Here is a 144,179-nt window from a genome sequence, read left to right as displayed (position 1 = left end):
ACAGACGTGCAGAGGTCTCATGTCTCTTGCTAGCTTCAGAGCAAGAAGAGGATGAGAGAGAGCACCTTCCTGACTTTCTGCATAGCCATTCTCAGGATGGCTCAGTGGAGGGAGTACATCTCTCTTCAGATCTGAGGACAGAGCAGCAGAAGGCCTGCAGGGCTTTGCTCCGGCAGTATGCCTCTCTATTGTCACTGACACCAGGCCTTATACCGTGGTGTAGGCATGAAATTGACAGTGGTGACAGTGTGCCTGTCAAAAGCAGGTGCTTCCGTATGTCAGACACAGTTAAGAACCACATCCAGGCTGAGGTCGCCAAGATGTTGGATCTGGGTGTTATTGAACCCTCAACCAGTACCTGGTCCAGTCCAGTGGTCCTTGTTCCCAAGGCAAGTTCCCGGACGTGTACCAAGGATTGGAGGTTCTGTGTGGATTACCGAGGAGTCAATGCCGTCACCAAAACTGACGTGCACCCATTGCCCAGGGCTGATGAGCTTGTGGACACCATAGGTGCTGCCAATTTTGTGAGCACCTTTGACCTTACCTCAGGCTATTGGCAAATAAGTCTGACACCCCATGCCAAGGAAAAGACGGCGTTCTCAACACCTGAGGGACTCTACCAGTTTAGGGTTATGCCTTTTGGGTTGAAGAATGCCCTTCCAGAGATTGGTCAATCATGCGCTCAGTGGGCTGGAAGCCTTTTGTGTGGCTTACTTAGACGACATTGCCGTCTACAGTTCCACCTGGGAAGAGCATTTGACATATCTGGATAAGGTGTTGCAGACCTTGAAAAGGGCTAACCTCACTATCAAGGCCACCAAGTGCCACGTAGCTCAGGGGAAAGTCACATATCTTGGTCATGAGGAAGGAGGGGGTCAAATCCAACCTCTCCCCAGTAAAGTACAGGATGTACATGACTGGGAGACTCCCACTACTCAAACCCAAGTGAGAGCCTTTTTGGGTCTCACTGGGTATTATCGCAATTTCATGGCAGACTATGGAACCATAGCTACACCCCTGACAGCTCTGACTTCACCCAAGCAGCTTAGGAAGGTTAATTGGACTGAAGACTGTCAGAGGGCCTTTGATGGCTTGAAAGAAAGGCTGTGTAGGGCACCTGCTGTGTCATGTGCGCCTGATTACAGCAAGCCCTTTATCGTTCAAACTGACACCTGCGACACTGGAATTGGAGCTGTCTTGTCCCAGTTAGATGACAAAGGGAGGGAACATCCTATCATATTCATCAGTAGACAACTCAAGGGAAGAGAACTTAGGTGGGCTACTGTTGAAAAGGAATGTTTTAGCATAGTTTGGAGCCTTAGGCGTTTTAGGTCCTACCTTACGGGGTCTACCTTCAATGTCCAAACAGATCATAAGCCCTTGAAGTGGCTTATGCAGATGAAGGCCCTTGAAGTGGCTTCTGCAGATGAAGAGTGAGAACCCCTGCTCAGGTGGTCCATTAGCCTGCAAGGGCTAGACTTCACCATAGAGCATAGACCAGGGAAGAGTCACGATAATGCAGATGGCCTTTCCAGAGGGTATGTTGACCGTCTGGATGAGGGTGTCTATCTCGTGGGAGATTAGGCACCCTAACCTCAGTCTGGGGGGGCGATTGTGTTGCTGGAAATGCATCAGAGGGTAAGGGCCTTCGTATCCGTGTCCTTTTGTCGTGTGTTCTATTGTGTTTTCCGTGCAGGAGTTCATGTGGGACTCCTGGCGGTGCAGCTCTCTCTTTTGGTTTTGGTGAACAGACTCATGGCTCATTGCACCCATGGGTGGGGGGTACAACCCTGTGCCCCTAGTGTATGTTTTTGGGCACCTGTGTGTGGCCCACAGAGCAGGATATGGGCTCGTGGCAGCTCCATGCTGAATTTAACAGTGGCCTCTTGCTTTCTATTGCCTGTTACCTTGTTTTCCCAAAGTCCTGGGAAGCCCTGACTCTGTCCCTTCCCCCTGACTGGCTGTTGGGTGGAAGTTCCATATATGGTGTTGTTGTGAAGTCCAGGCCAGACTGGATGGTGCCTTCCCAATGACTGTATGTTATGGTACACCCTTTGGGTGGGACCCGGTTGAATGGAGTGTGTGACGAATACGCATTCTGTGTTGTGGATGTCTAGTATCTGGTGGTTGACACAATGACTGAGACATCCCTGCCCGAAACTGGTATGAATGCAGTGTGGAGTGGTGAATGGCTGGGTACTTGTCCCAATACACATAACTTGTTGTGAGTGTCTGGAGAGAAGTGAATGGCCTGAATGCACTATGCACCTGATTGGCTGCCTGCCTGCATGAATACCCTTCTGACCGATTGGGTGCCTGAGTGTGACCCAGCAGAATGAATGGGAGATCAACTAGTATATCTGGGGGCCTCTCATTGCTAGAATTTGTGTTCAGAAGCTGAAGTCCACTACGATGAGTAACTGGAGTAAACCTGAAGATTGACCTTGAAGCCCCGCTGGAAGAGAAGAATTGCTGTTGCTCTCCTTCACAATCTGAAAGCTGCTTTGTCTCCAAGAACTGACCCAGACAGGACCTGGTAAGCGCCCTCTTCCCGAGCTACGAGGGACCATTGCACACCAGCTGGTCTTTGCCAAAGCTCCCTGGTAGACAGACTTACGACAGGCTGCCGACCGGAGACGGGGACCGCCGCGGAATCCCAAAGAGAAGCGCCCGGACTGTTGTCCATCACTGTCGACGACCGCCATCGCCGACCGGAGCCGCAGCGCTCCCGTTTGCCTAAGAACTTCATCTGATCCAAGGACGCTCTCGTCTGTACCGCCGCCCGCCTTACCCCGTCGGAGAAGGCCAGGCCATTGACACGCCTAGGAGCATCCGCCGTTGAGTTTCCCGCCACCTAAAGACCACAGAGATGCCGACGACTCAACGTTCTTGCTGGGCCACAGTTCTTCAAACTCTTTGCGGTCCAGAACTATCGACATTGAGGTGTCCCGCACGCCTCCTCCTTGCAGGACGTCTATGCTCCGTGGCTGACAAGCACCGCTAGGAATGAAGCTGCCACTTCACCGCCGTAGTTCACCCTTCCTCTCGCCGGATGTTCGACGACCCGTGGCTCCTGCCTTAAAGGGAGTGCACTTAAGAAGGGCTGTCGATTTCCCGACGAGGAATTCGACAACACCGGGTACTTTGGGGTTGCTTAACTATTGGGAAGACTCTTGTGAACAATATATGGACTGGGCTTGGGATATATCTTTATTCCACAGGTTGCCCAGGTGGGGGGATCTCCAGACAGAACTGTGTCTAGGTAACGGGGCCAGTATTCTGCCAATTGCTCACCAACTGCTTTTCCCTTATATCTATTGCTGGTTTCCTTCACAAACTGATTTGTGTGACATTTAACCGTACAGTTGATGCACTTTAAAGAGATCTAATAGAAATTGTGGTACCACGTAGAACTGTATATTTGCCATTATAGATAACCAAGCACAAAGTGAGTTATTGTGATATTGTACATAACCTTGAATATTAATTATATAAAGACTGTGTTTTAACTAATACAGTGTGCGGACATTCCTTTGTGGGTGCTTGGGGACTACACTGTACTTAAGAACCAGCCTGCATCACCTCCTGAGAAGCTAGGCCTTGATTTCTCGACCACGTACCAATAATAAAGAATCTTGGCTGGGGTCCTCTGTGCCTCTCCTCTACCATATAGTGAGCAGAAGTACAGACACCCCATTCAGTCTTTACAGGTATATTTACATGTTATACTTTTAACATTGTCTACACCATGGAAACTACCCACATGCCACATTTCAGGTTTGTAGCATGTTGGTAAGTATGCTGAACATTTCAAACAGACACACACATATCCACAAATGTCCCCCGCAAAAAAAATTAGACAAATATATGTTTATATTTTAAACTGTTTACTCTGTCTACATCATGGAACCCACCCACATGCCAAATTTCAGGTTTGTACAGCTGTCTCCAAGAAACACAAATCTGTCATAATTACCCCATTGCTGAAGAAATCAACAACACACTCCATGGATGTATTAAACTGCCACCCCATCTCCACCCTCTCATGCCAGGAGAAATCCTGGAGAGCGGGATTCCAGCTCAGGTTCAGGAATATATCGAAGCAAGTAACAGATTTCCTGCTTGGCATTCAGAATTCAGACTAAAGAGTGGCCTACATTCTGCCAAAGCCAACATCAGGGCGGATTGGCTTGCATAACTGTGTGCAGCACAACCAGAATCTCAGATTCTATTCAATGTGTCTACAACATGTAATACAATAGACCATTTAATCCCATTAGAATGCAGGGAGAAAATGATAGATAAAACAGTTATGTTATTATCATAAATGCAATAGTGCTTTTCAGACTGAAGACAACAAATCAGGATTACCAAGACTCCCTCATCTGTCAAGCATGTATCATGCGGGTACCCCACAGCTTCACACTATCAGAATGCAGGCCGTCCATCATGTCTATACACAACAACTTCTATATCTTCAAATGTTTGCTGATGGCCAACAGCTTCAATGCAGTAAACACTAGAACATCACAGTTTGTCCAAGGCGCATACACTGTTGGGTGTGAGTGAATCATGACAAAACAGTGTTTGTGTTCATCGGTTCCCATGAAAAATAACTGTGCTCAATTTACCAATTTACCAACGATTCTGCACTTTCCCAGCTGGCACATTGCAACATCACTTACCAAAGACAGTAAAAGAAGAAATCCTCGAACAACAGAGAATCCAAAATCAAGCAACCAGACTCTGCTTACACCTGGAAAATCTGATCACATCACCCTGTCTTTTAAATAGCTCACCTGGCTTCACTTGAAACAAAGAGTGAAATTCAAGATCTTATTTCGCATTCCAAAGGATATTAGGAATAAAAGGTCCTGAGTTCCTCTTGAAGACTGCCCTTCACTATACGCATAGATGGCACTTGGAATCGGCAAACCCAAACCTCATCCCACAGACAAGATCATGTGTAAGAAGCACAGCTGCAAAACCATGAAAGTGTTCGGCTCGCAAACCTGGAACCTCTTGAATGTACACTTGAGTGATATACCTAATATGTCTTCATTCACAGTTACTCCAAAGATGAACGTTTTCTCAATGCAATCTGGGAAATGCTGCGACCACCCCCTACATATGCATCACCCCCTGCGACCACGCCTTACATATGCAAATGTTGCCAGCATCCAATATCAGTTCCCATGTAAGATTCCCTCTTCTCTACTGCCAACGATTGCCACCATCTGTGCTACTAATTGCCTACCTCTAACCTTAAAATCTGTCAATGAATTGACAAAAATCAATGGCCTTCCTTGTGCTAAAAAGTGATCATAAAACGACATGTTGGCTTACAACAAAAACACAGAAATGACAAAACAAAGTAGGATGTTCAATTCCTTCCTGGATTGAGGGATTTCCATATGGAACCTGGAATGACTAAGGAGCACAAGGGGCCTTTGGGTACATGTCATGTGACAAGCAGCATTCGAGATCTCTTTGTGCCCTGCTGGCAGAATGGCACAAACAGGTTTTGTCACAACACGGCACAATATATGGGGCAAAACATAAATCATACTGTTTTTTGTGCTATGTTTGCTGCATAATATAAAAAGAAATCTGTTTGATACATTTCTTTTCAGGTTACTCATCAGGCATAGTAAATAAGACAGACCGCTTCCCTTTTGCTCTTGCGATTTTTTGTTTGTTGATAATTGGGACCTAAATCTGTTTCCTCCATTCCCAATCATCTAAGCAGAAAAAACAGTGCTAAATTAATTTGCTCCACTGTGATGATTGGGCACCTGGCCTTGTTGGTGCCCATGTAAAGAAGGCAGAGTCTGTTGATGAGGTATGATGTGACCCAACGCACATCAAAATCCATGCCATGGTGACCATGTGTATTAGGGCGGTGTGCTTGGCTGTGCAGAATGCTGTGTATAGGTCCATCAATATCAACAGAGATCCCTGCGATTAGGAGATCTAAACATTAAAGTTTATGAAAGATCTCATGAAAACGTGGCAGAAAACTAGTTCTCCTAAATGTTTCTTTCTGAAACCAGAGAACAGTATATGGAGACATGGAGCAATGCCATGTTTTTAATGAGAAATAAAAAAATATACAGTTGCTTTGCATTAGTGTGAGAGTGTATATTCTGCTCACAAAGTGCAAGTTTTGCCTTGAACTTCCAAACTGGCAAATTGGACAGAAAGAGCACTGGCGGGTCTTTCAATATTGATTTCTCAATAACACCTCTAATATTACTATAATATGAAATTATCAAATTTAATCCACAGGAATACTTTATTTCCATGAAAGCAGCCCGAAACTCTCCCACTTGTGATTTGATGCGTTCTGCATGGACTCCTCGATGTTGGCCGCAGCACCACTCTCTGTGCTTCATAACAAACTACAGGACTCCGATGCCTGCCAACTCGCCGTCCAACCTCTCACTTACTGTAGATAAATTGTTTCATTTCTTTTAGAAAATAAAACGACACGCCAGAGCGTAAGCCGGCGAGCCAAAAATGGCTGCTGTGTCAACAAAGAAAAAAAGAGTGTACTGCAGTAGGGTATAGGCTTGCATTTAAGCGCATCCAGAATTGCGCTCAACCTCATAGCGGGAAGAGTTTATTAAGCTTGAGATCACAAGCAAACCTTTTGCTAACATTTCGCTCCTCGGGCCTGCAGTTCATGTTTTCGTTAGCTGCTTGCTATCGGCCCCTGCTGGGCTAGACCCTCTGTGTGGTTACAGTCGGACCCCTAGGCCTGCTTGGGTTTCCTTTGAAAGTCCTAAAACAAGAGGGAGCCTTGTCCGAAATTGTTAACATCTTGTTGCGCACACACTTTTGGATTTTTCAGAAGGGATTCGATAGAATTTAGTTGCAATCGCGGCATGCAGCTACAACGAGGAACACTGTTCATGGTGCAGTTTTCAGCACAATAGTAAGAACTTGATAGGTGGTCCTTCAAAGAACGAAATCAGAGTTGTTTGCAATGGCAGCCATGTACTTTTTCATAAGTTAGGATTTGCCTCAATTTTCAGTAAATAGCATTCAGGGGCAAGATTACAGAAACTTTGCACCGGTGCAAGTGCAAGGTTTGCACGGTATTAGCACTAGAGCAAAGTTTGCCTTATTTTTAAAAAACGGGGACACATTAAAATACACTTGCACCTCAACAAGTGCAGTTTGGCATATTATTAAAAGCACAAGGGCTTAAATTGCTGTAGTGATAAAAAGATTCATTTTTGATTCATTTTTACATCAGGGCAAAGTTTGTCCTAGTGCTAATACCATTCTGTATTAGCGTTAGGGCAAACTTTGCCCTGGTGCAAACATGTAGTGAAAGGGCATCTTTTTTGCCCTGGGGAAATTGTTGCCCTGGTGCTTTTAATGTGCCAAACTGCACTTGTCGAGGTGGAATGGTTTTTTAATGTGTCCCAGTGTTTTTTTTAAAAATAGGGCAATCTTTGGCCTGGAGCTGGTACCGTGCAAACTTTGCACTTGCACCGGTGCAACATTTCTGTAATTTGGCGCCACTGTCAGCTTTTCCTGTTTTGAATATCATAGTGGTTAACACTGAAGCCCCCTCTTTATACAGCGCATAGAAACATGTTCTTTTCCTGACACAGCACAATTGGGGATGCACCCGTTGGGAAAGATCAAACAACTGCGGCATTACATGTAATGTGGCCAGCAGAAACTGTGACTATGCACTGGCCTGACACGGAATCACTGCACGCCTTCTGCCCAGGGACCGCTGCTCCCCCACTAGAGGGCAGCAGTGTCTGACGGTCTCCTATTTCCCAAGCTATGCGCGTGTAGGCCCTCCTGTTCCCTGTCCCTCCACACTGTGACATGTCCCATGCCACATGCACGGTGCTCTGGTAATTGCCCTACCAGGTGGTGTGCCAGTTCCACAATATGTTTGCTTGTGAAAATGCAGTGAAGCAGCGTGGGACGAGCTCATAGCATTTGTCATCACTGCCAACACAATGTGACTTCTATAGTGTGGGAATGTACTTGAAACATATTGCACAGTGAGTGGCTGTTTCGGGGGCACACACCACCCCTATATCGGCTCAAAATGTCCCTGAGATGCTGCCAACACAACTGCGCGAGGCACTGCCTATCATTTCACCACCAGGAGACGCCTTGCCATATGACCGTGGTCACCATCATACGTCTACATATTCACTTTTGAAAAGTGGATCCTTGTTTAATAAATGCATTACTCTTGCTAGATTTATTTATGGAGCAAAAACGCTATTTGGAACAATTGTATGCATTTAAAATGTAAACCTCAAGGTGGCACTATTTTGAATTCAAGGTGAAAGAAATGTACCCATGAGTTCACAGAAAAACATTACTAAGGTATTTTAAGTATCAAAAAATATCCCATCATAAGCACATAGGGACTCCCCCAAATTGATAGTCACCTATCAGTTAATCCACCCAGAAGCACACATAGATCCTGACTGCATATAGGGAGAAGCACCTCCCCCAAACCTGCCATGATAGACAAACAATAGAACCACCTCCACTCACAGCTACACCGTTTCCAAAAACCTTTACATAAAGGATCTCATGCAAATGGTTAACATTTAAGTTTTCAATGTTAGTTTTTTTAAGTACTACAAGCAGCTCAACAATTGCAAAAGTCTCTGTTGAGAACAATAAGATGCAGTCCTAAACTCACAAACAATGCAAACATTATAAAGGGACATGGCCAGTGCAAGACATGTTGCCACCCTATGCAAAGTGTCAAATTGGCGCCTCCCACTTAGGCACTTCAACACATAGCTTTAAAGCTGCACTTGGTACAAATATTGAAATGTACTTCAAGGCCCACATAAATACTGCCTTGAGGGCAGAGCTCTAAGGTTTCCCATGGCCATGTGCGAGAAAGACATCCAGTCCTGATTTTGCTTGCAATTCTGGGACTTGTAGTTTTCCTAAATTCCAAGTGGAGGAACAATATATTCCAGTATAAAACACATGTTAATGCTGGTTACACCCATCCATGTACATTAAGGCTTTATGCAGGCAGATGCCAGTATTACCATATATGAACTTGCTCCTGTTGGATTTGACAGTAAAAAATGCCAGGTCACTGTAAGAAAGCATGTCTAGGTTGGGTGCACCAAACCAGTCTAGCAACTTGCCATGCTGTGACTACCTGTAGAATTCTGTCCAGACATGTGACTACCAGCACCGCCCTGACCCAGGCTCAATGATTACCTCCAACATGCTACCCAGGCATTGTGACATTTATGCCCACTCCTCTACTGGTAGAAGGTATTAAGAAACAGCTGATCTTTGCTTGATTAAGATGCCCTGGAACAAGAAATCTCAGTGTTGACAACATGGCACAGAAAAGTGAGGGGCCGCTCAAACTTCCCCACATTGGTTCTTCAAAACCCCTATTCTGGCACAAGACGCTCTGCTGAAATTGGCAATAAGGGTGCATTGAAGACCTTTGTGTCCTGGTAGAGCTGGGCACTTTGGGCTGCTGCTGATACAGCCCACACACTTCAAACAGGCCACATGCAGAGGGTAAAGACCTTTCACCAGACCCTCATGCATCAGGTTAGGCTAGCAGCTGCAGTGATTCAGCATGGTAATGATCTCTTTCAATGGCCAGGTTGGGAAACATTATAATAACCTAAAGAATATTAGAGTATCAAAGGTACTTAATATTATTATTTCTGATTATGGTTGCATATTCCTGCTTGTTAGGCTGGCTATTAAGTTAGAAAGAACTATCAAATGCGTGTGATAGGTGAACATATCTTTAAAAAAAATAATTTCATGTTTTCTAATGAAAGAATTGACAAGCAGTCTCAAGGCTTTATGATGGCTCAGTAAGCCTAGGTATTATGGCACAATATATATAAATAACAGTGACAAAAAATGTGCTTTGCAGTCATGGAATATTAGGTGACTCAACAAGTTAAGTGTCTATGCTGAAAGAAAGCACACCAATCTAGCATCTCTCACTTGCGTTATAACATAATTAACATGGCCTTTACGAGAGAGGAGACACAAAGGGTACATCGACGTTTTGCTTTGAGCCATAGTGCGCATTGAAATGTGTGCTAATAAATAAGAAAACTTAAAGATAACGTCACTCTCAAACTTACACTTATCACAGCAATGATAAGGAAATTTACCCACTATAAATCCACATAGAAAAAGGCTTGACACCTTGTTACTGTGCCCCCAGTTGACAGAACATGCTGCAGGATCAGTGAGCATGACAGTGCACACTGCTCAGGCAGAGCCACCTGTCTCAGCTCAGAAAAAATGTTCACAGCGGGGAAATGTGTGGTACAGAGAGAACGTCTAATCATACAAATGTATTCTTAAAGGGCATAAAGATTTGCGGCTCCAGGACTCTAATGCATAAAGCTGGCATACTATAGACTGTATTGCAAAACTGCACTCAATCTACCTACGTCTCATCTCAGTTGAAAAATCACACATTCACACAATGCTGGTTAAGTGGGTGACTGTTGCCTGCCTTATCAAGTGCTTTGAAACATGCTGCCTGTGCCTGGACCCTGCTACACAGATGTTGTGAACAGACACACACAAAAGTGAGTATTTAGGCTGAGTTACAGATTGACTAACAAACAGCACGGTGTGCAAATCCAAAGACCCGGAACAGTGACAGACTCATTAGAAGGGGGAAGGTACTTTCGCTCATTTGATCATCATTCCTGCCACAATGCTTAAAAAGGGCTTCATATTATGTAATAAAATACATGTCATCAAGCATAATAAGACTGTAAGGATAGCCTGTCTATTGCATTTAGAGCCTATGATCCCAAGATCTTAAGGTAGTCTCTCTGTCACGCCGAGCAGATGTACTAAGATAGCCGGTCTATTTGCGCTTAGAAGACTTTGAGGGTAGCCTGTGGATAGTGCCTAGGGTAGCCTGCCTATAGTGCCTAGTGCAGGGCATAGTCAGTGCAAAGTCATGTTTGCAGTACGAAATTTACTTTTCACTGACTTTGCCCTGCAAAAATACATTTTGCACAGTTCCATGTATCAGCAGTGCAAAGCCACTTTTCAGCAGTGCGAAGTCAATTCGAACCGTTCAAAAGATTCTATGTATCGGGCACCAATTGTATACAAGATAACATCACATCTACATCAGAGCAAAAGGGGCACATAATATTAGCTCCCTTTGAAAGTTTTCAGAGAGCCAGAGTATTACCCGTAAGCCACATATAAAGCTTTAAATAAATTATCCATTTTCAATTCGTATGCTCAGACATCCAAGTGAGAGCGTCCTCAATCAGACCATATGAGTTAACAATGCATTGAGCCAAGTGTTCCTTTTTAGGAAGTTCATCTTAACTGATAGAATATATTGCCCTGATTAGTGTACCAAATAGCCCCATTCCCCTCCTCTTCATGGTAAGTCAGTAGAGCAAGATACTACAGCACCACACTAGGGCCTGGTCCTGTTGGATGTGGCACATTTATAGTGTTTTTTTTTTGTAAAGTACCAAGTGCAAATTTCCCTCAGGTTTCCTTTATATAAAGAGGCCCAGAAATTGCTCCATTAAAAGAGACACGGATGCACCAATATACTTGTAGAAGAATCATAGCTATAAGACTCCACCTTGTGGAAAAAATGACAGCACATCCAAAGAAATCCAGTGCAATAGTTATTTTAACTGCACCTTTATTACAAACGTGCATAAGAAGATTCCACAAAAAACAACTCGTTTCACCCTAAACCATTTGTTAAACAGGGATTTGCGGGCATAATGGCGCACAAAACCCCGTTTTTCGGCGCTCAAATTCCATGAATCAGCCCCATAGTCTGTATGTACGGCATATATATCTCGTGTTAGTGATGTGCATAGGGGTCAAGTCCTGAGGAAAGCATCTATATACAAAACCTAAGTATAAAACCAACATATATTGATATCAAAGTAGTAGTAGTAGATGTTTGTCATCTGTAAAGTGCCTTTATCCCAATGATATAGCCTCAAAGCACTTAATGAAGCCAAGTAAGCAGAACCAAAAGGCTACAAAGATCCCACTCAATTAAGTAGCGAACAGACTCATAAGCTTCACATTGGCATTCAAACAATAGTCCTAATTGGAAGTCACCACTAAGAAACATATCTGGGAGGATCGGTCACAGCAAAGAATGATAATCATTTCCAACTGTGCCTATAATTAAAGATCACTTCCCCACAAAGATATTAAGGCCTTGATTCATGGATTATTTGCATTAAAAAAAACGGGATTTGTGCGCCATTCTGTCTGCAAATCCCTGTTTAACAAATGGGGAATTGCGGGCAGAATGGCGCACAAATCCCGTAATCTATGAATCAGGGCCTAGGTTATTCATCCCTTTTATGTCCTTTTGCTGTCTTGGTGTCCTAATCTATAATATATGTTGCCTCTCTCTACCTTAGAAACCTCTCTATATTACCACCTCGAGTTTCCACAGGGATATTTTCAATGGCAAAATAAGAAAGTGATGAGAAGACACCACCATGAATATTTTCAAAATGTTCAGCCAATGGACAGGTGAAGTCCCTACTTTTGATATCACTAATGCGCTATAGAAAACATATCTTAACTGCATGAATTGTGCTGTCAATGTGCAACTTGTTTCAGTTACACATCAACATATATTATAGGGGGTGATAGCCACCTTAAAGTTAGGGTGAGTCGGACTCCAATAGGAACCCCTTAAAATTCTATTGTTAATAACTTTGGATTTGAGTGATGGATTAGACCGACATTTAGAAAGTGATTAGGGACTCGCAGGCCCCCCCCCCCAGACCGCAAAGGTTCGTGAAGAAACGTTAAAAAATAGGAAAGTTAATAAGAAGACAAAACTATTATTTTTTCCAATGTTGCAGCCTACTTGGCATACATTTTCCCATAGACAAACAAGGTCAATTTTTGCCAAAGCGCACAGTCCAAACCGTTGGACAGATTCCAAAACAACTTGGCACGAAGCATTGACTTGGGGTTATTCCATGCAGTAGTTACTTGAATATTTGATGGAGAAGGGGGTATTTGTTGTAATTTTAATGCACTTTGAGCTATGCAGTATCTTTCTTTTTCGACATCCAGGGAAGGTATTGGAGGCCTTTCTACTTTAGACATTAACCATACCCTCTGCTCTGCATTCCTATTCATTTGTCATGCATATAGGAATGTCAATATATTTTTTAAACATGTATTTATAAATGCGGCTACCGTGTAGCCCAATCGGGTGTTGAATTTTGGAGGTGCGATCAACCGTAGTAGCATCTGGAGGTCATAGTTGCGGCTTTAATGTTGAAATATACACTTTATGCAATTGAAGGAGTACTTTTTTGGAACTATCTATGTCTATGTATGTGTGATATGTAGTCCTGGGTACACTGTTTTGGGGTAGACTGAGTGTAGGATTTCAGCACATTTGGAGTATCGCACTGATGTTATAAAGAAACTTTATATTACCTTCATTGGTTAGGTGTCCTCCGTCATGTGTATAGAAATTAGTTATGTAGAACTGTATGTTGTTGGTTGAAATCCAGAATTGCTTGTGGTCTGTCATGAATGCTGAAACTACTTTATTAACATTTCTCAGATTTTTCAATTGTACCTCTTTTTGTGGTTTTGATTTTGTAAAGTATAAAAGGCACAATTTTGTGCAGTTTTGTGCTTTAGATTGTAGAAATCATTATGTACCATACGTTGTGTCCAACTCATCCTTTACCTGTGTTTGAACCTCATCCACACTTCCTAACTCCATTGTTCTGTATCCTAACTACTATCTATACTTTATTTATCATCACCCACTTTAAATAACTCCATGAGCAGTCATTTATTGTATTGACAGCTTTTAAGTACTATTGTATTACTACTGTCTCTTTTATCATTTATAAGCCATACTCAGATTTTTTGTTTTTTAAAAAACATTTTTTATAGCCCTGTCTATAAAGAAAGGCGTGTGATTGGTGTATTGAAAATCGCGCCTAGCAATAGCAATGACTGGGGTCTTTACCCATGGCTATCCATTATCCACCTAGCATGCAACGCTGCTACCCACATGCAAAATTGGTGCCCTGTGCAGCTGCGGCTATATACCAGCAAATGGCACGTCATGTGTTTGTAGGCGTGTGGTAGCCACGGCCACAAGAGATGCTGGGCACTGATAAAAAGGATTTCAGTGAGTTTGATTATTTGTAATTGGTTGTTGTTATTAGTGTAGTTATCTATTATAGGTTGTGGTGAAAATGTGACATCCATTTTAGTCGTTTTATTAGTATAGAATCCTCTTTTTGTGGTATTCATTTTTGAAAGTATAAAAGACACAATTTTCTATAATTTTCCCTTTTTGATTCCAGAACTCACAGTGTGCACATGTCAAGAGTGTGGCTGATGTGAAAGTAAGTGTTAATACATAATTACATATTTGAAGGTTTAATTGCAATGTTGTGTTTGTTGTTCATTATATTTTTTTTCATCTGCTCTGATTCTGTGCCAGGTATTTTTTTCATTTATTTTTTAACTTTCACTAACATGGACCTACACAATTAGATTTGTCAATCAGTGGCATTTATATGCAGATATTTAGTTTTTGTATTCATGTTAGTGAGGTTGAATGTGTATTTGATTGTATTTTTTGTAATTTTAATGCACTTTCACTATGCAGTACTTTTAGCTGTTTTCAGTTTTCTGTGAGTTAATACAATTGATGGGGTTTTGCAAGTTTATTTTAGTTATTTTTGAATGTTTGTATTTTATTTTAGCTGCATCGTTCTCATCATCCCGATGAACTTGCACCAGATATTGTACAGTTAACTCCTTTGAAAGGCCAACCCTCATTCAAAACATAAGAATGAATGGAGGTGGTTGTGGAAGAGGTATTGCTTTTCTACATTTATTGTCCTAGTGCAGCTGTAACAGGTGGTTGATCCATACTGATCTTCCTAAGCTTTGGGATGGAACATTGTTCACTAAAAAGGACTGTTTGCAATGATGAATATAAAGTGATTTTCTTTGGGTGTGTTAGATATCTCGTTTATGGAATCTCTGGTGTCCTGATTGGTCATGGGTATTGTTTCATCTGTATGACTATTTTGTTTCCCATTTTCTCAAGGTTTACTTAACCTACCAAATTCTCTCTTGTTTTCCAAGATTACTTAAACTACCCCATTCATTTTATTGTAATTCCGTAGCATAACAGTCTTTTTTTTTGTTCTCACTCAGATTATATATGTATGTTTATTGATTATAGTAAAAGTTTTTATACTTTTATTTCACCACTATTGTGTTAGTGAATTAGTGATGGCAATGTACATTATGTTTGGATAGTGTCATTTCTTAATGGGCTGGTGTCGGATCTCCTGGGAGAAGCCAATTGTGGCATACGCAGCACAATATTCTCATAACTGAAAAATTGAGACAATATTTGTTTAAGTACTAGTGTTTAGTCCTGTGTGGTTGTTTTCTATTATTTGTTCCCCAGGTGTACTTATTCTACCATATTTTCTCTTGTTCTAATTCAAAACAGACTTTGGTACCCACAATTGCGATGAAGTGGATCAAGACTTCTGGTTGATTCATTGGAATTAGAAAGAAAAGATCCTGGGAAGGCCTCTCACTCATCTAAGTGGTACTTCTGGAGATGGGAGCAGCACATCTCTAGCATTTCTGATGACTCTTCAAATGGAGTGCTCTACTACTGTAGGTGTTTCAAGACTTTGGCTGTTGGTGGTACCACCTTTAATGTGTGGAGGTTGATTCTGCACAACCACCACTCACAGCTCCAGTGAAGAGGGAAGACCTCATGTAAGCCAGAAAAGGCTGCACCACAGTGTAGGGCAGACCATCCAGAAGTATGTTTTTTTATTCCACGTTGGATATTTTTCCCCAATTACCCAATGATTAGTATGTGCAAAGTGAATAACAGTTCACTGTGCACCAATGTTGTATCTTATATTGTGTATTTATTGCACTATATATGAGGGTCAAAACATGTATTGAATTGTTGTTCATGTCCTGTGTTTTTGAAATAATTGTGTTTTCTTTTTTTTTTACAAATAGGAGGATACTAATGTATATGAACTTGTTTGCATGCAGCCACGTTAACCCCAGGTTCTGTATCCTAACTACTATGTATACGGTCTTTTTCTTGTCATTATCCATTTTACATAACTCCATGAGCATTCATATACTGTAGTGACACATTTTAACTACCATTCTATCACTATTGACTCTTTCGTCATTCCTATTTCATACTCAGATTTTAAAAACTAATCAAATAACCATGGTACCCAGCACCCACCTGTCGCGTGGCCTTGTTACCTATGGGTAAAAGTGGTACCCTGTGCAGCTGCAACCATGTACCAGCAAATGGTGTGCTGAGTGGTCGTGGATGTGTGATAGCCATAGCTACAAGAAGGTTTTTATATAAAAGAATCTTATAATTACGGCTATACAAAAAAGGAGCGATTGGTGTTTTGAGGATTGTGGTCCGATGCTACATGCCGCTAAAAGTGGCACCCTGTGCAGCCACAGCTACTCACCAGCGAATGGCACGTCAAGTGTTTGTGGACACGGCTATAATGAGCATATGCGTGGGAGCATCAACGCTTTTTGCCTTTTCATCAGTAGTTTTGGTCTATTGGACCACACATTTCTTTAGCAATAATCATATTTTGATGTGGCTGATACAGGTCAGAATTGTGTCTGTGTTGGTTGTTTTATGTGCTTAGGCATTCCCTTGTCTTATTGGAAGTTTTAAAGGTTGGCTTAGTTTGATTTTCCGTTTGTACCTGCGGCTACAAGACAAGAATTGTAGCTGCGTTGAATAGCCGCGACTACTGGAGATGCTGGGCAGGGTTTCTGTGTTTGTAATTGGCTGGTATTAATGTTGTAAATGTGTACTTCTTTGTGATAGGTTGCAGTGAATATGTGTTGACCATTTCATTAGTTTTCTTACATTATAGTCCTCTTTTTCTGCTTTTGATGTTGGAAAGTCCACAATTGTGTACATTTTTCTCATTTTGACTGCAGAACCCTCACTGTGCAGTTCAAGTTAACAGTGACAAAATATTATTGCCATGTATCAGTTGTCATTATTTTGTTAAAAGTGGTATGTGAAGCACGCGGGACATGGGCACGGGGTGTTGGGTCCAGCCCCTGCAACACTTGCTGTTGTGTTTTGGCCCAGGAGGGCCTCCTTATCTGTCACAGACTTTGGCCATGCCCCTCTGGCCTTTTTCAGCTACTGCTGCAGCCCACAGGATGAAGCGTGCGGGACAAGGGTGCGGGGTGTTGGGTCCCGCTCCTGCCACACTTGCTATTTTGTTTTGGCCCAGGAGGGCCTCCTTATCTGTCACGGACTTTGGTCATGCCCCTGTTGGCCTTTTTCTGCTCCTGCTGCAGCCCGCAGGGTGAAGCCCGCAGGACAAGGGCGCGGGGTGTTGGCGTCCCGCGGGGGTGTTCGCTGACTTGTGGGGGTGGCCCTGGACCTTGGAGTGTGACCCGGACATTGAGGTGAGGCTGAGCCAACTTTTGTGAGGAGGGCAAAAGCCTACAGCATTCAGTGTGGGGGCTGGGCCTCAACCACTCTCCTCCATGTGCTCAAGGTCTGGCGCAGCAACCCAACAGCCCATCAGTCACATCAGTTCCACCTTCGAGTGCTGAGACCCTTTCGCCCTACCCGGAACTGTTCTGTAAGACCCTAAACCTTCTCTGTAGCCCCTCTCTTCTCAGGCTGCATTATCGTTGTCCCTCTCGGAGATGTCGCTATTGGAGCCACGGAAAGAGGAGCCATCTCGTCCCCATTTTTCCCCCATCTACCTCTCCAAATCCTCCCTCTTAGCAAATCTTCGGGGCACTCCAGCCCCACTGGTATACCAGAAGCCTATTATGGGCAGAAGGCTGAGGGGAGGTGCATCGAATAAAGCACTGGGAGCCACGTAGGGGGAGGGAGTTTGTACTGGGAACTTTTGCAGGAATGGAGCACCTGTGCAATCTTCCTCGGCCACTGCATGTGCTAAAGTGGGTGACCCAGGGGAGTTTACGCCTAAGCTACCCTGTTCCTCCAGCCTGCAGATGGGACCCCCACCATGGCCTTATGGGAGCTCCCGTGGTCCTGTCTCACTTCCTCTCCCCACGACCGGCTCTGCAAGCACCTTTCTGGAGGAACCTGGGACCCCTGTCAACCTGCTAACCCCTGGAGGGGGTCTTGACTGCATTGCCACAGCCGGACTTCTGGCTACCTTGGCTAATGGCTGTGAGCGGATCTCAATGGGCATTTTGAAAATGACGGGAGGGCATGTGTCGTTGGCCCCTTTTTTGGCTCCACCTCTGTCTCCGTTTTTGCCGCTGGACCCTATCCATCCACCTCCAGGTCTAAACCATGACATCACAGCCCCACTATCGCCACAGGCTCTCCCTGAAGCTCAAGTCCACTCCCTTGCTCCTCCGGTGCCCATGTCTTTGGTTTCTGGGGCCATGGGGCTGGATGGCTTGCGTGGGGGAGAGAAGTCCAGCCTTTCGTCTAGAACCGGGAGTAAGCATGGGTCTGATGTTCCTTCAGGGGCTACTTCCTTCCCTCATTTTAGCCCTATTTGGCTTTCTAAACCCCCCCTAAAGGACATCACTGTCTACCAGCCCCACCTCCCCCAATTTTTCCAACTCTGCTAAGCTGCCCCTGTCATCTTTTGTTATCGTAGATGGCCGAGATTAAAAACCTCTTACTAGTCTTGATTAAGGGGATGCTGGGGGACAGGGGGGGAGACACAGGTAGGGAAGGAGAGAGTTTAGCAGGGGTTTGCATAGGGGGGGCCAAATCTTGCCTTTGACAAAGGGATTCATCCCCCGATCCCCTGCCCGTCCCCAGCTCCCATGGTCAAGACTCTCCCATCCATGAGGAGTCGACCAGAGGTAGGTCTCCCATCATTGCCACCCTTACGGAGGGAGACCACCGACCAAGTCTCAAGGTGGCTTTGCAGAACTCTGTAGGGAGAGCCGAGGAAAACGCACGCCCCGTAGGGTGGCGGGCTGATGCCCTAACAAGTGGTCAGGGGAGGCCTTGGTGGGTCATCACACTTCTGAAGGCTGTAGTAGTTCTACGGTCCTTCTCCATGCTGTCCCAAACATTTCGTCTGGTAGAAGAGAACCAAGGGATACCCTGCGGAATAAATGTCTACATTGTGTGCGGGCGGTGGGGGAGTGTGAGTTTGTGTCCAGGGGTTCCCTGTTGGAGTGCTCTAGACTGTCCAGTTTTTCAGCCAAATTGGATATTGTCAAACTGGTTTTTGCAGATGCCCATCTGGCAAGGGACGTTTTGAACAAATTCAACAGCCTCCGGCGGGCAGGGAAAAGTGGCATCACAGTCAGTGCACCTCCCCTATCTGCCCCTGTGTGCGCCGCAGGAGTCCCCTCTGGTTTTAGTCCCCTTTCAGGGACAAATTTGACTGCCCTGGGCCCAAGGCGATACGGGAGCTACCAGAGGGAAGAGGAGGATGGTTCCTGATCATTGGCCAAAAGATCTGTTCGGGGGCACTCAAGCAGGGCCCGGTTTCCTGCACGGTCTTGTTACTTTTTTCTTTTATGTGTCTTTTTGTAATCATGTATTACAACCGTTTTTTAGGATGCACTTTGATGGCTGAATAAAGTTGTTTGAATTGAATTGATAATGTATTGATAATAGGGCTTTGTGATTTGTTTTGTAGCTTACTGTATTTGTTAACAATGAAGTGGTACTGTTGTAAATGTAGAAAATGGGTGTGGATAATTGTTGGAAGTTGTTTATTAGGAAAGTCAATGTGTTTCAGTGAGATGCATGATACAGAATCAATAAGTTTACTTCCTGCACTTAAAATAAAAGAATGATCACATAGACGTAGACATTTGATTTTATTTAAAATGCTTTTATAATCTTTTATGAGAAAATATATTGCTTTCATTTGTTGTTTGTTGTTTTGTGAAACCTAGTGTTTAATTTCATGAAAAATATGTTTGGTTGGTTTTATTTTTAAAGATACACTCATATAGAATACAGGAATGCTATTAGCTGTGCAAACACTTATTATGTAAAACAGAAATAGAATTGTTTTTCCAGTGCAAATTCCCCCAATAAATACAAGCGCACTATGGGCTTCAGCAATGCAATTTCAATCTACAATTAATATTTGAAGTATGGGTTTGTTGTGGTTACTCTTTTCATGAGTTTTTTCTGTTTTTAGTTTAGTAAAATAAGCATATAAAACAAATTGCCACTAAAAACAAATGATATATACTTGTAGTGGCAGCAATTGCTTTGGTGTACTAAAATAGCTCTTCTGTAACCATGTAGGTTGCGATCTCACACCATGATGCAGTTATCATATTTCAAACACATAACTTTGCAGTTGTGCAGATTGGGTATAGGTAGGATGGGAGGAAGTTGTGTGGAATTGGCTGGAACAGAGGACATACGCAACAAAAGCAGATGGCAGAAAATATCCTCACCCAGCTTGGTCGAGGAAAACAACAGCTGACAGGAGCACTCCAGTGAAGAGGAGGCGGAAATGCTATCATCTTCCCGGGAAGATAAAGACAAAAGACTTTGAACCAGACACTCTCATTCATCCCTGGTCATCAGAACGCGAGACGCCAACTAAAATAATGGCGTACCTGATGAGGGGGTTCAGAACACCACTGGCCAAAAAGCCAGAAACAAACTACAGACTTAGTGCCCTGGACCACGGCCGCCAAAAGCAATTGCTGAAACACCTGAAATAGGCAAAATAATGCTCACCTGCTTGGCCAAGTATACTAAACACATCAAGAAATGGCTTGATGCATCTTGGAAATCATGCCAAGATAAATTACTGAATGTGATGGCACCAATTACAAATATACTTCTCCTGGCTAATAAAGTGAAAGAAAAAAGGGGGAGCATAGACCCTATGGCTCTGAGTAGATGACCTCGAAAGCCATATGCCTACTGCATAATACCAACAGTACAATCACAACAGAAACAAAAGTCTCCATCATAGTATAAATTGATCCTAAACTGAGTGAGCTAGCAACATTGAAGGCATCAGCAGCCAAGGGCAAATTATTCAGCAAATCATTCATCATGAAAAACCCTAAAAACAAATGCCCATTTATATTAATTCTCTCACACATTGTTTGTCTCCTATTTAAGAAACACAAATTTGGTGAAAAATAAACATTTATTACTTTTTCTGTTTTGTTTGATTTTTGTATAAATCACTATTCCTCTGGGACTCCACGGGAATGGGTATTTGCTGTTTCTGCTGCCTGCCATAATATCCCCGTGGCACCGGGAAGTCAGGCGGCAGACATGGTGTTACAGTGGTTGATGGAAATCCGTCGCCTACTGGCTTGTTTTACCAGCAACCCCGTAATGAGGCCTATAGTCTTGAAACAACTGCAACACTGGAGCACTCCATTTGAAGAGTAATAAGAAATGCTGGAGAGGTTCAGAGAGGAGGCTTTTGATAAAGTGTCTACAGATGTGCTGCTCCTATCTCCAGCAGTACAAATTGGAAGAGCGAGTGGCCTTCGCAGGACCTTTTCTTTCTGATGCAAAGCATCTGCCAGAAGTCTTCATCCACTTCATCCCAGGGTACTAATAGTGTCTTTATTTGGTTGCAAGACACTGCAGCATTTCACCACTGATAAAAGGAGAAAAAAAAGATGTCTGCCATGGAATGGGATATGAAATCCATTCACCCTTCCGATGGCGGCCATTTAAAACAGTAAAAAAAAAAGAAGATGGCCACCATAGAACGGGAGAAGGGTCTACACAATAGTGTCTTCTCCCTTTCAATGGTGGCCATTAAAAAGATGAAGCAAAAAAACAAAGAAATAGCTGCCATGGAAAGGGAGAAGGGAGTACATACAGTCCTTTTTCGCTTTTCATGGCAGCCACTCGCAGAACGAATACCAAGGGACGTAGTGGTGATCCGGTCTCTTGTCAGGCTTTTAAGGACACAGTGATGGCCAATCAGATTGTTTACAACAATTCAATTATCCCTTGTCTGGTACTAATTGTACCTTAATCTGTCTACTTGGATAATATTAGAAAAATTAAAATGTTCAAGATATACTGGAAAAGCAAAACTGTTACATGATCTGATTACCTGTGAAAAACAGGTGCAAAGCTGCATAACCGCATCAAACCAGTTTTCAAAGTGATTGGGACTTTCCTCGATGGGGCCACAGCCATGTGTAGGTCCATCTTCTCATTGATTTTGGTGATTGGTCAATAATTTAGGCGCAAACACGTAATTGTGCTTGAGGGTACCTGAGCATACAGAAAACACATTCTGGTTTGCAATATCATATAACCGCAGATATACCCCTCTCCCAAGCACCTCTTTCCTGTTTTCTGTCATTGCTTTTTGTCTCTTGGTCGGTGATCTTCTTTGTCAGCCTTCAGGAACTTTTCAAAGCAGTACCTAATTTATCCATTCCTTTTTTACCTTTCTTCTTCCTATACATTTGTCCCTTGACTTGCGATTTGTAGTTTGTCATTTTTTGTTATTTTTTTTTGTTTTTTTTAATATTAAGTGGCAGAGTCCTTTTTGTGTTGTGTATTTGTACAGTATTTATTTTCCTTCCACGATCCTGCATTTCAAAATGACTATGATCAGCAGTGATGATGAGGTGGTGTCGGTGGCTTCAGCTTTACCACTACGGAAGAAGAAATGTGAAGAAAAAAACATTTCTGACAGTTGGCAATATTTTCATCTTGTCCGCATTCATTGGAAGGAAGAGGATGAATCATATAGAAAGGCTCATGTGAAAGATAAGGTCAAACCACATGGAGCAAGATCAGCACAGAAGTCTTTATCATTTGCGCCACAGACTTCCAATACAATTACTAGCTATTTTCCACCAACTAACACCCAACCTCAGCCTATACTGCCTGCACTTGATCTTTCTAACTTTATTGCGATGTGCAAAACCTGTCACAGCTTGATCGAGGTGGGAGGTGGCACCCTAGATGCTTTGGCCAGGGCTCTTTCAGAATATACGGCCAATTGCCAACGCTATGCATATTTTAAGTGTCCATTTTGTTTTACCCTATTCTTTAGAAGAAAAAAACACAAACAAATGTACTAAATATAAATACATTTTGCAATGTGTTTGAATCCTAGTGTTTTCCCTTCCCAGTTCCTACCTCTTTTTTCCTTAACCAGAAAATGGTCCTTTTCAGGGCCAACTTTTCAGTTATAAAAATAGACAATAAAAACACATCATGTATATATGGATCAAATAACGTTAATTGATCCTTTCAATACAGTGTGTGTTACAACAACTACATAGCCTTATGTAATTCATTATAGCCACCGTTATCCCCTGTGGAAGCTGTGGGTAACCGCCCCACCCAGTCGTTGCAAGATTTACCCGCGCATGCATCCTTGTTAGCTGCGGCTATAAAACTATTTTTAAAAAAACAAAATATAGACATATATGTGGGCAGTAGTCTTGTAAAGATTGATTTTAGGATACATTGAGTGTAGTCTTTGTACACAGTTACTGTAACACTTTAATAACTTTCTATTCATCAACAGTACATATAAATGTAAACACTTTAAAAAGTTAAGTAAATATGCAAACAAAGTTTTCTAAGAACAGATTTATTTGGGGGGAATGTGGTTGCATAATTTCTTTTCATTTTACTTTCTACACATGATAAATTGTTATCATTAGCCCAATTGTCTTTATTATTAATGTCAATTCTGTATGGAATAACAAAACACTTGCAATTCACGAAAAATTCTTCAATTGCAGGTACGTTAAGGTGAGCAATGCATTGTAATAAAACTTCAAATTCTAGGAAACACTTTAAGTTGTGTGGATGTTAAGGTGAGAACTTAATGCAATAAAACCCCTGAAATCCAGCTAAAGCCACCATAACTACGCACCACCTGATGCTCAGCCTATGACCACTATGATGAAATCACTGATCACATCACTGATCACATCATTAATTACATTACAACAATAAAAACATTAGGGATGGCATTCAGCCATGTTCATTGAGCATGGCCAAACCTATTTTAACACATTAACACATTAATGGGTACTAATCATGGCTTTCAGTCATGGACACTGGCCACAGTCTTCACCCATGTGCACTGTATATTTTAAAACACTAGCAGGCCACCTACCATAGCCTTTGTCCTTCACCAGTGGCTACAGCTTTAAGTGGTGTCTACTGTACATTATATACTCTAATCAGCCACTAGCCATGGGCTTGCGCACAATCCTGGCCACTAGCCACAGTCTTTGGCTGTGCCCACCGTATATTCTAAGTGCGATGAACGAGTGTTGTTTGACGTGGACTCTCCTACAGTTTTTCTTTGCTGGCTTTCGTGTTGGAGGCAGACCCTTTTGCATTTTTACCTAAATCCATTATAAAAACTGTTACTTGTTGCGATAGTGCGGCGCGGAGTGAGGTGAACGAGTGTGGTTTGCCGTGGACTCTCCTACAGTCTTTCTTTGCTGGTTTTCATGTTGGAGGTGGACCCTTTTGCAACTTAACCTGAATTCATTATAAAAATGGTTTCCTGTTGTGATAGCGCGGCACCAAGTGCGGTCAACAAGTGCAGTTTGCCGTGGACTCTCCTACAGTCTTTGTTTGCTGGCTTTCATGTTGGAGGCAGAGCCTTTTGCAACTTTACCTGTATCCATTATAAAAACTATTTCCTTACACGATAGCACGGCGCGGAGCGCAGTGAATGAGTGTGGTTTGCTGTCAAAGCCAAAGACCCACCCAGGGTTTTTCACCTGAGCACAGGTACTGATCACTCTAACTTTTTAAACCCTACTCATTATTTCGTTTTTGAGTACAGAAAGACTCTTGAGCCCTGATTGTGGTGATTGGGGGCTAATTGCTAAGTACAATCTGTGCAGCTGGTCGGTCCCTCTAGAGGGAGCCCAGACTCGCACTCAACCACCCGGGACTCCTAGCAGCAACTGCGGGCTGTCATAGCCTTTGAGCTGCTAGGTTAGGGCCTTCAACTCTGCACAAATAGTTACCTCCAGCGGCAGCTTATTGAGCAGTGACTGTTAGCTCAGGGAATTTGTAATGGAAAAAAAGTGAACTTCAATTTCATCTTCTCAAAGCCTCTTAAGAGATGTCTCGCTCGTACAACCTGCGTAGTGGAACGTTGGGAGATGACTTAAAGGCCCCTGAATCTGATGAAATCGCCTGGTCTGGAAAAATGTAGTGAACTTGGATAAATCTACAGGTACATTCCTCTGCAGAGCCACTTTGTTGTGGATAACCAAGTTCCCACGGGTCTGAGAACAAAGGCACTAACAGCTATTGGAGCGAGAGTCTCTTCAGTTTCTACACCTAATCATCCATCTCTGATGGTGTTTTATCAACAATGTTGTGTACACTCTAACTACTACCACTTTAAAAAACAACCTCTCTGCTTTTTTCCTTCGAGAAAGTCCCGCAGCCTGAATGATGTTAAACAGGTGGAAATGGAGGCGTCTTCCTCCTTTTGGAGGGAGGGGATTAATCTAAATGAGACTCATTGGGACAATTCACAAGGGAGGGGAGATGAGAGGGATGGTAACTCTTTCCCCTACAACTCCTTGGACTCCTCTTTCGAACTGAATGCCACCCCAGTACTTAGGGAGGCCTCAAAAGTGACAATCTAAAAACAAGTAGAGTATCGGAGAACATCCAGCCATCAAATCATAAGGAAACACATTTGAGCAACGGTCCCACTGACTCAGCCCCCGGCTGTCTGCTCTAAACTTTGTATTGACGTTTTTGGTTAAAATATTTGAGTCCTTAAAAATAGAAGTGCAACAACATACAGGAATTCTTTTAGAATTAACCAAAGACATGGACGAAAGCAAAATGACGCTGGTAGCATTTAAATCTGCAATCAACGGTACTATTGAGGATGACCTAGCTGAGATTCCTACGGGCTCAAAACAGCAATCTGAAAAGTTACATTCCATGCATAAACAGTGGGAGGGAGTCAAGGATGAACATATTGTATGAGTACAACTCTGGGGGAAGAGATCCCAGGTGGCCATTGCTTGCATCACACGAGGTGCACCCTAGGAATGGATAAACCTCCATGCGAGGCCCCAGCTATCTCTCTGGATGATACACCTCTCTCTGCATTTACATTAGAGGAATTCATGCGTTTGGATTTCTGATGAAGTCTACCAAAAAAATCAAAACACAATAATACTCCCCAATAAAGGAACAAGCTCTGTCGAAGGAGTCAAGGGAACCAGTCCACAAGTCAAATGAGAAAACTAAACGGTTTACAGTGAAATGAAAGAAAATAAAATATCGAAAAAAAAAATCGAATTTCTTTTTCAATACGTTTTTTTTAGAAATGGGGGGTCCCCTCCCAACCCCCCTTTGTTCATTTTTTTTATTTTACCCCTTTTTTTTACTTACCTGACCCCAAAAATACATATAAATAAATAAATAAAAAATTCGATTTTTTTTTTTTCGAGATTTTTTTTCGAGATTTTTGTCATTCGATATTTTTTTTCGGCCTTTTGACTGACCACCAAACTAAACATCATTGGAAAAGGCAGTTGAAGGATTCTATGGGGGGTGGGGTTGGGTGATCATGGAGACTCAGGCTAAGAAAACGAAACATCAAAGTAGCAAAAACACTAGCAACTCGGAAGTCAATCAGTTTATTTGAAAACTCAAATCAGCACACTCCGTAGACCCGGGGGAATCAATGAAGGACGCCAAAAGTGTCCCGAAAGAGGTGACAGAAAGCTCTGTGAAAAAAAGGAAAAAGGCAAAGTGCCAATTAGCCACTATTGCAGTAGTTCCTAAAGCAGGAAGAACAGCGACAAATGTGGGAATACAAGCAGACAAACAATGTGAGCCCAAGAAGATTGCCCGAATTTTTCTTAGAGGCAAATTGGGAGGCGCATCTTTAAAAGAGGTAATCGTGCACCGTGGAAGGTCGCTTGAAGATCGGAAAAATTCAAGCTCACATAATGTTGATGGCAAAAATCCTCAGCTAGTAAGTGAAAAAGGAAATCTATTGAGCTCCATACAAAAGGAAGTCATCATATCCTCTATCACCAATATGGTGACCAATCGGGTCAATTCTGCTGAGTCGAAAGCAAGTTCTCTGGGTCTGCTGAAGCAAGGGCCCTCACATTGCGCTTGTTGGTCTGCCCAGTTTGATTCTCGTCCTATCATACAGGAAAGAAAGTTGCGGGGTACGAAATAAAGGATGGTTCCTAAATTATATATGATATTATTCAAAGATGTTCCTGACTTACATTATTTTGCATTGGTTGACATTGAGTATATTCGTTTTCCCCATACTCCTTCGACAGATACAGTGGAAATTGGGGTGAAATTGAGACTGGGTGCCAACGCAATCATGGCAGCTGGGGCAGACTTGAAAATGGGCTATGAATTCTCGTCTGAGCTGCCTCCCATGTCAGTCTAGAAATACGGATACCTCTACTCTGAGACCGCAAACGCATTTTGGTGGCCGTGGGCCAACCGTCTCATGCACGATATGACAAAATATAGGTTTTTGAATTTGCCAATGAACGGCCATTTTGATGTAACAAGAATCGCCATTTTGTTTTCTAACCATTGCTCATTGCTTTCTGTTCCTATTGCTTCGCAGTATATTTTCCACTTACACTGCTCGACTGTGAAACATTGTTGTCTGTATGTGAAAAGAATAGCACCTTATAGATAGCAAGGACCGGAATGCAACTCCCCCCCGTATGTAGTTTGCTTCCAAGAACAGAAGCGCTGTGTTCTATTCAATAACCGAAAGATGCCTTCGCACTCACAAATTGCAAATTGTTAACAGAATCGATGTTTGAAGGTGTCATAGTGGTCGGCGATGTCCATCATCACACCAAGTTCAGAAAAAAACCAATAAAGGGGGGTGTTAAACATGTCATAGCTGATTGTTTGATATGCATTTTGTATATATGTAACTGATGTACGTAATTCGCTCTCTTGCGTCCCTCGAGGTCTAGAGATACACGTCGCCGAGTGTGAGACCGAGTTGGCCAACTGAGACTTTTGCTTTGCAATAAAACCCTAGCTTTGGGAATACAACCTCGTGTCTGGTGTCTCTATCGTGTGTTGTGACCCGCCTTGTTTCCATAGACGTCAGGGTCCCCTAGAGGCTTCTTTCACCCAAAGTTAATCCTTGTAGAGACTCAACAAGAAATGACAGCCAAATGAGGCAGTGTGATTCACTCAAAACTGAAGTGAACTCAAATGTGTGCATTCTAGTGCCGGAAATTGTCTCTCAAATTCTGCTAAAACTGGGTTTACCTTAGAAGCTGCTCTAACTAAGGAGAATGTCAAATTACTAGGGTGGAACACAAGGGGATCCAGGCCTTTAAGTAATGAATTAACTAGTGCATGCATTTTTGATCAATTTGACTTAATGGTCTTTCAAGAGAAATGGTTGAAGTCAGGTTTTGGGGTGGCTTTGCAGTCTTTCATCAGATGGCAATAGGTAAGGGCATGGGGAGACCATCTGGAGGTCTTTTGATAGCCTGCAGAAATGCAGTTTTTGTCTCCTCAGGGATTCTGAGTAATTCAATACCAGGCCTCCTGGATGTGAAAGCCGATCTTGGGACTGGAAGTCTAAGTGTCAAATGGATAATAATTAATATCTACCAGAATCCTTCTTGTTCCACCCTTTCTGATTTTCAGCTCTCATTGTGAGATTTACTTCTAAGCTTCTCTGTTCATTTTCCCTTATATTAGCTAGTTATTTTGGCCAACCTCAATTCGTAATGTATTCGATTGAGGGGTCCTGGAAAGTCTTCATGTAAATAACCATCAAATAACGTGAAGTTATGGTATAACTTATGGTATAACTTTATGAAGGATGGGGATCTATTGATGGCGAATGGGAGCACAAAGGGGGATTTCCCCCCCCGCACCAACCTGGAAGAGGGATGATTGTCATTCCACAATAGATTATCTATTCCTTTCAAAAACGTATTTTATCAGTACACTCACTTCTCCATCTCTAATGGCCTTCCTAGTGACCATGAGATCTTGGAAGCAGTCTTTGTTCAACACATAGAAATCAGGGAAGTTTTAACAAGGGTGGGAATAGAGTACTTAGATTCTGCAGGGGGTGAAGGATCTCATTAACTCGCTTAATTTTACTACCATCTCATTGATGAAAATGTGTTAAAAACATTAAGCGATCCAAACAAATGTGTAAAGCTCCTATGGGACCTAAATCCCCCTTGTAAGGTGGGTCAGTAAACTATTGTTAACCATAATCCCCATTTTGATGAGAAAACACATGCGGGAAAAAGGGGAATGAGGAAGATTTCGAGGGAGTCGAAAAAAAATGCATGCAGGTGAATCTGAGGGAGGCCAGGACCTGAAAAAATAACCATAGGAATTGGTCTAAATCTCACAAGTACCATCGATTGCAACAAGATTGGGAATTGACGTTGAAAACAATCACTTGGAAAAACTCATTTCATTTTTTGGTCCATAATTAATTTGATGGATGTGCCTCAGAACACGTTACAGGACAGGGTGACAGAGGAAATAGTATGGGTGGATCACTTTCTAACACTTTACAGAATATCAAAATCCATCAAAGCGTCATCCATTAAAGCGGTAACTTGGGAAATAAATGTCTCGAGAGACGAGATAAGGCACTGATCAAAAAATCTTCAGCATCTAGAGTGGCCGGCCCTAATGGTTTGAGTAACCAGATTTTTAAATCTGATCCTGATCTCTGGTCACCCTTGCTGGCTGCTCTGTTCACTAAGATAATAAGTGCTACACAAATACCTGAGTCATGGAAAAGGGCTATAATTATACCGATCTACAAAAGGGTGACTATTTGATCCCCTCTTATTATCGCCCGACCTCTCTCTTAGATGCTGATGGCAAAATATTCACTGACTTGGTTCTCAAAGACCTGGAAAAGTGGGAAGACAGGTTTTCACAGAGGTCTTTCGACCTTATTAAATTGACTAGTTTTGAGCACAGTCTTTTGTGGGTCATTTTGGAAAGGAGTACTCCTGTTATATGGGGCTTGGATTGATTTATCACAAGCATTTGATACGATGATTATAGAACAACTATGGGGTAAGTTAAGGAGTTGGGGCCTCTCTGAAAATCTGCTTGCTATACTAGTCGAACTACACAGGGACTCAGAATTGCAAATTAGATTGGATAGAACTGGGAAACTTTCAAGACCAATTAGAACAGATAGGGGAGTGAGACAGGGCCGTATCTTTGCCCCCTTCCTTTTTAACCTCTATCTATCTGATCTAGCAAAGTAGTTGGCAGAATCGGGGTTGGCTAGTAATAAAATTTGAAAAACTAAAATAAATTGGATAGCCTATACAGACAACATCCTTTTGCTTGATTATACTCAGATAGGTCTCCAACGAATGTCCCATGCATTTCAGAAATAGGCTGAGCTCAATGACCTGAAGATTAATCTGCTTAAGTCGAAAATCCTGGTCTTTATACTCCTGTTAAAAATCACCAAGCTTTTTTCCTGGTGCATTGATGATCAAATTATACTGACTGCCAAAGGAATTAACTATTTAGGCTCAGTGGTTAAATAATTTTCAGCTAAATTCCATGCGATAGCCACTTTAGGAAACAACACCTACCTCAAGTGAAGCAGCTACAACTTCAGATTCTGAAGCCTCCACCAGTAATAACGAAAATCCCCCCAAGAAAACCAATTTTTTAGATGAGATGAGGATGCTCGGTCTAGACGGCAGGAAAAAACGCACAAAAAACAAGGGCAAAGGATGGGGCAAACAGCAAGGGTCAGAAGGAAGAAGAAAACAAGGAGGGGACAAGGGCACAAGCAGCTCGGAGTCAAATCAAGGTACAACAACACGCTCTGGGAAGAAGAAGGCACAATAGAACCAGATGAACCTGACAAAAGTTTCATCAACCTCTCAAACTATGCACTCAAACAGGAACAAATCAAAGTTCTCCAATATGGATTTAACTTCTGCCCTACAGCAGGCTATGACTACATGGAAACTAGAATAGATTTCTTTAAATACATGAGGAAGATTCGATTGAAGAAATTCTTCATCTTGAATTCACCTAAAGAAAAACCCAAATCAAGTTCATCAGGTCGAAAGGCAGTAGCTATCGAGGATTTGGAAACATTAATTGATCTGTCCGAATTAGAATCCACAAATCAATCAACAGACATGGCCTCAGATATCACCCCTGAAATGTTGAACATAGAAACTGATTGGCCTATTAAAGCATATTAAAAGCCAAATCTAGATTTAATCCTATGTTTCAGCCGGGAGGCAAAGTTGGAGCCTTTCAGAACTTAATCATCCAGGATCTTAAGAAAGCCAGATCATATAGAAACACCACAAAGCCAAACTTTTCATTAAAGGAAAGAACAATCCTAAAAGAACTGCAGGAACTTAACCATGTGATCATAAAAGCTTCAGACAAGGGAAGCAACATAGTAATCCTCAACAGAGAAGACTATGTTAAAGAAACACAACGACAAATCAGTGACAACTACTGCTATGAAAAGCTTGAAGAAAACCCACTGGAACTCATAAAAAACAAAGTTGAGTGCTTCCTGCACAAATGGCAGGAATTGAACATTCTTGATGAGGATGACTCGAAATATCTCTTCAATAAAACTCCTCTCATACCCACGATTTACTTCCTACCGAAGATCCACAAAAACCCTACCTGTCCTGTCGCTCCGCGGACAGTGTCCTGATTGGCCGAGCGGCTTACATCATGTCCGTGGACATGCGGCATGTTCGCTGATTGGACGATGTGAAGCGTGAAGCGAGTCAGATTTTCGGTATCGCCCGCCATCTTGGATTCGCGGACGTCCGGGGACAGCGCGGTGAAAGTTTGTTCAAAATGTGTATTTAGTAAAGTGTGTTGGTGTGTAGGAGTGTTTGGGGAGGATGGGAGGGTATGAGATAGGTTAAATGTTGTGCTTTTTTATGTGGTTGATGTTATTTTTGTGTTCGATTTGTCTGCGGACATCACAGGTGTTCTGAAATGTTCTAAATAAACTGAATGGGGGTGTTCTGAGGACTCAATATGTGTCCGTTTTGTTCGCAAGCAAGCTGAAATTGTTCTAAGAACACTCGCGGTGTTCTGAAATGTTCGCAAATAAACAAAATGGGGGTGTTCTGAGGACGCTGTCCGTATTGTTCTGTGGCAAGCTGAATGTGTTCTAAGAACTCTCGCAGTGTCCTGAAATGTTACAAAAATAAACAAAATGGGGGTGTTCTGAGGACGCTGTCCGCATTGTTCATTGTCAAGTTGAAAGTGTTCTAAGAACTCTCGCGTTGTCCTGAAAAGTTTGTAGTGGGTGTCCTGAAGACGCTGTCCGTATTGTTCTTTGTCAAGTTGAAAATGTTCTAAGAACTCTCGCGGTGTCCTGAAATGTTCGTAGGGGGTGTCCTGAAGACGCTGCCGTATTGTTCGTTGTCAAGTTGAAAGTGTTCTAAGAACTCTCGCGTTTTCCTGAAATGATCGTAGGGGGTGTCCTGAAAACGCTGTCCTTATTGTTCGTTGTCAAGTTGAAAATGTTCTAAGAACTCTTGCGGTGTCCTAAAATGTTCGTAGGGGGTGTACTGAAGACGCTGTTCGTATTGTTCGCTGGCAACTTGAATGTGTTCTTAGAACACTCGCGGTGTCCTGAAATGTTTGCAAACAAATAAAATGGGGGTGTTCTGAGGACACTGTCCGTATTGTTCGTTGTCAAGTTGAAAGTGTTCTAAGAACACACGCTGTGTCCGTATTGTTCTTTGTCAAGTTGAATGTGTTCTAAGAACACTTGCGGTGTCCTAAAAGGTTCGTAAATAAACAAACTGGGGGTGTTCTGAGGACACTGTCTGTATTGTTCTTTGTCAAGTTGAAAATGTTCTAAGAACTCTCGCGGTGTCCTGAAATGTTTGTAGGGGGTGTCCTGAAGACACTGTTCGTATTGTCGGATGGCAAGTTGAATGTGTTCTAAGAACACTCGCGGTCTCCTGAAATGTTCGCAAATAAACCAAATGAGGGTGTTCTGAGGACGGTGTCTGTATTGTTCGTTGTCAAGTTGTAAGTGTTCTAAGAACTCTTGCGGTGTCCTGAAATGTTTGTAGGGGGTATCCTGAAGACGCTGTCCGTATTGTTCGCTGGCAAGTTGAAAGTGTTCTAAGAACACTGGTAATGTCTGCGGACATTAAAAGTTTCCATAGGCCATAGTTGAAATATTTGACTCTATGGGTGTGATATGCTGCAGTGGTTGTGGCAAATGGTCATGCACTCAACACTCTATGCCCTGGCCACAACCACTGCAGCATATCACACTTATAGTTGCTTATAACTTTGGGTCATAAACAAATTTATAAGGAACAAAGTTATAAGATATTATGGGTGGGATATGCTGCGATGGTTGTGGCCATGGCATAGCGTGTATGATATACTTACTGTTTGGTTTAGTAACTGGAGTACATGTATTTCTTGTTCATTTCTGTGATAAAAGAAAATCGCATGTTAGTATTAGTATTTTGTAATGACTTCTTACATTGTATAATCAACATTTATTTATTTTTTTGGACCCTCATATTTATTAGATTACAAACCAGAGTACTGTGCAATTTGCTCAGTTTCTGTGTTCGTTGCTAAAATCATTGGGTCTGTGGGAGAAAAAAAATCCATGTTGGATTAAAAAAAAACTTTTTCTGTTATGCTACAGTTTTTTTTTGTTTGTTTTCAATGTTCACTTGTTGCTTCTGGCTAATTCTTTATACATTGGGTTGTTGCATTTTTCTGGAGCACTAACATATTATTTATTTGTTTGGATGTTATGAAATTTTGGAGCAGTTAGATACCAGTAGGCATATTCTAACTGTCTATTTATTGATATATGTTAGTGGTATTGATTTATCTGTTTGGATATTGTTAAATCTTCAGACAGTTAGATACCAAAAGGCGTATTCTAACTGTCTATTTTTGCTCTAATTTAGTGGTATTCATTTATCTGATTAGTTGCTGTACAATCTTTGGGCAGTTAGATAGCTTTTGGAATATTCTAACAGTATATATTTTTTTACTACAAGTTTACTTAAGGTTTAGGTACAGTTTAGTTATGAAATGTTGGTTTTAAGAACATTAAAAAAGCGTTTGTAAGATTTGCAGGTAATCTCTGCTTTAGAGTAATGGTACTATCATTACATTCAAACCATCCACATTTCTTTTTTATATATGCAGTGTAGTGCCCTGAATTGGTTGTGGCTCCTGCGTGGTAGATTATACCTATTGTTGTGAAGGTTTTCTTACCAAGTGATATTTGACCATGTGTGAATTCAGTCAGCTTGCAGTTGTTTTGGTACCATCTGCATTGTAACGTAGAAGCATTAGTATTACGTATTTACTATGTGTTTGTATTACTAACGTGGAGCGATTATCTGAATTGCAGGTAGAACATAATCTACCATGTTTTGCATTTTGTACAAGTTGCTGAAATGGAATGGATTCACAATTAGGTATTGATATATATATGAAGCATTCATTGGGGATTTCTTCTTGTGTCACATTGTTGCAGAGAGTGCATGTATGTTTCCACATGTATGAAATCTGCAAGATTTCATTTATAGGTATGTTTTTGTTTTCCAGTACTTGTAGTAAGTACATCCGAAATTCTTGTGAATCTTCTTGTGAGTTTATAGTGAATTTCACCATTCCAGCACAGTAGTCCAATTATTGTCTTATTCCATAAACACTATACGTATTGTCAGGATTGTTTGCTGCATTTCTGTGAAGTACTAACATTTGCATACACAATGGGTCTGTACTGTGTAAGTAAATGTTGTCAACAATTGGTGGTAATTGAAATAGAATATTCATTGCTACATTTGCGTAGCAACTTACACCAACTATATTTGAGAGTTTAAATGGACCAGGTAGTTCTGTATCTGACTGCTTTTTTTGGAGTTTGTCTTCCTTCTTTGAAGAAGTACCTGGTTTACTTTCCATAATTGATTCTTTTTTGCTTGTGGTACTTGATGAAGTATTACTTTCTTTTACTCTCTTTGGAGGATTTGCAGTGACAACCTGTTGCATTGTGTTTGATTTAGTTTTCTTTTATAACGTTTTACTTTTTGTGGAACAGAATATGTGTTTAGATGGAGGGTGTATAGTGAGCAAAGTCTATTGTATTCTAAAATGCAAGGAATATCAGTGTTTATTTTACTTGCACCAAAGTTGATTGAAATAGACCGTCAAGTGTACGTAAGCGTGATAGTGCTACGTAGCTCATGCCTTCTTTAAAGACTGTGTTACCAATATCTATCATTGCTTTGTCTAGGGTAAGACCCTGTGATTTATGAATCATGACTGCGTATGCAAGAGTTAGAGAAAATTGTTCTCTGCGTACATACATGTCTTTGAAGAGAAGGAATCGAGCTGTTGAGCGTCCTATCCTTTTTACTTCTGAAAGTTTGTCAAAGAGTATATTGACAAACTGAATTTTGTTGTCACGTGGGTATGTTTGAAAGCCAACAACTGTACCCAGTGCTCCATTAACTAGTCCTTGGTCCACGTCAAGGTTACGTTTAAGCATTACTCTGCAATTTAAGGATAATTTTAATTTCTTTTCTAAGCCTGCTGTGTTTGAGATTGATTTTTCTAAACTATTTAGTCTTGTTGTGGCTTGGTCACACATGGGTAGTGTCATACCATGTACATCTAGTTTGTCTGTGCCGCTAATTTCCATTATTGGTTGCATTTCTTTACTTAACATTATTGCATTGAATTTGAAACAGCTTGCAAGAGTTGGCATTAAGGCCATACAATTGACATTTTTGTGGGCTAATTGTTCCATAACATCTGTAGCACATGCATTATCGCCATAAAGTGCATTAATTTGCAGGGTTTTCAATATTGCTTCTGCTTCTTTAGAAAGTATACCAACTCTGATACTTTTTAAGATGTTGGCATAAGTGAGATCTGCAGATTGCCGCATGTTTTCTGTTAATTCTCTGTATTGGAAATGTTGCTAAAGGTTGACATTTCCAATGCTGCCAACCGTTTTACGGCAGAGTTTGTGTCCTAATGTTTTAAAAATAGGCTCCCCTTTTTCTGGTGTCAATTGAAGAAGATCTCCGAAAACAATAATTTGTTTTCCTGCAAAGAGCTCTTCATAGTTTGTTTTGAGTACTTCTTGTAATCTGAGGTGAATCAAAGCCAACATTAGGTTGGATACCATGCTCATTTCATCTATTAGTAGCATTTTCATTTGTTTCAATACTCTGCGTAGTTCCATTGCAGCTTCTGCAGAAAGTTTGTAATAGTCTAATTTGTTCTGGTGTTCTACTGGCAAGTAGTAATCGGTGTAAAGTGACACCACCTATGTTGTGGGCAGCTAAACCAGTGGGGTCAGTGACAACACCTGACAGTTTGTTGTTTGTCAATTGTTGAAGGAACTTACTGATGATTTTGATTAGGAATGTTTTGACAGAACCAGCTTCATCACTGACGTACAGTAGGATAGGTTTATAATTATAGCAGGAACATTCTTTATTTTCATGTTGTACACCATGTGCAATTTGTTTTGTTACTTCTTGAAACATGCTACGTTGTTCATTGTTTAGTTTTCATTGTAGTATAGTTAAGTCTTCTTTATCTTCATACTGACACATGGTGTTTTCTACTTCTATCATAGCTAATTCTGCCTCATTTATTATTAGTGGTTCTCCCAGTGGTTCTTGGCTTCCTGTTACACAAGTTTGACTACTGTCTGGAGTGTCCTTATCTAGTTGGGCCTGGAGTTCTTCTTCGTGTTGATGTTCATTGTGCAACCTTGTTTTGTATTGTGTAAAGTTTCCATCAGTTATAGTGCTTTCATTTGCTTTGAAAGCATCTTCATATGAGTCATAGATATCTAGTATTTCTTCTTCTTTTCTCCATGGTTTAAAGAGTTGTAGCAGGGACATGTAATATACTTCTTTATGTTGAGGAGTCTTTATGGACAATTTGATATGATTAATTAAATTTGGTTTAGTGAGTTTAACTAAGCTGCCTTCACAGTTTGTCACTCTGTATTTACCTTTGTTTTCATCAGGTTTTATATTATTTTTGTATGTGTAGTTTTGGGCTATGTGGTATAGACACATGGTTTCCAAAGTATTACTTCTGTTTGGGTAGTATGTGTCCAATAAATTGTTTTTTAAAATGTCTTGGCTGTTGGGATCACGTTTGGCTATTGTTTCTATATCTTCGTATGATTTTAGAACTCTTTTTCTAGATTTATCTGGATCAAGACTTAGCCATACTATATTTTCAGATTTACCATACAATGCAGTACCAGTTGAACAATCAGCTGCTTCATATGATCCACATTCTCTATGGGAGAGCATTTTTATGCCCGAGCTGTATAATTTCTGAGACACTGTTTTATCTGATGACAGGTCATTCCAGATGTCTTGGAGCTCTGTCTTTTCTGCTTTGGTTAAGTATGTTGTGACATATCGTGCAACTGCAGTAGAATTGTCTGCAATGTACTGCACATCTATGTTTGCATTCCATAAGTGGGCAATGATTGCATTATAATCATTGATATATTTTTCTTTTTCTTTTCTTTTTATGTAAAATGTATTTTTAGGTGACTTACCTTTAACACTATGTCTAACTGAAGACATGAGGGTGTTCACTTGACCTGTATTTGTAACTGGTCTAGGGAAACCAAATCGGCATTTGGTGTAGTATTTCCCTTTGTTTTAGTATTTGCGACGACAATATTTTCCACATTTGTGTCTTTGAAATTGTAAAATTTGTACATGAAGATCACTATTTGTGGCTTCTGATGGAATTTCACAAGTGACAAATTTTTCAATAAACTGTAAAACAGTGGCATCACTGTCTTGACCAAATTTAGGAGCATCTTTAATCCATAAAAGCATGTGGATATGTGGTGTTCCTCTGGCTTGGTATTCTTTTCGCCAAAAGAAGTGTTGCACTTCTCCAAGGGGAGGAACAGTTTTATTACAAATAAAATGTAGCATAGCAATGAAGCGATGGTGAAAATATCTTGAAACATTAACAGGATCCAAAGAACAAAGTTCTCGAGGTATTAGTATATCTATGTTTGTTTTGTTTTTGTTTGATATGCCTAGGAAATCATGTAAATTTTCCCATGCATATTCTGCAAAACTTAATGTAACAAACCAAGTGGGTGGGCCAAGGTTTTTGATCATACAACATACATCTCCATGACGTCGAAACCAGTACTCTTTAGTACCACACATATTTGCTAATAGATTTGTAATATTTGATTGTAAAACCTCATCCTTTTGTTGCACTTTTTGTAATAATTTTGTAGCTGTCATATTTTGAAAGTGTGATCCTGATTTTAATATGTGTGCAACTCTGTAACATAAAGTTGCTAGTTCACTTTCAAAGAGTAGGTGGAATATGTATTCCACATTTTGTCTAAATCTGGGATCTTCAGAATACATCCTTAATGAGTGGAATTCTGATGCTGATATTTGAATAGGTCTATCATCGTACCTTCCTCCTTTGCGAGTAGGAAAGAGTAGAGGAAAAGAACGTTCTTCTATACTTTTTTCCCATATGCTGATTGGTGATCCTTTTGTTTGACACATTTGGTACGTTTCCAGTGCATCTTCTATGGTGTCATTAGAGTGCAAAGGATGAATTGTATAATGGTCTAAATTATTTGATATTGTAGCAGGATCTAGGAGCTCAAATTGACCAGTTTCCTGTGTTTCCTGAATTATTTCAGTTGTATCCTTCAAGTTTTCTTCAATATTAATTTATTTGTAATATTCATTATTCTCTTTAAGATATTGCAAGGCTTGTCTAACTTTATGTACATCTACCAGCTGTTGCCATATTTTTTTGTTTTTGTAGGTACTCCATTTACTAAGATAATTAAGATTGCTGCATTGGACATTGCACTCCTAGAATATGCACATTTTCCTTTAGATCTAATGATAAATAAACTACTTTTCCACAAATGCCTTTTACCAATTCAGAGGGAGGTAATTTTGCTGTTTTTGGTTGAAGGCGTATTATTGCTTGAAATGGGTGCACTGTTTGAAGTATGATGCTCTCATATAAATTAAGTTGTTGTAGGGGTTTTGGTAGTGGGTATAATTCCAAATTATTTGTGATAGTACGTGAAGGAGTTTGGATGTTGTCAAGTTTTGTAGTGCTGTAACTGCAAAGTATTAAGGGGTCAGTTATTTCGTATTTGTTTTCTGCTACAAGGTAGAGAGCTAATTCAAACCATTTAGAATCTTCATTGTCTTCTATTTTGTATGATAGGTCTACAGTTTTTGTGTTACCTTTATAAAAAGTTCTGCGGCAACATACACACATATGGTTTGGTACTTCAGCTGATGTACTTTTAAATTTTATTATTTCTTTTTTGTATGTGTTTAGTAAAAGGTTGCCATGTGTAGAATGGTTGCTAATTTGGTTTAAAGCTATTTCATTCTGTAAGTGGCTTTCACTTCCAAAATATTTTTTCTGTATATAGTCAATTTCTTCAAGTAGGTCTTTTGCTGTACCATGTAGAAGAATGTTATTTAAATGTGCTAGTGCTAAAGCAGGACTTTTAGCATAGTACAGTTTATAGACTAGATTTCTTATAGTTGAATGATGTGTTGATATCCCTTTGATATCATGGAAGGTGGTTTTACAAGTAGGTCCTGTAATGCAGGCCAATGAATGTCCTTGTAGTCCTGTGTACTTGCGCACTGGACAGATATCCATATTTTGCAGTAGTTTAATTTTGATTGTGTCTTTGCTTTTTATATATTGATTGAGCAATTGGCGTAAAGACTTGAAAAATTGTTTGGGAATGTTACACATTGACGTGCATGGCCATTTGTACACTAGATGTTCTGATTCAGTTGAATGGAGGGGTAAATCAAAGTTTTCAGGGCATATTTATGTAAGGAGTACTTCTTGTTCCATTATGGTATTATTCACTTGTTCATAACCTCAACCACTGCTATGTATGGCAATTGTATTTGTTTGCTTTTGTTTGTACGCTTCTTCATTAAAGTATGGTATTGTGCTCGTAGTGTGATTCCATTCACCTCCGCATATACTTAAGAAGTTCTTTCTGTTGACATTTCGTTTATTGAGTAGTCTTTTTTGTAATTTAGTTATTAGTTTTGTAAGTGGTTTCATTTTGTTTAACACTAAAATAAATAACTTTCTTTTGAGAAGAATTGCACTGTCTATCAACGCTTCTAAGATTAATTTCCTACGATAGGTTTTAAGGGTTGAACCTGGTTTCTCTCCTGTTTTTATAAGATTTTGAAGGACTCTGAGATGGAACATTTTGGCTAAAATACTTTCCTGGTATGCTTACTTTGAACTTTATCAAGATTTATAGAAGCAGTTTTATCTGTAGTGATAGCTGATTTTTTGTTAATTGTTTTCTGGTTTGTTTTACATTTTGATAGAGGAGGCAAGGTTTTTCCACTTGAAACTTCTTTTGTTTCATTAAATGACTGTATTAGCTGTTTTGTTTCAACTTCTTTTACAAATTCCACTAGATATGGATGCTTATGTTGGACACTTTTATTTTCATTTGCTCTACTTCTGCGTTGCTTTCTATGGACTAGACTTTTGGTAGGCATTCTTTAGGGTCTGTTCAAAAAAATAAAGAAGGTATGGGTTGGGGTGTTCTGCAATGAATGTGTGCTGTGTGCATGAGTGTTTGAGTAAGATGATAAAGATGTATGTAATGGTGTGATTGTGCATTGGGAACTACAACTAGTAGGGATGGGTATTCTTGAATTTATACTCTACTAACCTGGGGTTCAGATGACAGAAAAAAGTAAGCTAGTGGTTTGGAGAAGAACAAATAGTAAATCTAATGTATACAATTAAAACAGTTGTTTGTTGTATAATATCCAAATTGTAGCGGTTGAGTTCGGTAATTTGTGTGTCCAAAAATAGGAATTTGTGGGCCATTCTGTCTGTAAATCGCAGTTTAAGACATGGGGATTTCTGGACAGAATGGTGCACAATCTCTATTTTTAGGCACAGAAATAGCATGAATTAACTTTACAGTGTGTTTCAGTAATAATACAAATATTATTGTGATATTCTACTTACTTTTTCTTTTTAAATGAACAGGTTAATTCTTAGTTCTTCTTTGTTCTTCAAATTCGGTTGCTTCTTTTCAAGAGAATGGTCTTCACTGCAAATGTAAAGGAAACAAATTAGTAATTTTGTTTGTATATAGCACTGTTTTTAATTTAGACATTGATTTTTTTAATTGAAATCCTCAGCGCCTTCCTCAAAACCATTAAAACTATCTTATTTACATAAGATATGTTGCACAAGTTCAATACACATGATATGTTCTTAATGAACAAATTGTATTGTAATGACTAAATTTAGCAAACAAAATATCATTACTATGTTTGTGAAATTCATAATGTACCACTGAATACCACTATTTCTGTACCTAAGGTCTTCCAGGTAATAGTGTCTCAATGTCATGCTTAAATTAAAGTAATTGAATAAATAAAGAAATAAAACAAAAATATTAAGTCAGTTTGAAAATCTGTTCATGTATTGTACAGAAAATATGCATACCTGTCGTTTGTGTTCATGCATTTGGATATGCATGGAGCAGCAAGTAGAAATCTTGGAGACATGTACACTATTTCTTGTAGATGGTGCTTGCCAGTGATATGACACTTGTACTCAGAGAGATTCACAGTACATTTGCAGTGCTGATCTATGATGATGCAGTTAGATGTAGAGGTCTTGAATGTGATTGGTGGATGGTCATGTGACTTCTTAGCTACATCCAATGAGGGAATGGCACAGAAAGTGAAGTGGAAATGGTAGAAGGGTTGTTCATGTTACGATATGTCCGCGGACATGGCGGTAGTTCGCGGACATCGGGTGTTACATCCGGGGATGTATGGGTTCAGAAGTCTGCCTTAACTCCGACAAAACTGAGCTCCTACTCGTAGGCTCCCCTGACACCATCAAGAAACTTGATGCTCAGTTCAGCCATTTCACCATTGACTCAATCACGATCCCAGTACTTGACACGGTAAAAACACTAGGCGTCTACTTAGACTCCAATCTATCCATGACCAGACAAGTAAACGCCATTGCCTCCTCTGCCGCTTACCATGCAAAACTCCTTAACGCAATCAGACCTTATCTGTCAAAAGACACCTGCACTAACATAGCCAGGGCCATAACCGGCTCGCGACTTGATTACTGCAATATTCTTTTCCTTGGGACCTCCAACAAAAATCTTGAGAAGCTCCAAGTAATACAGAACAGTGCCCTACGCGCTGCACAAGGCATTGCCAAGAGAGAGCACATCACCGCTGCCAGAAAAGCTTCCCACTGGCTCCCCATAAAGGAGAGGATCCTATTCAAGGCTCTAAGCATCACCCACAAATGTGTCCATCTTGCCGCCCCAATGTACCTTTCGCAGAGGATCCACCTGGTCTCCTCCACAAGACCCACTAGATCACCCTATGCCAGCATGCTCTCAGTACCCAGGGTAAAAAGGACCAGAGCAGGGGGCTCCAGTTTCCCGTACCTCGCTGCCGTACACTGGAACACCCTCCCTAGCTCCCTGCGCTCTGAACCCTCACTGACCGCCTTTCGGAAAACCCTGAAAACGACCCTGTTCATCTAACAATTACATGGCCTAGCCCTCATAATTGTATTGTATGATGTATTATGTGATATATCTGATCACAGGTCACTGCCTTACTGTAACCCAAGGCACAACCTGCTCACATTGTAACTAAGTCTTCCTGCAAGTAACAGTGCCACAATGCCCCTGGGCTGCCTGCGAGCTATATAAATTTAATAAATAAATAAATAAATAAATAAATGCACATTCGAATGAGCACTGAAAGGGATTGGTCAGGAATGTTTAGTGGGTGTGTTGTGCCAGGAGAGAGTTTCTCAGATACTCTTTTTGCTGTGCTGAGAGAACAACAGATAGCTATGGCTGTGTGTTTCAGAAAACAGATTGTTTGGATTTTGGGAGATTCATGGATACATTGGTTGAAAGTGCAGGCAGAAAGCTGTGGAGTAGCTGTAGATCTTGGATTTCCACATGTGGAAATACACTGGCATGGAGTACGTGGAATGAAGTGGTTGGACTTGCTACCTCTTTGTGCTAGTTTGGAGACAGAGCAACAGCCAGACATAATTGTAATTCATTGTGGAGGGAACAGTTTAAGACATGTGTCTGGAATTTCTTTGCAATTTTCTATGAAAGAAGGACTTGAGAAGGTCATGGACATGTTCCCTAATTCTCAAGTAATATTTTCACGGATTGCACAGAGACAAATGTGGCTTTGTTCTTCTTCATTTGGTCCACAAATGGAAAAAGCAAGGCGCAATGTTAATAAGGCTCTTTGTGCCTTTCTAAGAGATTTTGGCATGTCCTCTTTTCACAATGAAAATATTATGTTTCGTAGTACATACATTTTTCGCAGAGATGGAGTCCATCTTACTTATGCTGGCAATCAGATTTTTTTGAGAAATATACAAAATGCATTACAACCTTTTTTAGAATTACAGCATCCATTTTGAAGTAGGTGTTAAGTATTTATATGTTTTGACATACACACACCTCCCAAAGGCTCTTTTCAGAGCCACCACTTCCTACCAGAGAAAATTGCAATGGTTATGATAGGGTAGCAACCCAATTTTTTAGATGTCCGCGGACTTCTAAAAAATACAAAGGGCCCTGCTTCATTTATTTTCACTTCTATTTTTTAACTGTGAAAGGCGGCTCTGAAAAGAGCCTTATTTGTTTTGATTTTTGTAATTTTGTATTTGTTTTGGTTTTTTATACACGACACACTTGGAGAGGAGGGGAAAGGAGGGTTAAGGGGGGGACACCAACCACAGGGATAAGAAAGGGCGAGCTGAGAGAGGAAGATGTCGAGTGGCTTTTATTGGGGTAATGAGCAGGTCTTCTCATGCTCTGAGACGATAGTCTCAAAAGCACTGCAAAGTCACTCCCCCCTGCAGAGTACTGTGTCACAGTACATACATACAACTGTGACCCTCGAAAGGTAAGGGTCATCAGAATTCTGTATGGCCTTTGAGGCAGCTTGAGGAAGACGCTGTCCCACAGAGGTGGTCTTTATGGTGACAGGTTCAGAAACAGAGGATGAAGTAGAGGAAATCAACCTACTACATTCTTCGCAAGGTACAACCTTGCAAATAGCTCCAGAGTGAAATGACCTCAGGTGTTGCTTCATGGTAGTAGTCCCAACGCTATACGAACCGTGCCTCCCGCGACTGAGTATCATTTTGCACTCATTGCAGGTGACACGGCTCGCACAAGCCGTAGGCCCATTCCAATGAATGGTAAACAACTGCCACACCCAAGACTCACACCTAGTGCGGGTGGTAGGGATTTCCTCTACCTCATTCTCTTCATCCTCTTCTTCCTCCTCTGCATCCTCACTCCTGTTTCCCTCTTCAGGCCCTTGGGGAGGTAGTGGTGGTGGAGGGGTTGGGGGTGGTGCTGAGGCAGACACAGCACCAGGTGGCAGCAGTGGAGCCACAGAAGCCATCAGGTTGAAGATGGAAATCTGCAGGTGCAGCAAAAATCTCTGTGCTATGTAGAATAGCCAGAAACACAAAGAGAATAAGCTCCAGGGCGTGGTCTTTTATAGAGGTGCTTGTGCGCGGTGTGCGGACATGCGCGCTGTCCGCGGACAGATCAAACACAAAAAAAGGTCAAAAGGTTTCAAAAAGTATGTATAAACTTATAATTAGTATGTGGGACTTGTGTTATGGTGAGTTTTTATTGGAAAATATTGTGGATTACTTGAAAATGTACTTTTAAATTGTTTGGGGACACGAACAGTGTCCGCATTCAGAACCGCGATCAGCGTGGGCGTGGGCACATGGTCGCAAAGGAAGCGGCTGTCCGCAGGACACCCAATGCATGGGCATTGGTTTACGCATGCGCGTTGATGTTCTATGGACACTGTTCGGGTCCTGAAGTAATTAAAAGGGCGTCTGATGTCAAATGAACAGTTACGGACAGGCGTTTGTTCTTAGAACAGTGTCAACTTGCTTGCAAACAATACGGACAGAAATAGCGTCCTCAGAACACCTCCATTTTCGTTTCTTTATGAACATTTCAGGACACCGCGTGTGTTCTTAGAACAGTTTCAACTTGCTAACGAACAGTACGGACAGGTATAGTGTTCTTCAGGACACCTCCATTTTCGTTTATTTACGAACATTTCAGAACACCAATTGTGTTCTTAGAACAATTTCAACTTGCTAATGAACAGTACGGACATGTATAGTGTTCTTCAGGACACTTACATTTTCGTTTATTTACGAACATTTCAGAACACCAATTGTGTTCTTAGAACAGTTTCAAAATGCTAACGAACAGTATGGACATGTAGAGTGTTCTTCAGGACACCTCCATTTTCATTTATTTACAAACATTTCAGAACACCCACGCTGTCCGTGGACACCTACATTGTTTTTTTTTAAACGGAAACTAATTACAACTCAATATAAAAATGTAACTTCATTTAACATATATTAATAATTCATGTCAGAGAAGGTGAGGCAAAAAACGGAAACAAAAACAGGATAATTAGGGGTTTCATCATGATTGGTATCAGGTGAAGAAGGGATAGAAGTCTCATCACAACGTTTTGGGTTATGGAGAGGGTTTGGGGATAATTGACTGGGATATGGTGAGTGGGGACAAGTACATGTGGGGCAATGGTATGACGTTTTTGTTTTAAAATGATCTTCAACAAAAGTTTTCAAATTATTAAAATTGGTCAACAATAAATCCATTTTTTCTTTTATGCTGTCAAGCGTGTTTTCCATAACAGCTTCTTTAGAGGTATTTTCTATTTTGGTATGCTCTGTACAAAAAAAATATATATATGTTAAATGTATATAAAATAATATTAGTTAAATGGTTTATATTGTAAAGTGCTTACCATTAGTTTAACTATCTTGTGACATTTCCTCATGTGGGAAATGCTGCTCTAGCCATTCCAGAGTACTAGACATTTTTGTTAGAAAAAAAAAAGATATTATATTTTTTTTTATCTAATACAGACCGTTTATAAATATATGAGTAAAATGAAGTACACTTACTATTTCAGGTAAAATATGTTCTAAGTACTGTGTAGGTCTGGTGTTGTTCTTAGTTCTGTAATGTCTGTGAGGTAATTATGTTGGAGGCCAATTTATCTTCTTCTGGTATATTCCATTTTAGTACATACTGTATTTAAATGAATGGTTAGTGTGTTACATATATGGGTTACATTTCTTATGTATTACTACATATAATGTGTATGTGTGTTGCTTTTTGAATTTGTTAAATGTTCCTATGTTATGATATAACAATCAAACATACCCACCCAGAGTTTTTAGGTAGTGGTACTGTTCTCCAAACATGTCCGCGGACATTAAAAGAATTTGCGGACATCAGGTTCAGTAGAAGAGGTTCATTATGTTCCATATTACATGTACATGAAGTCAAAGTTATTATTGTTAAGTTGCGCTACTAAAAACCTATGAAATTCAGTGAAAAAACTTTGTTAAAGGGACGTTATGGTTAAGTTTTGCTACTAAAAACCTCTGAAATTCAGTGGAAAAATGTTGTTAAAGGGACGTTATGGTTAAGTTGCGCTACTAAAAACCTATGAAATTCAGTGAAAAACCCTTGTTAAAGGACGTTATGATTAAGTTGCGCTACTAAAAACCTATGAAATTCAGTGAAAAAAACTTTGTTAAAGGGACGTTATGGTTCCAAGTAAAACCAAAAAACCCTTGAAATTCTCCAGTTATGGTAAGCAAAGCAACCATAACTCGAGCCACCACCATGCACAGCTAAGACTAAGCAGTGCACACCCACACATTGTAATATCTATGGACATACAACTAGGCGTGCAGTCTCTGGCAAGAACAAGTGAAGTATACCACACCTATGAATACACCTGTACCACTGCACATCACTGAGGTGGTTGTGGGCAGGATGTGGAGTTTTGGTTGCATGGCTGCAGGCTGTAGCCCATACACTATACTTCTAAAACCCTAGGCCTGGGCCAGAACCACCACATCATATTACACCAATGCATACACCCGTAGTATAGGTTAGCATGTCAGATGGTTCTGGGGAGGGTGTACAGTCTTGGATGCATGGGCGAAGTGGAACCGTCATAATATTTTATTATACCCAGGGGGGGGCACGTATTTTTGTACAAGCGTTGATCTATGGCAAACATTTTCAGTGTACCTTACCTCATTTTTCCTCTTTTAGAAACATACTAAATCTGACAGCGGAGCACATCCATCTTGTGCTAATCTTGTTCATTGCTTCATCTGGCTAAGAGAAATCACCCTGACATCACTAAATCATATGGCCCGCCCCTGACCCTCACATAATCAACCCTAGTGATAATCACACCTTTCTTAATGACGTTCCTCTTCACCGTTACCAAATGCGCCCATAAGAACCTATGTGCCGTGACGCAAAACCTAAAAATGAACACACATTGACGTACAACATAGCACAACACAATTTGAAATAATAAACTGTTTTTTTTACAGAAAACAGCAAAGTGCTTTTATTTCACAATAAAGTGTCTGAGAACATCAGACTATTCCCATATGCAAGCAAATTTAAAAAATGTTTCTGCGCTAGTGAGCGAAAATGTTAATCGTGACGCACATGTGGTTCTTTTCCCATACACAAAGTATTTGTTCTCGATAAAGGAACTGCTTCGGGCGCACTGTGAATTCCAGGGCGTCGGCAAAAACCTGGGCCTAGACCACCATAAAAGCTGTTATGTTACTCCTAAGTGCCAGTGCAGCGCACAAACACAAGGGGCCTGCACGGTCGTCCCACAAAATAGTGACGGTGATGCAGCCGTTCACGAGTACGTGCACCTGCCGTAAAAAGAAGCCATCACTTGGCATGTGGAATCCATGGCAATCGCAGAAAGGGATCATGTAACTATTTCGATAACATAACAGAAAATACATATCAATACCCACCCTTTATCACAATACATCTATTAATTTCTTAAATCGGCATACAGTTTAAACTAACGATTACTACACACAGCAAACAATTTAAAAAAGGACAAAATGAACGTGGAAAGTGATACACAAATCGATGTGGTCATACATGACATTTTAAAGACATATTAGCGTTCAGCATGGGTGAATCTAGTGATAGTCTACAAACGGCGAGATTCGGCACTCCCCATAAGTACAAAAAAATGACAACTACTCAAAAAAATAGTACTTCAGTTACATTGGCAAAATTAATGTTCAGGTTATAAAAAATGTAAATCTCGTTCCGGTGTAGAGTCGTCAAAAGCAAACTTACACAATATTGACCGTCTCCGTTCTCTTCATGAAACTCAGACAGCAATGTGCTTGTACCAAAGAATCTTCATGAACTGATATTACATGTGTCTTACAAATGTTTGGTATGCATAACCTTATCAAATTTGCCTTATTGCAAACTTCCACTCCCTGCATTCTTACTGAATATTCCCTTTCGCTCAAGGTCAAAAAACAATTGACCGTTATGAGTTTAGCCCCATGCAGAGGCCTCCTGAGCACGCAACCAAAAAAGCAAAGCTAGTGACCTTCACTCAGAATCCAAATACATTCTCACTTTGCAACAACATAGCTCAACGCATTCATGAGAACTGGTACTCCCATACAGTTGCAGACCCGCTGTTTCCATCAAACACTGCAGGTGGCTGCCTCAGATTTCAAACTCTAGGGCACCAGTTTGACTGCAATATTATTTTAAAAACATTGTAACACAGACACAGTAATACTTCGCCTGTACTTTATGGACATTATATTGAGCAACAACTTCAAATGTACCGTATAATTTTCGGGACCAATAAACACCACTTATTTTCTTCCTGCTGCCACATCCCATCCCAGCCTCATCAACCCTCACCTTCCGAGACAGGGTTTGCCAAGTTTAACAAGTGCAATCTTTAGTTTTTTTTATATGTTTTAGCGGCGATGTCCGCAGACACGAAAACACGGATGGAAGATGGCGGTGCATCGGAACAATCTGATGCGCTTCACGCTCTTCACCGTCCAATTAGTGAATGCGTCACATGTCCGCGGACATGACGCTGCCGATTAGCCAATCGTTATCTTGTCCACGGAGCGAACAGGGAAGTGCGACCGCAGAGCAGACATAGATATCACTAACTTTTTGAGACATACTTTTTGATCGTTTTAAAGAAAACTACTTGATGGATTTTCACCAAATTTACAAAAAAACACTTTCGGGACCAAGATCCTGCCGCAAATTTGGTAAAAATCCATCCAGAGGTTTGGGCTGTAGGCATGCGCTAAGTTTTTCCCCCATTCAGTCTATGGGAAAAAAAGACATTTTGGGACCCCCCTATAACTTCAGAGTGGGCCATATACTTTTTTTTGCAAAGTTTGGTGAGGATTCGTCCAGGGTGAGCGGAGTTATAAGCCGCCCAAAACGTGCTCCTCCTATGGAAACAGCACATTAACCATCATCAATGACATTTGTGATGTCATCTTTGATGTCCTGGGTGTTAGTCTTTTCAGTGGACGGTGGCGGCGCGAGTTATGGTTGCTTAGCTTACCATAACTGGTGAATTTCAGGGGTTTTTCGGTTTTTCTTGGAATCATAATGTCCTGTTAACAACATTTTTTTTAGTAAATTTCATAGGTTTTAAATAGCGCAACTTAACCATAACGTCCCTTTAACAAAGTTTCTTTTACTGATATATAATTTAAATGATTGCTCTGTTTGAAAGCTGCTATTTACCCTATGTATATGTATCACATGATGTGACTGGACCCTAAGGAAAGTAATCTGAGTACAATGTATACAAATATGAGCATATACAGGGAAAGCACAGTAATAAAAAAACAACAGAACTATCAGAACGTGCTGATAACTCCTCTGATTATCTTCATGCACAGAAAGGAGTGCTGTCTTTCAAGCTTGTGTCTCCCCCTATGTATATGTTTCATATGATATGACTGGACCCTAAGGGAATTACTATAACCTGGCTCTTCAATACCAGAGACTAAAACCGAAACAACAGTAAGACAAACGACTCAACGGGAAAGGACATTGACAAGCCCCAGAACCGACTGATAAGCACTCGGGGCACCGGGAGGGGTGACGCAAGACAGAGTGGTGCACATGCGAGACCCACGGAGACAGAGGCAACAACCCCAGCTAATCCTTACCATCACCCTGCCGCCCTATAGCTACAACTAGGTACCACTGGGTTGTGGAACTTGCGAGATACCACCAATCACCACACTAACTGAGATATGGACACTGGCAGGTGCACTAGCCATGTGGGTGGTGGTAAGGAACATGCAAGGTTGTTGACAGAACGGGCGGAGGAGGCAGTGAGATGCTCAAGGGGCCACGAATACAAAACGAGCACGAACCTCCAGAGGCACATGGTGCCCAAGAACCCCATCGAGCGAGATTACGCGAGCCCAACTGGTCAACCCAGGATAGAGATGCCAACTAACCGATACCACTAACAATTTCCTCCTCTGCATACACCTCTCAAACTCCAAACCAAACACAACCACAAACCTCCAGCACAACAAACCGCACAAACTTCACCACACTGCAACAACAAAACAATAAACGCATATAGATTCGCACATCAGTACACAACGACTACCGGCCGCATACACCCCAGGCCCAGCCGACGGACCCACCGGGCTGAGGCTGCCAACAGTACATCACTTCTCTCTTGCACTTTTCCAGCCTCCACCCACCAGCTCACCTTCCCTCCCTCTTTCAGAGCTGCCAGAGCGCCAGGGGACCACTCCGGTGATGATAGTGCGCGGTACAAATATCCTTTAACATTAACATTAACATAAGAACATACTTGAAGGATAAGTCTAGAAATATAGTACGTTTACAATTTTTAGTTCCTGACTGTTACTGAAGAAAACCATGTGGCCTAGATATGTCAGTAAAGGAAAAAAGAGGGAGCCAGACATTTGATGTCATCAGTGATGTGATCAATGACATTTGTGATGTCATCTTTGATGTCGTGGGTGTTAGTCTTAGCAGTGCACCGTGGTGGCGCGAGTTATGGTTGCTTGGCTTACCATAACTGGTGAATTTCAGGTTTTTTTTGGTTTTACTTGGAACCATAATGTCCCTTTAACAACGTTGATGTCCACGAACTCTTTTAAGGTCCGCAGACATGTTCGGACAACAGTACCACTACCTAAAAACTCTGGGGGAGTATGTTTGATTGTTATATCATAACATATGACCATTTTACAAATTCACAAACCAGCACACATACACATTATATGTAGTAATACATAAAAAGTGTAACCCATATATGTAACACACTAACCATTCATTTAAATACAATATGTTCTAATATGGAATATACCAAAAGAAGATAAATAGGCTTCCAACATATTTACGTCACAGACACTCCACAACTAAGAGCAAGAGCAGACCTACAGAGTACTCAGAACATACCTTACCTGAAATAGTAAGTGTACCGCATTTTACTCAAATATTTATACATTTTCTGTATTAGATAAAAAAATGATATTATCTTTTTTTCTCACAGAAATGTCTAGTACTCTGGAATGGCGAGAGGAGCATTTCCCACATGAGGAAATGTCAGAAGATAGTGAAACTAATGGCAGACACTTTACAATATAAACCATTTCATTATTATTATTTTATATACATTAAACATATATATTTTGTTTTGTACAGGGCATACCAAAATAGAAAATACCTCTGAAGAAGCTGTTATGGATAACACTCTTGACAGCATAAAAGAAAAAATGGATTTATTGTTGACCAATTTTAATAATTTGAAAACTTTTGTTGAAGATCATTTTAAACCAAAAACCTCATACCATTGTCCCACATGTACTTGTCCCCCCTCACCATATCCCAGTCAATTATCCCCAAACCCTCTCCATGACCCAAAACATTTTGATGAGACTTCCATCCCTTCTTCACCTGATACCAATCCTGTTGAAACCCCTAATTCTCCTGTTTTTGTTTCTGTTTCTGCCTCACCTTTTCTGTCATAAATTGTTAATATATGTTAAATAAAGTAACATTTTATATTGCGTTGTAATTAATTTAATTTAAAAAAACAATTTAGGTGTCCGCGGACAGCGCGGGTGTTCTGAAATGTTCGTAAATAAACGAAAATGGAGGTGTCCTGAACCACACTATACCTGTCCGTACTGTTAGCTACCAAGTTGAAACTGTTCTAAGAACACACGCGGTGTCCTGAAATGTTCGTAAACAAACGAAAATGGAGGTGTCCTGAAGAACACTATACCTGTCCGTACTGTTCGCTAGAAAGTTCAAACTATTCTAAGAACACACGCGGTGTCCTGAAATGTTCATAAGGAAACGAAAATGGAAGTGTCCTGAAGAACACTATACCTGTCCGTACTGTTCGCTAACAAGTTGAAACTGTTCTTAGAACTCAAGTGGTGTCCTGAAGTGTTTGTATATAAACAAAAATGGAGGTGTCCTGAAGAACACTATACCTGTCCGTACTGTTAGCTACCAAGTTGAAACTGTTCTAAGAACACACGCGGTGTCCTGAAATGTGCATAAATAAACAAAAATGGAGGTGTCCTGAAGAACATTATACCTGTCCGTACTGTTCGCTACCAAGTTGAAACTGTTCTAAGAACAAACGCCTGTCTGTAACTGTTCGTTTGACGTGTGACGCACTTTCAATTACTTCAGGACCCGAACATTGTTCGTAGAACATCAACGCTCATGCGCAAACCAATGTCCATGCATTTCGTGTCCTGCGGACAGCCGCTCCCTTTGCGGACATGTTCGTGAAGTGATCATGTGACCGCGCCCACGCTGATCGCGTGTTCTAAAATGCGGACACTGTTCGTGTCCCCGAAAAATTTAAAAGTACATTTTCAAGTATTCCACCATATTTTTCAATGAAAACTCTCCATAGCACAAGTCCCACATACTAATCATGAGTTTCTACATACTTTTTGAACCTTTTTTTTTTGTTCGATCTGTCCTCGGACAGCACGCATGTCTGCGAACTGCGTACAAGCACCCCTATAAAAGACCACACCCTAAAGCTTATTCTCATTGTGTTTCTGGCTATTCTTCAGAGCACAGCGATATGTCCTGCCACTTGCAGATTGATATCTTCATCAAGATGTCATCCATGGCTGCACTACTGCCACCTGGTGCTGCACCTGCTTCAGCACCACCTCCACCCCCTCCACCACCACCACCTCCCCAAGGGCCTGAAGAGTGGAACAGGAGTGAGGATGCCGAGGAGGAAGAAGAGGATGATGAGAATGAGGTAGTGCAAATCCCTACTACCCACACTCGGCATGAGTCTTGTGTGTGGCGGTTATTTACCATCCATGGGAATGGTTCTAAGGCTCGTGCGAACCGAGTCACCTGCAATGAGTGCAAAATAGTACTCAGTCGTGGGAGGCATGGTCCGTATAGCTTTGGGACCACCACCATGAAGCGACACCTCAAGTCATTCCACACTGGGGCCGTTCGCAAGGTTGTACCTTGTGAGGAGCGTAGCAGGTTGATTTCCTCTACTTCATCCTCCGTTTCTGATCCTGTCACCACAAGGAACACTCCTGTGGGACAGCGTCTTCCTCAAGCTGCCTCACAGGCCATACGCAATGCTGATGACCCTTACCTTTCGAGGGTCACAGTTGTGTGTATGTACTGCGACGCAGTACTCTGCAGGGGGGAGCGACTTCGACGTGCTTTTGAGACTATCGTCTCAGAGCACGAGAAGATCTACTCACTACCCAAATAAAACCCACTCTACATCTTCCTCTCTCAGCTCTCCCTTTCTTATCCCTGTGGTTGGTGTTCCCCCTTTACCCTCCTTTCCCCTCCTCTCCTAGTGTGTCGTGTATAAAAAACCAAAAAAAAATATAAAACAACAAAAATAAAAAAAAATAAGGCTCTTTTCAGAGCCGCCTTTCACAGTTAACAAATAGAAGTGAAAATAAATGAAGCAAGGCCCTTTGTATTTTTTAGAAGTCCGCGGACAGTCCGCGGACATCTAAAATTTTGGGATGCTGCCCTATCATAACCATTGCAATTTTCTCTGGGAGGAAGTGGTGGCTCTGAAAAGAGCCTTTGGGTGGTGTTTGTGTTTGAAAAATTAAAAATACTCAACACCTACTTCAAAATGGATGTTGTAATTCTAAAAAAAGGTTGCAATGCATTTTGTATGTTTCTTAGAAAAATCTGATTGCCAGCATAAGTTAGATGTACTCCATCTCTGCGAAAAATGTATGTACTGCGAAACATAATATTTTCATTGTGAAAAGAGGGCATGCCAAAATCTCTTAGAAAGACACAAACAGCCTTATTGACATGGCACCTTGCTTTCTCCATTTGTGGACCAAAGGAAGAAGAACAAAGCCACATTTGTCTCTGCGCAATCCATGAAAAAATTACTTGAGAATTTGGAAACATGTCCATGACCTTCCCAAGTCCTTCTTTCATTGCAAATTGCAAAGAAATTCCAGACACATGTCCTAACCTGTTCCTTCACAATGAATTACAATTATGTCTGGGTGTTGCTCTGTCTCCAAAGTAGCACAGAGAGGTAACAAGTCCAACCACTTCATTCCACGTACTCCATGCCAGTGTACTTCCACATATGGGAATCCAAGATCTACAGCTATTCCACAGCTTTCTGCATGCACCTTCAACCAATGTATCCACGAGTCTCCCAAAATCCAAACAATCTTTTTTCTGAAACACACAGCCATAGCTATCTGTTCTTCTCTCAGCAAAAATAGTATCTGAGAAACTCTCTCCTGGCACAACACACCCACTAAACTTTCCTGACCAATCCCTTTCTATGCTCATTCTCATTTGCATGGCTTCCCAACCCAAAAATCCCCGGATGTAACACCTGATGTCCGTGAACTACCGCCATGTCCGCGGACATATCGTAACATGGACAGCCTTTCTACCATTTCCACTTCACTCTCTGTGCCATTCCATGATTGGATGTAGCTAAGAAGTCACATGACCATCCACCAATCACATCCAAGACTTCTATATCTAACTGCATCATCATACATCAGTACTGAAAATGTACTGTGAATCTCTCTGAGAACAAGTGTCATTTCATTAGAAAGCGCCTTCTACAAGAAATACTGTACAAGTCTCCAAGAATTCTACTTGCAGCTCCATGCATATCCATATGCATGAACACAAACTACAGGTATGCATATTTTCTGTAAAGTACATGAACACATTTTCTACTTTCATATAAACAGATTAACTGACTTTTAGCTTGTATAATCTGTAAAATGAATCTACTGTCTTTTTTCAATCTCCTAAAATCAACTGTCACTTGCAAACCTTTATACTATTGAATTTCTTTATACACACACACACACACTCAAATTATGTTGAACTAACATTTTTTAAATAAAATATATAGACTACATATAGTCAAACAAAATTGCATGCACACTCTATGTTCAAATCTCAAACAACAATACTTGTACAATTACATAAACATTTTTTTATTTTTTTATTTATTTAATTACTTACATTTATGTAGGACAAGCAGCCCATGAAATTGAGGCACTATTACTTGCAAAAGCTTGGTTACAGGAATAATGGTATTCAGTGGTATATTATGAACTCCACAAGGCATACTAAAGATATTTTGTTTGCTACAGTTAGTCATTGCAATACAGTTTATTCATTAACAACATATGATTTGTATTCAACTGGTGCAACGTATCTTATGTGTATAAGATAGTTTTAATGGTTTTGAGGAAGGCGCTGAGGATGTCAATTAAGAAAATCAATGTCTAAATTAAAAACAGTGGTATATACAAAGAAAATTACTAATATATTTCTATTACAATTGCAATGAAGACCATTCTCCTGAAAAGAAGCAGCCAATTTTGAAGTACAAAGAACAACTAAGAAATAACCTGCTCATTTTAGATAAAAAGTAGGTTGAATACCACCATAATATTTCTATGATTACTCAAACAAACTGTAAGATTAATTCATGATATTTCTGTGCCTAGAAATAGAGATTCTGCACCATTCTGTCCAAAAATCCCCATTTCTTAAACAGCGATTTACAGCCAGAATGGTCCACTAATTCCTATTTTTCGACACACAAATTACCCAACTCAGCCACTAGAATTTTGATCTTATAGAACAAACAACTGTTTTAATTGTATAGCATTAGATTTACTATTTGTACTTCTCCACACCACTAGCTTACTTTTTTTTGTAATCTGAACCGAAGTTTAGTAACACATTAATTCAAGAATACCCATCCCTACTAGTTGTAGTTGCCCAATGCACAATCACACACCATTACATACATCTTTATCATCTTACTCAAATACTCATGCACACAGCAAACATACATTGCAGAACACCGCAACCCATACCGTCTTTATTTTTTTCAACAGACCCTAAAGAATGCCTACCAAAAGTCAAGTCCGTAGAAAGCAACGCAGAAGTAGAGCAAATGAAAATAAAAGTGTCCAACATAAGCATCCATCTCAAGCAGAATTTGCAAAAAAAGTTGAAACAAAACAGCTAATACAGTCATTTAATGAAACAAAAGAAGTTTCGAGTACGAAAACATTGCCTCCTCTATCAAAATGTAAAACGAACCAGAAAAAAATTAACAGAAAATCAGCTATCACTACAGATAAAACTGCTTCTATAAATCTTGATATAGTGCAAAGTAAGCATACCAAGAAAAGTATTTTAGCCAAAATGTTCCATCACAAAGTCCTTCAAAATCTTATAAAAACAGGAGAGAATCCAGGTTGAACCCTTAAAGCCTATCGTCGGAAATTAATCTTAGAAGCGCTGACAGTGCAATTCTTCTCAAAAGAAAGTTATTTATTTTAGTGTTAAACAAAATGAAACCACTAACAAAACTAATAACTAAATTACAAAGAAGACTTCTCAATAAACGAAATGTCAACAGAAATAACTTCTTAACTGTCATGATGCCTACCTCCAAGGAGCCAGGTCCGACCCAGCGACCCCAGAGGCAGGCATCATTTCCCCCAGGGGAGTGCCAGTGGGCCCAAGCTGGGGCCCTTGGGACGCAGTCCTGGCACCTTAGGCGCCAGGCTCATGTTGGACCTCTGTCCTGGCGCCTTAGGCGCCAGGCTCATAAAGCTAGACATGTGTTCAAGTGTTTTAATGTGCACTTACCTGATGCAGACCATGCTACCACATCCAGGCCCTCTTGAGGCCTGAACGGAACTACTTTACCTGCGGGACTACTTTCCACCCGGGTGTGGTCAGGGAAGGATACATACCTGCTCAGAGGAAGGATACACACTTGGGACTTCTTCCAAAGCTATTTAAACCACACCCGATCAGCAACTCACGCTTCGCGTTGTTCTGCTCCTCGCAGCTGGACGCTCACCGTGTCAGCTCCTGCATCTGGACTTCAGCCACGTCTGTCAGCATCCTGGGTCACCTGCAAAGGGAGACAAGAGACCTTACCAGCTAAATCTGCACCACGGAGACATCACCGATGATCCTGAAAGGGAAGACATTATTTTTAAAAGCATTTCGTTACGATCGCTGCAGCGCTGCATTTCACTCACCTTTCCTGGGTTCCTCCATCTTCAGCAGCGATCATCCGGATACACAGCCACTTCCCAGAGCCTAGAGAAAAAGACAAGAATAAGAGGTGAGAAAAGGAAGGGAATAAGACTTACCTGTTGGGTCATTCCCCTTTCATTTCCGGTCTTGCCGCTTCCAGGCATTTTCCGGACCCCGGCCCCTATGGGGAAAAAAGACAAAGACATTGAATGAGCGTATGCAAAGACAGTTCCCGAGCGCTCATCCAGAACTAACCTGCCATTTACTGGAACTGGAACTGCACGTTTCACTTCGGGTCGGTGCCATATCTCCAGCATTCCGAACCCTGGCCCCTAAGGGGAAAAAAGACATAAGCATTAGCGCTTGCTGCAAAAAGACAATGAACATTATTATTAAGCTTGGACTTTTGAACTTGCAACAGAACTTTTACAGAGCCTTACCTGAATAGTCAAGCTTACCTGAACTCCCATCAATCCTCAATCCAGCGAAGTAACTGGGTTTCAACGCGCCCCTGCATCAGAAGCAGGATGGAGAGCTCATCCTTCCTGACCCTAAGGTGAGACTTCACGGGGAATCGTGGAAGGGGATCGTGGAAGGTTGGAAGAGAGTGGGAGGCTTGAGCATAACTCAGTCAGTAAGTAATACTCCCTTTTCACAGACAGGGGAATATTCCTGCGAGCCGGAGAAGCCAGAGTAGAGGGCCCTTCCTGTCCATCTTCAGAGTCCTGCGCTTCACCATTGAAGAAGCATCCGCACTCAAAGCCAGACCTGCGCCTCCGTGGGAATCAGGTGAGCGTTACAGAACGCGAAGCCTACCCACAATTTCCCACCTGGGCGCTATGGAGACTGACCAGCTGGCCCAGCTTTTGGGGTAATTACGGGCAGAGGTGCACTCAGCCCGCCAGGAGACTAACGCTCTCAAAAGAGAACTGATCTTATCCAAGGAAAGAACAGATGACCTAGCCAAAAGGTTATTACAGGCCCAGGCAGGGCACACTCCTTTACCTAATTTCGGAGACATTTCCACATCAATGGGTTTGAGTAACCGGTACAAATTTATCTACCTGGACACATGCCTTTGGCCCCGCCTGAACGTTTTGCGGGGGATCCCAAGAAATATGCCGTCTTTATGAACCAATGTCGTTTACACTTTCTATGCAGACCCGGAGCCTTCCCTAACGACTAGACCAAGGTAGCCTTTATACTATCTTACCTCAGTGGCAGTGCTGCCGATTGGTCTATTCCATTGGTAAATCAGGAAGATCCCATTCTCCAGAATTTTCAGGGCTTCCAGGCCAGCAGGAAAGATTGTTCGCTCGACACTCTTAAGGACAGGCCCTTGAAAACGAACTGCTATCCTTACAACAAGGTAATCAGGATCTTCTGTCCTACATAGCCACATTTAACAGACTGGTTGTGGAAACTGGATGGCCAGAAAGCAAAAGGATCACATTGTTTCATCGAGGCCTGCGCAGAGAGTTTAAGGATGTTCTAGCTCAGATAGTAAACCCACCCCAGGTCTGCGCAGACTACATTGACTTGGTGGTTCAACTTGATCACAGACTTCAAAATAGAAAAGCAGATCGGTTCAAGTATGAAAACCGAGCACCGATCAAAACCCATGCTAACTCCAAGAGTACCGACGTATCTGAACCTATGCAAATCGGTGGTGTTAAAGGACCATTAACGCAGAAAGAACGAGAGAGAAGGCGGCAAATGCAACTTTGTCTGTTTTGCGGGACTTCCGGTCACTTTCTTCGAAATTGTCCAGTTAAACCACTTAAGAAGGTGGTTGGAGCTACTGGTAACGAATTAGTGACACCTGATTCGGGAAACGACCTAGCCCGGCAAGCGTAGGGGTCCGCTTGCCGAGCTTGAAAACTAACTCTTTGACCTCGCATTTTGTCATGCCAATGGTGCTCGTGGACCCAAAACAGCCTCAGCAGTTGCATGCTATAAAAGCATACATCGACAGTGGAGCTATTGGAAATTACATAGACCGTGAATTGGCTTCCAGGATTAAGCTTCTTCTCCGCCCGAAAGTAACCCAAGATGTCATTACTACAGTAGATGGAACCGAAATAGCCTCAGGGCCTGTAACGCATTCCACTTTTGAAGTGACACTGGTGGGTCAGGATGGACATCGGGAAGCAATCGTGTTTGATGTGATCAAGGCCCCACAATTTCAAGTAATTCTTGGAATTCCTTGGTTAGAAGCACATAATCCCAGAATTGACTGGCGAGCAAAGAAGATAAGTTTTCCTGATTGTGAACCAACTTGTTATCCAAGAAATCCAGCTATGGGTCTAGCCTCAGCAACTTCCACCCCTGTACAGCTACCGTCAGAATACCAAGAATTCCAAGACGTTTTTCAGAAAGAACAGGCTAACACGTTACCTCCCCATCGGTCTTATGATTGCCAAATCGATCTGGTACCCAATACTCAACTACCTTGTAGTAGGATTTATGCTCTTACGGAACCTGAGAACCTGCATTTGCGTCAGTATTTAGATCAGTACCTAGCCAATGGTTTTATTCGCCCGTCCAAGTCTCCTGTCTCTTCAGCTCTGTTCTTCGTGCCGAAAAAAGAAGGCGACCTTAGAACGTGTACAGACTATCGCGCCCTAAATCAAATAACGATTAAGAATCGTTATCCTCTGCCCTTGATCCCTGAGCTTATCGACCAGGTGAAGGACGCTTGTGTGTACACCAAGTTAGATCTCCGAGGAGCTTATCACCTGGTGCGCATAAAAGAAGGCGACGAATGGAAGACTGCATTCCGCACCAAGTTTGGGCTCTTCGAATATCAGGTGATGCCCTTCGGTTTGTGCAATGCACCTGCCGCCTTTCAGTACTTTATGAATGATGTTCTTCGGGAACTTATCGATGTCTGTGTCATTGTTTACATTGACGACATCCTGGTGTACTCTTCTTCAGAATCTGATCACAGAAAACATGTTAGGGCAGTTCTTGAGAAACTGTGCCAGCACAGATTATTTGCAAAACTCGAAAAATGCGTTTTTCATACCACAGAAGTTGAGTTTCTTGGATTCATCCTAACACCTCAAGGAGTCCGAATGGACTCGCGAAAGGTGGACGCCATCCTCAAATGGCCATCTCCAAGCTCGGTCAAGGGAGTTCAGAGCATGCTCGGCTTTGCCAATTTCTATCGAAGATTCATCCCGGAATTTTCCCGAACAGTCCAACCCATCACCGCTCTCCTAAAGAAAAACAAACGCTTCGAATGAACTCTTGAGGCCGAACAAGCCTTCCAGGACCTGAAAACCAAATTCACCTCTGCACCTGTATTGAAGCACCCGCACCCAGATCTCCCGTACATAGTGGAAACCGATGCATCCAGTTCGGCCATGGGAGCTGTCCTGTCGCAAAGAGACCCAAAAACTAACCAACTACACCCAATGGCCTTTTGGTCCAGAAAATGTTCTCCTCCTGAAATCAACTACGCAATTACTGATAAAGAGTTACTGGCCATCAAATCTGCTTTCAAGGCCAGGTGTCACTACCTTCTCGGGGCAAGACACACCATCACCATAATTACGGACCACAGAAACTTACAGTATTTAAAAACGGCCAAAGCTCAATCTTCACGACAACTCCGATGGGCTCTATTCTTTGCAGAATTTGATTTTGTAATTACCTATCGCCCTGGCTGCAAGAATGGAAAAGCGGACGCCTTATCCCGGATTGGCATGGAAGAACCTAATTTGAGCTTAGAACCTGTGCCCATCATACTTGAGCAAAGAATCTTATGCTTAACTTCATTGCAAACTATTGAGGATATCCAAACGCAAGTAAAACAACTTCTAGACTCTTCAACCTTACTGGAATGGAGTCAAAAGGGTCCTCATTACACCGTTAAGGATGACTTACCCTACTTCCAGGAGCGGTTGTTTCTGCCAAGTAAAGAATTGCAAGAACTTGTTATTGCCCATCATCATGAATCTTTAATGGAAGGACACCCTGGTATCGCTAAAACGGAGGAAAAAATCAAACGCCACTTCTGGTGGCCTTCTTGGAGAAAAGACATAAAGTCTTTTGTACTGTCTTGTGGAATTTACGCCCAAAACAAGGCTCAAAAGAAAAGGCCAGCCGGCCTACTTCAACCCTTGGATATTCCACCGGCGCCATGGCACACCCTGTCAATGGACTTTATAACAGATCTGCCTCCTTGTGCTGGTTACAACACAATCCTTGTAATTGTGGACCTATTCTCCAAAATGGCCCACTTTATCCCTTTAAAGGGTTTGCCTTCAGCTTCCACCTTGGCCAAGGAATTCCTGGAGAATATAGTTCGCATACATGGTTTCCCTTCCATATTAGTCTCGGATCGTGGAAATCAATTTATCTCACAATTTTGGAAGAAGTGTTGCCAACTAGCCCAAATAGATGTGCGGTTATCCACCAGCCACCACCCCCAGACCGAAGGACAAACCGAGAGAACCAATCAGACTCTTGAGCAATATTTTCGGTGCATGTTACACCAATCCGAGTTAAATTGGAAAGACATCCTTTGGATCGCAGAATATGCATACAACAATTCAGTGCATTCTGGAACCGGACAAACCCCCTTTTATACTTTATATGGTCGCCATCCTCGGACCTCTGACCTAGATCCACCTCAGACCCTGGAAATGCCTGCAGTAAATCATATGCATTCCACAATAACCCGAGCCTTCAAAGAAGCTGCAACTCATTTACAGCAAGCCAAGAAAAAGTATAAAGAAAACGCTGATTTGCACCGAAGTAAAACTCCTCCTTACCAAGTAGGAGACCAGGTATGGCTAGCAACTAAACATTTACCCCTCAAGGGCCCGCAAACCTTCAATCCCAGATTCATAGGACCTTATCCCATCAAAGCTATAATCAACCCAGTGGCCTTTAAACTGGATCTACCGTCCAACATGCGTATTCATCCAGTTTTTCATGCATCACTTTTGAAGCCAGTACAACCAGGAACCCGATTGTCCAAGCCTCCAGATCCAGTTCAAATTGAAGGGGAATTAGAATTCGAAGTTAAAGACATTTTAGACTCCAAGGTGGTAAAGTCGAAACTCTTCTATCTTGTTGACTGGAAGGGATATGGACCTCAGGAGAGATCGTGGGAGCCTAGTAACCATGTCCACGCACCTTGATTAGTACAAAGGTTTCACCGGAGATTTCCGAACAAGCCCAAACCCCCGGAGGGAAGAACCTTGGAAGGGGCCTTGAGGGGGGGTACTGTCATGATGCCTACCTCCAAGGAGCCAGGTCCGACCCAGCGACCCCAGAGGCAGGCATCATTTCCCACAGGGGAGTGCCAGGGAGGAAGGATACACACTTGGGACTTCTTCCAAAGCTATTTAAACCACACCCGATCAGCAACTCACGCTTCGCGTTGTTCTGCTCCTCGCAGCTGGACGCTCACCGTGTCAGCTCCTGCATCTGGATTTCAGCCACGCCTGTCAGCATCCTGGGTCACCTGCAAAGGGAGACAAGAGACCTTACCAGCTAAATCTGCACCACGGAGACATCACCGATGATCCTGAAAGGGAAGACATTATTTTTAAAAGCATTTCGTTACGATCGCTGCAGCGCTGCATTTCACTCACCTTTCCTGGGTTCCTCCATCTTCAGCAGCGATCATCCGGATACACAGCCACTTCCCAGAGCCTAGAGAAAAAGACAAGAATAAGAGGTGAGAGAAGGAAGGGAATAAGACTTACCTGTTGGGTCATTCCCCTTTCATTTCGGGTCTTGCCGCTTCCAGGCATTTTCCGGACCCCGGCCCCTATGGGGAAAAAAGACAAAGACATTGAATGAGCGTATGCAAAGACAGTTCCCGAGCGCTCATCCAGAACTAACCTGCCATTTACTGGAACTGGACCTGCACTTTTCACTTCGGGTCGGTGCCATATCTCCGGCATTCCGAACCATTAAGCATTAGCGCTTGCTGCAAAAAGACAATGAACATTATTATTAAGCTTGGACTTTTGAACTTGCAACAGAACTTTTACAGAGCCTTACCTGAATAGTCAAGCTTACCTGAACTCCCATCAATCCTCAAACCAGTGAAGTAACTGGGTTTCAACGCGCCCCTGCATCAGAAGCAGGATGGAGAGCTCATCCTTCCTGACCCTAAGGTGAGACTTCACGGGGAATCGTGGAAGGGGATTGTGGAGGGTTGGAAGAGAGTGGGAGGCTTGAGCATAACTCAGTCAGTAGGTAATACTCCCTTTTCACGCACAGGGGAATATTCCTGCGAGCCGGAGAAGCCAGAGTAGAGGGCCCTTCCTGTCCATCTTCAGAGTCCTGCGCTTCACCATTGAAGAAGCATCAGCACTCGAAGCCAGACCTGCGCCTCCGTGGGAATCAGGTGAGCGTTACATTAAGTATCTGTGGAGGTGAATTGGACACACTATAATCACAGAACCATACTTTAATGAAGAAGCATACAAACAAAAGCAAACAAATACAATTGCCATACATAGCAGTGGTCGAGGTTATGAAAAAGTTAATAATACCATAATGGAACAAGAAGTACTCCTTACAAAAATATGCCCTGAAAACTTACAATTACCCCTACATTCAACTGAATCAGAACGTCTAGTGTACAAATGGCCATGCACGTCAATGTGTAACATTCCCCAAAAAATGTTCAAGTCTTTACACCAATTCCTCAATCAATATGTGAAAAACAAAGACAAAATCAAAATGAAACTACTGCAAAATATGGATACCTGTCCAGTACGCAAGTACACAGGACTACAAGGACATTCATTGGCCTGCATTACAGGACCTACTTGCAAAACCACCTTCCATGATATCAAAAGGATATCAACACATCATTCAACTATAAGAAATCTAGTTTATAAACTGTACTATGCTAAAAGTGCAGCTTTAGCACTTGCCAATTTAAATAACATTCTTCTACATGGTACAGCAAAAGACATACTTGAAGAAATCGACTATATCCAGAAAAAAATATTTTGGAAGTGAAAGCCACTTACAGAATGAAATAGCTGTAAACCAAATTTGTAACAATTCTACACATGGTACCCTTTTACTACACACATACAAAAAAGAAATACTAACATTTAAAAGTACATCAGCTGTAGTACCAAACTATATGTGTGTATATTGCCGTAGAACTTTTTATAAAAGTTAAACAAAAACTGTACACCTATCATACAAAATAGAAGACAATGAAGATTCTAAATGGTTTGAATTAGCTCTCTACGTTATAGCAGAAAACAAATACGAAATAACTGACCCCTTAATACTTTGCAGTTACTGCACTACAAAACTTGACAACAACCAAACTCCTTCACGTGCTATCACAAATAATTTGGAATTATATCCACTACCAAAACCCTTCAACAACTTAATTTATATGAGACCATCATAATTCAAACAGTGCACCCATTTCAAGCAATAATACGCCTTCAACCAAAAACTGCAAAATTACCTCCCTCTGAATTAGTGAAAGGTATTCATGGAAAAGAAGTGTATTTACCATTAGATCTAAAAGAAAATGTGCACACTCTAGGAGTTCAACGTCCAATTCAGCAATCTTTAATTATCTTAGTAAATGGAGCACCTACAAAAGACAAAAATGTTTGGCAACAGCTGGTAGATTTACATAAAGTTAGAGAAGCCTTGCAATATCTTAAAGAGAATAATGAATATTACAAAGAAATTAATATTGAAGAAAACTTGAAGGATACACTGAAATAATTCAAGAGACACAAGAAGCTGGTCAATTTGAGCTCCTAGATCCTGCTACAATATAAAATACTTTAGACCATTATACAATTCATCCATTGCACTCTAATGACACCATAGAAGATGCACTGGAAACGTACCAAATGCGTCAAACAAAAGGATCACCAATCAGCATATGGAAAAAAAGTATAGAAGCATGTGCTTTTCCTCTACTCTTTCCTACTGGCAGAGGAGGAAGGTACAATGATAGACCCATTCAAATATCAACATCAGAATACCGCTCATTACGGATGTATTCTGAAGATCCCAGATTTAGACAAAATGTGGAATACATATTCCACCTACTCTTTGAAAGTGAACTAGCAACTTTATGTTACAGAGTTGCACACATATTAAAATCAGGATCGCACTTTCAAAATATGACAGCTACACAATTATTACAAAAAGTTCAACAAAAAGATGAGATTTTACAATCAAATATTACCAATCTATTAGCAAATATGCGTGGTACTAAAGAGTACTGGTTTCAACGTCATGGAGATGTACATTGTATGATCAGAAACCTTGGCCTACACACTTGGTTTGTTACATTAAGTTGTGCAGAATATGCATGGGAAGATTTACATGATTTCCTATGCATATCAAACAAAAACAAAACAAACATAGATATACTAACACCTGGAGAACTTTGTTCTCTGGATCCTGTTAATGTTTCAAGATATTTTCACCATCGCTTCATTACTATGCTACATTTTATCTGTAATAAAACTGTTCCTCCCCTTGGAGAAGTGCAACACTTCTTTTGGAGAAAAGAATCCCAAGCCAGACGAACACCACATATCCACATGCTTTTATGGATTAAAGATGCTCCTAAATTTGGTCAAGACAGTGATGCCACTGTTTTACAGTTTATTGAAAAATATGTCACTTCTGAAATTCCATCAGAAGCCACAAATAGTGATCTTCATGCACACATTTTACAATTTCAAAGACACAAATGTGGCAAATATTGTCATCGCAAATACAAAAACAAAGGGAAATACTACACCAAATGCCAATTTAGTTTCCCTAGACCAGTTACAAATACAGGTCAAGTGAACAACCTCATGTCTTCAGTTAGACATAGTGTTAAAGGTAAGTCACCTAAAAATACATATTACATAAAAAGAAAAGAAGAAGAAAAATATATCAATGATTACAATGGAATCATTGCCCACTTATGGAATGGAAACATAGATGTGCAGTACATTGCAGACAATTCTATTGCAGTTGCACGATATGTCACAGCATACTTAACCAAAGCAGAAAGGACAGAGCTGCAAGACCTCTAGAATGACCTGTCATCAGATAAAACAGTGTCTCAGAAATTATACAGCTTGGGCATAAAAATGCTCTCCCATAGAGAATGTGGATCATATGAAGCAGCTGATCGTTTAACTGGTACTGCACTGTATGGTATATCTGAAAATATAGTATGGCTATGCCTTGGTCCAGCTAAATCTAGAAACAGAGTTCTAAAATCATACGAAGATATAGAAACAATAGCCAAACATGATCCAAACAGCCAAGACATTTTAAAAAACAATTTATTGGACACATACTACCCAAGCAGGAGTACCACTTTGGAAACCATGTGTCTATACCACATAGCCCAAAACTACACATACAAAAATAATATATAACCTGATGTAAAAAAAGGTAAATACAGAGCAACAAACTGTGAAGGCAGCTTAGTAAAACTCACCAAACCAAATTTAATTAATCATATCAAATTGTCATTAAAGACTCCTCAACATAAAGAAGTATATTACATGTCCCTGCTACAACTCTTTAAACCATGGAGAAAAGAAGAAGAGCTACTAGATAACTATGACTCCTATGAAGACGCTTTCAAAACAAATGAAAGCACTATAACTGATGTAAACTTTACACAGTACAAAACAATGTTGCACAATGAACAGTAACACGAAGAAGAACTCCAGGCCCAACTAGATAAGGACACTCTTGACAGTAGTCAACCTTCTGTAACAGGAAGCCAAGAACCACTGGGAGAACCACTAATAACAAATGAGGCAGAATTAGCTATGATAGAAGTAGAAAACACCATGTGTCAGTATGAAGATAAAAATGACTTAACTATACTACAATCAAAACTAAACAATGAGCAACGTAGCATTTTTCAAGAAGTAACAAAAGAAATTGCACATGGTTTACAACATGAAAACAAAGAATGCACCTGCCAAAAGTAGAAACCTATACTACTGTACGTCATTGGTGAAGCTGGTTCTGGCAAAACATTCCTAATCAAAATCATCAGTAAATTCCTTCAACAATTGACAAACAACAAACTGTCAGCTGTTGTCACTGCTCCCACAGGTTTAGCTGCCTACAACATAGGTGGTGTCACTTTACACTGATTACTACTCCTGCCAGTAGAACACCAAAACAAATTAGACTATTACAAACTTTCTACAGAAGCTGCAATGGAACTATGCAGAGTATTGAAACAAATGAAAATGCTACTAATAGATGAAGTGAGCATGGTGTCCAACCTAATGTTGGCTTTGATTCACCTCAGATTAAAAGAAGTACTCAAAACAAACTATGAAGAACTCTTCGCAGGAAAACACATCATTGTTTTCGGAGATCTTCTTCAATTGACACCATTAAAAGGTGAGCCTATTTTTAAAACATTAGGACACAAACTCTGCCGTAAAACTGTTGGCAGCATTGGAAATATCAACCTTTGGCAACATTTCCAATACAGAGAATAAACAGAAAAAATGCGGCAATCTGCAGATCTCACTTATGCCAACATCTTAAAAAGTATCAGAGTTGGTATGCTTCCTAAAGAAGCAGAAGCAATATTGAAAACCCGGCACATTCATGCACTTTTTGGTGATTATGCATGTGCTACAGATATTATGGAGCAATTAGCCCACAAAAATGTCAATTGTATGGCCTTAATGCCAACTCTTGCAAGCTGTTTCAAATTCAATTAAGCAATGTTAAGTAAAGAAATGCAACCAGTAATGGAAATTAGCGCCACAGACAAACTAGATGTACATGGTATGACACTACCCATGTGTGACCAAGCCACAACAAAACTAAATAGTTTAGAAAAATCAATCTCAAACACAGCAGGCTTGGAAAAGATATTAAAATGATCCATAAATTGCAGAGTAATGCTTAAACGTAACCTTGACGTGGGCCAAAGACTAGTTAATGGAGCACTGGGTACAGTTGTTGGCTTTCAAACATACCCACATGAAAACAACATTCAGTTTGTCATTATTCTCTTTGACAAACTTTCAGAAGTGAAAAGAATAGGACGCTCAACAGCTCGATTCCTTCTCTTCAAAGACATGTATGTACGCAGAGAACAATTTTCTCTAACTCTTGCATATGCAGTTACCATTCATAAATCACAAGGTCTTACCCTAGACAAAGCAATGATAGACATTGGTAACACAGTCTTTAAAGAAGGCATGAGCTACGTAGCACTATCACGCCTACGTAACTTGACGATCTATTTCTAATCAACTTTGATGCAAGTAAAGTAAAAACTGATATTCCTTGCATTTTAGAATACAATAGACTTCACTCACTATACACCCCCCATCTAAACACATATTCTGTACCACAAAAAGTAAAATGTTGCAAAAGAAAACTAAATCAAACAGAAAGGCAACAGGATGTCACTGCAAATCCTCCAAAGAGAGTAAAAGAAACTACAACTTCATCAAGTACCACAAACATAAAAGAACCCATTAGGGAAAGTAAACCAGGTACTTCATCAAAGAAGGAAGACAAACTAAAAAAAAATCAAACAGATACAGAACTACCTGGTCCATTTAACTCTCAAATATAGTTGAAGTAAGTTGCTACGCAAATGTAGCAATGAATATTCTATTTCAATTGCCACCAATTGTTGACAACATTTACTTACACAGTACAGACCAATTGTGTTTGCAAATGTTAGTACTTCCCAGAAATGCAACAAATAATCCTGATAACACGTATAGTGTTTATGAAATAAAACAACAATTGGACTACTGTGCTGGAATGGTGAAATTCACTATAAACTCACAGGAAGATCCACAAGAATTTCTGATGTACTTACTACAAGTACCGGAAAATAAAAACATACCTATAAATGAAATCTTTCGTATTTCATACATGTGGAAACATATCTCTATGCAACAATGTGACACAAGAACAAATCCCCAATGAACGCTTCATATATATCTTCATATATATATCAATACCTAATTGTGAATCCATTCCATTTCAGCATCTTGTACAAAATGCAAATCATGATAGATTATGTACTACCTGCAATTCGGATAATCGCTCCACGTTACTAATACAAACACATAGTAAATACGTAATACTAATGCTTTTACGTTATAATGCAGATGGTACCAAAAACAACTGCAAGCTGACTGGATTCACACATGGTCAAGTATCACTTGGTAAGAAAACCTTCACAACAATAGGTATAATCTACCACGCAGGAGCCACAACCAATTCGGGGTACTACATTGCATATATAAAAAAGAAATGTGGATGCTTTGAATGTAATGATAGTACCATTACTCTAAAGCAGAGATTACCAGCAAATCTTTCAAACACTTATTTAATGTAAAAAATCCAAAGAGGAAAAATCCCTGTTCTCGCCTCATGTGGCCGAGTCCGGATATGTTCTTATTCTGGTACCCCAGTTTTTTCTCACTGCGCGGTGGTTCCAGTTCAATGTTCCCTGTGTTCCTTCTCTCTTATCCTGCTCACACATCAGTTCAATGTTCCCTGGGTTCCTTCTCTCTTGTCCTGCACACACACCAATGTGTGTGCAGGACAAGAGAGAAGGAACCCAGGGAACATTGAACTGGGACCACCGCACTGTGAGAAAAAACTGGGGTACCAGAATAAGAACATATCCGGACTCGGCCACATGAGGCGAGAACAGGGATTTTTCCTCTTTGGATTTATTGACTAAAGACGGAAGACACCCCCATACCTGAATTTTTGATCAGTATAGGCGCAGAGTTATCTAGCACCACTGCAGGATTTAGTCCATCGTTGACACGCGTCTCCATTAATTCACGTGGAGATTGAGGTTTGATGACATCCTCCACCTTTTGACATTTCGGAGTGGTTGCAACAGAGCCCTCCGTCTCCCGAAGAAGGTTGCTTATATTTGCCGGCTTTAATTAGGGGCCTATTATGACGACCGAAACATATGTTGAGTTACAGCAAATAAGCAAAATGCTATTTGTTTTTGTATTAACACTTACTGTAATCACCAAGAGGTGTTGAAATGTATGTTAATATATTGGTTCTAGGTGGTCTTAGTACCACAAGTGTGGAATATTGGCATGTATAGTGAGATTGTGAATGAATGATGGAATGCTTGGTGGTGTTTAAATGTGGATGTTGAGAACAATAAATATTTGTGTAAACTGCTTATAAATAAATCTATATTTTTTTACCAGACTTGGTATTGTTTAAATGTGTACAGATGTTCTGATCTCATTTCGCCCAGGTTCATTTTTGTTGTTCCACTGTATAATATATACACTAACCAGCCATTAGCCATGATCTTCAACACAATACTAGCCAGTGGCTACAGCCTTTGGCCGTGCTGACTGTATATTCTAACATATTAAATGGCACTAGCTATGGCCTTTTGCTACGGTCACTGACTATAGCTTTCAATGTTGCCCACTGTATAATTTAAAACTGTGACGGCCCACAAGGCATGGCTTTATCATTGACATTGGTATTGCAACGTTAACTGACCACTAGTTATGCTGTTTGGTGATGGCCAGTGACCACAGCCTATGCCATGGCCAAGTCCATTGCCTACATTGTTATTAAGAACATGTTTGTTTTTATGAGCTAACTTATTAATCATGAAATGTCTAATGCCATTATTGATGTAATATGTTATATACAATGTAATTAAAGTTGTCACCAGTGATGCCATCAGTGATGCAATTTGTTATCAGTGTTCTCCTACAACATGTAATTAGTGATGTCACCAGTGATGTGATCTGTGATGACATCATTGTGGTCATAGGTTGCACAACAGGGGGTGCAAAGTTAAGGTAGCTTTAGTGAATTTTAGGGCTTTGTTGTGTTAAGTTTTCACCTTAACGTCCATGCAACAAGTTTTTTCCTTGATTTTCAAGTTTTCTTTTTACAATGTATTGCTCAACCTTAACATCACTGCAACTAAAGTTTTTTCCTTGAATATGTGTATATATATATATATATATATATATATATATATATATATATATATATATATATATTCAGTGAAAAAACGTTGTTAAAGGGACGTTATGGTTAAGTTGCGCTACTAAAACCTATGGAATATGGTTGCTTATCTTATCATAACTGGCGAATTTCAGGGGTTTTTCGGTTTTACTTAACCTTAACGTCCCCTTAACAATGTTTTTTCACTGAATTTCATAGGTTTTTAGTAGCGCAACTTAACCATAACATCCCTTTAACAACGTTTTTTCACTGAATATATATATATATATATATATATATATATATATATATATAACCACAACCCAAAAACATAACACAGCCACCTCAAAACCTATCCACTTCAATTAACATTCTGAAACAATAATTACAGCCAATGCACAAACTCTTCAATACATACCCTCTTACCCAATGCTCTACTAACTATCCAAAACCAACATCAGAGTATAGTAAAATACCCAGTAGTGCGCCCAGTGTTTAGTATGTCCGCGGACAACTGCAGTGACCGCGGACACCGCAATCACATCACAGCCTTCTCCCACCTAAACAAATACAGCATTTGACCCATCTCTCACACCCCAACCCTCTCCAGCCACTTCTACACACCAACACACACCCCAAAATTAGATTTATGCTCAGTTCCACGCTGCGCTGATCGTGGATGTCCAACATGACAGGCGCTTCGAGAAAATGTGACGCACCTCACTCTTCACTCCAACCAATCAGCGAACACGTTGTCGGTCTGCTGAGATGACATAGGTTGATTGGCCAGTCGGTGTCCTGTCCGTGGAGCGAACAGGGAAGTGTATCCGCGGAGCAGAGCGAGATATCATTAACTACTGGATGAATTTCCACCAAATTTACAAAAGCACGTTTTCAGGACCAAGCCGCAGCTCCTGTCGCAAATTTGTTGAAAATCGTCCAGCGGTTTGGGCTGTAGGCGTGAGCAAAGTTTTTTCTCCATTCTGTCTATGGGAAAAAAAGACATTTTGGGACCCTCCTATAACTTTTCTCCCTACTCGACCAAACCTTGCAAAATAATTCAGAGTGGGCCATACACTTTTTGTTGCAAAGTTTGGTGAGGATTCGTCCAGGGGGAGCTAAGTTATAAGACGCCCAAAAAGTGCTCTTCCTATGGGTTTAGCAAATCCTATGGGTTTAGCAACTTAACCATGACTACTAGCGCGGCCATGTAATATATATATATATATATATATGACAGATTTGTGTCCACAAGTAATGCTCTTAATGATGTTCACTAGATGGCCCATGGCATGCTTTGCATAGCTGGCATTTCACAAATCCAACATATTTATCTTTTAAACATGTAGTTCTTTCATATTGTTTCTTCTTCTCTTCAAAGAGACTGGAAGCAATCAATGTCCACAAAGAGGAGGACTTCCTAAAAGTCTACATTTACTAACTCACTCTAGTTACTGCACTCACTCTTAAAGTAACCCTTTTCACTTTGTCACCAAAACTCCAAAACTTGTATTGCTACTACCACCATGTCTAGTAGCCTTATAGAGCTCAGGAGGGTCATTATCTATTAGTATAATGGCACTTCCCAACTTGCTGATGGGTCATTATCCCATGGAAATGACCACTCCCTCAGTCTATGATGCAATAATATGGGTACAACCACAAGCATAACTGTACAACAGCTTCCCTTGAACGTAGGAGTCTAATTGTATCATGCCGTACACACAAAGATTAATATACATTAGACCTAATTATTGGATCCCTAGATCACCTGGGTAACTACTATCTTACCTGTCATTTGGTCTGATTTCATGGTTATTATTATTGAGAGACTAGTGCAAGTCATTCATGAACCCTCCTTGCAAGACGGTTATAAGAAGATAGAGAGTTGATGGAATTATCTATCCACTGAAACATTGACACTGGTGCTAACTAAATCACCCTAAATTATGGAATGCTTAGGTTAATTTTCAATATTGCTCATTCAGGGGCTGGATTCATATTGACATCCTTATCCTGCTAGCTACAAAGATGACAAACATAAATAGACTTAGTAAAAAATGCCAGTGCTGAAAGAAACTGATAGAGTGTAGTTGGTGTCCCCTTTACAATTTAGAAGACAATAGAAAATGAATTATTTGTATTAGATAATAATAAGGAAAAAAGGATGTATGATCAAAATCATACAACAAATGCCATCTTCTCTCTAATTGGAACATGTTGGATTAGTGAAGAACTATGCAATGGAGACCTTATGCAAACATGTGCTTCGCCTTCTCATGGTCTATAATGATATTTCTACCCTATTCAATCAGAAATTCACATAATTCTATGAAGAAATCCATATAAAGCAAAACATGGGCAGGATATCTCCCAAACCTTCCAGAGGCTAGAGATCATATTCATCAAGATGACAAAAGAATGATGCATAACTAATATGTAAACCATTGTATAGTTCAGGCAACCTATAACATATAGTATGTTTTAAAGCTCCCCGATTGTGGTGACAATATCCTAAAGCTCCTAAACCAATCACTTGTGACAAGGATAATGTCTAGTGCTTTTAAGGCAGTTCATGAAGCACCGCATTTGAAGAAACCTCAAGCTGACCCGGTGCAGCTGGCCAATTTCGGCCTTTATCCAATCTTACTTTTTCCAGCTAAGGTCTTTCAAAGTGCTTTCACCACACTACTCCAGCATTTCCCAGCACTGAACTATCTGTGTGCCATAATCAAATAAGTTATAGGGCACAGCATGGACAGTCTCTATTGTAACTGCCCTATTAGATGGTCTTAGACTTGCATTGAATAGTAGTGGTGCTGGTGTTATCAGACTTGTCTCAGGCCTTTGACACAGTGAATCTCACCACCCTGCAGTCTCCTTTGGCCAAACAGGTGTAGGAGGATCTATTTGAATAGGTAGGATCCCTTGTTTCCATGTTATCACAGATCATTCCAAAGCTTCCTGACACATTCTCCAAAATCACATTCTCACCGGGGATCTTGCGTGTTCAGTACTTTTCACATTAGTAAGTACTTCATACATTTCACCCTTGATGTCCATCATTTGTTCTTCTGGTGTCACTTGAAATAAATATGCATAATGCAGATGATGCTCAGCTACTCTCCGAAATCGTGCATAATAGTGTTGGGGTATAAAAAGAGGACTAGCTCAGCGCTGATCACAAAGGGGTTATCTTTTGGAATGTGCAAGCTGCACAGGATCTAAGATCATGTCCATACTCTAACTGAAATCAGGAAATCTTTTTATGTCTTATCTCCGAGTGCGCTTGCTTTATGGGACCTCTAGCAAAAACCCAAAGATTACAGTTTAGTATATACAACGCACGCCTTTAATTGGTCTTGCTATGAACTTTATTTTAAAAAATCCATTAAAGCCCTGAAATATACATGGTAAACTGTAATCTTGGGATCTTTACTAAAGATCCCATACAGCAAGCACACTTGTAGATAAGACATTGGGCCTCATTACACAGAAGGCGGTAGGGGATTACCGGCACCGGTAAGGACACCAGTGCCGGTAATCCCCACTGCCCTACTACGAGGTCCCTCAGCAGGTCCCATCCTTAACGTGTGGTCAGACCACATGTTAAGGACAGGACCTGTTGAGGGGCTTCAGTGCAAATAATTGTACCGCAAATTGCAGTACCGTTATTTGCTCCTTCCCCATTCCCATTGAGCCCTATGGGGGCCCAAATGGGAATGGGGAATGGTTCCCCGAATGGGGACTTACTGGTCCCACAAAGGTCGGAGTAGGCCAGTAAGTCCCTATTCCGGGAACCCGGCCTCCGATGGCAGTAAGGGGGTAGCCATGGCGCTAATAGCGCCATGGCTACCGCCTTCCATGTAATGAGGCCCATTGAATGTTTTCCTGTTTTAAATGGTGCCTTATTTGGAGATGCCACCTTTTACACAGTGCCTTCTAACTATAGAGTCTAAGATATATAGTATGATTTATTTTAACAGTTGAATCTACCACTTCGTGATCACCTCTTGATGCTAATTTGGTCTATGAAACTGGTCATATACATTATTTGAAGATGACGTTCATTATTTCACTACTATATGGTTCCAGGGGTGGAAGGATAGCTCAGGGGCAACACATTTGTCTTGACAACACAGCAGGCAACCCAGGTTTGAATCCCAATTTAGTGGTTAGAAATCACTCGTTGGTATTAAGTGCGTTATAAATTAACAATAAAATCAAATTAAAAAATGACATTCAATGGAAGTTGAAGCAACAACACCTTCATGTCTTGGCATGGTTGGGGGTGGTAGTGGGTGAAGTATGTGATATAGGCATCCTTGCAAACACAGAGGAGTGTCGATGCCTCTGGCTCTCTGCAGCAGCTTTGTCTGTGTTATTGAAAGCCTACCCGATGCATTCCTGATAGACTGGGAACTAAAGTTCAAGCCAGCCCTGCATCTCATCAGCTTGGCAGATGCCCCCTAAACCAACTGGTTGTCAGGGTGCAATCCACCCCACTTTAATTAACTTCAGTAAATAGTCAATTTAACACCCGTGACAATTAGTTCCCTCACTTATCCTTTGCTCTTTTGCTCCATAAATTATGACCAGACACTGTGTGCAGTGTTGCTTGCTTTTACTTTTTATGTATCTCCTCCTACATTGAACACTAACAGAAACACTTCTTAATGATGAGGCCTAGTGCCACAACATTATTCCCCCTCCCCGTTCTGCTCAAGCTCATCTTGCCTTCCATTCCCCCAGCCGTTGACATCTGGCAGCAACTGGATCTCATGTGGAAAAGTGAAGGATGCTGACAGCTGCCACATTTTGAGTGGTGATGTCGTCTGTTTTCGGTGGTAATTTCATTGCATACCAGCACCACTGCCACCAATATTTCAATCGTTTCTCCTCTCTGCCTCTCACTGCTGTTACACCAGATTGGTGCCATCACCTCTGACCTACTGCAGTTTGGCCCCTCTTTAGTAATGTGAAGACATCACAGTTGACAGCCGTCACCAATGGCTTCCAATGGCTTTCAATCCACTTACTAATAGGCATTTGGTGGCTTTTCTCATATGGCATCCATCGTCACAGATGGTGCGGGTTGATTAATAATAGACTACGCTACAGTACTTTTTCCGAGTACTTGCTATACTTTATTTCCACTTTCAATTGCTCCCCATGGATGAATTATTGCCATTTTATAGCAGAATATGTCAAGGGGGCATGTAAACATAGTATAGCTACAATCTTAAATGGGACACATGTTGGACCTTGCTGCATCGACATTTAAATGATTAGCCAAGTCGTAGGATGTAAGGACCTTCTATTGGGTTGCATTGTTTCATGGACTATATAGGAAAAAGGGCAGCCATTTAAAATGAGGCAGTCATACTCGCAGGGCTGTTAGTTATGGAATATCAGTTCATTACAGGTGTAAACAGGAGGGTTCTCCAAAACCTCCCCTCCTTACCCCATGAAAGGTGAAATCTAAAAGGGAGAAACACAGGAATGGTGTTGATGCAGTGACGGAGCTGTAAGGTGTTCATTACATGTTTGGTGAATTTAGGTAGTGCTAACTCTGGGCTTCTGTTTTATACTTCAGTTAAGCATGTATGGAAGAAGTTTGCTTTTTACAGTTATTAGCATTTAATATCAGGGACATGCCACTCTTGTGTTTGATCCCAAAGCATTGCCCCATCATGCCTACATCCTCACAGAACTTGGCATGGCCGACCTGGGTGCTGCACCTGTTAAAACATATAATTTGCATGGAGCAGTGGAGAAGTTCCCAGGGCATGCTGGGGAACCACAGCTGACATGAGGTCAGCGTTTCTCCAGTTTCAGTGCTGCTTGCAATGGTTACATGTGATTTTAACGAATCCCAAAACAACAAATTAATTTTTTAATGAAGCAAAAATGTCTAAACAAACATATTTTTTCGTTGTTTTCTTTTGTGGGGTGGGTCCCCCCAAACCGCCCCTTTTTTGTATTCATACTTTTCCCCACCCCAAAACTACTATTCCAATTCCCAAATACAAAAATATAGTTTGAAAAATGTTATTTTTGTTGTTGTTTTGGGCTCGTTAAAAATTCTATGCGTCGTTTTGCATTCGTTAAAATCACTGCATACCACTTGCAGTCCCGTGCATCTGCAGCACATGGCACAGACTTTACAAAAACAATAAAGCAACAAAATAAAACAAATATAAAATTGAAAAGCCAATAAGCAAGTCAAACATACCAAACTGTAACTGCAACTAAAATAATGTCAGTGTGTGACAGTACATTGAGCATAAACTGTTAGCCCTTCGGCCATTTAAGATGCAGGATTAGCTGCATGGTGCATTCCTTATTGCTCCAGTCTGCTTATTTACCTTCTTGAATTCTCTATCAGCCCAAAAGGTTGTCGGCAAGGTACTACGCAACCCCAGTTTTCATGACGGATCCTCTTTCGGAGGCCATGCCATATCAATTTGCCAATCAATGTCGTAAAAGTGAAGCCCGCAACAGCACAGGCACGCTTTAATGCATGCCTGGACATTACCATGCACACCGGAAGCATGCTTTCCTTCCACCACCAAACCGATAGTCAGTGGCGAGGTTCAGATACTTTGTCTTCGGCAGATCATTGATGGGGAAAAGAAATCAATCAAGCAGAGGTTATTCAATGAGACAGCGCGGCTCGGTCAGGGTGAAGGGACACATCATGCCTCAGCCAATATTACAACTGTCCATGAGAGCTACTCTTTCTGATCCAAATCCAAATGAATCGCAACACATGCAGAAGTGATGATGTTTGGAGGCCCGGCAAGTGGATGGTGGAGGAAACGCTGGCCCTAGAATGGGGTTCATGCACTGCTCCTGTTGGAGTCATTCTGGGATGATGAGTTGTTTATGATTTCTCAGGAATAAGAGGTTGTGAAAATGGGTTTTCATCATCTGTGGCAATTAATTATACTCTCCCAGATCGTATTTTACTTTTGAGTCCAAATGACGATTTCCCTTGCTCTTGGACTATCCAAAATGTGTGTACGTAGGAAATCTGTCATGTGTGATCAAGCATCTGGAGAGGGTGCAGATCGCTGCGGCTATGCCTTTCATCGTCGGAATAGCCATAAACGTATCACCCTTGCTCTGAACCAACTAAGCTGGTTGCGCGTAGTGCCTAGAGTTAACTCCAAGGCTGAGTGCTAAGGAACAAAATGTTTAAGACTTACTTAGATTAAACATTCACTTGCCATTCATGCCTGATGGGTTTTAGCGCCAGGTGACTACTTTGGGGTTGTCACCTCCACTCAATATATTGGCATGACAAAACTTAGCATACGTTTGTTTGTTTGTGTGTTGTTTATTGAATTTCTAATGCACACCAGACCCGGAGGTAGCAGGGCGCAGCAAAAGTTATGCAAGGCTTACAGGGTTACATAATGACAAACAGTATAAATTGACACGTGAAATGCAAAATAGGTAGCGCTCAGAATATACAAGTAGTAGATTTCAAAAAGTTATTTACATCATAGTGTACAGTAGCATACAATAGTTTACAATATTGAGAGGTAAAGTGTGCTAATGTGCAGTAGTTTCAGTTGGGACTAGTCTTCAGTCAGATTAAGGTGGGTGATGATGTTCTTTCTGAAATTTGGGCAGGTTTGATCAGCTCTCAGCTCGTGTGGCAAGGAGTTCCAGAGTTTAACGGCCTTCAAAGGGAAGCTATTGCCTGCAATCTTAGAAGATTTGAATCTTGGTACCACCAGGCAGTTTGTATCGACAACTCTGGTAGGCCTGCTGGAGGTTCTTCTTGACTATTTGTCAATTAGGTAGCTGGGGCAGCATTGTGTAATGCTTTGTGCGTCAGGGAGGCAATTTTTATTTGTATTTTTTTATGGGTGGATAGCCATTTATATTGGCGTCTGAAAACAGTCATGTGGACTGTTTTCTTAATGCCTCGTGCGGGTCTTAGAGCGTTGATTTGTAGAATTTGTAGTTTTTGGATACTGGCTTTGTTGGCACTACTGTAGAGTGCATTGCAGTAGTCCAATCTGGAGAGAATTAAAGCTCTGGCCAGTATAATGTAACTGTCCTTGGAGAGGAAGGGCTTACCAGCTCTGATAAGCTTGCACATGTAGGCTGTAGTGGAAGCCAGGGATTTTGGTTGTTTATTGAAAGACATAGTAGCGTCCAGGTACAAACCGAGGGTTTTTACCTCCTTTGAGACTGTGGAATTGTTGCCATCAATGATGAAAGAAGCGTAATCATGACCTAGTTTAGAGATGTTGGAGGGAGTACTAAGAATGATCAGCTCTGTCTTGTCATCATTCAGGCATAGGCCGTGTGTGGCCATCCATGCCTGAATGATGAGGTAGATCCTATTCACCAATGCCAAGTCCTTGCCATGATCCACGGAAAGAGGGAGGAGAATCTGTGTATCATCAGCGTAATTAGTGTAGGTGATACCCAGTAGGTCCAAATCATCGAACAACGGTTTGGTGAATATGTTGTACAAAGTTGGAGACACGCATGCGCCCTGAGGGACCCCGCACACAATTGGGGTAGGGTCAGCCGCCGCTGATGGGGAGAATACTCTGATGGTTCTATCGCTCAGGAATTATTCTATCCACTTGATAGCATCTGTGGAGAAGTGGGCTACTGAGTCAAGGTGCGTGCATGAAAATGTATAAGGCTCATGGGCCGTGTAAAGTAGGTATTTACTTGTCATCAGTTTCCTGAAAGGTCAATGTTGCAGTTGCAAGTAATTACGGTTCACCAGCATTGGTATCTGTTAAATATTCATGCCGTATTCGGCTAGGTTGTAATACTGCGACTGTTGTCTGACGCCGTCTTATACATTTTCATCAGAAGAGAGCATATGTTTCAAGGACGCCAGGAGGATTTACACACAAGACTTTCTGTGCAAACTAGGATTGTCCACTGAATATGTTTATTGCACCAATTATCAGTAGCTTTACGCCCTGAAGATGGCCTAGATAGGTTGAAACACGTGTCTGTGTGACCAAGTTTCTTTTCTAAATGTATATTTAGTATATGTGCAAATAACCAAGTGTGACAAAAGTCTCTCAATGTATGACTAATTGTTTGGCGTGACCAAGTTTCTTTTCTAAATGTATATTTAGTATATGTGCAAATAACCAAGTGTGACAAAAGTCTCTCCATGTATGACTAATTGTTTGTCAAAGGTTGGATCATTTCTTTTCATTTTGAGACAATAATGTATGCAAATAATACTTCTGTCCATTGCTGGATTTAAAAATACAGGAACCTTACTTTATACATTCACAAAGTGTCTCCCACATTTATTTACTCACTCTCTCAACTCTTAAACCCTATTAATTAATATAACCCCGTTGTGGCATATGTATGAAGGAGCGCAGTCTGTAGGGTTAGCACCATTCATAGATAGAGGCTCGTATAGTTTAGGAAGTCTGGCGCACAGTTTGAGATTTCTGTTAGTCATAGTACATGGGACTGTGGTGTAGTCTCCTGAAGACTTGCAGGGGGGGTTCATTAGAGAGGGCAAGGCTACTAGGGTTGGGAGCCATGATTAGCAGGTTGAATGGGTTTGATCTATTCTCTTCTAGTATGGTTCCATTAAGATGGACTGCGATGCTGATGGCAAGGAGTTGTAGGGCGACTAGTATCAGGATGGGGTAAGGGATGTTTTGGCCTAATATGATTAACAGTTTTTCAGGATGTGGTATAATTTGTTTAGCGGGCTTAAACACAATATTCCAGGTAAACAGAGTGTCATAGGGTCCAGTAACTAACAATAGGCAGATTCGATTTTAGCTGGATGGGCCTAAAACACAGTGTGCAGAGGAACCAAAGTGCCATGAAAACATAGTAAATCACAATAGGCAAAATCGACTTTTGCTAGGTAGGCCTAAAAGCACAGTGTGCAGAGGAAACAAAGTGCCATAAACACATAGTAAATCACAATGGGCAAATTTGATTTTTGCTAGGTAGGCCTAAAATGATTGTGGTCAGTAAAATGATTGTGGACAAGTGATTATATCTCCTATCTTTATGACACACACACTATATAGATTTTACAAACACATCTTCAGTTCTATAAGGAACACCTAACGTTTAACAAATGAATACATACATGTGATCACGCATCTAAACATGTGTAAATCGAAACAAAATGCTCATAAAATCCACGTTGAATCCAGGGTTTCTTGTTGACACTGCAGGCTATGGAGAGCTCCAAGAATTCCAATGTGGGAATACAACTGCAAGGGTGGCCTACCCCAAATCTAACTGTGTGTCTGTGTGAAACCTTTACACAGACCTTGCCTTGGGGGGATAGCTCAGCAGCAACGCGTTCACCTTGGAAGCAAGACGAGATGGAGCAGCACAGGTTAGATCGCCGGGTCCGCGCTTAGAAACCTTAGTACGTTATAAATAACCTATCATATCATACTATACCTCCCCTTCCTTGCAGAGCAGCCACCTTGCAGCATTCCAGACTGTCTGTATACTTTGGCAAAACACTAACTTGCATGTGAAAGTAAACAAGTACCATAGAACGTTTGAAATGCAGCACTTAGTCAAGTCGATCCCACATCCTTATGCCATGTCCAACTGAGGTCTGTTTTGCCAGTCAGCTATAACAAAAACAGAACATACAAGAATGGAATTTGGGGCACAATATAACCGAAAGTCAACACAAATGTGGAAAGTGGAAGGTGAAGAGCTTGGTGGGCAGAATCGGCATGTGTGTAATCCCACCAAAACTCCCCCTTCAAACTTTTCATTAGGAAGACAGCTTAACCACTTAACTGCGGAATTGGGGAGCAATAATGATTCCTTTTAGGAATTCAGGATAAACATACCCTAATTGAATTTATTAATTGGTATTTATAATACGGATGTACAGGAAGGTGTTCCAAGGTGCAACAAGGCAATGGGGGGCAGGGATGAAGAAAAACAAAAACGGTTCTACTAGGCCCCGTGCTATTCGGCTCGTGCAAGTGCAGTATCAAGAAGTGCGGGTGAGAGGGGGGGGGAGTGCCAGTAGAGCAGAATATGCTAATGCCAAGAGGGAAAGGAAGTGCAGGTAGGAGTGGCAACAAGGGGAGAAGAGGGCCCAAAGGTTAGGTGAGTGCTAAGGGGAGGCCAGGTGGGTGGACAGGTGCCAGGGAAATTACAGAGAGTGCAAGGCAAGAAGGTCCACGTGCAAGTGCAAGGATGGGGAAGGATGGGCTCAAGAGGTGAAGGTCCAGGCAAGTGCAGGGGGAGGGCGCCCGTAAGGGCAAGTGCAGTTGGTGGGGAGCATGGGAGACCAAGTGCTAGGGTAGACTGGTCGAGAAGGGTCTGGTGCCCTGAAAGATACAGAAGGCACTAGGCAGCCAGTCAAAATGAGGTAGAGGGGGAGATTAGCAGGGGAGAGGGAAGGAGGAAGAGAACAATAAGGTATTGTAAAGCTTCTGGAACTTAAGGAGATCCGGCTCAAGTATTAGAGGGGCAGGGAGGTCATTCCTGAAGCAGTCACCTGTGGAAGAGAGAGATCTAGCCACCACTTTCTGCTTGGAAAAGTGTCTGTTGCGCAGAGAGCTGGAGCTAGAAGACCGAATGACTCTAGCATGGAGTTACTGAGGGAGAGAGTCGGATGTAACGTGGTCACAGACCCCAGAAAGCCTTGCGGTTGATGCAGAGGGTCTTGGACTTGATCCTCGCAGCAACCGGGAGCGAGTGGAGAGATTTTAGGACTGTAGAGATACGTTCCCTGGGCTTGAGGCCAAGGACACATCTTATAGTCCTAATCTGTATTAGTTTGAGGGATGAAGGGAGGATTTAGGCATATTGAGGAAGAGGCTGTTCCAGTAATCCAACATAGAGAGGATCAGAGCTCTGGAGACATTGGGCTTCATTAGGAGTGTGGCGGCCACGGAATGAACAGTGCCAGTAAGGGAGCGGCATCATTCATTTTGGGCCGCCACATTACGAGGTCTGCAGTGGGTCCCGCTCTGGACGCCTGGCCAGACCAGACGTCCTTAGAGGGACCCACTAGCAGACCAGGATGCTAACAACGGGCCCATTGTTAGCATCCTCCCCATTCCCATTGAGCTCTATGGGGGCTCAAATGGGAATGAGGATGTACTGGGTCCGGGTCCTGAGAATGGGAATTACCGGGCCTGCCAAAGGCGGCATGGCCCGTTAATTCCCTATTTCTGGAACCTGGACCTGGTACCCGGTTTGGATAGCCATGCCACTAAAAACGGCATGGCTACCTCCAAACTCGAATGAGGCCCATTGAATCTGAGGAGGTGAGGAAAGGGAGAATGCCTCTGAGGAGATGCAACTTGAAGTGGGCCTTCTTGCAAGGCAAGGTCAGTGATGTGAGGAGAAAAGGAGAGAGAGGAGTTGAAGATGAAGGTGTTTTGCCTCACAAGCGAGTGAGGGGAGTAGGCCCATGGAGGGCAGAAAGAGAGTAGGAGGGAAGGAGGGATCTGGTGTCCCAAGGAGAAGGATTTAAATCTTGCTGCTATTAAGGCAGAGATTGTTAGAAGCCCACCATGTCCGAATAGCAGTCAGACAGTCAGGAAGGAGAGATGAAGAAGAGGAGGGAAGCTTGGGTTAAAGGGGCAAGGTAGATGTTGAAGAGCCACAACGAGAGGATAGAGCCCTGAGGCACGGCACAGGTGGAAAATGTGATGGAGGAGAGGAAAGGGCCCAGTTGAACATGGGATTGTCGGTCAGGGAGAAAGGAGGTCAACTTGTCCAGCGCCAGGTTCTTGATGCCGAGGGTATCACAAAGCCGATTTATAAGGGTGGCATGATTGGCCATGTCAAAGGCAGAGGAAAGTTCAAGAAGGATGAGAGTGGAAGGAGAGTTGGAATTGAGTTTTGAGAGCAAGGGCCTCATTACAACTCAGGCGTTAAGGGTTAACGCCGTCGTTAACCCTTAACGCCTGATTCTGATTTTAACGGCTGCTTTTAGCAGCCGTTAAAATCCATGGCGCTAAACCACCTTGGTGCTAATTACGCCACCGTAATTTACGGTGGCGTAATTAGCACCTTCCCCACTCCCATTATGCCCTATGGGGCAAAAATGGGAATGGGGAAGGGTAAAATGGGAAATGGGGATTTACCGCCCCACTCACCTTGGAATGGGGCGGTAAATCCGCCATCCACCATGGTGGTAAAGTTGGCGTACTTACCGCCTGGGTCGTAATGACCCCCCAAGTCTTCACGGGTATTCAGGAGTGCAGATTCTGTGTCTCTGGCTGCTCTGAAGCAAGAATGGTGGTTGTGAAGACAACCAACAGATTCAGTGTGGCGGATCAGCTGGGAGATGAACTACTTGTCCAAGAATTTGCCCAGGAAGGGAGTAACAGAGATAGGATGGTAATTAGCCGGGCAAGAGCAGTTGGCAGAATGCTTTTTGAGTAGAGGGTGCACAAGGGAGTGCTTGAGGGGTGACGAGAAGGAGCCAGTGGCAAAGGATTGATTGCAGAAAACAGCCAAGGCTGGGACAAGGGAGGCAATGTTGTCCTTCATAGTTCTGTAAGAAAAGGGGACCACCTGTTTGGAAGAGACTTTGATAGAGAGGACTTGTCTAGAGACCTCTTCCGGTGATTTGGGCGAGAAAGAGGAGAGTAGGAGGGAAAGGGAGAGGGGGGGTCAAGGGAGGCCTGAGAGCGGTTGAGGAAGAAGGGAGGGGTGTAGAGGAGAGTGAAGACAGGATGTCCTGAGTTTTGGATATGAAGTGAGAGGCCATTCAGCGCATAGGGCCAGGGAAGGCAGAGGAGAAGTGGTGACTGCAGTAGTGTTGGTGAGTTCCTTGCAGATTTTGAACGGTTCAGCCATGTTGTTAGTGGCCCCAGAGATGCAGGCTTGGATACAGCCCCTCTTCTTCGAGCAGATGGAGAGTCTGCATTGCCTTTGGTGCAGGCGGCAGGCCAGTTTGTCAGGCTTCATGCAGATCCACATTACAGCGGCAAGGATGTCCATAGTTTTGAAGATGTAGAGGTGAACTTTAGCAAGGGCTGAGTCAGTGTGAGACTCAGTGGCAGAAGTGGGAGGGGGGATGAAAGGGGCGGCAAAAGCAGCAACTGACACTTGCTTCATCGTTTGAATAATGGAGAAGATTACTGGCAGTGCGGGCAGAGGTTTATGAGAATAGGTGCTGCAGGCATGGCACGCTGACCCATTCTAAGATTGTTTGGACAGGCTATTTTGTTCCTTGATGCTGGACTTGCATGTGACTCCTATTCCCTGCTCATCCCCCTCCAGCTTCTACTGTGAGGCCCCTGCTCTTCCTTCCTTCAGAGGTTCCAAGACGGTCCCTCTCCCCATCGCTATCAGCAGCCTGAGGTGAGAGACCTGGTTCTGACCAGGTTGTTTTTTCAAGACCTCTTCCTGCTAGGGCATCTTGTTTTTACTTTTGTGCCAGATCATGTGGAGAGCAGCCCAAAAGCAGAAGTAAGTAGGGCATATCCCTACTCTCACTTCCAGACTAGTGACTCCTAGCCCCGTGAACACTGCGGTTTGCAGGAGAGCATCATGCAGTCACTTTTTTCTCACTTAGCACTTAAGGGGTTTTTCAGTTGTGGCGGAACTTCATTAAAGAAAATGAAGTTTTCAATGTTTTCAGCAAGGTTTTAACAAACAAATGACATCACATGAAAATGACAGGTTGTCGTGACCCTCCAATAAGGTGATTCGTGTGTGAGCCACTGTTTCCAGGGCCTCTTTCACTTTCTATGATTGCAAGCGGTTGTCTTTTCTTTTTCCCTCGCCTTCTCCCACTGCCTTTTGCATGCCTTTTTTTGGTTCTTCCCTCCACTCATTCTCAGTAAGCTCTGCCAGAAACGTTTAACCTTTAACGTGTTTATTGTTTATGCTTTTCCTAGGTAACCACTCACCCCACGAATTCCCACATGGCTTATTTGGATTGTGCTTTTACTGTTGTTTTTGAATCACAGTTTGCATTGCTTGCCTGCCCACCTTTTCTTGGCGTGCCCCTTGCTTCAGCTGGCATGGAGCCCCGCTATTGCTTTGTTTTCTTGGTTCACGTTTTTGGCTGCACTCTTTTCCCAGTTGCATGCTTGCTTCATTCTGTGTTCCCACTATTCCTAAATTCGGTGCATTTAGAAATTCTAGGCGATCACTCACATTTCTTGTCTATTCTCTTTTGAGTCCAAATGCATTGTCTTTGACTCGATTCCCTGCATTGAACAGGCTTATTGACACACATTATCGATTAATTTTTCTATGATGTATTAAATGGGTATTTCACTGTAATATTTTCACAACACAGGTAAAACATGTGATCATCTGTTTCCAATTAGACATATCATTGGCATTGTGGTCAGGCTGTGAGTGAAGGAGCTGTATTAGTCACACAGTTCTCTATTTTCCTGTTTACAGAACCACAGAGTTCTCACACTAATCATTTTTGTTTTTCTTCTCAAAGAAGGTCCCTGGAGAAACTGAGTTACTCCTCGAGAGAAACTATTCGATTCACTTTGAACTTAAAAAAATAGTACCACTGCTTTACCTCAGACTTTCTCTTCTCTTTGCCGGAATACTTCAAAGTTACTTCTTTGTGAAGCACCCGTCTGATAATGTATTACTATTTTATTTATTTATTTTTACTTTTGTATAGCGCACAAACAGCCCGAGGGGTAACGTAATGTATATTGAACTATGTTCAAATATTATACATAGTCACTTAAAAAACGACTAAAAACCTGACTCTTCAATAAATACTAACCTTCCTATTCAGAATGTATCAAAGAACTGCATACGTATATTATTTACAACTGAAAATGAATGTACCATAAATGTTTAATTGCTATGTCCTAACACTATTTCCTTGTAACCAGAAAGCACTACTGTATTCTTGTAACCTACACCGTGATACCCCAAGGTTTGGGCATATAACCAAATGTAATACATTAAAAAAAAATTAAAAATATGTACAATATATGATCTATGAATACATTACTAATATTAAATAAAATGTTGTTTTCAAAGGTTTAAGATATATATAACTTCCCAGGGGTTCATCCAGCAAAGTTAAGGTTCACTCAGGGTTTGGAAAACTGTTGGCATGTGATGGCGGGCAGGCTACTGCCACTCTCCACACGCATACCATGCCCTACTGCAACACAGGACCTAGCAGTCTGCCGCCTGGCATTGGAGCATGTTATGCAGGTAAGATGGTTCAGCGGGTTAAACACTTGTTGTTGTGATCTGTGTTTGATCTGTAAGTCGCAGGTTCAAATGCCAACTCAGTTTTTCATCCTTCTGGGGTTGATAAATGAGTACCAATTTCGATTGGATAATAATTCTTATTGTATGTAAATATGTCCTATGGAAAGTGCTTTAGATTGAAGTGCTATACACAAAACAAATTATTATTAAACCTTGTTTTTTTTCTAAATATATTACGAAATCATTTGTGCTGGAAATAGAATAAACAGTTTACCTTTCTTGGAGGTTTGAGGGATGCTGGGGAGTGATGGCGTTGGTAGAGGGAGGCCGTGCAGGCAAGAGTAGGGGTGGTGACGGATAGTTTACATCCGGAAATGTGACCTGTAGAAATTCACAGGCTACAGAAACGTTGACTCTTCTAGTGAGATTCGGGTAGGTGTGTGCATTCCCTTAGAATGTTCTTTCAGCCAAAATCTACCTGAACCTGCTTCAAGAGACATTCATCTTCAGGGATGGTTGGGAGAAGGGTGCACAGGGCCAGGCTGAATTGTCGAAAATACTTTGCACACAATATCATAAAAAGCTTCGGTAGGGGAGGGGAGGTGTTGGGTGTGGCTATGCATGGGCGATAGCAAGAGTAAATTAAGTCCTATGCTTCTGTGAATGTTATCCATAAAGGAAAGCTCAGTACACCTACTGCACCAATCTATGTGTGACATAAATCTGGGTTAGAAGAACTCAGCCTTTCATCCTTCTAAAGTTGATCAAATTAGTAAAGCTTAAGTGGGGAATTGTAAGACTGCATGGCAGAACCAGCAGCATGAGTCACATGTCAGGAATGCCAGGGTTTGCTTTTCATCATTCAGAAGCCAAAACATTGTGTATTGTTAAGGTTTACAATATAGGAAGTTCATAGCAGACACAGACCTCTGGGAAGCTAATAGGGCTGGGAAAGAGTGAGTCAAGTATTGGGGGGGGGCAGGAAGTTTAATCCTGCTTTTGATTTTTGATTTCATGTTAACAATTAATGTTATTTATTTTGTCATAGGGAGAGTCCAGGGCTGCAGATCAATCCCCTGAAAGGCCATTAGGGCTGATGCAGAGTCAATCACATGTCAAGCATTGCACAGGAAGACTCTGCCGTTCCTTAAATGAAAGTCCTTTCCTTACATAGGATTGTAATGTTATGAGTTCTGTGCCTCGGGAAAAACACTTCGCAAATCTACATCAAGACACCTTTGGGTGCGGGGGGTAGGGCGGCGGCATAAATGCAAAGTAATGCAAAAAATGCATCTTCTCTACGTTTGTTTGTGAATTTGGCACTGTGTTTTTTAAAGAGAGCAGTTTTTGGATGCAAATTGTGTGGGCATTGTGTATGTGGAATTGTGCAGAAGCGTGCTTGAGGGCTAGGCCTGTTCACAGGAGATGCAGTTGTGTAGCTGAAAGGGGTGCTTAAAAGCTGTAAATGCAAATGGGGAAGAATGAGCCGTGGAGCTGGGCATGGGATTTTCATTCACCAATGCCCTGTGTTTGAGAATTGTGCTTTGAGAACTTTGCATGTATGTACAGTGTTATAGAGAGTCTTGCAAATGCATTAAAAGGAGTGACTGTGGCGTAACATTTGTTTCCCTCTGAAGTTTGACACTTCCCTTTTGTTTTGCCAAACCACTCTCCACATCTCCAAAACATTTAATATGACATTCATAGTAAAATACAAATTAGTATATTAAACACATATTAATGTATACTTACACCTAAAAGAGAATGTTAGAAATTTCTTTGCAACCGGTGCTGGTTGGCAAACGTGATTACATCTAGTTCTAATGAGGGCATTATTATTATAAGAGATTTTAACGCACGGCCGGAGCTAAGCAAGGAGCCACATATGGGTCCGAAACATCTAGAAATAGCATGAGGTATCCCGGAGCGGAACCTGGCCCTGGAGATAGGGGACTCACACAGGCTTATGCTAAATTACTTTTTGCAACTTTCTCCTTGGTTGAACTGAAAGGCAGACCCTCCTAAGGCAACCTTCACATCTGGTGTCAGAGAATCTTCTATAGACTACTGTCTGATTGATTGCTTCTCCTATCCACATGAGTGACTATGCGGTTCATATTAGACCTCAAAGTGATAATAATCCTGTGTTTCTCTCTTGGAAGCTGTAGGCAGTTAATACCTATATCTCTGGGCAACAGGAACTAGATTCTAAACAATTTTGCTCCATAAGATTGTCTAAAGAATATCGTAGTTGCGATCTTGGGGAAGGAAAAGATGTGTAAATGTGGTATATTTATCTTCTCCATGCTAGAAAACTCGAATGCAATAATCCCAGCATATGTTGAGCTAACATGTTTATTTGCATGCAAGTTCTGTAAGAGGTGAAGCTATGTAACCAGATCTATGATAAAAAGCCGACAACACACTCCCTGACCTGATGCGGATTGCCTCTAGGCAAACCAGGAGCTATTTGACATTTCAAATACTAAAAGCACATCTACTGGTAAATTATATATTCTAAATAAACCTATACAAAATGATTGAAATAAAATAAGCATTTGTATATTGTGTCCCAATAGGACTTGTTGGATAGGATGCTCAGAGAAAATAACATACTCGTGTCAAGGATTTGAGGATAGGATATCTGATGATTGCAGCCTAATCTCTCCAAAAGTTTGGGTGTTGCATTATAAGCAGATCCTGTTCAATGAGGATTCATAGGCGTCTCTACTTACATAGAAGTCAAATTTCCAAGCAAGCATTGTTATTTTTATCTTAGAAGAGGTGTCAATGGCAATCTCTGGTAGCAAAATAGGAAAAAAACCTGGCCCTGATGGTATAAGGTCAGATATATATCAATGGTTCCAGGTATGGTGGACTCTGATTGCGTTGGTTCTTTTTCATGTGATTGCCCAGTCCCAAGTTCTACCGGTATCATGGAGTGTGTAATTATACCAGTATATAACAAGGGGACGCCTATTGATCCACATTGTTACCGCCCAATATCCCTTCTGGATAGCGCCTGCATGATTTTTGCTGTGATGCCGCACTGGGAACAGGAGTCTGTCTTCAGTGTTGATTCACAATCAACACTGAAGATAGACTCCTGTACACAATACGCAACGCAAGATGGAATAAAGGTATTTTTGTCCTTTTAGAAAAATGTCATTTTGCCTTTAGCACCCACGTGTAGTTACTTGCATGTGCTAAAGGTGGTAAGGGGGAGGTGGGAGAGAGCAAGGTAAGCCAGGGCGAGGAGCACACAGCGATGGTGGACCTTGGAATGTGGGCTTATACTAGAGGATTCATCCCACGTTCTGAACTCTCTGAGTGGCTGGAGCTCCCACACAGGGTGTTAATGATGTACATCTTCATTTCACGATGGGTACTTTGATTATTTACCACAGCTGTGAAGCCAAGTGGGGCACACAGTTAAAGGTGATACCCACGAGGCATAGTCAGAATGGATCGAATGCATATGGATATTGACATGTTTATGGTAAAAGAATGGATGGGTATACAGCCAAATGACACATGCGGTCTGTATAACTCTTCTTATATGTCATTACTCTATGGATAATGTACAAATTGATGCCAACTAAACGAAAACAGCTCTAACAGAAAGTCCCCCACCTCATGCCGGGAAGAACTCAAATGTCTCTGACACACCCCTATATCAAATACAGTCGGAAAAGAAACAACAAGAGATTGCATTTGTTTCAGGATAACATTCCTCATTCAGACAGACAAACAACATTCTGACCTGCCATAACATCACAGTCATGGAGGTTGAATCACAAAGTAGTCAACGGCTGTAACTCTGACTCATCATGACTTAGTCCTGGATAGATTATTCAATTCACAAAGAAGTTACCAGGGTAGTTTTTACTTACTCCTCACATACTACAGGAAAAAGAAGAGTAAACTAGAAGTAGGTCATAATTGTTATAACTGCTACTAGTAACTCCTTTCCGAATCAATACGTCTCTTGCCAGGAGTAACATTATAATTATTATTTATTCATTTGTTTAGTTCATAAGAACTTTACAAATACATATACATATAGATCATTCAATACCATTATTTACACATATATCCATCAATATTCCTAATAATCACAATTAATATGCACTACAAGATACTCTACAGTTCTCTAAAAATATTCCCTAAAAGCATTCTCTTAAACAAATTGCATCATATCGATCCATTATTAATATAAGTCACACGATCAAACATTTAAAATATCTAAGGATTCATAATCAGAGTTTAAGCAGTAATTCCAAAATTAATTTGTTTTGATAGAATCATAACGACTGACAAATCAGCCCGATATACACATGAAAATAGATCCAAGCTCTCAGCATTCTGTGAGAATATGTCGAGCAGTTCCCTTTTTATCCATCAATCTGCATATTCGTCAATTTCTATTTTATTTTGTTATGTTAATAGAGACTCCCTGTATTGCCAATAGCGGTAATTGGTTAATAGACAACTGAAATATCAAATTGTGAACCGCAGGACTTGGGCTACATAATAGATAAGTTTGTGTTTTCAGGTATACATGCGTAACACATGCCATGTCTGAGTAGTTAAGCAGGGAATACAATTATACATAATTATTTACCTAATCCCAGCAAGCAGATTTGTTCTTAAAAATGAAAAAAAACGAACAGCTGAGGAGTTATCGGCTCACCGCGTTTGTCACTTCAAATCTGATTATTGCATTTGTGTGGGGTTCTTGGTCTGTTGCTTGACAGGTTGGCTAAGTGTATCCTCAAACCCTTATATTCAAATCGTATCAAACAGGCAATTCAACCTTTGCCATGTGCCTGCCCATTGTGTAATTAGAAAGAAATTACTATTCAAAGTACACTCAATTGAATTTTCAGCAATTTTTATTTTTATTTATGACTGTTCACTAGATTCCCCTGTAGTCAACATATTTTTCGCCCTCCTACGGTTCTTTTGAAAGCAGGGCTATGAATCCATCATCACATATCATATATTTTACATTGGTTTGTTACATGATTAGAATAATAATGATTGTTTGGCAATATAGTAGCATTTTGATTCATTGAAAGTCAATTTAAGACAGACCATGTGGGTGGGTAATGGGGAGGATCATACAGATGGGAGAGATAGGAAAAATGTATAACTCATTAGTTACAGAGACACATTCGTACATTCATTTCGGATGCTTTGCACATCATTATATTAGGTGCTATTGCTGTGGGCGAAGTGTCACACCATTCTTACTATGACAATTTGGTTTCACTCATGTATTTGGTCATTCACCAATCACATATGATTTATTTTATTGTGTCTCAATATGTCAAACAATTGGTTTAAGTATGGGAAAGTCATGAATCCCTAATTCATCACATTTAGGGATACATTTAGTGCAGGTTATAATGCAGTTTTCTCACCTCTATATCCTTGGCTTGTTCTGTATTTGCTTATTCTGCTTTTTTGAATCATTATACATGGGATTTAATCCTTTTTAAACCTGTAATCATCACAACAGGAGGTATTTGTTGTTTAATGTTATGGCTGCTTCCATATATTTCATATATTCCAAACAGCATCACTACGCCTCAACCATGATTTAGAATGTAAATTCTGTTCCCCATCATATTGATTCCTGTTCTCTAAGTTGGTCATTTTAGCTAAACATAAATATAAACAGGGAGAAACCCAAAAAAACTACTCACAAGTGTAGTGAGTTTCTCTACCTCTTAATTTGGGAGATTGGAGAGAAAATATATAGAGCAACAAGGTAGAGTTATACACAACATCACTTCCAAAAATCAATTAATACTTCCAAAACCTGTACATAATCCATAAAAACAAACAGACACCATAAAAATAGAACATTTATAAAAATAAAGTGCTAGTGACACCGAAATAGGCTAATGATCTAGTAGGAGCAATTCATTACTGATATATTGATAACACCAGTTTACTTCAGACTAAGGATTCACTTAACATTTAGAAATGTAGTATGATCAGCAAGGATCTCAATACACATTTAGCATATCGAATTACTAGTGTTATGCCTTGACATGTTTCAGTTCTCTATCTTTCATCTCAAACTTTCTCCAGGAGCGTTTCTCAATTGGTCACTTGAACTTTATGGTTTAATATAAGATCATCTTTCCAAAGAGCGCCATTGAATGGGCTTTTGTAGTGGGAGTGCTGTTGGTAAAGGATAAAATCAAAGTATAATGTCTAGGCAGTATCAATCTGCAAAACACGAGGTTCAAGAAAGAAAGTCTTTACCTCACGTTAGAGTGGTTGTAGCCTCGGTGAAATACTGGGTTCTTCTAAAATTCTCCAGTAACACTTCTGTCCTTAGGTGGATGCAGTCATCTGTAAAATACATATTGATTGTATCAGACTACCTGAAACAACCAGACCCTATACCTGTCGTGCTCTAGAAACATTTTGGCCAGTCACATTTCTTATTTGTCCATGTATGAAGGATTTTAATGAAAGACTTTATTTACAAAAACTTTTATTTAAAAAGACCTTTCACAAGAAAGGTCCACATTCATAAAATACCTCTTAGTGATGACTGGAGGAATATGGAGCCCCGTAATATGTAAGATCTACGGTGAATTAAATGGATGCTCAAGCATGCGCTACGGCTCCTCAATAGCCTGTTAAATGAAAGTGAGGACGGGCAAGTTCTCACGGCTAACTTTTAAAACATAAAAGCCAAGGCTGAATCTCGAAAAGGGACTGCTAATCTGTCCCGATGGGAAGATGGAGATAGGTATATTTTCAAAGTAATCTAGTCCGGATCACAAATTAGTGTGGAAATCTCAAAGTGATATAATCATGGTTTCCACCTAAAATAAATTACGAAGGAATGACCATTAATGATAGGCTGGTAGGTAAACATATTTCTACTACTATGCTTTTAACATCTAGTAAGTCATAAGGCACATCTAAGATGCCACGGTGTAGTGTATACAACTCTCTAGGTCTCTATAATAGTGGGTGGATGCAAGAGAGGAAGGGGTAGATGATAATTCTTCATGCTTTCAGATGGTGAACACATTCTACTGGTATCCAGAGATTGCTCAGTATACATGATGGGAAGTTAATTCGACCCGCGGCAAAACTGCTTGCGGGTACTATATCCAGGAAACTGAACTCCTCAAGTTGAAAAAGTGAGGTAGTTCAAAGCCAATAGCAAATGGCGATAAACACTAGAAAGTGCTGCAAAAACACTGACAGGAGCCATTTTTGATGAGGCATACATATAGTGATTACTTTCAGGAAACACATAGAAGTGGTCCTTTGTTTTTGTCTATAGTTCTAAAGAGACATGACAAACTGCAATAGTGCTCCTCTGGTGGTTATGTTGCATATTACACTACTAACACAGAGTAAAAGTATTCTGAAAAACATACTTCTGCAGTATATAAGCCTCCATAAAGGATTAATAAAAAAACCTCTTTATCACGAATCTTCAAAATATTTTATAAAATGAGTACCTTATTAAAGAAGGTGTGGATTAGGCAATACAGTGTCTAGTGTGTAAATACTATCAACAGGGTGGCTGGCGGATGGATATCATGGATGGATTATTTAAGCTTGTGCCACTCAATTGCCTCATTGAGGCCTCAAAGGTCACTTTGTGTTTTGAAAATTAACTCTGGTTCTTTTTGCAAGAGTTTCTTGTTTTTAATGACTAGGTTCTTACCTTAAACCACTAGACGTACAGTCCACGTGAAATTCTCAAACCCATGGTCTTTCTCAACAAAGTGCTTGATCACTGGAGCTATTATCTTGTTTTTCAGGCATCATTTGTGTTCTGTAATTTGAGTTTAAATTTTTCGGTTGGTCTTACCTATATAGTGTAAACCACAGGGGCACGTGAACATGTACACTATATGGTCTGTATTACAATCAAGAAGGCTTTCTGTACCCACAATTTTTTCAGACCCATATTCACTTCAATGCTTTTAGTTGTTAGTTTGCGCACCACGCATTGTCTGCAGGGGTGGTGACCTACAACCGGGGATAAACCCCATTGACTGGTGATGCTTGTTGTGGATGGAGTTTTACTTCGATATTTGCTTTAACTTACGCACTGTCTATTGAGGTGGATTTAGTGTAGGCAAACAGGGGAGTGTTTGGATTTGCATTGGTGATTCTTAACAATTTCCATTGTTTAGATTATAATATTGCGAATAGTCAAGCTATGATTGGTAAATGTGTTGACGCACACTATTCTTTCATCCAGCTGTTTTTTTAGGTTTTTTATCTAGAAGGGCTTCACTATTATTATTAAAGGTGTGTTTAGCTGCTTTTTTAATACGCTTTCTAGGGTATCCTCTCTTTCTCAATTTGGTCTCCAAATGGTGTACTTTATCCGTTTTAATCTCAAGAATTGCCCATATGGTAAATAATCTCTAAGGTAATTTATATGGTGATATTTATAATGTAGCAGTGAGTCTGTGTCTGTACTTTTGTGGAATGGTTTAACTAGAATTTTGCCGTTCTCATGATACAGGGTAAGATCTAGAAAGTTGAAAGCCTCTTTCTCCATCATCATCGTAAACTGGAGGTATATTGGATTCGGCCTTTATTATTGTTTACATGCCGATGTTATGTGTTTTCATGCGAGTGCGCATATCTGCATATCTATATATAAAGAATTATTAGATGACATCAATTATTTTATATTGCATAGGTGAACTAGTTCTTTACTATGAGCAATTCTTACTCCTTCTTTAAAGAACTATTTACCACGCAACTATGAAGTTTCATTCAATACGTTTGTCACAATAATACCTTTTAATCCAATTTTGTTATTTCATTAATACACAGCAAAAAACATCTGTTCAATGTTGAAGTTTGGCTCTCATCTTTTTCATATCAGCAAATGATCATACTCACTCATCCTTTGTAGCTCTTATCTTCATTTTGCTCTTTTAACATGCAATCACGGTACATGATCCATCTTGCTCCTCTCCCCCATATTCTTAACGATGGAGTTACCTGCATGGCTCTTTGTTTACATCCCCTAAGAAGGGGTTTAAGACCTGTTCCAATTCACAACAGTTTTTTTCCATAATATAAAAGGCAAAAACATACATACAGAATCACAAATAATAATAGTAATTCACAACACTGGGATTACGAACTCAGATATTGCTTATATAAATGCTACCATTTCATTGTCTGAATTAAGTCCAATTTCTGTTGTGCGTAATTTACAAATAATTTTGTCTTCCATCTGCGTCAGTTTATGTTCTCTATCACCCCCTCTTTTCCCGAGGGTGACTTTTATTAGTCCAATAAATATAAGATCTCTTTTGTCATCCCACTGATGGGCCATCTGCCAGTGTACTGCAAGTGGAAATTTGGGGCTTTGACTGCCCACTGTGTAAAAATGCTCTCATATACGTAATCTCAATTCACTGATGGTGCTACCATTATGTATTTTCTTACATTTGCATATAATTTCATACACAACATATTTCGTTGTACAATTAATCATCTCTGCATTAAAATGTTGTGTGTCGTTGTGTGCATATTTACACATGGTACAAGTTACACATTTTGAAAAGCCATTTTTCAATGTTTGCAACCATGTTATTCCTGGTTGTGTGACAATAGACTGTAGGTAAGATGGGCTAAATGTATTCTCGAGGATTGGTGCCCTTGTAATGATAATCCTCAATGTGTCATCTACACTTCCTTTTATGTCTTTGTCCAAATACAAAAGACTACAATGTTTTTTCAGTATTTTCATAACAGTGTATTTATCATTGCAGTATTTTGAAATTAATTTTGTAGTTCCATATTTTTTGTTCTTTCTCTTTTCTTTTGGTCACAATGTTGTTTCCCTATCTATGTCATAGACTGTATCCTTTGCTTTCTTGATAAACTGCATGGGGTATTCTCTTTCCAAAAATCTACCTTCCAAGAGTTTAGATTCTTGGTCAAACTTCTCTGGCACTTCTCAGTTGCACTCTGCTCAAATAAATGTATATAATATAAATAAATGTAATACATATGATCCTCCCGTTACACACCCATATGTGTCTGTTTTAAATTGACTTTAATTGAACCAAACTTGCTACAAAAATTGCCAAACAATCATTATTATTCTAATCATGTCACAAACCTATGTAAAATATATGATATGTGATGATGGATTTATAGCCCTGTCTTTAAAAGGACCGTAGCAGGTCGAAACATGTTTTGGCTAGAGGGGCTTCCAGTGAACAGTCATAAATGCGGCATCTAACAACTCAGCCAAACTCTTTAACATCTGCAAGGAGCTGGCCAATTCTGCTGCATTCTCTACCTCTCCTGCCCCCCTTTTATCTCTAAATTCCAACACATCCTGCCCACTCTCTCTCTCTCCTCCTCCCTCTACTGTCTCCTCTACCTCTGGCCCCCTCAGGCCATCTCTCCTCCCTCTTTCTCTTCCTTTCCTCTGTTTTCCCCTGACAAGGTTTCTAGACAAGTCTGATCTATGAAAGTCTTGTCAAAACAGGTTCTTCCCTGTTCTTCCAAAACCATCAAGGACCACATTGACACCCTCACTCCTGCCGTGGCTGACTTCTGCCACCACTCATTCACCACTGGAGCCTTCCCTTCCCCCCTGAAGCACTCTATTGTGCACTCTCTTCTCAAGAAACCCTCAGCCGATCCCTCCTGCCCGGGTAACTATCTCTCATCTCCATCACTCCTCTCCTGAGCAAACTCCTGGAAAAGCTGGCCATCTCCCATCTTATTCTTTGCACTGAATCTGTTGGTTGTCTCCATGACCATCAGTCTGGCTTCAGAACAGCCAGAAGTACGGTAACTGCTCCCCTGAACATCCGTGAAGACCTGCTCTCTAACCTTGATTCTAATCTCCTCTCTCTCCTCATCTTACTTGATCTTTCTTCTGCCTTTGACACAGTCAACCATGCCATCCTGCTCAGTCTTCTCTGTGATAACCTGGGTATCACCAATTAGGCATTGACCTGGCTGACCTTGTTCCTCTCTGGTCGACCCTCCCAGGGCCTACTTGGGTCCTTCCTTGCCTCTATTTCACTCTCTACCTGTGGTATTCCCCAGGGGTCTAACCTCTCTCCCTGGCTGTTCAACCAATACCTGGTACCTCTCATCCACCACATTGCCACTCTCTGCTCCAACTTTCAGTGCTATGCGGATGACACTCAACTTGTTTTCAGGCTCACCTCTGCCACCTCTTCTCCTTCTCTCATCTCTGAATTTCTGTCTTCTATCCAGGAGTGGTGTGCCGCCAACGATCTCTGCCTTAATGCCATTAAGACGGAGATTCTCCTCATCAGCACACCTGCACCTTCCTTTCCTTTCACTCTCGGGCCAGCCTCCCTTGGCCCTCTTCCTACTCCCACCTGTGAGGCTAAGAACCTTGGGGTCATCTTCGACTCCACACTCTCCTTTTCTCCTCACATTTCTGATGTCTCTAAGAAGTCAAACTACCAATTGCACCTCCTCAGAGGTATTCTTACTTTCTTCTACTTCCCCCAGAAGCTCTATGTCTCTAGAACTCTGGTTCTCTCTAGGCTGGACTACTGCAACAGCTTATTTCTAAATCAGATTGCTTCTACTCTCCGCCCTCGGCAACTAATCCATAACAGGCTGCAAGAAATGTCCTTGGCCTCAAGCCCATGGATCATATTGATCCATCGCTGATTCTCTTAATTGGCTCCCATTGGCTGCAAGGATTAACAAGACATTCTGCATTGTCCACAAGGCATTCTGGGGCCTGGGTCCTCAATACCTCAAACTCTCTCTTCATAAAAACCTTACTACTCAAGCTCTTCACTCCTCCACCTCCAACTCTCTCGGGGGCAATCGCTTCTCCAAGCAACAAGTTGGTGGTAGATCTTCTTCGGCTGGGGCCTCCCTCTGGAACAGCCTTCCTGCCTCTCTGAAACTTCAGGAGAATCATCTACGGTTCCGGAAGCACGTCAAGACCTTCCTCTTTGCTTCTGCCTTCTCTCTTCATCTCTCGTGCTGATTCCCTGTTTGATACTGCACTGGTCACCTGGCTGCCCTGTGATTTCAGGCCCAGGTCCCTGCCCGCCCAGTTGCAAACCTGCACTGCCTGCAGGCAACCCTTACACTTGGGTCTGTATCTGTAACCCTACATTCCCCCTACCTGCACTTTTGGACACCTGCTATCTGCACTTACCCTTGCACCTGCCACCTTCTGGCCAAACTTGTTATTGTTTTGATCCCATGTACAGCACTGCATCCTCCCCTTTCCCCTGGCACTTTTCCCCTTCCCCTCCACTGCACTTGCAGGATCTCAATGACACTTGGCCTAGTATGATCGTTTTCTCTGTCCTCCCTCTGTTTCCCCTTCCTTGCCTCATCGCGCCTTGAAACACTTGTGTATAGACGTGTTACAAATGCCATATCACATCAAATAAAAAAGAAAATTGCTGAAAATTCAATCTTGTGTGCTTTGAATAGTAATTTCTTTCTTGTTCTTAAAAATAGTTTCAATTACTACAAAACTGGATCTTTTTTCAAAATCTGGGGTCCATTCAATGCATGTAAAGAAATCAGCATTGAGCTGGGCAAATCCAATAGTACCCTAGAAGTTGGAAGCATAAGCGTCTGCCAGCATATAAAGTATGGGGCATGATGGTTGAGTTCTTGATTTAATATGCAATACCCCTCTACACATGTCCGCCAGACAACCTAATGAAATCAGTCCTAGTTCTAGATGTAGATAAGCCATCACGGTGGAAGGATCCAGGTTTAATATTGTTCTCCTGAAATTACCCTCTAGCACATTCAGCCATTTCATGTCACTCATCGCCACAGCGAACCACTCTGTATAAAATGGCCGGTACAGTTTGAGAAGTCCATAAATGGAAAAACCTTCCAATTGCTTTTCAAATGTATTAATCATGTACGTAAGTTGGCGGGCTTTACCCTTCTTGCTTTCTCTGATGCTAGAATAGTGCCCTAAATTCCAGGCCCAAGTATGGGTATTTCTCCACATATTCAATCTTTCCGATTTGGGTGTCTAGCACAACTCGATTTATTCTATGACTGACAATGACCATTGCTTTGGTTTTATTTGTATTTATAGTCAACTCGTTTCTGAGCGTACTCCAAAACAACTTTGAACTTGGCACCAACGGCTCTTACAGTACGGTCCATGAGGACTAAATCATCTGCATAAAGTAAGCAGGAAACAGTTCGACTTCCCAATCTAACAGGGTCCCTCACAGTATTCAATAGGACAGGAAGGTCTGAAAAATAGATGTTAAACAACAGGCAAGCCAGGACGCATCCTTGCTTGACTCCCCTGTCTATCTTTAGAACCTCAGTTAGTGAACCTGCATCAATCAATCTGACCCGCGCCCCTGTATTGATGTGCAAGCCCACCAAAATTTCAAGCAGCCACCCCAGAAAGCCTATCCTTCTGAGTTTCTGCCATTAGATCGAGCGATTTACTGTATCGAAGGCCGTAGTCAACATAAATCAAGTACAAGACCAGATTGACCCTCACTTCAGCCTCCTTAGTCAGCTTATCGGTCAACCGGATATTGTGAACAGTGGCGAATCCAGGTCAGAAACCTATCTGAATAGGATCTAAGATGCTTTTCTCAACAACCCTCCTTTGTAAGGTGTCCAAGACAAACGAAGCAAACAACTTTCCAGAAACATCTACACATTAAAGTAGTCTATAGTTAGGAGGATTTTCTCTATCACCTTTCTTATAGAATGGTATCAATGTTGCTTGTTGCTTGTTGCCATGTTTCAGGAATAGCCACTTCTAAACACACTTTCTCGGATAGGATGTTTAGTATTCTAGACTATGGGTCGGCTTTTAAAACTGCACTAGATGAGCCGTAGGCCAGGGAGCCCTTGAGCTTTTTAATCTAAGAATAGCAGCATAGATCTTGTTCATACTTATACCTTGCACCCAGCGGCACCTAATCCGATTTACATCATCAGGTTTTCTAGTGGGCGCCACAGATTTTTGTAAATGATGAATCCACTGCCATTCACTAATTGGATTAACTGTGCGTGCTCTTCTAACACCCTTGGGCGCCAGGAGCATTTGACATATTGCCTCGGATTTCTACTACACAAGGCTGCGAATATCTGCTGCCATCAGACCGTTTTATCCGAAAGCTGGTGGCGCTTCAACAAGGATTTAGATGTCTGCTTAATTTTTCTAATCTCAGCTAAATTAGCACTCGTCGTGCCTCCAGCTCCATTCATTCTCCTAATATTTGTTCTTGTCTCCTGCTTGACATCCCTTATGACAACATCAAATGCATCTACATGCCTTACTGGGATAATAGGCTGACCCTCTGCCCACTGTTGTAGTGTATCTCCTCCGGAGAGGAGATCTATCTAGTGAGGAGAGAATACATTGTGATGTAATGGAATGTTGATGCAGGTTTCTTGCTTGGTTCTAAATTGGACAGTTGGAGGAGAGAGCTGAAGGGAAGGGAGCCCATGAGATGTGGGGTCTTCTTTTCTGATTTATGATCCTAATAAATCTACATATATGACTTACCTGCTTCCGCCTCATCTTCATAACAATGGCGACGAGGATGGGATGAGATTTGATGGAACGCAGGAGGAAAAGAAGATCCCAGCTGTGATACGCCGCTTCGACGAGCCCCGTGTTGAGAGAGACGTCCGGTGAAGTCACTGCTCCTGCCGTCAGGCGTGCTCCCCAATCCACCCATCTGTGCGAGAAGGCCTACCCGTTGTGTCTCCCGTGTGCGGCCCCTGACGTGGAACGCTGCCCACTCGACGGTCGCTTATAGGATTGCAACTGTCATCCGTGGCTGCCGCTCGGTCCCGTGTGACCGGCTGACGTGGAAAGGCTGCGGAGATCAGCTGTCTACGCGAGTGACCCAGCCGGACAAGGGGCTGTCGCTGAGAAGAGGAAATCGCTGTTCGCCCGGCACCAGAGGAACATTTCTGGGAGGGCCGCTCCGCTATCCCGTAGCGTTGAGCGTCCACTGTGTGGAGGTCTGCGTGTTTGGCCGCTCCGCTTCACGGTAGCGTCGAGTGGCCACCGTGCACAGACCTGCGTGTCCGTGACTCCCCATCGCATCTCCCCAACGTAACAGTAAGTGTGTAAATGTTGATAACCCTGGCGCAGCGCCCTCCGTGTTGCCGAGCGTATGACGGATAATGGAAGGCGTGGGGAGCGGACTCTGAAGCAGAGTACCGTATTCTTCCTAATGGAGAGACATGTGAGAGTGAACTGCCGAGGACCATAGAATAGAGGGGCATTCCTTATTCCAGCGAGGCGTTTGATTCCCCATAAGCCATCTGAGGACTCGAGGCAGCTAGTGAATAACTTAAGGTGTCAGGGAAAAGCATTTTAAGTAGCATTTCGGAGGAAAAACGGGACACTACTGCACCCGCACAATCTGCAGGCAGGTAGACACCAACCAGGATCAAGACATTGTACAGTGTGGTTTTGGCGGTGTTGTTCCTGATTGGCTGGAACTAAATAAGAAAAAAAAAACACCTAAAGCGCAGAAAAGCAACTGAGAAATAGTAATTCTCAGCGCAGGAAGAACGTAAAAGGTGCTTTCCAAGTGACATTTTGCATTCAGGCGAGATGGCAGCTTTGCCAGGTATAGCTGGTCCTCCCATTTTTATGCCTGTCCCAGGCGCGGCAAGAATTGCGTGGCCCCAATGGCGCAAGGGTTTTCTGCACTACATGAAAGCAGCTGGCGGGACAGCTTATTCCAGCGAGAGGAAGTTGGCGTTGTTGTTGCATTTTTTGGGTTTCGAGGGTCAAAGAATTTTTGAAACTCTACCACAACTTGTGAGTGATGGAAGCGGGGATGAATTAAATGAGTTCGAATCCGCATTAGTGAAGCTAGATAGACATTTTAACCCAAAAAGGAGCACAATTTTGGAAAGGTACAATTTCCGGATGCGCACACAAGCTCAAAATGAATCTGTCGAAGATTATGTGACTGCATTGCGACATCTGGCTCTTACATGCAAATTTCAAGGAAGTTTCGACGAACATATTCGTGATCAATTCATGACACATTGTCGATCGAACAGGATACGAGAGGAGTTGTGGCTAAAGGATGAGCCAAGTTTAGACGAGGTATTGGACTTGGCGAAACGTGTGGAGGATTCCCTGGCATGTGTTGCCAAACTTGCCAAAACTGAAGGAGGGGAGCCCAAAGAAAATAAACCAGAGGTGTTATCCGTGGCCGAGGGAAAGAACAAAGGAAAGGAAGAAACAGACAGTCAGGGAAGAACAATTCGGAAGAAAGGAAGGGTCAAGATTATATGCAGAGATGTGAGAAGAAAGAGGATAGGAAGGACGAAAGGTTATGTTATCGGTGTGCCAGTGCAACACACTTTGCATCCTCCGTGGTGTGCCCAGGGCGGAAAAGTACGTGCTCAAAATGCAAGAGGAGAGGACATTTAGCATCGTGCTGCAAAAACTACCAATTTGGTCAGACAGGCCAACGGAGAGTCTTGTATGTAAATGAAGAAGAAGATGGAAGGTCATCAGAAGACGAAGTTGTGGTGCCATTACAAAATGTTGTCATGAATACAGTAAATGTTGTTACAAATGGTGGGGATCTTGAGGATTGTGAAAGACCTCATGCTGTGGTAACGGTGAATGGGCGTAAGGTGTCAATGATGGCTGACTCTGGGTCGAAAATAACTTTAATATCCAGGGTTGCCTTTGAGTGCGAGATAAAAGGGGTAGTATCTGAGTTAACAGAGCCTGACATAAGTCCAGGAGGATACAACCAAGATCGTATTGATTTACTGGGTTATGTATGGAGTAGATTCGAATTCAAGGGACGCAGTTGTGATGGCAAAGTGTATGTCACCAAGAAGGGACAATCTTTATTAGGGTGGAGAGAACAAAAGAATTTGGGGATCAGACTTGATCCCAATCACCCAGAGCAAGTGCTGCAAATTTCCGAAGTATCCGCAAGTCATGATAGGTACATGTCGGAGTTTAGGAAAGTGTTCAGTGAGAAGTTGGGAAAGGTGAGAGGGTTTCAGCACCAGATAACGTTGGAAAGGAGTAGTATGCCTACTGTGGCGAAACTCAGGCCGGTGCCTCTAGCTTTGAGGGAAAAAGTGCAAAGGGAATTACAGAAGCTGTTGGAGTCAGGTGTGATTGAGAGAGCTGGGGGGGTTGAATGGGTATCCCCAGTGGTGATCGTGAAGAAAAGTTCAGGTGACATAAGGCTATGTGTTGACATGCGTGAGTTAAATAAGTGCATGTTGGTGGACAGACATCCCCTGCCCAACATGGGTGAACTGTTGACCATGGTGGGTGGGGGAAGATTTTTCTCTAAGTTAGATATGACATCAGCTTATCATCAGGTCGAATTGGTGGAGGCGTGTAGGAAAGTTACGGCTTTTGTAACACATGAAGGTGTTTTTCAATTTAGGAGAATGCCATTTGGGCTGGCGTCGGCCTCGTCAGTATTTCAGAAGTTCATGGATCGGTTGTTGAAGGGACTGAAGGGGGTGTTCTGTTTTCAGGATGATGTGTTGGTGAGTGGTGTAACGATGGAAGAACATGACAGGAATCTGCGCAAGGTTTTGAGGATATTTGAGGAGAGAGGTATTACTTTGAGAGGTGAGAAATGTAAGTTTGCGGTGACGAAAGTGGACTACCTAGGACACGAAGTGTCTGGGGATGGAGTTAGGCCCAAAGAAGATACGATTAATACCATTAAGAGTGTTGAGAAACCTAAAAGCAAGAATGAGCTGCGCTCTTTTCTAGGAATGACGGAATTTTATCACAAATTTGTAATAAATTATGCTGATAAAGTACAGGAAATGAGAAAGATTCTTAAGAAGGGTGCCGATTTTGTGTGGAATAGCCAGTGTGACAGGGAGTTTAACAGGATAAAGGAAGAAATAAATATGGCCGTTCCATTAGGGTGTTTTGACACGAGGAAGCTAACCATGATCACAGTTGACGCTAGTGAGAGTGGACTGGGAGCTGTGCTATCTCAAAAGCAGGAAGATGGTTCTGAAGAGGTAATCGCCCATGCATCGAGGGGTCTCAAGGGAGCAGAGATAAGATATTCGGTACTTGAGAAGGAGACATTGGCATGTTTTTGGGCTGTGGAACGTTTCAGAAATTTTGTGTGAGGAGTAGAGTTTGTGTTACGAACGGATCATAAACCCTTAAAAGCCATTTTTGAGAATAAGGGCCTTGACAAAGTACCTCGGAGAGTGGCAGGGTGGGTTACCAGGATGCAGACGCATTGTTTTAGAATGGAGGTCATTCCCGGGAAGGAAAATGTTTTAGCCGACAGTCTATCAAGGATGAAGGTGGCAGCACCTGAGAGTATGGGAAGTGAAGAAATGGAATTAGTGTTTGTCAACACTGATGGCATTGTATCCAAGCAGGAGTGGTTGGACGAAATGGAAGGAGATAACGTCATAAGGAGGGTAATCACATATGTTGAATCTACGGTATGGCCTAATAAGGCAGAATTGGCGGAAGAAGTGAAGCCGTTTTGGGAGGTGAAAGATGAGTTGTCCGTAAATTATAATATTTTGTTCAGATGGGGTAGAGCAGTGGTCCCGATAGGTTTAAGGAAGAAAGTGGTAGATTTAGCACATAGTGGTCATATTGGGGTTACCAAGACCAAAGGAGTGTTAAGAGAAGATTATTGGTGGCCGGGTTTTGATAAGGAGGTGGAAGATCGTTTGGCAAATTGTCAGTTTTGCGTTAAGAGTGGAAAGGGAATAGCGGCCAGAAAGCAACCTTTAGTGGATGTCGGTCTTCCGTCCAGAATATGGTGTGATATAGCCATGGACATACTAGGTCCCGTGGAACTGTGTTATGCCCGGGGAAAGTATATTGTTTTGGTGGTGGATTTGTTTTCCAGATGGGTGGATTTTAAGGTCGTGAGGGAGATCACAAGTGAAAGTATGATAAAGGTTCTGCAGGAAATCTTTGCAAGTGAAGGTTTGCCTGAGACCGTATTGACCGACAATGGTCCCCAGTTTATTGGAGAAAAATTCTCTAACTATTTGAGGAAGTGTGGGGTTGGTCACAAAAGAACTTCATTGTACCATCCCGAGTCAAATGGTGTGGTTGAGAGAATGAATAGGTGTGTGATGGAAAGTGTACGTATGGGAGAGGAGTGTGGTTTAGACAAACTAGCTCTAATACAAAATAGAATGTGGGCCCTGAGGATGGCGCCGCATTCTACGACCGGTATATGCCCATTTGAGCTAATGAGGGGAAGGAAGACATATTCCATGGCTTGTCCGCCATGGCTGGGAAGATGTAGGGAGACCGATCTTGTTGTGGATGAAGTGAGAAGATCGTTAGTGAAAAAAAAATCAAATTGGGTCAAGCGTGAAAACTTGAAGAGAGGAAAGAAGGAGTTGCGTGTGGAATGTGGTGACTGGATTAGGATAAAGAGAGCAGTGATAAGGAGGAAGGGGGAGTCGCTTTATTCGGATCCTGTCAGAGTGGTGGCAGTCATGAAAGGGGCTGTGCGAGTTGCTGGAGGGCAAGTATGGAATAAAGATAGAGTTGCCTCTGTGAGGAGAGGAAGTATGTGAAAGCCATAAGCGGGGATGTGCCCAGGAGAAGGCAGAAGGAAATGGCAACTGAGCCGCTCTTGGCGTTTTGTTCTATATCGTTTTTGGATTGTGGATTAGTTAGTGTAACATGTTTGAGTTAAATCTATTGTATGAAATGAGACGTGGTTAGTGTAACATGCCGAAAACTAAAAGGCGATCAGACATATATAAAAAAAAAAATAATAAAATAATGAAGGGAGATGTGTTGTAGTGTATCTCCTCCGGAGAGGAGATCTATTTAGTGAGGAGAGAATACATTGTGATGTAATGGAATGTTGATGCAGGTTTCTTGCTTGGTTCTAAATTGGACAGTTGGAGGAGAGAGCTGAAGGGAAGGGAGCCCATGAGATGTGGGGTCTTCTTTTCTGATTTATGATCCTAATAAATCTACATATATGACTTACCTGCTTCCGCCTCATCTTCATAACACCCACCTCTCTACAGCAGCTGTGAAATGTTTCCCCGTTAGCTGACAAAAGGACTTCAACTCGTAATCTTTAATCTGCCTTATTGCTTTAGTTGAATACATGATATTTCTCTGGGTCCAGCACAATGAGTTACCTGCATGGTTGGCTACAACTCCTTCTGCCCCCTTAAGCGTAACTGGCGCATTAGGCGATGTCAATGTAAGTACAATTATGGAGCGGTCACTGTAGACTGTGTCATGCACTGCAAGACATTCCACAAGCTCCACACACACATTACTTCAAATGAAGTAGTCCAATGTGGTTGTCTTTCTCCCTAAGTGCCACGTGGTCTTTCCTGGGCAATCGCCAGTGGTTCTGCAATTGAACATCACCAGATACCATTCTTTAAAAAATCTACATACATTGGGCCCCCTTGGAGTTTCCACACTTATCGACCATGGCGCTAGTGGCTTTAACATTCCTCTAATTGGCACACAGTTCAGTGTCTCTGCAGTCTGCATTCGTCCCCAAATGTATTACCTGTGTTAGACATCCAGGTTACACATATGCAATCAATGTACTCCATTATACAATCAGGGTCCACAATGTCTGGCGGGACCTAAACTTTAGTCAACAATATCTTCATGGGTGCCTTTACATCAATAATACACACCTCCACCGCCAACATGTTTCTATTGTTAAAAAGGACTCTTGAACATTGCGTGTGAAGTGACTGCTTTATCACAGTTATTAGGCCACCAAAATCATTTTCCTGTAAGAGGCCTGGCTGACCTCTGATGAACAACTAGAGAGGTATGACCTGTTTCAAGTGCTTGCAGAAAAGGGTACCTTTCAGGAAAATTATTTTATTTTGCACTAGAAGTTTAAGGGACGCTTTATCACCCAATAGGTGGCCATGGCCATCAGTATTCCAGCTCACAACCTTCCAGTTTGGATCTTTGCAGTGTCACTGGCATTTAGCGAGTTGATTAACCAGAAACCTCCTAAACCATTCCCAACCCTGGACATGCTCCGTTAACACCTCACGATTCTTGAAATGAACCTTTCCATTTTCTGATTTCATACGGGTCCGGGGTTTCACCATAGCCTTTTGGCACACATGCACTGGGTTATCCAACTTGTCCGCATTGTAAATATTTCGGACTTGTGAGCACAGATAAGTCTAGGCACCTCAACAGGGTTTATAGTTAAAGATTCGAATACAAAGTTTCAAAATGCAATTCTTACGAAACAAAAGGACCGAAAAAAAAAATCGAATGCACTTTTTTCTTCTTTTTTTTGTGGGGGGTCCCTCCCCAAACAACTGTTTTTTTGCCAAAAACCACTAATTTTACCTGTACCAAAACAAAAAATAAATAAATAATACATAAAAAAAGGCATTCAGTCTTTTTTTTTCGGTCCTTTTGATTCAAATGTATTGCATTCGATCCTTTTGAATTCGAAATGATGACCGGACACCCCTCAACAGAGATGCAGTGAACTTCAGCACAGCTAACCCTGTTAAATTTCACAGGTCTTACAAAGATGAAGTCACTTGAAAACAATACTCTCAGGGCAGGACGTTTTGCCACACTGACATTAAGTCAGATCTATTAGTCCAATTATCAGAAAATGCCCCGCGACCAATTGTAATAACATGTGACTCAACCTCCCTGGTCCGGCTCCACTTGATTTGTTGTCGATCTGGGGTTAGATTTAAGTTCCCCGCCCCTCGTATCCTGTATGGCATCTGCCCCAATCACCAACTGCTTCTGTGGGTGTCGCTTCTCTGTCTTTCACCAACCAACTTGTCAGTTTCCCCGTCGATCTACGCAGATGCTTTGGGCTTTTTTGCTTTCTTTATTTGAAGCGACTGGTTTTCAATAGTAGTTGAATTGAGTGGCTCAGAGACTAAGGGAGAAGAACCCACCACTGCCAGATTGTTATCAGACATCAGTTGACACTATTTCTTCCTCAATTTCCCCACTCGTCTCTCTTAATTTTATTGTCTCTTGCCTGACCTGATCTAATTTCTCTTCCCACCTTTTGATTCTGTTGACCTAGCCCACTGGAACCTTCCAGTACTATTTAAGTGCAGGACCACTCTGGCCATTCTCTTGTCTTCTTTCATTTTCTGATGTTATTGCATCCTCTGTACCACCAATTTCACTTTCTGCTAGCATCACCTCATTTTCTTCTCTTGATGTTAACAACTCAAACCCGTTTATATCTTGACTCTTTAACTCTTGAAGGTAGTATCCCCTCCTGACTACCACCTTCACCGAGACATAACCTTCTGTACCTTCTATTCCTTCACCCTTCAAATTACCCTTCCACTTTCACACTTGATATTATCACTGCCAAACTACTACGTTCCTCTGATATTTTCACCTCACACTCATTCCTATAGCTTCCAGACAATCATATTCCCTTCTGATTTTCCACTCCTCATTCATAGCTTATGTTACTTTATGTTACCACATACAGACTGCCATCTTCTCCCCTTGATATAACCACCTCTTCCTTCATATTTGATGTTAACACCACCAGATACAAATGTGTGTTCCCAATGTTACCATCACCAAATACCTTCTGAGTCATGCACCTCCTTCCCATTCTTCACTGCTGTTGCCTCCCCAACATTTTCCAACCCTCCAGTCTCTGCTTCTTCCAACTCTGTCTAATTTTAGCCACCTACAAACGTAATCCTCCTGCAACCCACCCTGGTTTACGCTCCTGCTTTATATGGGGCTCTGCTTCCCCTGAGTTTGGACAACCTGAGTGTCTGCACCTTTGTTTGTGCTGCAATGGAAAACATGCTGTGATTGGCTGTCATCTCCATGTTCACATGAGCTCACTATGGGGTGGGGTGAACAGATCAAGCCTTTATCAGGCCTGGAGGGTACCTTGGGATGGACTTCCTTCATCCTGTTACTGTCTTGCACTCTCTGGGAGGACCAATGCCTTCCATTTCATCAACATTTGAAAAGTCCACTGCACTGGAAAAGCTCTTGGTAAGATTTGTAACTCTGCTGATTGTGTGTAGATTGCTGGATAATTATCAATTTGCATGTCTGTGAAATCATCCACAGGACAGTCTGCAGGGAGCCGGTAGACAGGTAAGATTGTACCACACTCTGTTACAACTATGGTTGGAAAGAAACACACTTGCAACATTGTGATCATCATGTTCTTGGGGGCCTGCAATGTTTGCTCTTGGACATTTATCTACTGCAAGTTTAAGGAACTCATGAAGGATCTCCCCAGGGCGTTGATCCAACAAAGACGTCAGGTGCCCATGTGTCATCTCCTTGGTAGCTGCCACCGATTTCCCTGCAAGCACTGATTCACCTGTAACAGTAGCTGGATAGGTTCTACAAGTATTGTGTGGGTGAAACTGACTGCTTCTGAAAAGGAGTGTCGCCCTCTTTCTCTCTCTTTCATTCTCTCTCTCTCTCTCTCTTTGAGTCTGCCTAGAAGGGGCCTCAGGCTCTCTAGGTTGGGGAGCATGAAGGTTGTTGCAGAGGGAATGGTCAATTTTTCTCTGACTACCTACATTGAGGTAAAGCTGTGGAGAGACCATCTCATCATGGGTACCCTGTGATAAATTGCAATGGGGCCGGGGTGGGCCAAGGATGCCAAAACTGTGCTACACTGGTTTACTGGGGCCGGTCGAAGGTTTGCAAGGTTTCCTGTACTGAACTTCTGTTATTATCCCCAGCCCTGTGACATAGAAAAAGGAAGGGTGACTAGGTGATCCACCACTTGCCAGATCATTGAATCACACATCCCCATTAGTCACCTACTTGTAGGCTCTAAGAACAAAGCAGGCATTTTTCCACATATTTCCCTCTCATCCCACTGGTTCTTCTCTGTTTTCTGACACATCTCAAAGAAGATATCATCTTTGTCTGTTTGGAAATTCCAGATCCACTTCCTAGTCTTCAGCGGTTTGTCCACCCAACTAACCAGGTATTTCTTCCAAGCCAACTCACTCCTTCACTTAGGCCATTTTCAACAACTGCCTAAGTTATGTCTTTGGATCAACCTCCTTTGGTAGACCTAAAAGAACTGCCTCTCTGATTTTCTATGCTCCTGTCCAATGCTGAAGATGTACAGGACCTCCAATGCATGTTACACTCAAAGTGGATGTACGTGATGTGGCACAAGATGTAGAAGGTTGACCTTTTCTGTGAGTAACAAGTCAACATGGACATCAGTCGGCCTGCTTCTTGAGTTCAACAGTGTCCACACATGCTGATGCTCTAGAATGATGGTGATATAAGATGTGCCTCTTGCCATCTCTGCATTACGGTCTCTGTTTGTTTCTTCATCCTTTTACATGGTTTAGTACTCCTGCTCTAACCATCAGGTGTCATCGGCTAGTTCCAAATTTCTGGGACACAATAGCTACTGCCCATTGTTTCTGGTACTGGCACAGTTGGAGGAAGAAAGCAAAATGTCCTGCCTGGCCTCAGGTGTAATACTGGATGGTGGGGTGTCCTGCATTGGTGGAGCTGTCTTCCGGACATTACTGACATTCTCAGGCTTTCTCAGGGATCGACCTTCAGATGTCATTGTCTTTCCCAGTCTTTAATGGTGTACTTGGTGTGGTCTTGGCACTGGGGCTGTTGTCAAACAGTGGCTGGGGTCCTCAAATAAACCTTGGTCTCATCTGCGTTATGCCAGACTGATCATTTGGGCTGACAGGCTGGCCAGTGGGTCTTCAATGCTGTGTCCATGTATCCCCTGTGGTTCGGATTTTAGAATTGTCTCACCGGTAACTGTAGTTGAAAGGGTGAGGAGGCATTAAATTGTGTTTTCTTTTCAACATTTTGACTGTTTTCCTTCCTTTCCAATTTTCCATTAGACAATAGGTTCTACATGACATCTGCATGTGTGTCTCCTGATTTTGTATCTTGACATCCCACAGGTGCTGTCAGTGCTACATAGTGATGTGGAAGAATATCTAGGCCACATCATCTATGTTACATTAGCCGCATATTGTCTCTTTATTGGCCTACTCTGTTATTACAAACACAACTCAGCACTCATGACCTCACAGGCCTAGCCTGGCAGATTTCTGCTGCCCCACTAACACACGTCACATCCACCTGGATCCACTGCTCCTTTCCATGCTATTACCATATATGGAATGTAACCGCTTTATAAGTTGTTTTCACATATGGACTTTCTCTGGCCTGTATTACAACATAACACAACCATATAACCACAAAGCTTGTGACCTAAGCTCCAGTTAGGCCAAGAGTTCATTACTGTTATGCAATGTGCCACCTGGACTCACGCTAAATATGCTTTTATATTAGTGATATGGTTTTATAAGACGCTTCTCTGAGACAAGACCATAGGGCTCCTTCAGTCAACTTCTGTGAATTGTTATAATGTGCTCCCTTTACCTCAGCTGACCATTTCTGTATCTGTTTATCTTGTGCATAATAATAAACCTATTTATTCATCAGCCTGGGTCCGTCGTGAGTTACTTCTATCTTTTCCTTAGCCACAACAATACTATTCTTCCAAAGTCTCTCCATGATGCTATTCTGCAGGCGTGTCATAGCCGGTATATCCATTGGTGTCCAGCACCTGCTATGCCACCTGGAGTTTCCCCGTAAGCAATGGTGAAATGTAATGGGCCACTTTATCCTCGGATATGCATTCAAAGTGGGTCCTCACCCACCACAAACCTGTGCAGGAATGATACAAATGACACCCGTGTTCAACTCTAATTGCCCAAGGATGGTCAGCTGTTCTGGCAGCATTTTGTCTATGAGTCTAGCAAATGTCACTGTTTCTCCTTCAGACAAAACTCCTCTTGGCAATTAGGTTATTGCATCAACTTGCATTTTGGTGGAGCCCAAAGGGATTGGTGACCTGCACAAACAAATACTTCCCTTGTTCCTTTTGGTCTCCCTTGGACTGGGGAAGCACAGAGCACTGTGCCCGAATAGCAAATACCAAGGGTGCACCAGCACCTTCTTCACTGAAATCTTTTCATGGTTAGAGCCTTGTTTACACTGTGACCAGTTTCAACTGAGTCTTCTCATGAAAATGGTATGTTGAGAGCCTGGTTCTGGTTGATCCAAACATCTCTTGCACTGATTTGGTTCTCTAGCTTCTGGAAGTTGTTGTCATGAGTGCACTGATATATGGAACTCATGCCTCAGATCTGAAGGAATCCTGAGAGAGCCGTAACAATGAATGGGTATGGTGAGGCCTTCAATACTGGGTGGATGTTCCCCAGGCTTCAGATTCATCTCAGGCATTGCCCCATATAAGACTACTAGAGTGGGTGAGTAGGTCACTGCCCTCAAGGTGGATGTTAGGTTTAGAAGTCTGTCATTTCCGTAAGAATCCAGGAAGACACAAAACATTTTCCCAGGGTTTGGTAGCATGGTGGCTGACAATGCAAAATAAGGCCACATTTAAGTTTCTGTCCTGGTTCACATATCTATCCATGGAAAGGCACCACTGTATCTATACTCATATATCCAACTCTAAATACCCTCTCATACTCTCTACCTTGCCTCCTTGACTCCTTGACTATCATTGTTATACCTCACCCTCCCTGTTCTTCCTTTTACATCTGCTCTTTCTCTCTTCTTGTTCCACTTGCATGGAATTCTCTTCTGAGAAACAGTTCACAACAATTTGTTCAAAATCAAACTAAAAGCCTACCCCCTTGCCTCGGAGTTACCCACTTACCCTACCTCTCATTTGCCTTCTAGATGATGTGTTTCCCTCACCTCTTCTCAGTCCCTCACTTTCTACTGCCTCCTTTCTAGCACTTCAGCCTCCCTGCACATAATATTTTTTTAATGTTGCTTGTCCTTAATTTATACATGTCCACCTATTTATTGTCCCTGGTGACTGTTCCATGTACTCACAACCTTGTCAGAATGTCACTCAAACTCCCCCCCATTGTAAGAAGCATGCTACTTCCTGTCAAATCTGATTTCATATACATTGTACGTTCTACTGTGATCAACAGATAATTGTTTCTCCCTGTATAAATAAATAAACAAACAAAACATGCTATCATTTGTTTGTTTATAAAATTGGGTATGTTGCAGATGGAGTGGCAGACACATAAATGATATCTCTAGATTCACAATATTCTTGTGAATCTGAATATGTTATTTTCACTACTATTGCATGTCCACACAGATAATTATTTAAAAAATGAACATTACAATTTTAAACAAATTACGAGTTATAATTTTGGAACCATTTGTACAATCAGAGACATGAATAGAGTTCGGCATCTAGTCAAATTATGTAGATCATATGCATATAAAAAGGGATCATTAAAATGTATGCCTCATGCATAATTTGCATATTTAAACAACTCTGTCATGTATGACGTTGAAAAATACATAAATGATATCTCCGGATTCAGAATATTCATATGAATCTGAATAGGTTATTGTCACTAACATTACATGCTAATGCAGATATGTCCAAAACAAATCATTTTCCGGTGTAATATTGCTTTTTTCTATCCTGGGATGAGAATTAGATTCAGTCAAGAGAGCCCCTTAAGGCACATCAGTCCTAATTAACCAGTTGAAATAAGGGTGCTCTCTTTTGCTGAGTGTCAAAAAATGAAGGGAATCAATCACAGATGCCACACAATCCAAAATGTATTGTCAAATGATGCTATGGTGGGTGGAAATTCAAACTCCACACAAAACCAGTACTGACTGGAGTTTCCGACTGCCTGTGGTGTACACCCATATTGCCTTAGAGCTACATTTGCAAACAGGAAGGAGGTCTGTGCCAAAAGGACTTTCTAGCTGAGCCAGAAAGGTTCCAAAGCAAAGGACACCTTCCCATCTAATTCTAATGGGATCTGGAGAATAAGAATAATAGAGTGCTAGTGCCTTCCCAATTTCAACCAGTCGGCCATGCCATAACCAGAGAGAGGGACAGAGACACACATGAGGTCTATCCTGTCCATGTGATTTAATTTAACAAACCAAAATGATAGTCAGAGATGTCACATTTGACTTACATGTTATTCCATTAAATACAGAACTTTGATAAAGGGGATTGAACTGAATGTATATTTAAAAACTTTTCCCAAAAGAACAAATTACAAAATCAGAGAGCCCAGTTGCCCATATTTTGTAATTTAATCTTTTGGGATTTTACCCGGTTGTCCCCTGCACTGCCCATAATACCGAACTAAGGGAGCGGGGGAAATCCCTGCAACCCCTGCTCCCTTGTTTGGTATTATGGGCAAAAGATCTAATCTACTATGCCAAATGCATACTAAACATGCATTCAGAATTTTAGATTGGATCTTTTCATTCATTACCGATTGAACCCATAAATTAACATTTGTCAAAGTATATTAACAAATATATTGCCTTCAAATCTGCAATTGTTGAAGGTTTATTTGTCTCTGCCAGTAGCAAAGCATTAATTATTCCCATTGGGTGCTACATGAGCTAATTATAACCGGGTGTGCTAAATCGATGTTCAATGTATCTTTCAGATTTACAAGGATGTATAAATGTTCTTGACCTATGAAAACCATAGTTTACATAAACATTCTGAACATAGGAGTGTTTCTACTTCTTTAAGGGGAGTAGAAATGGGGTTGGTTTCTCTCCCTTTATTCCAAAGAAGAAATGTCAATTTAATTCACCAACTTAATTTGTCTAACTAACTTTGTACAGAAATACATGAATTTTGCAGCAAGTGGACTTCTAATGGCATCTAAAATGGCTGATTCCTCTCCCATTTCAATGTTTAATCTAGTTGTTTGTGTGACATTTTAAAATATAAGTGTGGTTTTCGCTCCAGAACAAAAAAAACCCTCTTCCCAGAAAACACTCCCATACATTTTAACAGTAAATCTTGATTTATTGCCAAACCCTGAAACCAGTGCTAATACAAAAACCATTTGCTCAGAACACCATATATTTGCAATTCAACTTGCCAGAGTTAGTGGACATTATTTCTAAACTGTGTTGTGAGTTTTCAGTATCATAGCTCTTTCTTATTCGACACAATAGGTTGCTGGCTCAGTTTTATTAGTGTATAATAGAATTATTTTCCCCATACTAACAAAGTCCACAGACATGAGAATATCCCATTTGGTAGGATTTCCCGCCAATTATAACTGTTGAATTATGGTAGGCCTTCAAGAAAAGGAAGAATTTAAACAGTCATTCTTTTATTCTCCTGAATTGTATGAATTTTGAAGTACATTTGCTTCAAGCCCTGCTAAACTACTTTTAGAGGATTGTAATGATTATTTGAACACATTTTCTTGAATATGTTAGATTTGATGATTTGTATACGTGTGGATGTTTGTATGATTATGCAAAACAGGTTGGGTATTGCACTGACATATTATTACATATAAAACAAAATATTGTTATCAAAACAGGCAGTTTCTTGTCCCAGATTGTGGGGTAGGACAGTTGGGAAAATTAAAAGTGTGACATTTCTCCATAGAGAGTGCCGATGAAGATACATGTATATATTCCATTACAATATACACACACTAATCTTATGAATGTAGCACCCCCTTCCATATACACACAGTTACTTGAAACAAGCACCCCTTTCTTGCCCCCTTTGAAGCCTACCTAAAGCCACATCCATTATACCATGCGTTTGGCCATGTAGTGAATCAGGACATTGTGTGCAACAGTTGGTGATTGTTCGACCAGAATCACAGTAGTCTGATCATCTGAACATTGAGGGTATGTTGCTGCTTCAGATTTCGGTACACTTGCATCCTTTCATGTTGTGGAGCCAAAGTAACATGTGTAGCCCAAGGTGACGACAATGTTGGTGAAGTGCATGATGCCATACTACAGGGGCATGTTTAAGAATAATTGTAATATCTGACAAGCACACTTCAGAATGTGGACTGTGACTTACTGTGCAGCTGGCCAATGGAGTGTTAATGTCACAAAAGTAAGCACACAGGCAATAGTGAAAAGAATTCCGCTGTGTGGATGCTGATGTTACTCGGTAGGCCATCCTCCATTTGCTGCACTATTTACATGATGATCCTGCCATGGCCACAAACATTGTTCAACTGGTTGTCAAGAAGTGGCCATGTAGGTGGCCCGACCCTACAATGGGTGGCTTCTCCATCGTCCTCCCCATTCCTGCCTGCAGGTCTCTATGCCCGAGGATCTGCTGGTTGCTGGCATCGAACAGGACACAAAGCTCTCCAGTGTGAAGCAAAATGACCTCTGCATTGTGCATGATGATCTGTGTTCTTAGAGGTTTGAGTGGTCCTTTTCTATCCCTCGAGGGTTGATGGACTGTATCTCAGTAGCATTTAGACTCACTGGGCAGTCATTGCTGCCTCCATTCACTGTGAGCTCCACTTTTGAGCTAATTTGGTGTTATTTTTTGGTTTTGCTACCCTCAATCATGCAGGATTTATTGCATGCTGAATTCTCATGTTTAACGCATGATGGCTCCTAAAAAAGCACCATGGGCCAGATTACAGAAACTTTGTACCGGTGCAAGTGCAAAGTTTGCATGGTATTAGCACCAGGGCAAAGTTTGCCCTATTTTTAAAAACACTGGGACACAAAAAAAAACATTGCACCTCAACAACTGCAGTTTGGCATATCGAAAGCACCAGTGCTAAAATTGCCCTACTGTTAAAAAGATGCATTTTCACTACATTTTTTTCATCAGGGCAAAGTTTGCCCTAGTGCTAATACAGAAAGGTATTAGCACTATGGCAAACTTTGCCCTGTTGCAAAAATGCATCAAAAATGTATTTTACTAGGGCAATTCTAGCCCTTGTGCTTTTGATATGCCCAACTGCACTTGTCGAGGTGCACACTTTGCCCTAGTGCTAATACCATGCAAACTTTGAATTTGGACCGGTGCAAATTCTGTGTAATCTGGCCCCATGTGTTAATTTTAACAACGCCACATTCAGTATTTCTGCATTCAGTCATGCATTTCTGATTTGTGTAGGCTGTAAAGGCAAGCACTGATGGGACATATCATTTATTTCCCCTTTACTGCACAACTCTTAATGAGGCCGACAGACTCCTTCCCAAGATTTGTTGAAGAGAGAATCATCTATAGCTGGTATTGTCTGCACATCACACTTCAAATAATAAGAGGCAGAAAGATTTCAAAGATCATTATATACGTACCTGAGACACATTGGTCAGCTAGCTCAGAAAAAGAATGAATTTAACTTGTAATGACATTAACTTGTCACTAAAAATGTAACTGACTGGGTGACTGATTTAAATTAGCATTTTTCCCTTTTTCTGTGTATGTCCATTTTCATCCACACATTCATATCTTGATCTTTTCTGGTAAGGAGGACCATGCAAGCCATGACATGCTATGTTTGTCATTCCCACAAGAAGTGTCTTTAAATGGACTTGCTTCGTGTTGGGTTGGTTTGACATTTTGTAGTTTAAAAGTAACAAAATAGGCAGGCTAAACGTGAAAGGAGTTGGCAGTCAATTTGCTGACAAAAAATAAGGACAATTTAATGTCGCACTGGTGCTGCCAACAATCAGGGATGTCTCTAGTGATCATATTTAGGAGGGGCTCATTTAATATACATATGTCATATAATATCATATATCATTAATTACACGTTTCTACGATGAGAGAGCCATGACTCACAAATGACATTGCCATGAGTCAATGGGAATTCAGCCTGCAGTGTACACTTTATATTGTTTAATAGTTTATTTTTTTTCTTATCGCCGGCATGGCTCTTTTGTGGCGTGCAGGAGATGCCACAAGTGGCTACATAGGGCTATACATTTCGTAACAATATATTATATTAAATCATGTGTGAAAGAGACTTTTTATATAACACACACTGAACTGAAGCACTGATGGGCGATCACTATTTAGGAGGAAATGGTATTGCGAGGATACGATATTTGACCAAGTTCACATAATGTGGACAGGCTGGAGAAGCTGTGATTTGAGTCCTGATTAGAAGTTAAGAAGTAGACCACTTACTTTCTGTTCCTTTGCAAACTGGGTCAAGTGAAGAACAGTGCATGCATAAAAAGCAAATATTAGAATGCATGCCATGGAGAACAACATATTCTAATGCATCTGTGCTGTTCTCCATGGTGCGTAAAGGGAATAAAAACACATTTTGTTAAAATGAGTGAGCTCCAATTGTATAGTGAGATAACATCTTTAAGAGTTTGTAAAATGCATTCAAATGGAGAATCCTTCCGCTCATAAACAGAGCTGTGAAAAGTCAATTGGAAAGCAATGCGCACAAACTCAAGTTACACTGTGAAACACTAGGGGGTCATTACGACCCTGGTGGTAGGGGGTTAACAGGGCCAGTAGAGATGCCGGCCCCGTTAAACCCCTACCGCCTCATTACGAGGTCTCCCTGCGGGACCCGGTAAGGACGCCTGGTAAATCCAAGCGTCCTAAGCGGGTCCCACGAGCAGACCAGGATGAAACAACAGGCCTGTTATTAACAGGCCCGTTGTTTGCATCCTTCCCATTCTCATTGAGCCCTATTGGGGCTTGAAAGGGAATGGGGATGTACCGGGTCCGGGTTCCCTGAATGGGGAAATACCAGGCCCACCAAGGTCGGAATGGCCCGGTGTTTCCCCATTCAGGGAACCCGGACCCGGTCCCCGGAATGGTGGTAGCCATGCCGCAAATAGTGGCATGGCTACCTCCAAAGTCGTAATGAGGCCCAATGAAGTTAAACTGGGCAGTTACTGTTGACTCGATTTAGAATTTTTTACTATGTGCTTTCAGCTTTATAACTTTGCTTATTAGGGCGTAGGGTCGGGGATAGAGGAGACCATATATGTATTTGTATTTATATTTGTTTGGCTTTGGGAAAGGAGGTTCGACAGGAACCAATTTCACTGAACAGGTATGGCTGACTAGATCCTCTCAAGAATGGGTGCCTTACATTTAGTAGATGAGATGCCGAGACAGATACAATAACACATTATAGTATAGAGTCTTTGCGACAAAAAGAGTGAATAGAAATTACATGTAGTTTCTAATGCACAGTAATAGGATTAAACATGTGAGTACTTACATGTGGTACAAGATTATAAGTATTTACAACTATGCACTGGGGAACTATGTGGGTGTTGAAGATATATTCAGACATCTTAGTTTTCTCTAGGCAAAGGCGATGCCTTTTTTGGGAAGGCTTGAAGTTATATAGAGTTGGGATGGACTTGATATCAGGAGGCAGAGATTTGCAGTAGTAGAGAGTGAGTAGGGAGTAGGAGTGCGGATTTGCCAATGGAGGTTAGGGACAGAGAGATTGAGGAGGGTTTAAGACCTCTCGGTGTGAGGGGATGGTGTAATGAGAGAAGGAGCTATTGAGGTATGGTGGAGCTAAAACAGGGCTCAATTTGCACACAGGAAGAAGGAATTTAAGGAGGGTGGAAATATGCATTGGGCCTCATTACAACTCAGGCGTTAAGGGTTAACTCCACCGTTAACCCTTAACGCCTGATTCTGATTTTAACGCCTGCTTTTAGCAGGTGTTAAAATCCATGGCGCTAACCTGCCATGGTGCTAATTACGCCGCCGTAATTTACGGCGGCGTAATTAGCGCCTTCCCCACTCCCATTATGCCCTATGGGGCAAAAATGGGAATGGGGAAGGGAAAATGGGAAATGGGGATTTACCGCCCCACTCACCTTGGAATGGGGCGGTAAATCCGCCATCCACCATGGTGTAAACAGAGTTTACACCATGGTGGTAAAGTTGGTGCACTTAGCACCAAGGTTGTAATGAGGCCCATTGACTGTCATCCACAATTATGGTATGCACAGAGGTGAGTGAGGTACAAGAGATATTGAAAAGGATTAGGCTAGGAAAATTAAGTGAATTATGTGCAGAAGTGTCTCCATCTAGGAATACAAATACAAATGGAAAGGTTTTTATCTGTTGAATGCAATCCCTCATGGAAGGAGAAAGACCTTGGTAGGCCCAGAGAAATTACCACTGCCAAAAAGCGCCCGTGTGAATTACTGAGGAAATGCAAACAGGTCATAGGACTCCCAGCTAATAGGGTGAAGTCATGAGAGGTATGAGAAGGGGCACAACACAGGGGTACACACTGTGGTGAGCTGGAAGAGGCAACACAAACAGTGTAGAGTTTAAGGCCTGGAAGATAAATAGGCCTGAGAGTGCTGGGAGCAGGAGCTGCTGTGAATATTTTGGGTAGGACCCAGGTAGCAAACTGAACAGATAACCCATTTTGTTCACTGATTGAAGGGCTTGGAGGCAGAAGCAGGAATTTGACAGGAAATCTAAGAGACAGCATTGCCAGAGGAGTAAGTGATGATGGGGACACAGGCACATGATCTGAGAAAAGTATTGTAAGAGTGATATCTGGGAAAATACAATTGTGTGCCCTGAGAATCTAGAGATGCCAGCAATGCTGGAAGGTTGGGAGTAAACAAGAGAGGAACAAGAGAAAATATGAGGACAAGCCAATGTGGAAGAGAGACCATGGAGTAGGAGTACACAAGCCTGCCCTGACACTGCATGTTGGGAAATGTAGTGATAGCACCAGAGCATGCAGTAAGTACGGGCCTGCAACCTTTGGCTCTCCAGATTTTTCTGAAATCAACTACCATCATTCCTACCCAGCAGTGTTAATGGTAGGGGATCATGGGAGAATGTCTACAACATCTGAAGGGCCAAAGGTTGCAGATTCCTGCTTTAAAGACTCTGATCGAAGGAATACTCAGCTACTGAATTCTGGGAATTGAAGGCCAAGTACCAAGGTCTAATAGATGTATGTGGAGGAAAGCTCTGGTGCTGTACGTTAGGAAGCACAGTCAAAATAACAAACTGCCACATAAAGGCTATATAAGACACTCAGAGATTGAATTCTGGGAGGTGTAGCCCAATTGCAAAATATGTAACAAAAACCGTGAGAATAAGAAAACTGAGGCACTACATTCTGTGCATTTTACAAAAAGTACAGCGTGTCTCATAAAAATTGTGATAGAGAACTCAGACCCGAATTCTTAAAATAGAAGTCAGTGGGCCTCATTACACGGTAGGCGGTAACCATGGCGCTATTAACGCCATGGTTGCTGCCGGTATTTTACCGTGTCCGCCTTGGTAGATGGTGGAATTACCGCCCTACTCCAAGGTGAGCGGGGGCAGTAATTCCCCATTCACCAAGGCCCTTCCCCATAGGGCATAATGGGAATGGGGAAGGCGCTAATTACGGTACCGCAAATTGCGGTACCGTAATTAGCACCAAGGTCCCTTTGCGGCACCCTACTTTAACGGCTGGTAAAACCAGCTGTTAAAGTCGGGTCCCGCAAAGGGAACTCGTAGTAAGGCGGTAAGGGTTAACGGTCACCGGTAGCATTACCGGTGACCGTTAACCCTTACCGCCTTCCGTGTAATGAGGCCTGCTTTATCAAAATGTGTAATGAAGAGTAATGAGAAAAGGAAAACCCAGAAATACATTGCATTCTTGGAGGTGAGGTTCCAACAACTCTACAAGAGACTGTATGAAAGAAACGTATTTGAATGCTTAAACATTGCATCAGAGCAATGAAAATATTTTTTCCCAAGAGGTGACAAACAGACTATTATTATCTAAAGCTTCACCCTAACATGATTAGGAAATACATTATTTTCAACAATTAAACAAAAGCTTAACCAAATTAAATACTACAGTTTATGCATAATTTCTGCATCAACCAGCCACATATGGTGTTCAAAATTAGCAGTACCTGGGGATGCCTCCTACCCACCAAAGAGGCTTAAGGTCAAATAAGTATATGTTGACAACTCCTTCAAAAACTTCAGAATATATTTAAATATGTATCAAAGGAAGAACAACTTGCAGTCAAGAAAGCTTTGATCTGTACCTCTGAAAATGGGCAATAACAACTCAAACACATTCTTTCATTGAAGTCCGCCTGATCCAAACCATCAGACCGGCATGAGTAATGAGATGCAGCCTTTTAAATAATAAAATGAGCAATACAAGTAAAAAAGAACAACATATTACGCCGCTGAGATAAAATGTAAAGAGGATTTACTATAGTTAAGCAATATTGTCTAGTGGCAGATGAATGCGTCATCCAGGGCATCGGCCCCTCCCCTTGCCTCTAAACAGCAGAAGTGAGAGAGGTGTAGCAGTCCTGGCTACTGCCTCCTCCCCCTTCACCACCATACTGCAGACAAGACAGGCGTTATTCGCAAAGAAGACCCCAGAGCAATCAAAGAAGAAATGAGCCTGCAAGATCTGGCATGTATGAACCTGCTGCACACAAGAAATGATGAAAGCAAGTGCCGTCATCCCACCTCCGACACACGTAGACTCATGAGACATTAAGCAGATATACACTCATCACGAAGCTACATGAACAATGGGTTAACCTGCATTTACACATGAAGACTAGACATTACCCACAACAGACACTAGATAACATAATCTAATAGATATCCTCTGTAATGCAAGATGCATAAGACTAAATATAATGCTTGCTTAATGCAGAAATGGATGGTGCTGCCTTGCTGAAATGAATTTGACAGGTTTGAAGGAAAATCGAATTTGCAGGCCAAACAAACCCACTGAATTAGATAAATGACACAGAAATGGACAGACCAAATGGTAGCTGGGCAGCATGCCAAGGCTATTGAAGAAAAGGGACATTTAGTGAAGACCAAGGACTGCATGAGATAAACAGTTCCCAAGCACAAGACATATGTCTCTCACATTGAATAAACAGACAATTTTAAAGCACCAGGTGCACATTAATTAAGACAAATATGGAGAGAGAAGTAGCTTGAATAAGTCTCCAGCGGAGAAGGTAACGACAACCAGAGTAAAATAGGTTAAATTATGGTAAAAGTCAAAGATAATATTTCAAAACGCAGTCTCCTCACTTGTGACCCAGAGTTGAAGAACAAGGGCTATTCATTAGCTCCAGACATACAGAAGTGTAACACTCACCTGGTTCCCACGGGGGCGCTGGTCTAGTCTGGATTGCTGTGGCCTCTTCTAGCGTGATGCGCAGGACCCGGAACACCGATTGGACAGGACCTCCAAATCGTGCTTGCCTGGCCCGTAGGAATATCCTTCTGCAGATGAGAAAGGGGATTAACAGTCTACAGAATAGTGTGCTAGCTCCCCCCTTTCCCCCTTCGTTCCTCTCTAACTTCCTCCAAACCCCGGTTTAAGCTCACCTTACGGTTTGGAAGGATGAACTCTCCATCCTGCTTCTGGTGCAGGGGCGCGCGTTCGTCCAGTTACTTCACTGGTTTTCAGAATGGCGCTGGCAAAATCCACTTGACTTTCCTGAGCGTTGTGCCGTAAGTATGAAAGTTCAAAGTTCAAGTGAGGCCTCCTTTATGTTGTCTTTCTAACCTGTGATCTGTCCTTTATTTCAGGTGCAGAATGAAGGCGATGCGTCGAGGGGTTAAACTGCCGAGGTGAGTAGTGATGAGGGCGATCCCTCTAAATGTCCTTATCATTCCCCAGAAATGTCTCTTGTCCTTTCCCCATAGGGGCCGGGGTACGTAACCTGCCAACGGGGCGGCGCCGACCCGAAATGTGAAAGAAAAGCCGGTAAGTATTATGGCTGTTAATCAGGCTTTCCTTCTGTGTTCCTTCTGCTCACCTTTTGTTTCTTCCTGTCTCCCCTAGGTGCAGAGATGTGGCGTCCGATGCTGACAGCCGCAATGGAGCCGGGAGATGTCTCGAGGACAGGTGAGTGAAGCGTGGCGCTGCAGCGAGCAACGGGATGCTTTTAAATGGAAGTCTTTCTTCAGGGATGCTGGCGAGAAGATTCCGGATGCAGGTAAGAAGTTTGAAATAGTCCTTGGTTTTCACCTTTCTCTTCTCTTCCTTACTTGCAGGTCTTCCAGGTTCGAGGCGGGCGTGGCTGGAGTCCAGGAGCATGAGCAGACACGGTAAGCGTTAAGCTGCAGGAAGCAGAACAACGCGAAGCATGAGCTGCTGTCTGGGCGTGGCTTAAATAGCCTTCAAAGAAGTCCCAGGTATGTATCCTTCCCCAACTAGGTATGTATCCTTCCCTGGCCATGCCCGAGTGAAAAAATAGTCCCTATGAAAAAATAGTCCCTTTCAGGTCTCAGGGAGGCCTGAAGCGTGCAGCATGGTCTGCATCAGGTAAGTGCACAAAACACCTCCCTTTATGAGCCTGGCGCCAAAGGCGCCAGGACTGAGTCCAAAGAGCCCCTATAAGGGGCCGCTGGGCTTTTACCCGAGGGCATGATGCCTGCTTCCGGGGGTGCTGGGCCTGGCCTGGTGCTCCGGGGGTAGGCATTATGACAGCACTCCCCCCCAAGGCCCCTCCCAAGGTCGTTCCTTCTGGAGGTTTCGGTTTGTTTGGGAAATTCCGATGGAACCTTTTTACCAGCCGAGGTGCATGTACGTGATCACTGGGTTCCCAAGACCTTTCCTGAGGCCCGTACCCTTTCCAATCAATTAGATAGAAAAGTTTTGATTTTGAGATCTTAGAATCCAAAATGTTCTTCACCTCGAATTCAGGCTCCCCATCTATCTGAATCGGTTCTGGTGGCTTTGTTAATCTGGTTCCTGGGTGCACTGGTTTCAAAAGTGACACATGAAAAACGGGGTGAATCCGCATGTTAGCTGGTAGATCGAGCTTGACTGCCACTGGGTTGATTATAGCTTTGATCAAGTAAGGGCCTAAATACCTTGGATTAAAAGTTCGAGGCCCCTTGAGTGATAGGTGTTTGGTAGCCAACCATACTTGATCCCCTATTTGGTATGGAGGCGCCTCTCTTCGATGCAGATCCGCATTCTTTTTGTATTTCCCTTTCGCATGTTGCAAATGTGCAGTTGCATCCTTGAAGGCTTGAGTAATCGTAGAATGCAAATGGTCCACTGCAGGCATTTCAAGGCTCAGAGGTGAGTCCAAGTCTGAAGTACGAGGGTGATGTCCATATAGGGTATAAAAGGGGCTCTGACCAGTTCCAGAGTGTATCAAGTTATTGTATGCATATTCAGCCACCCATAAAATGTCCTTCCAATTACCCTCCGATTGGTGCAACATACATCGTAGATATTGTTCAAGGGTCTGGTTCGTTCTCTCCGTCTGACCATCGGTCTGTGGTTGGTGGCTGGTCGAGAGTCTTACGTCAATTTGTGCCAGTTGACAACACTTTTTCCAAAAATGAGAAATAAACTGGCTTCCCCGATCGGAGACTAGTATGGACGGGAATCCATGCAAACGGATGATATTTTCGAGGAATTCCTTGGCAAGAACAAAGGCTGAAGGTAATCCTTTCAACGGAATAAAGTGGGCCATTTTGGAAAATAAATCCACCACGACCAGAATAGTATTGTAACCATTACAAGAGGGCAGGTCCGTGATAAAATCTAGTGACAGGGTGTGCCAAGGTGCTGGTGCAATGTCTAAGTGCTGAAGAAGACCGTCGGGTCTTGTCTTTTGACCTTTGTTTTGGGCACAAACTCCACAGGACATCACGAAAGATTTAATATCCTTTCGCCAGGAAGGCCACCAGAATTGTCGTTTAACCTTTTCCTCTGTTTTGGCAATGCCAGGATGTCCTTCCATCAGGGTATCATGATGACGGGAAATAACCAGTTCTTGCAATTCCTTTTCTGGCAAAAATAAGCGTCCTTGGAAGTAAGGTAAGCCATCCTTGACTGAAAAGTTAGACCCCCTTTTGATCCAATCCTGCAAGGCTGAAGAGTCCAGGAATTGTTTCACTCGTGCTTGAATGTCTTCAAGGGTTTGTAAAGTGGTTATCCCCAAAATTCTTTGTTCGGGAATTATCGGCACAGGTTCTGAGTTTGTGTCTATTTCTTCCATTCCAATTCGGGATAGAGCATCCGCCTTACCATTCTTATAGCCGGGGCGATAGGTGATTACAAAATCGAACTCAGCAAAGAACAAAGCCCATCGGAGCTGTCGAGACGATTGAGCCTTGGCAGTTTTTAAATATTGTAAATTTCGGTGATCACTGATCACGGTGATGGTATGCCGGGCGCCGAGGAGATAATACTGCCAAGCCTTAAAGGCGGACTTAATGGCTAATAGTTCCTTATCGGTGATCGCATAATTTATCTCCGGCGGCGAGAACTTTCTGGACCAAAATGCTACGGGGTGCAGTTGGTTGGTTTCAGGGTCTCTCTGAGACAGGACAGCTCCCATGGCTAAGCTGGACGTGTCGGTTTCAACTATATATGGGAGATCAGGACGCGGGTGCTTCAAAATAGGTGCGGACGTGAACTTAGCTTTCAACTCCTGAAAGGCCTGTTCGGCTTCCTCGGTCCATTCAAAACGTTTATTTTTTCGCAAGAGTGCAGTGATGGGTTGCACCACACGTGAAAACTCCGGGATAAACCTGCGATAAAAGTTGGCAAAACCAAGCATGCTTTGGACACCTTTCACCGAACTAGGTGATGGCCATTTGAGGATGGCATCCACTTTCTGTGAATCCATTCGGACCCCTTTAGGTGTCAAGATGAATCCGAGAAACTCAACCTCGGTGGTATGGAAAACACATTTTTCCAGCTTGGCAAACAGTTTGTGCTGGCGCAGTTTCTCTAGGACGGCCCTGACATGCTTTCTGTGATCAGATTCCAGAGAGGAGTACACAAGAATGTCATCGATATACACGACAACACAGACATCGATGAGTTCCCGAAGGACATCGTTCATGAAGAATTGGAAGGCTGCAGGCGTGTTGCACAACCTGAAAGGCATCACCTGGTATTCGAATAGTCCATATTTTGTACGGAAGGCCGTTTTCCATTCGTCGCCTTCTTTTACTCGTACCAGATGATAAGCCCCCCGGAGATCTAACTTGGTGTATACGCAAGCGTCCTTCACCTGGTCAAGGAGTTCAGGGATCAGAGGCAGAGGGTAATGATTTTTAACAGTTATCTGGTTCAATGCGCGGTAATCGATACAAGTTCTAAGGTCGCCTTCTTTTTTAGGCACGAAGAACAAAGCTGAGGATGCCGGGGACTTTGACGGGCGAATGAAACCATTGGCGAGGTATTGATCTAAATATTGTCTCAAATGCAGATTCTCTGGTTCAGTAAGGGCGTAAATCCTGCTACAAGGGGCTTGTGCACCGGGCACCAGATCGATTTGGCAATCGTACGATCTGTGGGGAGGTAACGTGTTGGCCTGTTCCTTTTGGAAGACATCCTGAAAGTCTTGGTACTCTGGAGGTAGTTGCACGGGGACAGAGGTTACTGATGCTAGATTAATCTTTGGATTTTCTGGGTAGCAGGTTTGTGCACAATCCGGGAAGGTTATTCTCTTCGCTCGCCAATCAATTCGAGGATTATGTCTCTCTAACCAAGGGATTCCGAGAATAAGCTGAAACTGTGGAGCCTTGATTACATCAAACACAACTGCCTCCCGATGGCCATCCGGACCTACAAGTGTCACCTCAGCTGTGGAATGTGTTACCGGTCCAGAGGCAATTTCGGTTCCATCTACTGTGGTGATGACATCTTTGTTGGTTTTAGGATGCGGAGGGAGGTTTATCCTAGAGACCAATTCTCGATCCACATAGTTTCCTATAGCCCCGCTATCGATGTATGCCTTTATAGCATGCAACCGTTTAGGCTGTTCCGGATCTACGAGGACCATTGGCACAATGAAATGCGAGGTCTGAGTGTTAGTTTTCAAGCTCGGCAAGCGGACCCCTACGCTTGCCAGGTGTGGTCGTTTCCCGATACAGAGTTTCATGGATTTTATCAGCGGCTCCTACCACCTTCTTGGGCAGCTTAACCGGGCAATCTCGTAGAAAGTGTCCAGAGGACCACAATAAAGGCATAATTGCATCTGTTGTCTTCTTTCCCGTTCTTTTTGAGTTAGGGGTCCTTTAACCCCTCCGATTTGCATAGGCTCCGAGCCATCAGCTCCCTTGGAGTTAGCGTGGGTCTTGGCCAACACCCGGGTTTCAAACTTGGACCGATCTGCTTTTCTGTTTTGCAGCTTCTGATCCAATTGGACCACTAAGTCTATATATTCAGTGCATTCTTGGGGCGGATTTACAACTTGTGCCAGGACATCTTTAAGTTCTCCGCGTAGACCTCGATAGAATAACGTGATTCTTTTATCCTCTGGCCAACCAGTTTCCACAATTAGTCTATTGAAGGTTGCAATGTAGGATAGAAGGTCTTGATTGCCCTGTCGCAGATAGAAGTTCGTCATCCAGAGCCTGTCCCTGGGAGTGTCGAGCAAATAACCTTTCCATGCTTGTTTGAAATCCTTGAAAATCACGAAGAATCGGGTCATCTTGAGTTACCAGTGGGACTGACCAATTGGCAGCACAGCCGCTGAGATATGACAACACAAAGGCTACCTTGGTCTGATCATTAGGGAAGGCCCCAGGTCTGCATAGGAAGTGCAAACGACACTGATTCATGAATACGGCGAATCGTTTGGGGTCCCCAGCAAAGCGTTCAGGTGGGGCCAGCGGCATGTTTCCAGGTAGATTAATCTGAACCGGGTTACTGGCGACCACAGGAGCGGGGTTACCCCCGGAACCGGGTAAAGGAGTTTGTCCAGCTTGACCTTGCAAAAGCTGTCTAGCCAGGTCATCAGCTCTATCCTTTATTACAATCACTTCCCTCCTGAGGGCACTAGTCTCTTGACGAGCGGCGTGTACTTCGGCCCGTAATTCCCCCAGTAATTGGGCCAACTGGTCAGTTTCGGAAGTTTCCATAGCGCCTGGGTGGGAATTTGTAGGGAGGCTTCGCGTTCTGTAACGCTCACCTGGTTCCCATGGGGGCGCTGGTCTAGTCTGGATTGCTGTGGCCTCTTCTAGCGTGATGCGCAGGACCTGGAACACCGATTGGACAGGACCTCCAAATCGTGCTTGCCTGGCCCGTAGGAATATCCTTCTGCAGATGAGAAAGGGGATTAACAGTCTACAGAATAGTGTGCTAGCTCCCCCCTTTCCCCCTTCGTTCCTCTCTAACTTCCTCCAAACCCCGGTTTAAGCTCACCTTATGGTTTGGAAGGATGAACTCTCCATCCTGCTTCTGGTGCAGGGGCGCGCGTTCGTCCAGTTACTTCACTGGTTTTCAGAATGGCGCTGGCAAAATCCACTTGACTTTCCTGAGCAATGCGCCGTAAGTATGAAAGTTCAAAGTTCAAGTGAGGCCCCCTTTATGTTGTCTTTCTAACCTGTGATCTGTCCTTTATTTCAGGTGCAGAATGAAGGCGATGCGTCGAGGGGTTAAACTGCCGAGGTGAGTAGTGATGAGGGCGATCCCTCTAAATGTCCTTATCATTCCCCAGAAATGTCTCTTGTCCTTTCCCCATAGGGGCCGGGGTACGGTACCTGCCAACGGGGTGGCGCCGACCCGAAATGTGAAAGAAAAGCCGGTAAGTATTATGGCTGTTAATCAGGCTTTCCTTCTGTGTTCCTTCTGCTCACCTTTTGTTTCTTCCTCTCTCCCCTAGGTGCAGAGATGTGGCATCCGATGCTGACAGCCGCGATGGAGCCGGGAGATATCTCGAGGAGAGGTGAGTGAAGCGTGGCGCTGCAGCGAGCAACGGATGCTTTTAAATGGAAGTCTTTCTTCAGGGATGCTGGCGAGAAGATTCCGGATGCAGGTAAGAAGTTTGAAATAGTCCTTGGTTTTGGGGCCTGAAGCGTGCAGCATGGTCTGCATCAGATAAGTGCACAAAACACCTCCCTTTATGAGCCTGGCGCCAAAGGCGCCAGGACTGAGTCCAAAGAGCCCCTATAAGGGGCTGCTGGGCTTTTACCCGAGGGCATGATGCCTGCTTCCGGGGGTGCTGGGCCTGGCCTGGTGCTCCGGGGATAGGCATCATGACAAGAAGCCACAAACTTCACTCCCTCCAAATACTCAGAATAAAGGATACAAAATAGATCCTAGTGCAAAGCTGAAGCCCTGGCTCGTGACCTTGGAAATCAGAGATGATGTGTTATAATTGGGAAAATCAGCACCTGGATGTCAAACCCCCTGCCTAAACTGTTACTCATGTGCTGATGACCTGTCAAATTTTCAAGGTTGACAAAGCCAATGACAACCAATCATTGCTTGCAAAGGTGTGGTTTTGCAAAAGTTGAACAAACCAATCTAAATATGTAAGCATGACATATGACTGTCATTTTCAATTTTGAGGTGGTCTTCTATGGAATCATCAGATAGAGGAAAACCAATTAGAATGGTAGTCCATATAGGCCGCATATGTATATGCCACAACTAACCCACTCCCACCTTCCAGTAGGTTTTATTAACAAAGATATAAAGTTGGGATGTCACAAGTGACACATTTTTGCCTTTTAAACCATTGTTCACCATTATAAAGAGGGAGAGCTTTGAGACTTGTGTGCTTGATTGCTTCCCCTGTGTTTATAATTGGTAAATAAAGATTGGCCTTTGTCATCTATTCTGACCCTTCTGTTTTTGGGCCAAGGATTTCCCGGCCTACCAGGGCTGATCAGGGCTGGGAGTTTGGGCCCTCCATTACAATAGTTCTACCTCTACTGAAGTTCAGCAAAATTATCCAGCATCAGTACTTCAGAGTATTACCTGGAGAGTGCAACATTTTCTTTTAGTACACTTTTAAAATGAGTGAGTTGGCCACAATGGAAGGTGACAAAACATAGAAATACACTTGCACTCCAGATTGTCAGTAAAATTTAACAAGAATTACTTTTTGACTCATATTTGATGGGACCTATTGAGATAAATTTGAAACACCTGAAAAGACAGCCTCCCTGATGATTGTTAGAGACATGAAAGCGCTTGGAGGAGAACAGCAACTTGAAATGCAGCAGGTACCTAACACTGGGAACCAGAGAGCGCGCCTCACCCACCCTTTGTTTTTCTACAAAATTGGTTAAGAAGTTCCGGGATTTAGAGGCAGCGGTTAGAAGCAGCGGCACCGTGGTCACCATGCCCTACCTAGGAGAGCCACATCATTGGTTTTCCCACTCCCCACAGCAGGAAAAAATTGTGCTTTTGGAGGGGAGTTGGCTCCTGGTAACCTTAAACAGACTACAGCTACCACAATTCCTTGAGACCTATTGAGACAAATTTGAAACACCTGAAAAGACAGCCTCCCTGATGATTGTTAGAGACATGAAAGCGCTTGGAGGAGAACAACAACTTAAAATGCAGCAGGTATCTAACACTGGGAACTAGAGTGCGCGCCTCATCCACCCTCTGTTTTTCTACAACATTTCCTATATCTTACCTGTGGTTAAATATAGCAAGAATGATAGTAGGAGTCCCCCCGGAAAAGCGGTGAACCAGTGTCTGTAAGAATATTCAAGACACTCCATGGAGTCGGCGTGCAGCGCAACTGTAATGACAAATCCAAAGGGGTCTGTAATGTTTGAAAAACGAGAAGCTAGAAAATCTTTGAATACGGTTAAATGAAACCGACCACATGGTGGTGATCATGGTCAGGTTAAGGTGTTACCTGTAATAGGAGAAAATGTTCTGAAGAATCTGGTTCGCTGAGGTAAACAGAGGACCCGAAGCGTGTCTGTAGTTTTGTATGTAACCGCTGCAATTGATAATGACACCAACGAAGGATTAAGGGAAGCACAAGAGGTTGCTATGGAAATGCTAAGAAGTGATGTAAGCGGAAGAGCCCAAAAATATAAATGTTACTTAGCACTTTGGTGCTTCTAAATAATAGATTTCATACCCATTTTATTGTTGCTCATATCTCACCTGGCAGGCTCATATTCAGTTCACTGCTTTTATCTTTGGCAGGCTCATATTCAGTTCCCTGCTTTTATCTTTGGCAGGCTCATATTCAGTTCACTGCTTTTATCTTTGGCAGGCTCATATTCAGTTCCCTGCTTTTATCTTTGGCAGGCTCATATTCAGTTCCCTGCTTTTATCTTTGGCAGGCTCATATTCAGTTCCCTGCTTTTATCTTTGGCAGGCTTTTATTCACCACCCTGTTTCCTTTATCTGCCCCACTCATCGGCTGCCAAATGCCACCAGATTGTATGTGTTTTCTGGGATTTCCCTCAAACATATTTTCTGGTGATTCATATAAACTTCATTTGGAACCTTTATCTTATCTAATGTACAACTTGTGTTACTGTTTCATTAAAAATCACATTAGCTAAACAGACATCACTTTATTCCAGTGTGTGATGTAGACCCTTGCTTTCTGTTGCAGCCTCTGTGGATTCATCCTAAATTGCCTTAAATTCAAAATCACCCTATATCTAGATGGGCTTATCTACGTCCTGTACATCTTGTTAGAAAATTTGTATTCAGTCTGACCTCATTGCTTTGAGCTGAGAGCAAAGGAATATTCTAAAAGTGACTTTCCTAAATTGAATTATGCATTCAATGTAATACGACCCATAGACTGTTCACCTTATACTGATAATGGCTAAATCATAAACCCAATATATCTTTCTACCTTGTAGATTCAATATGGAATCTATTTCTCAGTGCTATAGTGAAGTTATATTTGTTTGCTGTGAAAAGATACTTCTCCCTAACACTAAATATCTCAATGTGCTCTAAAAGCTCTACGTATATTAACCCTTCCATACCAAAGAGGCCTTGCCAAGGCATTTTTGTGAAATGCTTCAGTGGTGACATATATGCTTCACTTAATTCCATCCACCAAGGTATTCTGTATGTCTATGTCTAGTCAAAAGCAGAATGCAGGGGTGTCAAGGACTATTTTAACTGCAGAACTAGACTGATTTGTGTCATGTTAAGAAACTCATTTTATTGTGGTCTCCGTAGAAACATGCAGATAAATACACTCACTCAACCTGATAGCATCATTATGTTCCTAGGGATATTCTCAGGCCATTCAATTCTCTCGAGCCTCCACTCCCCAAGCCACTCACCTCTCTTGGGTAACTCTGCATTATTGTGCCACTTTGCGCTCTTGAGATGTTCTGCTTTGTTTGGTCACTTAGCTCTTAGACCAATCAGCTCTCTTGGGCCATTCCATTTTTTTGGGACCACTCAGTTCTCTTGGGTAACTTATGACTTTTTTTGCCCTCCTGGTCCTCTCAGCACTCTTGGCTCTGGTATGTAGCTCAGCTGGTACAATGCGCAACGATCTATCATTCCTGGACAGTCATTTCCCCTCTTGAGGCTTTTTCTTTCCCCCGTTCTGGGGTCTTTTTCCGTCAACCAGCTCCTTTCAACTATCACACTCAGTCTTGCTTCTTTCAGACTTTTATATGCATCTATCTCCACGTGTTCATTATAACACGGCTTTGCATTGGTTATGTCATTTTGATCTTAATGTTAGTTTTTATGATTCGGTCATGTGGTTAATTAGGAATTTGATTTGACCGTGCATCCAGTGTTCACCTCTGAAGCTTCAAATTACCTGCCTTTCATTTTGGGACTACGCAGGATTTTGAGGCTTTAAATAGTCCAGTGGTCTTTCTGGGCCAAGGCAGAAATCCTGCTTTCAGTATCCAGCTCAGCATCTCTATGGCTGCTCAAAGTCAGGTTAGTGACTGCTGCAATGCTATCTTTCTGACACCCATGCCTATGTCAGTTAAGGATTCCATGGTCAATGCAGTGTGTTTATTCTGCTGCTGGTCGGTTCTCTGAGAAAAAGTACTTTAATCCCTTGATGTGGGCTTGTGATGGTGAATGGTTTCCTCATATCTCTCCAGTCACTGATATGTGCAAGTGGAGGGATCCATTGTAGGAGGCAAGTGCAGATTAAGGGGCAAATTCGTTTTTATCTGTTCAATGGGCGCAGAGATTCAAGTTTTGAGGATGGTATGAGTGCGATGGTGGTGCTACAATGGAGCTACAAGGAGTAGAGATGGAACATTCAGAGTCGATCTAACTTGATTCAGATAGGAAACCATGGAGACATGACAGATGTTTCAATTGGTCATCAGAACGGTGGAAGAGATGCAAGGGGACAGATACAGTGAATTAAAGGAAGGAGAAGTCAGAGTAGGAAGGATAAAAATTGGTCACTAAGGACTGAAGGTATGAGGAAATAAATATGTGCTTAATTGATTTGCCACACATGCATGTTAACTGGCAGTGAAGGGGGACCACTACTTAGTCAAATAAGTTGAACATGATTTACCATATTTGTGTTTTGAAGGTTGAAGTCTCCCATAAGAAAGACTCAAATTTCAGTTGACAGAGAATCAAATTATTCCTAAGTGATGGACAACAGTTAAAGTGCGTCCGGACGCCAAGAGATAAGAATGAGGGGATAGCAATGGAATCCTCTAGGATGATCAAGGACATGGAAATGTGTCTTATTACGGAAGGGTAGGGAATCCATAAAAGTATATTAAGTTTGTTGGGAGGCAGGGTTGGGTTGAGAGGGGAAGGGTTCTCCTCCCATCAGGTTAACAAGATGGGAAATGAGGTTGGAATGGGTGCGACCAGAGCAATGCAGGGTTACATTTGTGGGAATTCAGAAAGGCATGCAGAGTGGTTGTACCGTGTAAGAGGGTGCATGCTGTCTCTTATTAAATGGCGGGCATAACGTGAGAAGGTGAGGGCATGCAGGAGAATGCTGTTTGTGGGCATTGTCAGGTCTTGGGACGGAGGTGTAAATTGGGCCACTATGGACCACACTTAGGTTAAAAGGGCTGATTGGGCACAACCAGTTAGGTAGTGATTAGGTATCCATGGACTGAAAGGCTCAGGATGACTCTGATTTAGTGTGGGTTGGGTGTTCCTTGGAAAGTTTCCACGGAATTTGGAAAGTTTGAAAGAGCTTCAGTTGAAATAGTCTTCTTGATTGGGGTGGGTGTATTTTGCATAATCTCACACAAATGTATGGGGGAATTTTAAGTGCTACTTTACAAAAGCAGACGGGTTGCCCTGTAGGCATATTAGTTCATTAAAGAAACTTAAAATGGGTGCATGGATGGTCACAGAGCTTGATGTAGAGAAGTAACCTTTTTATTAGCAAGGCATGCCTTGTGATGAAAAACTGTTACTGTGACCACCAGGTGGATGCAGAGGAATACTGTTTATTCTTCCTTAAATGTTGTAGCAAACAGATCTTACTTTAATTCTGACTATGTCCCATGGGTCAAAACCCCAAGTGGATGGTGCGAATCCTCTGAACCAGCACTGACCTTCAACATCCAACTATGACTCCAGGGATCTCACACCACTGCCCTTCCCCCATTGCCACTGCTTGCCATGTGGGGAACGCTTTTCATTGGCCTCGATTATGGGCAGGGATTTAGGTTTCAATGTTAACTACAAGATACAGTGCCCTTGGCATCAGCAGGGCAGCTGCACACTAGCGTGTGGTTATTGCCAAAAGCCCTTAAATGGTTGCTTCAGTAACACTCCAATGTATCAGTCACAGGGGCTATTCAGCATTGGTTCTTGCTTTCCCGTGTGTACTGCACTACCTGTCTCTGTAGGATTCACCTCTTACTGTTTGTGATCCCACTGATGTAATGACTGTGCCAAGTGCACTGCTGCTCAGATACAAATAAGAAGAGGTACCACCATCTTGTACCTCCTTTATGGAAGCTTCAGGAGCTCGAGTAAACTAAAACTGTGCGTTGTCTGGCCACAGTATATTATAACAAGCCACCATCTTCAGGAAAGAGACCTTGTCCTCAACTTTCAAACGCTTCATATCCCTTTGAGCTTCTATAGAAAACAGCATGCACAGGACTAAAATGGGGCACAGTCCCGAGCTACGAATACGGATGTCTCACCCGTGTCTCACCTTGCTGATGCTGTGGGTTCTGATGAGTGTCTATGTTATGATCATGTTGAATGTGGTTTCCAGAAGGATGCATGCCACACTCTGCCTCCAGAAGGTTTGGGATTAGTGCCACATGAACTTCAGTGCCATTTTAGGGTCAGGCATCTATCCATCAGATGCTTTGCTAATCTTCTTCCTCTACTGACAACTGATCAAACTCTCCCACCACCAAAACAGGAGATTGGCGTCTTTTCTACTGTTGGGGGTGGCATCAGAGAATAGGCTCTACAAGCAGGATCTCATGAGCGCTACATTCTACTCTTGTCAAGCCATTATTTCGAATCAAGTGGTTTGAAATTCCCAGCAGGAAGGGCAAGAATGAATCTCCACCCTTTTGGCTGGCTTTGCAACTCAATATTGCTGCACGACTGCAAACCCTTATTTACGATATGCAACAGTGGACTTCAGTGCAAGAAAAACCCCAATGTCAACAAACAATATGATAAAATGAAATGTAGCAGCTTGGATTTTGCTATAGCTGAGAAGGTCTGCACCATTTTGACCCCATCCAGGAGAGGCTACTGGCCATCATAGATGTGGGCAGTTTGGAAGGTCTCCAAGGTGTGAATACATAAGAAGACAAATGAACAAAACCATTCTTCTGTACTGTTGCATGGAACTGATTTTACAGCCTGCTTTCCATGTACAGTTGATGTGTTAATGCGTGTGTTCTTGTCAATTGCACAATGAAGAGCATTGTGTAATACTTAGTGTGAAATCCCCCTTTTGCTACACTGCACACCAAAGAAGGTACTTAACTTGAGCAAGTAGACTAGTGTAAGTTGACAAAGGGAGCACCTGAACAAATGGTGCACCTACAGAAATCATCGAGGAAGTATCAATGCTGGTGGCATGTGTAGGCCACACTGCAAGTGCAATGCAGGTCTTTACCCCACTGGACTTTCAGCATGGCAAGTGAATGTCCTCTGGGGAGAGGCGGGGGGAGGGTGTGGCTGGTTACATTGGGATGTGGGTCGAAAGTTGGTGGGTAGAGAGCATTTAAGGGTGTGGCAACAAAGAGCAGGCATTGGAGCAGAAGAAGGAAAGAGGGTCAGACTTAGATAAGTGTGAGTGTGACAGTTGGAGGTGGACGGGGGAGAAGAGTGATGTGAGGAGGGAGTGGAACCCCTCTTCATGGGAGCTTGAGGTAGGGAAGGAGGAATGCAGTTGGGGGCCGGGGAGCAAGGGAACACGCTCTTTCCACACCTCCCTCAAATCTCTCCTTCTCCATTTCCCGCCATGACACCCCCCTACTCTCACACCCCTCTCTCCTAACCCTTTCCCCTCCTCCCCCCTTATCCTCTCCCACCCCCTCCTTCCAACCTCCTCCCACCTTCCCTCCCTATTCTTCCCACCCCCCCCTCCTCTCCCATTCCCCTTCTGAATAATTGCTCTACATTCTGTTTTTGGTGACTGATTCATGTTTGTAATTTGCTACTGTTGTTACAATTTTTGTTATGTTAAATGTACTCTGTTGTTGTAACTGTACAGCGCTTTGGTATAAAGCGCTTTATAAGAATAAATACAATACAATACATGCGAGGTAGAGACATGCAACCTGAGAGCCAGACATAGAGGAAGATGTGTAGGACTCACAATAAGAAGAACACCCTGTCCTGTATCCCCCAGAGTATGAGGCGACCACCATGAAACCTAAAAATCAGAGTGAAGTGAGTAAGAAAGTGATTATCTGAAGGTACATGTCCAGGACTGGGGGACTGGAAAGTGACATGTGTTTTATGACTACATTACCAGTTGATGAGTAAGCATGAACAGTTGGACATCTGTGCAGGGCCTACCAGCTGATTTGTGATAACCTGCTACACCTCAGAATGTTGGGGTCGAGTACCACATATAGGTGAATTACGAATACATCAGTGGTAAGTCATCTTGCGATTTTCACTTGCTCAGGAGGAACAATCCTCGCTGGGTTCCATCAAAATGTCCCAATACATTAGGAAATGAGGCAAGGCTGGATAAGGCTGCTTTGATCCCCTTCTATACAGCTGCAGTGGTGGGGATATGCATGTACTCGAGTTTGACAACATGGCGTCAATTTCCTGATTCAAAGTCTGAGAGCACGTGGCCCCAAAACTACCAGTGGCCATGGGTATTGTACCTTTAAATGATCAAGCGGAGCACAAATTAAGTACGGACTGTCTTGTGAGGATGGCAGTGTATGGCTCCAATTTGGTGATAATATGACCCAGTTCATTCTCGATGCTTCCCTAGTCAGCTTCTTGTGTGGTATTCAGCTTCCTATATATGTTGTGAAGCCAGTTTGGTCAAATTCGACTAATTATATGCCACCAGAGTGGTGTCATACATGTGGGTCGCAGAATACTCAATGAAACATTATTTTTTAAAGCACCCAAACTAAAGGTTTCCAAACAGTGTCCATTTTGAGGTGTGTACGCACATATAGATGGATGGAGGAAATGTGGACAATAGGCAGTGAACACATTTTACATTACATACATTAACGTCCCCTCTATGCATGAATGTTAATTTCTATCCAACGCCAAACGCACTGCAATACACGCATAGGGACAAACTACACTACGTCCTACCCTAAATTGGGAGCTGCAGAGACAGAACCATTATTATCACTTCTCGAGAGCCAAGAGAGAACCACATTTCCCGCATGCTACAAGGCAGGGTTGGGGAAACAGATATGCTCGAAAGTCACGTTGCCTAAATCAGTTCAAAGGTGCAGGAAGGGCCTCTGTACTCGTGTATTAATTACCGCATGTGTAGCATTGAACAATCGTCAATGCACCTTTGAGACAGCTGGTTTTTAAATTGACACCCAATGACAATAAATAAATAGGGTGGGCAGGGGAAAGACCAAGAGGAAAAGGAAGAAGAAGAGAGAGAGGGGATAAAAAGTGGGGAGGAGAGGCGATCATAGCTATAGTTTTATTATCATTGTTGGATACACCTATCCGAACCCTAATAAGTTGCATTTGTATCAAACCTGGATACTTTGTTTATTTTAGGCATGGAATCGTCATGCAGATAAAAAGAGATGTTTGCATAGAGACATTTGTCGCGGTAAGAACGATACTTCGGAGCCTTTTATCCTTTACACCACCATTAGGAATATTAAGAATACATATAGAAACTGGATCCTAATGGTGGTGAAGAATACATATAGAAACTGGATCCTAATGGTGGTGTTCTTCCATCAAAAATGCTGTATGGCCAACATTGGTGGCAGTGTTAAACACACGCAATACCAGAGGTATATGGCTACTGCTCGGGAATGCTAAGGGGAATAAGAATAAGTAGTTGATCAATACCATTAAAGAGGCTAAATGGCGTAGACATATTGAGATGAATTTTCAGTATGAAAGCTGTGTGAATCCTACTTGTCATATGGCTTCAGAATATAAACCGGTACCGAGGATAGACAGGGAGAGCATAATAGTAACCATTGGTAAACAGAAGCCATCTCAGGCATCTGGGCCAAATGGTCTTGCTAGTGTGTTACTGAACAAAGACTCAGAGACCTGAGGTAGAATTTTAGAAATTATGTTTAAGAAGGTCTTGAAATGTCTGGCTATTCCAGAGACATTGAGAAGAGCTATTTTAATTCTCATTTTTTTAATAGGGGTGACCATTGGGAGCCATGGAACTATTGATTATCGTGCATGTTGGATATCACATGGAAATCTTTTGCTTTCCTCTCTGATCGACCCTCATAGGTACAACTTGGGTCATTCCTATCATAGATCATCCTATCTACCTGTGGTGTTCCCCAGGGGTCTAACCTCTCGCCCTGGCTTTTCAACTAATACCTGGAAACCCTCGCCCACTGCATTGCCATTTTCTGCTCAAATTTCCAGTGCTACTCCGACGACACTCAACTCATTTTCAGGTTGCCCTGCGCCACCTCCTCTCCCTCTCTCATCTCTGATTGCCTAACTGCCATTCAAGATTGATGTGCCGCCAATGATCTTTGTCTGAATGACAGCAAGACGGAGATCCTCCTCATCAGCACACCTTCACCATCCTTTCCCCTCACTCTCTGGCCGGCCTCCCTTGGCCCTCCTCCTACACCCACCTGCGAGGCTAAGAACCTCTGGGCCATCTTTGACTCCACCCTTTCCTTCCCTGCCCACATCTCTGAGGTCTCTAAAAAGACAAACTTCCTACTGCACCTTTCCTCTCCTTCCCCCAGAAGCTCATGGTATCCCAAGCTCTGGTTCTCTCTAGCTTGGACTATTGTAAGAGCCTCTTTCTAAATCTACCTGCATCTACTCTCCGCCCTCTGCAACTAATCCAGAACAGGACTGCGAAACTTGTCCTTGGCCTCAAGCCCTGAGATCGTATCTCTCCAGCTCTGAAATCTTTCCATTGGCTCCCAGTGGATGTAAGGATTACATTCAAAACCCTCTTTTTTTTTGCACAAGGCTTTCTTGGGTCTGAGTCCAAAATACCTTCAGCTATCCCTCCGCAAATACCTCCCCTCTTGAGCTCTTCACTCCTCTACCTCTAACTCCCTCAGGGTCAGTCGTTTTTCAAAGAAACAAGCTGGGGGTAGATCTCTGTCTTCAGCTAGGGCCTCCCTCTGGAACAGCCTCCCTGCCAATCTAAAACTTGAGGAGAACCATCTCCGGTTCCGGAAGCACCTCAAGGCCTTCCTCTTTTCTTCTGCCTTCGCCCCCCATCCCCTGCTGATCTGTTCTCTCTTGGCACCGTGCACCCGGCCAACATCTGTCCTCCGGGCCCAGGTACCTGCTCACCCTGCCACCCTCCCGTACTGTCTCCGGGCCACCCCTTGCACTGGGGTCTGTATCTGTACCCATACAGCCCCCCTTTTTCTTCCTGCACTTATCAGACCTACCCTATCTGCTGCCTTAAACCTAGCACCTGCAAATTGCTGGCTGCACTACCACGGCATTCACCCGCCTTCAGGAGTCCGAGAGAGCAAGAGCCCTTCTCCCCCTGCTTCAAAGCATCCACCTTCCCCCACCCATGCGTGGACACATCTGCAGCCTACAGGACCAGAGCCTGCACCCCTAGGTCAGTGGACCTACACCCCCACCGCATGGTGAGCACAACGCAAGCGCCTCACCCACCCCCAGCTGCCTCCCACATTCGCCGTACCCGACGATCAGCTGTTCTCCGAGCCGTGCCTGGTCCCAAAATGGCCGGTGCAATGCGGCCTCAGATCGAGGCTCAAAGCAGTTGCTGAGCAACCTACTTACCCAGGACACATCCGCCGGCAGGCGGAAGGAAGCCGGCCAGTCGCAGAAGGCCAGAAGTAAAAGGCCTTGTTTGCCGTTGTCGACTGCATTCACCCGCCTTCAGGAGTCCGAGAGGGCAGGAGCCCTTCTCCCCCTGCTTCAAAGCATCCACCTTCCCCCACCCATGCGTGGACACATCTGCAGCCTACAGGACCAGAGCCTGCACCCCTAGGTCAGTGGACCTACACCCCCACCGCATGGTGAGCACAACGCAAACGCCTCACCCACCCCCAGCTGCCTCCCACATTTGCCGTACCCGACGATCAGCTGTTCTCCGAGCCGTGCCTGGTCCCAAAATGGCCGGCGCAATGCGGCCTCAGATCGAGGCTCAAAGCAGTTGCTGAGCAACCTACTTACCCAGGACACATCCGCCGGCAGGCGGAAGGAAGCCGGCCAGTCGCAGAAGGCCAGAAGTAAAAGGCCTTGTTTGCCGTTGTCGACTGCATTCACCCGCCTTCAGGAGTCCGAGAGGGCAGGAGCCCTTCTCCCCCTGCTTCAAAGCATCCACCTTCCCCCACCCATGCGTGGACACATCTGCAGCCTACAGGACCAGAGCCTGCACCCCTAGGTCAGTGGACCTACACCCCCACCGCATGGTGAGCACAACGCAAGCGCCTCACCCACCCCCAGCTGCCTCCCACATTTGCCGTACCCGACGATCAGCTGTTCTCCGAGCCGTGCCTGGTCCCAAAATGGCCGGCGCAATGCGGCCTCAGATCGAGGCTCAAAGCAGTTGCTGAGCAACCTACTTACCCAGGACACATCCGCCGGCAGGCGGAAGGAAGCCGGCCAGTCGCAGAAGGCCAGAAGTAAAAGGCCTTGTTTGCCGTTGTCGACTGCATTCACCCGCCTTCAGGAGTCCGAGAGGGCAGGAGCCCTTCTCCCCCTGCTTCAAAGCATCCACCTTCCCCCACCCATGCGTGGACACATCTGCAGCCTACAGGACCAGAGCCTGCACCCCTAGGTCAGTGGACCTACACCCCCACCGCATGGTGAGCACAACGCAAGCGCCTCACCCACCCCCAGCTGCCTCCCACATTCGCCGTACCCGACGATCAGCTGTTCTCCGAGCCGTGCCTGGTCCCAAAATGGCCGGCGCAATGCGGCCTCAGATCGAGGCTCAAAGCAGTTGCTGAGCAACCTACTTACCCAGGACACATCCGCCGGCAGGCGGAAGGAAGCCGGCCAGTCGCAGAAGGCCAGAAGTAAAAGGCCTTGTTTGCCGTTGTTCGCCGCTTGGGCACCGGGTCGCCATAACACTCTAAGACACCGGAGGAACAGGAGCCTCGCCTCCACTGCAGGAGAAGAGTGAAG

Source organism: Ambystoma mexicanum, chromosome 5q, assembly GCF_040938575.1.
Source record: "Ambystoma mexicanum isolate Mex_15411 chromosome 5q, UKY_AmexF1_1, whole genome shotgun sequence".
In the NCBI taxonomy this organism is placed as follows: domain Eukaryota; kingdom Metazoa; phylum Chordata; class Amphibia; order Caudata; family Ambystomatidae; genus Ambystoma; species Ambystoma mexicanum.
The sequence above is the reverse complement of the archived record's forward strand: the minus strand, read 5'-3'. Positions refer to the sequence as shown.